The sequence below is a fragment of the Talpa europaea genome (genome assembly GCF_964194135.1).
Source record: "Talpa europaea genome assembly, chromosome: 10".
Lineage (NCBI taxonomy): Eukaryota > Metazoa > Chordata > Mammalia > Eulipotyphla > Talpidae > Talpa > Talpa europaea.
In genome coordinates, this window is record NC_140077.1 from 68838535 (window position 1) to 68980718 (window position 142184).

At 50.1% G+C, this 142184-nt stretch overlaps 5 protein-coding genes across 11 annotated transcripts in view; 2 read left to right on the forward strand and 3 right to left on the reverse strand.

Moving 5' to 3' along the window:
- Positions 1 to 590: 590 nt before the first annotated feature.
- On the reverse strand, positions 591 to 27358 carry VASH2 (vasohibin 2; the record flags this gene model as incomplete). Of its 2 annotated transcripts, XM_084245817.1 has the most annotated exons (7): positions 26999 to 27358; positions 19896 to 19984; positions 16416 to 16472; positions 15958 to 16032; positions 8430 to 8811; positions 8113 to 8228; positions 591 to 663 (listed from the first exon to the last, which is right to left on the reverse strand). In XM_084245817.1, the coding sequence occupies exons 1-7, from the start codon at positions 27272 to 27274 to the stop codon at positions 591 to 593; spliced, it is 1068 nt and encodes a 355-aa protein (XP_084101943.1). In that variant the 5' UTR covers positions 27275 to 27358. The 2 variants fall into 2 exon arrangements, with proteins under 2 accessions (XP_084101943.1, XP_084101944.1); XM_084245818.1 differs by lacking the exons at positions 15958 to 16032; positions 16416 to 16472.
- Positions 27359 to 44875: 17517 nt separating this feature from the next.
- Positions 44876 to 69165, reverse strand: FLVCR1 (FLVCR choline and heme transporter 1; the record flags this gene model as incomplete). Its single annotated transcript, XM_084245496.1, has 10 exons — positions 44876 to 44950; positions 45099 to 45166; positions 45771 to 45882; positions 46375 to 46480; positions 47193 to 47303; positions 48842 to 48945; positions 50104 to 50171; positions 55865 to 56005; positions 62721 to 62865; positions 68500 to 69165. 10 exons carry the CDS (start codon positions 69163 to 69165, stop codon positions 44876 to 44878), a joined length of 1596 nt encoding a protein of 531 aa, XP_084101622.1.
- Positions 69166 to 83968: 14803 nt separating this feature from the next.
- On the forward strand, positions 83969 to 84304 carry SPATA45 (spermatogenesis associated 45; the record flags this gene model as incomplete). Its single annotated transcript, XM_084245497.1, has 1 exon — positions 83969 to 84304. The coding sequence occupies one exon, from the start codon at positions 83969 to 83971 to the stop codon at positions 84302 to 84304; it is 336 nt and encodes a 111-aa protein (XP_084101623.1).
- Positions 84305 to 96800: 12496 nt separating this feature from the next.
- Positions 96801 to 125559, reverse strand: TATDN3 (TatD DNase domain containing 3; the record flags this gene model as incomplete). 6 transcript variants are annotated; one of them, XM_084244847.1, is made up of 10 exons in its annotated part: positions 96801 to 97177; positions 108685 to 108762; positions 111285 to 111397; positions 114038 to 114093; positions 114254 to 114363; positions 115791 to 115853; positions 121742 to 121826; positions 122028 to 122101; positions 123123 to 123155; positions 125494 to 125559. In XM_084244847.1, the coding sequence occupies 10 exons, from the start codon at positions 125557 to 125559 to the stop codon at positions 97028 to 97030; spliced, it is 828 nt and encodes a 275-aa protein (XP_084100973.1). The 6 variants fall into 6 exon arrangements, with proteins under 6 accessions (XP_084100973.1, XP_084100972.1, XP_084100971.1 ...); XM_084244846.1 differs by having other exon boundaries at positions 108685 to 108765; XM_084244845.1 differs by having other exon boundaries at positions 108685 to 108783.
- Positions 125560 to 125708: 149 nt separating this feature from the next.
- NSL1 (NSL1 component of MIS12 kinetochore complex) overlaps positions 125709 to 142184 on the forward strand; it is a gene marked incomplete at both ends in the record, with an annotated part of 36798 nt that continues 20322 nt past the window's right edge. The window contains one exon of the mRNA XM_084245498.1: positions 125709 to 125948. Within this exon, the coding sequence (XP_084101624.1) occupies positions 125709 to 125948 (240 nt within the window). The remainder of the gene's footprint in view (positions 125949 to 142184) is intronic.

Here is a 142184-nt window from a genome sequence, read left to right on the forward strand (position 1 = left end):
GTGCTTTTGAGTAAAACACTTGCATATAATACTTTAAATGTCATCACAGGTGCACCAGGAAAAAATTCCAAACTTTATGAAGATCCCCATGGGAAATAATGGGGAAACAATACAAATAGAATATAAAAAAAAAAAAATTAAGCTTGCATATCTGATGTCAAGATGCTGAGGTAATATTGACTGCTTTAAAAAAAAACCACCAACCCTTGCCTCTGTTATTGCTGAAAAAGACATTAATGCTGAGTTGCCTTATCTGTCCAAAGTGGGAGGGAGGACGTGGTGAACACTACTGGTGAGGCAGAATGTTCAAAGAAAGCGAAAGAAAGTAGGTCGGTGGAGAAGAAGGAAAGTTCGGTTAACATGTCCTTAGTCGGCATGAGGGGACGGTCCAGCCCCAGGGGGTGGCGATGAGTCTTTACACAGTGGCCTCCAAGCTCATTGGTACCACCCACTGAGATTCTATTTCCAAGTGAATCCTGAAAAGTAAAATTCACAAGTTCGCAGTGAATGGTTGCAGTCCTTTCCAAAGATGCTGAGTAAAGTGCAGAGAGCAGCACCATAGACGTCCTCTTGCAGGCTGGGACGGCCGCCTAGATTCGGATCTGGTAGCCCACTTCGTTCAGGGTGCTGAGGTCAGCCACCTTCTTCTCAGGCAGAGCGGGCCTAACAGACAGAAGGTGGTGAGGACAAGGGACAGGAGGGCGAAAGCTCACTGTGGACTTCCAGGGCCTTTGAGTTTTCCTAACACCTCAATATATGCCCCCCCCCCCCGCCTTGCCTCCCCACATTGTGTCATCTTAGACCCACAGGTTTTTAGGAACATTTTAACAGGCCCTCAATGTAGAGTTCAAAGGGATTCCTGGACACTGGTCTCTGAAGCCCGTGAGGAGGGTCAGCGGTCACACAGTTCATGGCTCAGTAGGACCGAGAACCCGAGCCAGCTCTCCTGGGGACCTGACTTCCTAGTGCTGGGGCCCTGGGGGCCTGAAGTGACTCCTGCTAGCTGTGACGGGGTTAACACAGACTCAAATGTATGAAACCAAGGGAAATCTTCTAGAATTCACCTGAAAAGCTATGTCAATGTCGGAAATCGTTCAATGACAAATAGTCTGCTTCCTAAATACATCTTCTAAAGTACTTTCTATCCTAAAACTACAGCTAAGCCTTCTGTAAAGTCAGAAGGCACTGCAAGCTGGGCAGAGCGTCAGCATGTCATCTGCCTTCATTCGAGACGTTTCCTAAGTGACTTCCCAGTGACAACTCTGCCTTAGCATCCTCAAGATTTACCCGACAGCTTTTCCATTGTTCAGTGAAACTCTTCTCCCCTTTTTTGATAAGAGATAAAACCAAGGCTGTAAACCAAGTTTGAGGTGTTCCGTATGTCAAGTGAGGAGTTCTGGTTTGAAAGCTGCACATTTGGCTATTTTTATAAGATCAAAGACATTTCAGGTTACACATGAATCTGTCAAAGTGTTCTTAAAAAAAAAAAGCCAAAACAAAAATATAATTGTTTAAGAGTATTTTGGTTTAAACCTTTGAATGATTTCCTAATAGCAAATGGTTTCCCCTGGTGTGAATGTCAGTGGAACCAGAAGTGGCCTCTACCGAGGATGTCGTCAGTGAGGATAAGACTCCAGCAACAAACTCGCCCTACACATTCTCATGGTCCCCCCTCAACCACTGGGCCAGTTGTCAACCACCTGTGCCCGTCTGCTCTGAGACCGCGTCTGAAGATCCAGCAGTTCCTGGTGTAGAAAGAGAGTTCTTCCTGGCCTTGCCGCACTCCCCAATCATCCGCCCCATTTCTGAACCTTCCCCACACATCTTCCTGGCCTGACACCTTTCCCTTGAGTCTCCTCTGCCCTTCTGAGCCTTGAACATGCTGACTTTCTGTAGGACATCTGGCCAGTAAGACACTAGTCCAGCGCTGCTGTCACGGACCTCTTTTCTCTCCCTCAGTCCTGTGACCTACGTCAGAGACACAAGGCCCCAGGCAGGTCACGGAGACCACAACCCCACCTCTCAGCCCTGCCAGGTGGGCACCCCTGGGGTCCCTGCACAAGCAGCCACAGGCCTGCCACTGCCTCAGAAGACATTTTGATCACTGGCTGGGGCCCCTTAGCACCCCATTTCTCTTTGTGTCTAAAACTTCACCCTTTGCCCTCATTCTGGCACTCTCGAAAGTCAGCTCACTAATTTGGGGATATTAGCCTGCTTTTTCTAACCCTTTCCTTAGCACCTTGCCACATCCCCCACACCTCCCAGGGGCTGAGAAATCACCATTATAAATAGCTTCTGCTTATCCTGCACCTGCATGAGCGAGCTTCCATGGGCTGCTGCATCATGGCCATAACCTCACGGCTCAGCACTGCTACCCAGCTTTATGGAGAAAACGGATCACTGCAAATTAGGAGCCAGCTCAAAGCAAAGTAGCTTGATCAGCCATTGGTGGAGCCAGCATTCATCCCAGAATCTAGAATAGGATGGAAACTGCCCCCTACCTTCCCACTCCCCACACAAAGCATCTGAGGACACCAGGGCCATGCCTGCCTCTGCACCTGGACCACGCGATGCCCTTCCCTAGGTCTTCTCGTCTTCCCTGCGAGGTCCAGCCCAAATGCCACTTCTCCCATGAAGCGTTTTCTGACTCCTCTCACAGGGCCAAGCACCTACTCAATATACCATGGCGTTGCCTTTGTATGTTCTGCTAAAGAATCCTGCCAATTCATAGCCCTTGCACCTGCCTCAGAGAATGAACAAGTTGAGAGTAGGGACCAAGTACATTCACTGGTGAAGCCTCACTGTTGAATATCCCAAACCTCTTACTTCACTGTGGCCACGTTCTCACTAACATTTCAATGCCTGATAGGGCTTCATTATGTTACCTTTATCATGGGTAATTGTTAACATAGTCCTAAGCCAGGAATTCAAGTTAGCATGACAACATTCTAAGAGTTAGCATGTAGGAAGAATGCTGTTTGGTTTTTCTGTATAGGAGAGGTTTTATCTTACCTCTGAAAGCCACTTGGGGAACTGGCCTGCTTGTAAAGCTGAATGTAATTCTGCACCAGTAAATAACTCAGGGCCTCCAACAGACCTGGGTGGTCTGCCTCTGTATCCTCACCTGGCCCTGCCTCCCCAGGTACCCAGGACCCAGGGGAGACAAAGGCAGAAAGGCGTTAAATAGCGATTCCTGGTGAACTTCTGGAAGGTGAACCACTTTCACCTCAACGGTGGCCACAATGTCCTGGCCTGGCAAAGGGCAGAAGTGGGTTATCCCAGCAGGCCACTCTGGCTGTGGGGCCCGGCCAGAAATACCATTTAGTCCTTTCCAGCTCATCCCCAGGCCAGGGCCAGCTCAGCTATTGTGTGTGAGAGGCCTCTTCAAGTGCTCCCCTGCCTATAATTAGAACATTGCGAGGGGGTTATTTTTAAGAAACCACCACCAGAGTGATGATTCAGCTGGGTCTGCACTTGCCCAGAACCACTCATCAGATCCAGGGGTATTATTTCAGACTGAACAATACATGTCTCCAAGCCCCTCCCCAGTCCAAAAAGAAAAGAGAATCAAAGGATTTTCCTTGTGAAAGACTCAGGCTGGTAACGGCTTTAAGTTTCCTTTGACTCACTAGGTGGCAGGAAGGAGGGGACGTGTCTCTCAGCACATAAATGGATAATCCTGGCCTTATCTGCTGTCACTTAAAGGCTGGGTGAGCTAGGGTGAGCGCTGACGGCCTAGCCCCAAGCCCGGCACAGAGACTGCCTTCCAGGAGTCCACGCTGAGAGGCTGCCAGAGAGAGCCTCATGCAAGCCATCCTGCCCCTTGCGCCCACCTTCCTTCCCGGGCTCCAGGCATGGAGACCGACAGCTGACAAGGCAGACATCGACATTTAACATCAACGGGCCATGGGGGAAAGAGATTAGCTCCTTGAGATTCTCCAGCCCTTTGCCCTTCCCTTCAGGTCGTACCCAGCGGAGGGAAGGGAGAACATGGTGGCAGCGCCACAAAGAAGGTATTCTGCAGAAAGCACTGCTAGCGCTTGCACGGCTACCCAAACCTTGTACCGTTCAGGGAGTGTAAGCCCCTTGCGTACCAGGTGGCAAGTGATTCTTCATACACCCTGAGACACTGAATTTCTTATGCCCTCAGGAACATGAGTGTCACAGGCCTGAGGCAGCCCCAGTGGTGAGGAAGAGCTCAGCTGGGTTAAACGTTGTCAATAAAGCCACAGAAGCTTCAGAATCAGAAAGCGATGACCGTATGTTGGGAGCTGAAGTGGGGATGCAAGTCTTAGGGTTACCAAGACAAATGGCAGTTCCTGCTCTCTGTGGGGGCAAAATCTATTCCTTTCCTCTAACAGGAAGGGATGTCCTGGTGAGATGCTTCAGGGACACAGCCCCTCTGTGTCCAGTTTGGGGTTGCTGGTGGGGATGCACAGGCCACCAGCAGACACATGCTTCTGGCTCCTGGTGCATTTGAAGTCACAACCCCCACTTGAGCAGAGGAAGAACTCACCGGTGTTCCCCTGCACTCACCCTCACAGCCACACAAACATGCCCACCAGTTCCAGCTTAGCTCTCAGGATTCTAGAAAGGGACACAGAGCCAGTAAGGGTGCAGCTAACAGCAGCCTCAGATGTGGAGAGTGTGGAGCAGGGCTGGGCAGGGCTGGGCAGGGCTTGGCAGGGCTTGGCAGGGCTTGGCAGGGCTGGTGTTGGCCAAGCATTTCCCAGTTTAAGCCTCCTCTGGCAGGAATCAGGTCAGGCCCAGATTTAGGACGGGTGGCCCATTTGGGTCAGCCTCAGCTGGAGGAACACTGGGGTGGGGGATGGTTCCTCTATACCTGTCACCTCATTCAAGGCCTATCCTGCTCCCCCTCACACTTCCCTTCCCAGACTTCAGGCGCCGAGGCTGGCAGCAGGCACGGCAGACAGCTGATGTTCTAGGTCATGGGACAAGCCTAGCCCAGAGAGGTTCGGCCCTCAAGATTCCCCAGTCCTGGGCCTCCCCGGTGGTGCAGCAGTTGAGCGCTGGGTTGGTTGAGCACTGGGTTGCGAAGCTGCCTGCAGCCTCTGTAGCGCCGGTTCAATCCCCGGCCGCTGGCGAGGGTCCCACGTGGTGCGCAGACCTCTTCTGCCACCCGCTGCTCCCCTCAGCAGTGTATTTCCTGTTCTGTTCCCCGCTCTGGCTCTGGTGAATTCTCTCACCCTCCCGCGCTTTTGACTGTACCCAGTGCTTGTACAAATAAATAAATAAATCTTTAAAAAAAAGAAAAAAGATTCCCCAGTCCTTTCCCCAGGGGCTCTGATCTGACACCAAGAGCCACTGGTCACTCTTTGAGATTCCAGGGCACAGCTTCCAGGCCTGGTCTCACCCCTCCTTCCTGTGACGACCCTAGGAGCTGGTCCTGTCTGAGAGTCCCCAACAGTCAGCCCTGGGGGCTCCTAGATCCGCTGCCTGAGGCCATCTCTTCTGATAAGGTCCATTACTCCACCTGGGGTTCTCCAAGCACCCCACTGAGACAGTGTCCATATGAAATCCCAAGGGGAACAGAGCCAGTAGTCCCCTGAGTTGGAAACTACCTTTTCTGGGCTTCTGGGAAGAAACTTCAAATCACCTTGGGGGTTTTGCTTTTTCTTTCATTGTTCTCTCTCTCTCTCTCTCTCTCTCTCTCTCTCTCTCTCTCTCTCTCTCTCTCCTTCCCTCCCTCTCTTTCTCCTCCCTGTATCTTCCATGCTAAGGAAATGTTCGCCACACTTGTGGATGTTTTTTCATTTCATATCTAAAGAGAATGACTTCTTAGTCCACATTCAAAGCGTCTTCAATGTGACGAGGCCACTCTGTGACCTCATAGACTCAGCTTGGGCCTCATGCAGCCTGAAGCATCCTCAGGAAGGACAAGAATTCCGTTTCCGGTTCTTGCCCAGCCATGAGAGGAATTCTTAACCCGCAAAGGTGGGGCTTAGCAACCTATGGAACGTGAGCGTCCCCAGCAAGGAGAGCAGTGCCCAGTAGAGCCAGGAACTGACAGAGTCAGAAGACAAAGAAGAGAATCCAAGGAGGGAAAATGCTGAAAAGCAGAGGCGGGGACAGGAGACCCCTGAGGAGGGGCTCTCGGGACTCTTGCCTCAGCTTAGAAGAATGTCCACATCTGCACACAAGGGCACGAGCGGCTCCCACGCCAGCACAGCAGCCCAGCCAGGAGCCATGTCCACTCATCCCGCTCCCCAGGGTCAGGTCATGGGCAGCTAGCCCAGAGCCTGGACTGCAGATGGAAAGGCCCCAGAGCCATACACAGTTTGCAGTGGGGACAACGGGGGGGGGGATGGTTTTCACTAGGGATGACAGCTCTGAGCTTTGTCCGGAGCTTGCCGCCCAGGCCCCGCCCCTCATGGGGAGCATCCTTCGCAATGTGATGGGACCCCATTGCATTTCTGACCCTTCCCCCCAGGGCAGTCCTGGCCGCTGGGGAGGAACCACAAAAGGACAGTCCCAGAACTCTGAGGGTCTGGTCACCCTGGACTTCAGCCTCCATCCCCAGTCTCTCAGGAGCTTCAGGAAACCACTTGGCTGAGAGCTCCTCCCCTCTGGACACTGTCCTGAATGGCTGACGCTGGTGCAGACATGGCTGCGTGCCCTCCCACTCAGCTGACTCTGTCGTCACCCCAGTGACAGCAATCCCCCTTTCTGGAAAGATTACTCAGACAAGTGTAAAAGTGGCGAGGAATGTGGCTGGAAGGCGCTCCAGCTGCGGGAGGGGGAGGAGGAAGAACAGTCTCTAAGATTATCCAAAAGGCCCTAAGGGATGAACTTCCATCGTGGGGCCAATCCAGCTTCGGCATGTCACCCGGCATGTTTAGAGATGACCCAACGGCCTTCAGTCATGCAGAGAGAATACCACAGGCGCAGAGTCCCCGTGCACCTCCTAGTCTGACTGTCCCACAGTCTTGAGTTTGATGGGCTGCCTTACCCCAAGCAAAACTCCCCGGGGGACCTCCCTGCTAAGGCCATGGGAGCTGGAGGCTGCTCGTCCACAGACCCACCCTCAGAGGCCACAGGCACCAGTCTCTTGAGGTCCAACCACCCCAGGCCGCCTGGTGCAGCTGCGAAAAAGCCCCCAGCCCCAACCCATCAGGAGGACTTCACGAAGGAATTTGCGTTCTGCCGGGAGAAGGACGAGGGGGCAGGCACGGACTCGGGGACCGAGTGGGCTACAGCCAGGCTTCATCATTTTCGAAAAATCTGTTCACACTGGACATGAGCCATGGCCTCTGTGCTCCTCCCAAGCCTCCCTGTTGGGGGTGACAGGGTGGCAATGAGGCCCTCAAGTGACCAAACTAGCCTCTTGCATGTCCTGAGTTGACCACACAACAGCACAAGCCCCCAGTGACACAGGCAGGGGTAGCACCTCTTCTTCTTGACGGAGGAGGGAACTGAAGCCTTGCCCAGGCCCTACCCAGGCCACAGGGCTCACAGGCAGCAGAGCCAGGCCCAACCTGGAAGTCTGGCCCCACACCGCCAGGTCCCCACAGCGAGCACCACATCGCACAGCACGCTGCTGTCACGAGCAAGGGTGATTTCCCAGCCTGATCACAGCCCGGATGGCCCCTGCAAACCCTCACTGGTAACAGGAGCACCTTCCCACAGCACCTCCAACCTGTTTCTTCTGAAGTGGTTCCTTGGACCTCAGACACCAGGGGGACTTGCCAGCCCCGGCTGCAGCAGGGGAGGGCTCGGCCAGCCAGGCAAGGGGAAGGGCACAGCCAGCAGTGCCTGTGGCACTGCTGAAGCCACACAACAGCAGGCACCGCACTTCTGCTGGGCACACAGGCCACGGGCTGAGGGAGCACCCCACCCCGGGCGAGAGTACACAGATGGCAGGCAAGTGCCACCCACAGGTCCCCACATTCTCAGCCCCTGCTCCTTCCTGCCTACATTTGGGGCCTCCCTCCACCTGTGTCTATGCTGGCAGCAGGAAGAGCGATGGTGGACCTCAGGGGCCCTCTCCCTGGGTGCTGTCCCCTGACTAAGGAGGTCTCTGTCTCACTCGTTCTGGGGCCCAGCCTCGTCTACCCCCAAAGCCCAGGACAACCCCAAAGGTATGTGACTCACGACTTGTCTCGCCTGCCGAGCCGTCTCGGAGGGCTGGCCTGTCTCCTTCGGGGGGACAGGGATTTCCCCCGGCTTCTTACTTGAGTTGGAGAGTGGGCACTTGCAGGTTTCAGGATCTGGAGGAGACACGAGGAGTCACCACACTGGTGCCCCATGGGCTGCGCTCTGGTGTCTTCACAGCACGGCCCCGGCCCAGCCCAGCCTCCTCACGAGGCTCCAGTCAGCCGGCCTGGCAAAGGTTCTGGGCTCCTCTCCCCTCCTGCACAGCAAGAAGCAAGAGGCTTTCCCCCACCCCCTCATCACCGCCCAGCACCCACCTTCATCCTCATGTCCCTGGCGTATTTCTCCAGCTCCTTCCTGATGTCAGCCCTCAGCATCTTAGAGACATTGAGGACCAGCTGCTTCCACTCGATGGGCTGGAAGCTGTGCGGCTCGTGGGGCACGTACAGCCCGATCTTGACCTTCTTGACCGAGTGCAGATACTTCTTGTAGGAGTCCTCGAAGTCAAAGATGAGGTCACTCAGAGTCCGAAAGGTCAGCGGCTTGTCCATCAGCTCAGCCCTCCGGCTCATGCCCAGCGAGCCATAGCGGCCGTTGCAGTAAATCCCCAGCACAACGTGGTGAAAGTAGTTTCCTGAGAAGTAGGTTTTAAAGCTGATGGGGAATCGCTCAACAGAAGGCTGTCCGTTGGTTAAGTATCTTAGACAATTGGGGTCAAGGAAGAGTAAGAGGCCTGGACATTGGAGCATGGACCCCGGCCCAGGATCCAGAGTCCACCTCTGAGCAGGGCCCCGGCTCCCTTTCCAGATGAGCCCTCTTACGGGAGACTCACTGGCTATCACTATTTTCTTTTAAAGTTTTATTTATTTACGCATACAAGAACTGGGGTATAGGGGCCTACCTGGTGGCACAAGGGGTTAAGACGCAATCTATGAAGCTGTCTGAAGCCACTGCAGCACAAGTTCGATCCCCCAGCCAGCCAGGGAACTACCCACATGGCACAGCAGATCTTTCCTGACTCGCCCACTGCTCCCCTCAGCAGTGTATTTCAGTGAATCTGCCTATTCTGTTCCCCACCCTGTCTCTGGTGAATTCTCTTACCACCCCCCCACCTATGGCCTGTACCCCAGCTCTTGCATGCATAAATAAATAAATCTTTAAAAAAAAAAGAACTAGGGTACAGGCCAGAGGTGGAGGGGGTGAGAGGATTCACCAGAGACAGAATGGGGAGCAGAACAGGTGGATCCACTGAAATCCACTGCTGAGGGGAGCAGCAGGGAGACAGGAAAGGTCTGCTGTGGGTCAGCTCCCTGGCCGGGGATCAAATTCATGCTGCAGTGGCTACCGAGAGCTTCATAGTGCTGACACTTAACCCCTTGCACCATGAGGGAGGCCCAAACCAAGTATTTTCTTCATGGTGTGTACCAGAACTGAATCAAATAGGACAGAGGAGAAAACTTAGCCGCTTTTTTAGTAACTAACTAGACGAGGGAAGGAAAGAACACAAAGGGCACCTGGCCCCTTGGTTCCCACCAGGGTGACGAGTTATTACGGTTTTCATGCAGTCAGAACAACGTTGCAGAGGTGAGTTCTGGCTGCAGAGAGAGGAACTGGAGGTCTCTGCAGATGTCCCATAAAGACAAGAAAGGCAGAGGAAGACCAGGCAGTGGAGATTCAAGGGACAGACTGGACAGCAGGGTAGAGAACAGCACAGGCAGATCCTCTCTGCTCCTCATCTGCCCCGCCCCTTGTTAACCTGGCACATCCAGCTGTCTTGGGCCCCATCCAGAAAGCTGCTTGCAGCACCTGAACCCCAAGTTCCCCTCGGTCCCCAATCCAATGGACATAACACTTGGCTATTTCCACAGACTGTCCCATTTGGACTGAATGACCAGCCTCTCACCATTGCCCCAGTTTGGGCCCAGCAACCTCACAGGGCATAGCATCAGAGAGCAAACCACTGAACCCACAAGCTGGAGGAGGAACAAGAGGCCATGCCCCCAGCCCTTCTCAAAGACCCAGAACAGCCCTGATGAGGCCATGATGACCCCTGGATTCCACTTTTCTGAAAAAGTACTTTGGAGACTCCCCACATCTCTCTTCCGCTGAAGACCTTCAGGGGCTCCAGGGTTTTTGAAAGGTGAGTGATCACCCAGGAGCCTAAGATGGCTGCTTGTGGGCAGTGATCTGTGATGGATGCAGCTCTCCACTCTCTGGGGCTCCATCTTCCCCACTTCTTGTTTCCACTCCAATTTACATTCCCTGCAGAATGATCAACTTAAGCCAAGTTTGGTACATGTCACTCTTCTGCTAAAGTTTTCAGTCTCGGGCCTCCCTAGTGGCACAGGGGTTTAAACTCTCAGTGTTATCAAGCTGTCACGAGCCACAGCAGCCTGAGTCCTATCTTTGACCAAGGAGCTACCCACATGGCACAGCAGACCTCTCCTGCCTCTCCACTGCTCCCTCAGCAGCGTATTTCAGGATACACCTGTTCTGCTCCCCACCTTGTCTCTGGTGAATCCTTACTCCCTGCACATCTGGCCTGCACCCCAGCTCTTGCATGCATAAATAAGTTTTTAAAAATAATCTTAAAATAAATAAAAAAGGTTTGCAGTCTTCCTCCTTCTCTGGGACTTGCTTCAAATCCCCTAGCAAAAGCCCACCACGATGGGGTGCTGCTCCTCTTCTTTGCAGAGTCTCAACCCTCTGTTCTGGATGGACAAACCCTAATGTCATACCCATCTGTGCTCACTGTCCTCGGCACTTGTTCCCTGCCCCCCCAAGTACCAAGTCAGACATTAACTGAAAATTTAAATGACTTTTCCATCCCAAAGCTATGAGGCCAAACTGATCTGTGAAATGTTTAAAAACGTGCTACTACATACTACACCACAATATGTCCCCATCGTGGTGTAAGTTTGTGAGAACTTCAGTGACAGCAACATCAAGTAGGGGGGTTCAAGCTTGCAGAGATCTTTGGGACCTCATAAGAATCACAATAAAGGATGCTACGGGGGCCTCCCTGGTGGCACAAGGGGTTAGTCTCGACACTATGATGCTATTGGCAGCCACTGACGCATAAGTTCGCTCCCTGACCAGGGAGGTAACCCACAGGGTGCGGCAGACCTCTCCTCTCTCCCTGCTGCTCCCCTCAGCAGTGTATTTCAGTCAATCTACCTGTTCTGCCCCCCACTCTTTCTATGGTGAATCCTCTCACTCCCCATACCTCTGGCCTACTCCCCAGCTCTTGTATGCATAAATAAATAAAATAAATCTTTAAAAAAAAAATGGGTTCACGCTTTCGGCAGAAGCTGCACCTGCCTGGACAGCCTCACGACTACCCACTCTCTCCTCCCCCCTGGGTGCGAAGCCTTCCCAAACCTTCTCTGCCTGGCTGGACATCCTCCCTGTCCGCCTACCTGCCTGCCTTAGGCCCTCCATGGCAGCTAGTGCTCGTCTGTGCCCTGTGAGGCAGGGAGGGCTCTGACTCCTGAGCCTGGACATAGCACACGCTTTTCACCTGGACGCACTTGGTTAACACTTGGTTAAAGCACTTGCTGACAGAAGGGACCTGATTGTAAGAAGACACATCCCAAGACGTAAAAGGACTGTACCCAGTGGGGGGTTGATCCAGGCACCCCTGAGAGAAAGAAGCTGACAGAAGCCAGCCATAGCCCTGAGGGCGGCTGTGTCCTCTGCCTTTGGTCAGTCTCAGATGCTCCTGTGAAAATGGCTGCTTCTGCTGCATGTCACCAGGTGAGACAACCACAAGCAAGGGAGTGAAGTCACAGCCTCTGATTCCTTTCCATAAAGCCTGACTTGCTTTCTGGGGTGAGTTGTCTGAAGCTGGAATGAGGCTTGCTGAGGCGCTGAGTCAGTGTTACAGACACTTACTGAATGAGGCCTCCAGCGCCAGACAGCCTGCAGGTGGGGCTGGGGAATGAGAGGAAGGCCTCAGCCCTTCCCTGGAGGCCTGGTTGGGGCAGACTCAACACGATCAGAATGAGATTTCTCAAAAAAAAGTAAACATAGAATTTATACATGATCCAACAATTCTACTTCTGGGTACATACCAAGAATTAAAAACTGGGAGTCAAAACAGATACTTGTGTGCCACGTTCACGGTAGCACAGCTTGCAACAGCCCAAAGGTAGAAACAATCCAAGTATCTGAGGACAGCTGAATAAGAAAATGTGATAGCCAGTCATGTGTCGCTTAATTATGGGAATACTTCCTGAGAAATGGGTAGGTAATTTGTCACTGTGTGAACATCAGAGAGTAGACTTACATGATCCTCAATGTGGTAGCCTACTGCACACCTAGGTTGTACAAGGGACCACTGTTGTGTATGCACCATGGACCAAAATGTTGCTAAGCAACATCTGACTTGTGGAATATTGCTTGGCCCTAAAAAGGGAAGGAGCTTCTGGTACAGGTTACAACATGGGTGAATCTTGAGGACACCATGCCAAGTGAGATGAGCCAGGCATGAAAGATCAAATACTGTATCATTCCAGTTAATGAGGTACCTGCATTAGGTTACTGTATTTGATTGTGAATCAAATTCACAGAGACAAAAGTGGAATAGTGGGTGCCAGGGTTTTGAGGGGTTGGTATTGCCCTGGATAGGGTGTTTCAGGTAGCGAAGATGATTCTGGAGTCAGATGGTGGTGATGGCTACCCAACTATGTGAACATTCTCAGTGCCGCTGAGCCAAATATTTTCAAAATGCAAAAATTGTAAATTTATGGAATGACTGGTTTTCCACAATTAAACCCCAAGCTGACATGTGCTGCGAGGGAGGAAAGCCTGCACTCTCAGCTTATCCCAAGTCACCACCTGCAGGACTGGCACCCTTGAGTAGGCCAGTATCATCTTAAAGCATTGGACAGGGATGGGACGGGGCGAAGAGTTGTGGACGTGGGTGAGGAGGGGCCTGGGCTGCTGAGCACAGAAGGGCAGCGGGTCCCGGGCTCTGGAAGATCCAGTCTGCTGGGGATATGGCTCACCTGGCTCAGAAAACTGTCACTGGAATAACTCACCATCCTCAGCTCCCAGTGGAGTCAGAAGAGCCCAGAGAAGCTGCCAGGATGGAGCATCTCTCTGCTTTAAGTACACGCACCCAAGCAAGAAGCCAAGAGGAGACTCTTCTTGCATGAACCCCGACCTCTCGGCTAAGACCAAATATAAGAAAACAAGATGGGACAGGCCAGTGGACACAGGCTCCCAAGCTGAAGCCTGACCGGCTGGGTTCAACATCATCAAGGCAATGCTGATCCCCCAGAACCTTCAGGAAACACCCACTAACAACCCACATCAAGTCCTCCACTGGCCCAGAGGGAAGCAGGCCGCAGGGATGCTGCAAAGCAAAGCAGAGAGGAGCTGCACTTGCAGAATTCAGGGCTGGGCTACCTGTCTGTGTCCCAGCGTCAAGCTTCCCTGAATTGGGCACCGTGGGAGCACTTCTCCACCTGCCCCTACCCTGTGCTTTTCTGAAAGGTCACCCCATAAGAGCCCACCATCCCGATGTGGACAGGCCCAAAGCAGGCAACAGGTACGGTCCCCACACCCCCCACACTCCCACATTCCAGCTTGAGGTCATTCCAGAAGCCAAAAGGGATGCTGGATTTCAAAGATGTGCAGGGCGCCTCCCTGGTTGGTGGCCTAGGAGTTGAGTCTCAGTGCTAGCACATGACTGCCTGAGTTCGATCCCCTGCCAGGGAGCTGACTCCTATGGCACAGCAGACCTCTCCTGTTTCCCCACTGTTCCCCTCAGTAGTGAATTTCAGTGGATCTGCCTATTCTGCTCCCCACTCTGTCTCTGGTGGATCTTCTCACCACCACCCTGCCCCACACACACCTCTGGTCTACACTCCAGTTCTTCTACACAAAATAAAATGAAAATGAAAGATGTGCAGAAACAAAAGGACAGTGGACAGAAAGCTGGACTCTGTCCAGGCGGCTCACATCCCTGTAGGGGCTGCAGAGAGCTGTCCACCAGTGGACAGAGGACTCCATGTGGCCTCACTAATCACCAGCACATCCACCCACCATGCCCCTCCCTCATCATAGCTACAGGAAGCTCTGCCCAACAGCTATGGTGACGCCTGTCCTGAAATGAAAAGGGGGGCACCCCACCATCTGCTGCCCTCCTGCTGGGCTCCCAGGCACATGCTTCATCTCCTTTGTGGGGAACAAGGAAGACAACAGGGTGGGGAGAGGCACAAGAAGGCTCGAGTTTCCATAGTTCCCATGTCAGCCGGGCAACGTGGCCAAGTTGTCCCAGCTCTGGCCAGCCTGTCCCACAGGGAAGAGAGCCCCTTCCCATAAATACTGCCCAGACACAGACAAGCCCCGCCCACCCATCCCCGCCTGTCTGAAGCAGCTTCCTCTGGTGACATTGGCTCTGCTTCTCTCCTGGAGTTCCCTGCCCCCTACTGCCCCTTTTTGGCTTCATTCACGGGCTCATTGGGACCCCAGACTAAAAAATAGGGGAATTTCATCCTGATCTTTGTCTCTTCTTACTCCTCCAATGGCAGACACCTCCCCTCACAACTGTACCTCCAGGGCAGACTACCCTCCTGAGTGCACGCCCCAAACGCCCCATCAGACATCCTGCCTGGGTGCCCCCACATCAGCATGACCAAGTCTGATCTCAGCCCCATCAAGTCTGATCCTCCCTTGGCCTCAGGCGTCACTATGCAGGCACCCAAGTTTCCAAGCCAGAAATGTGGGTTCATTGCCTTTGACCATTCATGGTCCCCAAGTAGTGCTGATGCATCCAGCACCTCTCCTCCACCCGCATCTTACGGTCTTGCAAAGCATGTCCTGTCTCTGGCTCACACACACCCCCAGCCTGTGCCACACACACTGTCCCCCAATCCAGAGGCTCAGATGTGCTGCCTCCTTCCTCAGCGACACCTTCATCCACTTGACCTCAAGTCCTGCAAATCCTTTCTCCCTGATGGCGCTTTGAAACAAGCCCCTCAACTCCATTCCCAGTCCTGGGGCCCCCGTGCGAACTTCACACCACGGTCCTCCCATAATAGCGTCCCACTAGCTCTGGAGATCGGCCCCTGCCCCTGCAGACAGACCCCCCAAATCTGCTTCAGAGCAACCTGGCCAGGGTGCGCCCTGGTCACCCCCGCCTCTGGGCTGCGCGGAGCATTCTAGGACAAGCTCTTGCTTCTCGAAACAGCACTCAAGGGTCTAATGGCCCCTAGCAGCAGGCCTTGCACGCTTCTGTCCTGCTGAGTCACTGGCCTCTGTTCCGTCCCGCCACGTGCCACATGGGGTGGGGGATCCCTGCTCTTCCATCAGAGTATGCCTGCCCCATCATCCCAGGCCACAGGCCCCCTGGCTGAGGAGCCAGGAAGTTGGTGGGAAGTGGAGCAGAGGTATGAAGAGTCCAGGCCCTTGCTCTGCTCTATGCTCCTGGGTCGGGGCGTTCCACACTGCTTGGTGTCCACAGTCCACTCCAGAATTCTCCCTGGCAATGGGTTTAGAGGATCCCACACCCTCTTGGGTGTCTTTCCTGCCACAATGCCAGGTGAATACAAGAAACGGTGACAACACCTCTCCCTCCAGTCCTCTCTAAGTCTGGCCTGAGTCTGAGACCTGTGTCCTGAGTCTGGCCGGGAGCTCACTCCCACGGAGGCATCACTAACAGGTCTCACTGATGGTGGCACTAGGGGATGCTCCATTGGGTCACCTCAGGGGGCACCAGAGCAGCTTCAGTCTCCCCAAGGAGGCAGCAGCCATCCTCTGTGTGGGCCGGGGCATTCACAGGCCCCCAGTATCACATGGGCTTCCCTGGGAATGTGGAGAAATGTCCGGAAAGGATACATGCCCAGGATGACAGCCTCCAGGCATTTGATGGGCAAGGCCTCCCGGGTCATCTCCTTCGCGGTTTCCATCAACCTGCAGGACAGAGCACAGCAAGGGCCTCAGCACTCACAGCTACTGGCTCCGCTCGGTCTGTCTGCATGTCCATCATCAAGCTGGTCTCCACACTGGACGCCAGCAGGGGCAGGCAGGGAAAGGGGACAGACACCTTACCCCATGGTGGGAGCCTAGGCTGCCCACACCTGGCAGAACCAAAATCCTAAATCCTCCCCCAGCTCGTTCCTGGAGGTCAGTGCCGTGGCCACCGTGTCCTCACGTGGCACAGGACATGGGGAGCCCGCCCCAGCCCCACCGCACCCCATCCAGACAGGCCACTTCAGCACTGGGACGCAGGCAGCATGGGCCAGGAGGCGGCGCTCGGGCAGCAGCAGTCAGCCCGCAGCCCACGCACCACTTACCCGCTCAGCGGTCTCATTTTCCTAATTTCAAAGAACTGGGTCCCCGTGTGGTTATATCTGTGTGATGCACGTAAAGGGAAAATAACACAAAACTCCAAAGGTCCCAGAAGCAGCAGAGGAAGGTGGGCAGGGATTTCTCGATGGGCGAGGAAGTGAGGGAGGCTTTCCAGATGTCCAGAAGCCTGAAGGTGGCCATTGCCCGACCCCTCGCTGCCCTGCCCCCGAAATCTCATTTCTGATTCAGGCTCCAAAGCACCTTGGCGCTTAGAGCAGCTGTTTCCAAGCTGCCCTGTGCCGGCTGGCGGCAAGCCCGTCTGGTTGTCTCTAGACTGCACTTCTTTGAGGGGTGGGGCCATTTTTCTATCATCTCATCACCCCTAAGCCTGGACAAGCCCCTCACATTCCAGCTAGCAAACAGGACACAAATGAGAAAGAAGTGACTGGGTGGGTAGACGGGTGGGTGGATTAGTGGGTGTGTGAGTGGATGAGTTGGAAGGGGGTGGAGGAAAGGGAGGGAGGCAGGCAGGGAGGGGGAGAAAAGGAGGCAGGGAGGGTGGGGCTGAATGGAAGGGAGAAGGGGCAGATGGACGTGGAGGTGGGAGGATGCTTGGTGTGTAGAAGAAAGGAGCCAGGGAGGGAGGGAGGGCGGGGGAGAGAGGGAAGAGAGGAGGGCAAGGGGTGAAAGGAGGGTGGTGAATGGGAAGATGAATGCATGAACCACAGAAGTGTAGGGTAGGTGGGTAGACAGATGGATGGATGAGGAAGGAAGGATGGTGGGCAGGTGGAGGGAAGTGGGTGGAGAGAAGGGCGGGTGGAGGAAGGGGGGGTGCAGGGAAGAGGGGTGCAGGGAAGGGCGGGTGCTGGGAAGGGCGGTTGCTACAGCAGGTTTCTCAGCAGGTTTCTCGGTAGCACACAACCTCTTACAGCAGAGCTTGCTGGGAAGGCAGCACCTTCATGTCCTGCCCAGACTGACACCTGACGTTGGTCACTGAGCCTGAGATGGTGACACCATTACCTGTAACCCGGGATCAGCCAGCCCCCCCATTTCTGGGGCCTGGCATGCCTGCACCAGATCCCCTGTGGGAATCCAGACACCCCCGAGGTCACACCTCTGAATTTTCTCGGCCTAAAGAGCTGCTTTCTACTTCTTCTCTGGCTCAAACAAGTCTTATAGCAAAGTGCATGCTGGGGACTCCCGTAAACCTGTAACCAGGCTGACATGTGAAGTCAGGTGAGCCTAGGTGGCTGCTGAGGAGCATGGCTGGGCACCTGAGGCCTGAGGCATGGGCCCCCTCACACAGGCTCCCCATGCAGATCCGGCTCCTGCAGCGCCACCTGGGAACCCCTCTACACAGATCCCAAGCTCTCCCCAAGAGACTGTTTTCAGATCAGTCTCAACCCAGATGCTCATCAGAGTCGCCCCATCTCAGGCTGCTAAAGAGGAAGCTTCAGGCTGGTAATTTTAACAAGCTCCCCAGTTTGGAAATGACAGGCAAGGGTGATAATAGTAATAATCCAGGCTCCTTGCCCAGCCTTTACAGAATACAATGTACAAAATTCTAGCAGTAAAAGAGAAAAATGAAAGGCTAAATAACATACTGTGAAGTGAATTTTCACTTCACTGAAAATTTCACTCCATCCAAGGATCCTGATGCCTTTGGAGGAGAGGGCCGTTGGCAAATATTCAAAGAATCTTCCAACTTCTCCCCTTCTCATACACTAGTTCACACTGCACAAACTAGCACAAAATAATAGAAAAAATCACCTGGCCTTCACATCTCAGTTCCTGACTTTATTGGCTCCTGAAAGCTTGGGGAGCTGGCCCAGGGATGCACAGCTGGCCTCACAGCGTGAGCAAGTGAGGGGGACACAGCATGTCCCAACAGCACGTTCCCAGCCAGGCTCCTGCCCCTCGTCTGCTGGACAACCCCACCTCCCAGACAGGAGTGGGAGCCGTTCTAACTACTGTCACCTTCTGGAATGTTCTGTGAGAAGTCCATAACATCTAACATGGCTGAGCTCTTGGATCCAGGCTCACTCTGACAGCTGATGCTTCTGGCCCTCCCAGAACTCCTCACATGGTGGTCAGCCCTGGACCCAGATGGCCAGTCTCGGGCTGGGACAGCTGCCTCCTCCGTAGCGGCCGCCTTCCCTGAACATTACTTCAGGATGTCACTATGAAGACACCCAGCAAGAGCTCATAATCTGGGACAGGGGCTGAGCGACCAATCTAAGTAATCTCACCACGCAGAAGAGCTGTTGATACTATTCTTGTGGGGAAACCCCAGTCCCTATGTGTCTGTGTGGTGTGTGGTGTATGTGTGTGTGTGTGTGTGTGGTGTATGTGGTATGTATGGTGAATGTGGTATGTGTGTGTGGTGTATGTGTGGTGTGGTGGGAATAGTGTGTGGGGTGTGGTGTGGGGGGGGTGTGGTGTGTGTGGGGAGATAGTGTGTGTAGCACGTGTGGTGTATGTGTGTGGGGTGTGGTGTGATGTGTGGTGGCTGTGGTGTGTGTGTGGGTCTGTGTGGTGTATGTATGTATGTGTGTGGTGTGTATGTGTGTGCTGTGGTGTGTGTGTATGATGTGAGTGTGTGTGTGATGTACAGTATGTGTATGTGTGTGCTGTGGTGTGTGTGTGAGGTGTTTGATGTGTGTGGTGTGCATGTGTGTGGTGTGAGTGTGTGGTGTATAGTGTGTATATATGTGGTGTGGTGTGTGTGTGGTATATGTGTGGTGTGGTGTGTGTGGTATGGGTGTGTGTGGGGTGTGTGTGTGGTATGGGTGTGTGGGGTGTGTGTGTGGGGTGTGTGTGGTATGGGTGTGTGTATGGTGTGATGTGTGCGTGGGGGGTGAGTGTGGTATGGGTGTGTGTGTGGTGTGGTGTGGTGTGGTGTGTGTGTGGTGTGGGTGTGTGTATGTGTGTGGTGGGGGGGTTGTGGGGGGGGTGAGGTCAGTGGTGGGGTTCAGTGCCTTGGGGGAAGACACAGAAATCCACAAGAAACTTCTGGCCTGTAGCACAGAGGTCCAGGACCCCCAGGGCTCCCCAGTTGCTCCTCCATCTCGAGAGGGGTGGAGTCCCCTCCAGAGCCCTTGCATTCCTTCAGAAGAGAGTGAGGTCACCAGTCTGGGTCAGCATGAGCCAGAGGCAGCGCGGTCAGGCGTGGTCCGAAGTGAAAGCCAAAAAATATGGAAAGACAGGAACAGGCGACTAGGAGGCAAGAGGAGAGGGAGGAGAGGAAGCGAGAGGACAGGAGGTGGAGAAAGGGAAGGGGGACCCTGTGCCTCCTTGCTCACCCTGCCCATACCCTGCTTAAGGGGGTGATCTGGGCATGCAGTCATGCACAGCAGCCTCCTTGGCCCTGGCGCAGGGGCCACACTCCAGGCCCGGCCTCACCAACCTCAGAGAGCTTTTGTTGAGCAGCCGGGGACAGACACCCCGGCTCGCGGTCACGCCCGCAGCCATGGCTGGAAGGATACTGCAGCGTCTTCATGTAAGTCTGCACCGCCTGCAGCCAGTCCGGGATGGGCGTGGGCAGCCTGTAGTTTGGAACCTGGGGGACTGAAGGCTGTGGGAGAGAGAGAGATCTTTCCATCAAGGAGACACTATGGGGCAGGACACAGAGGAAATTGTCCAAGCTGCTCCTGAGGGTGGACAGCCACGCTGGTCAGGTGACCTGCTCAGGTCTGCTTCCTGAGCCAGGCCCCCAGCCCGGCCAGGCGTTGCTGACAGTCTCCCACTGTTCCCCTGCTGATCCACACGGTCTGTGATGCGCACACGGGTCTCCCCCCAGTCTCAGCACCTCCTGGAAACCCGGAACCACATCCTGCGGTGTCCCCTGAGCCCCTAAGCCTGGCCTGTGAGCTGCTCCTCACAGGCTGGCTGCTGAAACCCCCCCAGCTGCAGGGCAGGGGCTCACCTGTGATGTGGGCGCCACCTGAGGTGCCCTTTACAGAGTCACTGTTGGCCTGGAGAAGTGCAGCATGGTGTGGGGGCGCCACTTCTCCCCGTCCCCCCCTTCCCCATATACTAATGCGCCCTGCTTCCCAGATCAGATGATACCGCAAAGGCCCTGCCTGGTCAAGATGTCAGTGCACCGGCCGCAGTAATGACCTGCCCGAGGGCAGCAGAGGGCAGCTGAGGTGGGGCGATCCCCACGACCAATTAAAATGCCACCCCTGGTGCGTCTGCTCCATCTGGGACCCGGACCCACATGACCTGGCCCTGCACGCAATGCCCCCATGAGTGGCCCCACGGCTACGAGAGCTGGAGGAGCACCCAGTGGCTGGGCAGGGGTGCCCGGCGCAGCCCTGAATCCCCCGTGCCTGGCCATGTGCTCTCTCCGCTGGAACTGCTGCTGCTAAGGTGTAGCCTCTGCCTGGCCCGTGAAGGGGAGAGTCCAGAGGTGCTGGGACCCATAGGGGCCCAGGGCTATGCGTCCGCTGCCCAGTGCTGGACTTGCCCTTGCCCTGCTCCTTCTGAACACTGGGCCCATCATTCCTCTGGGGTACAGCCGCCCGAATGTCAGCCCAGCCCAAGACAGCAGAGGCTGCTCGGGAGACCCACGGCCACGGCCCCATGTGCCCTGCTGGGCCTGTCCCTGGCCCCCTCCCTCATAGCTGTTTAGGTGACATACTTGTCACAAGAGCAGTCAGTGAAAATGCCCAGATGGTGGGGGAAGCAGTGGATGTTCAGGGAGACCCCAATACACACACAAGAGGAACGGGCACAGGAAAACCTGGCGGCTTGTGGAGAGCCCCCAAGTTAACAGGCACAGGCACCCACTGCAGCCGATGTGAAATGCTTGCAGACCATCTGCGGTCCTAAGAGCTTTCCATTGCTGGCCAGGGACAATCACCCCAAGATGTGGCCCTCTCCTTGCAGATGGAGGGCTGCCCACAGCTCATGCCTGGTCACCAGCCTTACCTAGAAGTTTAAAAACTTGTCCTTCTGCCACCGATGGAATTGTAGGCTTACAGGGTTGTCATGGGGCCCCATCATTCCTATCAAGGTTGTCGTGTGGGCCCCCATCATTCAGATCAAGGTTGCATGCATTTGACTCGAGTCCTAACTGAAAGCTCCTTGCTTCATGGAAGTTTGCACTTGTGAGACCTGAGCCAGACCTCATGGCTTTGAGAGTCCCCACTGGGCCCCGCCCAGAGGAGGCCCTCTGCTCAGCACTCTAGAAACCACCTTCCCTCGGACCCTCCCAGAGGCCCAGTCACCCCCTCCTCCTAGCCTCCTCTGGCCACATGCACAGGGTCTAGAGTTGAGGGGGCCGCGTTCCTGCCCCTGCTGGGAAGAGAAAGGAGCAGTGGCCAGTCTGGAAAGGGGAGGTCAGCACCTCCTCGCAGGAATTCAGTCTCAGCAGCTCTGCCCAGGGGCCCCTAGCAAGAGCTGGCAGGGGCTCTAACCTAGCGGCATCCTAGGAAGCAAGGTGTGGCCTTGCTCTGTTGATAACAGAGACACTAGCCCAAGGGCCTGAAGCTTCAGGGAGGGAGGAGGCTGGGGTGCAAGGCGTTTCGCAGGAGCAGGGCAGGTTAGTTCCATGCTCAGGAGAACAGGGAAAGAGGCCCTGGGGAGCCCGGCCTGGCTGGCAGCAGCGGAGGCCCTTCCAGGCCTGCACCTGAGCCGCGCTCACTTACAAGGGCTCTCGACATTCTTGCGTCTCCGCACCTCCAGGGCCTCTTGGCTTTGGAATGTCCCTACTTCACAGCAACTGCCCATGCAGCCAAAGAGATGGTCACACATGCCACTTTCCAGCCAGGGTGCTCTGTGTGTGATTGTGCGCGCGCGTGCGCGCACACACACATGCGTGCACGCGTGTAACTAGATGGGCCTGTGTGTAAGAGTATGTGCACACACATGCACATTGTTTGGCAAACTGTTGGGTTTACCATGCATGGACTCAAATCACAGTCCCATCTTGGAGAGTCCTTTTGGGGAGCAAATAGCTCCCATGGGACACCCACTCACAGGACCCTCCCCAGCACCCCCATACACACACCGAGTCACAGTGCTAAGTGTGTCCTTGTGTTTCTGTTGCCTCCCTACCCAGAATTTCAGCTATGAGTCAATGAGGGGATGTAACTGCAAAGGACGAGGAGGCACTGACAGAGGCTGTGCCTGTTCGGCCTGAGGATGAGCTGAGATTTCAAGAGGGAGGGGCAGGGCGCACCGCCTCCTCGTCAGGCCCGGCTGGGCCAGGTGTAAGCGGGGGACGTACAGGACCCTGCACTCTGTACCCATGTGCAGGGAAGCTGGTAAGGATAGGGAAAGGCCCCAAGAATATCTAGCCACCTAAGGGTCCTGAGGGGCATTTGGCCAGAGCCCTGAGGTGGCCAGAAGCTCATTCCAGGGCCTGCTGGGGACCCATCCAGAGGGTTAGGTCAACTCTCCACAGCCTGACAAAGCCCCCAAGAGCCGCAGGGTGGGTGGGGGCAGGCGGCAGCTGGACCTCAGAAGGGCAGCCCGGTGGCGCCCAAAGGATTTTACAAACAGCTGCCCGGTTACCTCAGCCAGGCTGAGGGGCTGGGGTCACATTCCCCAAACCAGCTGGAGTGGGAGCAGGGGTGGGGGAGAAGAGATGGCTGAGAGGTGACATCAGCTGACCACAGCTCACCCTGACCCCTGGGGCGGCAGGTCAGTCTGGGCCTGGGGTCAGCCTCCAAGCACAGCCTCAGCCACCGTGTCCCAACAGATGGTGGACAGGGAGCCGGATGTAAGGGGGATGGACACAAGGTTCATGTCCCTGCCCTGTGGACCCCGGGCAAGCTGCGTGGCCTCTGGCCTGAAGTCTCTTCCCGGTGAGAGAGCTGGACTAGCACCTGCCTGGAACCATCGGGCTGCTATGAGGATTCTGTGGCCTAAGGGTCCCAACTCAGGCAACTCAGGGTCTGCTCACCCGTGCTCTGCACCTTGCTGGGTGGTTATTCAGCAACCACTGTTCTCAGGGGTCTGCCCTGGAAACCTGTGTGTTACTTGCTTTTCAGGAAAACAGAATCTGCAGTGATCAGGCCTTTGCACACACCACTCAGGGGCATCACGAGATGACCCCTCACCCTAATGGGAAGGAGGAAACTTCCACTTCCCCCGGACACTCATCGTAGTAGCCTTCGTTCCTAAAGAATTCACATGGTGCTAAGAAAACTCTTTAGGTCTTAATGAAAAGAAAATGGCCACAAAGGGCCTCCCTGGTGGCCTAGGGGAGGGGTTGAATCTCAGGCTATTACCGCTATGGCCTGGGTTCGATCCCCGGCCAGGGAGAGGACCCACATGGCGCAGCAGAACTCTCCTGTCTTACCCACTGTTCCACTCAACAGTGCATTTCAGTAAATCCACCTATGTTGCTCCCCACTCTGTCTCTGGTGAATTCTCTCACCCCCTGCACCTCTGACCTGTACCCCAGCTCTTCTATGCATAAACAAACAAACAAATAAATAAATAAAATCTTTAAAAAAAAGAAAGAAAGAAAATGGCCACAAAAAGTAGAAGCAAATCAAGAATTGTGGATGGAGGGCTAGATAAATGAAATATGGTCCATCCAGACAATGGATTATTACTCAGCCTTAAAAAGGAAGGAAATTCCGAAGCAGGCTACAGCAGGGATCAACTCTGAGGACATTACGCTGCATGAACTAAGTCAGTCACAAGAGAACAGATTCTGCCTGGTTCCATTTAAATGAGGTATCTAGAAAGGTTAAATTCAGAGACAGAAAGAAGGATGGGTGCCAGGGACTAGGGGTGGGGGCAAAGGGAAGTGAGTGTTTCAGTGGGACAAAGTCTCAGCTGGGCAGAAGCAGCAGCTGGGGGTGGACGGTGTGATGTCACACAGCAGCATGGACACACTCAGCACCAGATGGTAAACTACCTGCTATGTGCGTGTCACCAAAATTTCACAAGAGAGGAAATATAAACAGCGAACAAAGATTTGGGGAGAATAAAAAGAAGAATAAATAAATAAAATTGAAAAAAAAGATTTGGGGAGAAATGTTCTAGTTTACTAATCATTTGAGAAATGCAAGTTAAAGCCACTGAAAATGTGATTTTCCACTTCCGGGCAGAACTTCCCCTCAGTGCCAGCAGGATGGCCAGCGGCCAAAGCAGCTCAGTCCCCCTTTCAGGCTTTGGAGACTTTCCTCTGTCCACGTCTTCTGTTCTGGGTCCACATTCAATCGCCAAACAAGGTTCATCTCCCTGAAACTCATCCTCCCACCGCCAACTCTTTCTGTACAAATTCCTCAGCAAGACTCGGCTAAAGGAGGGAGGGGAAAACATCCTCCAGGCCACGTGAGGAGCGGTCCCTCCAGGGTCAGAGAGGAGCAGGCCCTAGAAACCCAGTTTTTGCGGCCCACACCAGGGTCTGGCTGGGGCCAGGGTTTGGGAGTTCCGGATCAGTGAGGGGGGCGTGCCTCAATGGGGTCGGGGCTGAGTGTCAGCCCTCACGCTGCCATTGAGACAGGGGTGTCAAGTTCTTTGTTTAGGGCCAAGAAGCCAATGCCCACCTCGGGCTGGATGGCCCCGACTTGACATTTCTCATGTGACCTCCAGGCAGCTGAGAAAGTGCAGGATGGTGTGGCTGCAACGAGGAAACGGGACTCTAAGAACACGGCCTTCGGCCACAACAATGGAGTGTCGGCTCTGCTCTGGGGCGTAGTTCCAGGTTCTAAACAGCCCAGGCAGCGTTAAGTGCCCCCCATGTGCTTATTCAGGGGACTGTCGGAGACAAACTAGAAAGAAGGCAAGACGTCAACCAGGGAGCATGGCACATAAAGAGACACAGGAGCTCCCTCTGGTCTTTAAGGAAGCCTCATCATGGAAGAAGGTCCCCAGCTGAGGTTGTTGCCCAGGGCCCCTCCAGAGCCACCAGCACTGGGAACCTAGCACTTCTGGTCACAGTGTGGCGGGATTTGAGCCTTGGAAGGCAGAGCACGTGACACTTCCCCTTTCATGCATGAGAAAACCAAGGCCAGAGATTCTAAGCAAGCGACCTGGGTCACCAGGCCAGAGGAAGCACCGGCAGGAGGCAGGACTAGTTCTTGTCTTGTGCTCCAAGAGCAGCATCTTGTAACCAGCAGGGAGCCGGAGTGGAAAGAAAGATCCACCCACCCCCAGGCCCAGGCTCAAAATGTATTTGAGGGGAAGGAGAGGATCTCTGTCTCAACAACCCAAACTAAATCTGGCCAGGCCAGGGACCAGACGCGCCCCCACACCCAGGGGTCTTCTGAGAGGTGGGAGACTACACCCAACTCACATTCTGTGATCCCCTCAGAGAAAGGGGATCTGCTCAAGGTCGGGAGAGGGACGAAACCACCGTCAGAAGCAGCGTGGCTGAGCAAACGCACGGGGAGGCCGCAGGGAACACTGGACAGGCCTCTGTACCCAGCAGCCCCCTCTCCGCCAGGTCTAAGGGCTCCAGGCTCCTCCTTTGGTAATGAAAGGCTTCCTGAAGTCAGGCCAAATTCTGAAGTCAGAACTGCCAGCCCGCCCCAGGGTGATTCTCAAGGTCAAGGAGATCTCAGCAAGGGTGACTGTGGTTGACAGCAGACAAGAGACTCTAGCTGGGCAGCGGGAAGAGCTCCTTAGCCAGCAGTCATAAAACTACACCAGACCACTGTGAAGCTTCCAGGCTCATCACGACCCCCAAGGGTGCACTCAACTTCCTGACCCACCATGCTCAGATGCTCAGGGCACCAGCTGCTTGAAGTTGGGGACTCAGACCAGATGGCCGCCCAGGTCTCAGGCCTGGCATTCCCAGACCTGCCCAGGAATCTTCTCAGCCCTCCCAGTGTCCCCAGGGTGCAGGGGAAACCATCTGTCACACAACACCCCCAGCCTCTGCTGCGCCAACCACATTTGAATTTTTGACCACTGTGCTATCTCCTTCCCCCTGTTCCACGCAACCAGTCCTGGGCCCCCAAGCCCAGCCAGCACCCTGGCTTCTCTCCAAGGTAAAGAGTTTCACTCTGGGCTGTCACGTGTCCTGGAGAGCCCCTTTGAGCCAAAAACTCCTCTTTTTCTTTCTCAGAGCCTAGAGAAGCCATGAAATCAGGCAGTTAGCTCTTTTGCAAGTTTCAGAGGTGAAAGTGTCAAACAAAAATTTGGCAAAAAGTCTAGAAATGATTCATGCTGAGAAGTGTGACTGGTTGGTTGCAAATTCATTCACAGACTAATAAATCATTAACCAGGGGAGATACACAGGACCCAGAGATTCCAAAGAGGACTGCAGATGGGAGTGTTGGCGGGCATCTGAGCCGGCACTGGACTCCTCTGCTTTTGCAGAAGGAGATGGTGCCTGAAGTGAGGTGATCACCATAGAGTTTGGCTGAAGAGTTAAAGAAACCTCCCCAAGGCCCACCACACAGTCCCAGGTTCGGGAGAGCCCACCTCGCCTTCCCACATTTCTAAGGCTTCGAAGACAGAGGCTCAAGGAAGCAGCCAGGTGGGGGCTGGCGGGAAGACAGGAGAGGGAGGGGGATCTGTAGCAGGATAGGGAAGATGGAAATCGTCTCTCTCTTTGCTACCAAAGGCTGAGACAGTCCCATCCCTGCGCACCCCACCCCTCTCCTTCGAAGCCACTGACCTTTGCCAAGAAGGCCGCGTTTCTGATGGCGCCCACCATTTCTCCCCCCTTGGGGTGCACCTTAGCCACGTGCATCCACATGCGCTCCCAGGTGTGGCTGTCGATGGGGAAGCCGCTCTTGTTAACGTGAAACAGCACCCCGCCGTCTTTGTCTTCCTCCTCCGAGCCGCCGCTGGTGGCCAGGCTCACGGGCCGCGCGTGGCTGCTCCGGGACCGGGTGCCTTTGGCGCCTTTGGGATGGGGGCAGCGGCGAGTGTCCGCGGCGGAGCCGGTCATGGCGGGGGCGGGGCGGCGCCGCAGGGGGCTTGAGCGCGCGGGCGGGGGGCGCGGAGATCAGCGTCCCCCTGGGGCGGCCTTCTCCATGCCTCTTGCTGCAGCAGGACGCGCCAAGGGGGAGCGGCGGCTGGAGCTCCGCTTACCGGCCGTGCCTGCAATCAGTGGGCACAAGGCGCAGAGCACCGTGAGCGCCAGGAGGCGGCTCCGCGGGGGGCCGGTCGCGGCGCGTGGCCCAGGGTGTCCCCACGTCACTCCCCGCTCCCCCGCGCGCGCTGACAGACCCCGCAAGGAATGGAATCCGCGCTCCCAGCCCTGCACCCCCTAGCCTGGCGGCTCGGGCTCTGCCACAAAGCTCCCACGCCCCCAAACCCCGGAGGGTAACAACAGGGGCGTGGGGGTTGGGGACGGGGCTGGGCTAGGGAGCAGACACAGCCCTGCGGCGTGAAGGAGCAAGGGGTCCCTGCGGGCGCTACACATTCCTCTGGTCCCGGAGGCGGCCGAGCGCCCAGCCAAGAACGTGCCGGCACGTGAGCGCCCGGGGCTGGCGCGAGGGCGCAGCAGCTGCCCGGGCTGCACGGGCGGCACCACTGCTTCCAGGAAGCCCTCCGGAGCCCCCGGACCGGGCTGCAGCGGCAGTCGCTCCACCCGCCCCTACTTGCCGAGTGCCGGCGCCAGGCGGCCGGGGCGCGGGCTGCGCGCGGGCTCCCGACCTCACCTCCGGACGCGCCGCCTGATTGAGGCCGAGCCTCCGCCGGCGGCGCGGGCGCGGGGGGCGGGCGCTGCTGCTGCTGCTGGGCGGGGGGCGGGGGCTGCCGGGGCTGCCGGGGCTGCTGGGGCTGCGGCGGCCGTCGCCTCATTCCATGTCCCATTCTCGAATGTTATTCTGTGACATAGAACAGAGTCACCCGGGCAGCCGCCGATGTTCCGAATGCGTCCATTGGCCGCCGCAACAAAGAGGGGCGGGTCCCGGTCTCGGGGCTCTACAACCCGGGGCTCCGCGGCGCTCTCATTGGCTCCGCGGGCTCCGGGCGGGAGGGGACCCGAGTGTGCGGCGCTGGGCGGCCCCGCGCAATCCGATCGCCCGCGGGTCCCGGGATCCCATCCCAGGGGCCAGCGCGTGGGTCTGGACTGAGGCGAGTTTCCGCAGGGGGCCTGGCGCCGGGAGCGCTGGCGGCGGTGGGAAGCTGAGGGGAAGCCGCACCACCCTGGAAATGACCCTGAGGGAGAGGAGGGCTGGTCGCTAAAGGTGCATTTCCCTAGCAAGGGGCCAGGTCACCTGCGGCACCCACGGGTGATGCGTCGCTCAGGCAAGGGGAGGGCACACTACTACATCCTTTAAAATCCCGGTTACAAACCCCTCAAAACTCACAAGTGGACACGCCCACCGACCCTCTGACATTAGTCACTATGAATAAATTTCTTCTAAACCCTAGTTGACAGGTGACACTGGACCGGGGAGGCCAGCCAGGCCCTGACTTCTGTGGCCTCTGCTGAGCAGGAGTCCGGGCTGGAGAGGGCCCTTAAAGTAAGGGCAGCCCCTCTGTGCAGGCCACCAAACACCCCTTCCACGAAAGGCTTTTTTTCTTTTTTAAAGATTTATGTATTTATGCATACAAAAACAGGGGTGCAGACCAGAGGTGTGTGTTGGGGGGAGAGGATTCACCAGAGTCGGAGTGGGGAACAGAACAGGTGGATCTACTGAAATACACTGCTGAGGGGAGCAGTAGGGAGACAGGAGAGGTCTGCTGCACCATGTAGGCAGCTCCCTGGCCGGGGACCAAACTCATGCTGCAGTGGCTGCGTCTTAACCCCTTGTGCCACCAGGGAGGCCCATGAAGGTCTTTTTTTCAATTTTGTAAGAAATAGAAGAGCAGGGGAAATGAACAGAGCAGAGGCCACTGTCCTAAGGCCTGGCCCAAGTTCATGTTCCTCACTTGGTGAAGCTGTGTGACCCAGGACAGGTCACTTGCCTGCTTGGGGCCTAGCGTCTCCATCTGCAAAGCAGAGAATTGACCCCTGGCTCTCCAGGGTCTGCTATGGCCCTGGGTTTCTGCCAGTCTCTCGTGTCCTCTGTCCTGGACACGGAACCTGGCCATGGTGATAGCCTAGCTTGAGAGGGTGAGACCGCGGTGATGGCATGCAAAGCTAGGAACAAATTAGGAGCCACCGCCAGAAGACTGGCTGATGGCAGGTCAGTCTTGGAGGTGACCCCCCCCAAGCTGCCCATGCTAGAGCAGGAATCCAGAGGCCGGTGAGGGGCCTGGCAGTGACACAGGACTTGGCGAGGGTCCCTGGGCTGGACTAGCCCTTCAGCGTGGTCAGAACCCCCACCCAGGACCTTACAGTCACCCCCAGAACAAACACTGAGGCCCATACCGACAACGGCAAAGGGCCAGGAGAGGAAATGCTCTGAATAATTCAAGTAGAATCAGCCCTCTTGGACAAAAACTAGTGTCCTCTCAGCTGGAAAGCTCTTCAGCTTCCCCCCCACCCATTCAAGGGAAACACCCTTGAGGGGTGAAGTTACTCCCCTCCTCCTCCCTCCTCTCATCCGGCAAACCTGTCACTTTCTCTCATTTCTGAGTTTCCGTGGCCTTTCAAGTCCAGAGATTAGAGTTTCAGGATGAAGACCAGGGGCAGAGAAGGAGAAGCTGGCTCACCAGTCGCTCCGGAGAAAACTGAGCCCACATAGCTGGAGCAGACCTGGATGAGCGCCCCTCATCTGAGAGCGCCCCCTCATCTGAGAGCACCCCTTATTCAGAGAGCACCCCCTTCTTAGACTTCATGCTGTGTCCCCACTGAGGCCCGGTCCACATGAACCACCGCTGCCCTGTCAACCAGGCCTGGCTCCTGCGTTACCTGAGCAAAAGTCCAGGGACCAAGAGGGTGCTGGGTTCACCTTCCTGTGCAGAGGCGAGGATGGCCCCAGAGCTGCTGCTCCACTGCTCCCTGCAGAGGGGAAATCATCACTGCTCCCCTCCATCGTCCAGTTTCTGCTCACTTCTTTCCTGAGAAAGGGTGCGGGGATTGGAGTGACTTGGCAGCTGTGAAGAAGCTGGAGATGAGCAGGAGATGGGCTGCTTGTCCACAGAGGTGGCTTCTGGGTGAATGACGCCAGCCTAGAGGTAGAAACCTCTTTGCCAGCAGCTCAGAACCCCTTTTTGTCATCGGGGTCCCTCACATATGAGTCATGCTAGGCACACAGACAACCCCCCATTCACTTCCCTGTGTGGGTTTTTTTAGATTTATTTTTGTGTAGAAGAACTGGGGTGCAGGCCAGAAGTGCAGTGGTGAGAAGACTCCCTAGTGACAGAGTGGAGAGAAGAACAGGAGGATCCACTGAAATACATTGCTGAGGGGAGCAGCGGGGAGACAGGAGAGGTCTGCTGCGCCGTGGGGGTCAGCTCCCCGGCCAGAGATTGAACTCAGGCCACAGTGGTGATAGCTGAGACTAACCCCTGCCTTTTGGCAGACACAGGGCCATGAGGGACAGCCAGGCATCGGGACCTACACCCCAGAGCATGACCTCCCCAAAGTGAGGCGGGGGTGGGGGGCAAACCAGCCTACAGAGTAGCAGGCAGAGTGGCAGCACCCCCGACAGAGCAGCAGCCACAGAGTGAAGGCCAGGAGGGCGGGTAATGGGTGAAGGGGTGAGAGCGGAGGATGGGCCAGTGTTCAGGTCCAGGCATCATGTCCAGGGAGAACCCTATACTTGGAACCTGTGTGCTATGAACCACTGTCATCCCCCCAAAATGTTTTAAAAGAACCCACACTGCAAAAACAAGTAAGCAAATAAATACATTAAACTGCTGGGGGAGTACAGGCACCTGGGGGCAGAGCAGCCTCGGGGGTGAACAAGGAAGCAGCCTCCTCTGCCCACAGGGCTTGGAAGATGTCCTCCTGGTAGGGTTTGGAGAAGCTGAGAGTCAAGATCCCAGTGGGCCCGTGGGCTGGGACTGAGGGTTCATAGCACCCCGGCCCCCAGCATACTTGTGGGGATGCCTGGAGTGGGGTGTCTGGGCCTTGCTGCTTCAAGGGCCGCTTATCTCTCGGGGTCATCTTTCAGCTAAGGCTTTGTCCTTGAGAGATTTGGCTGCTGCTCTCTTTTTCTTTTAATAAATGAAAGATTATTTGTGTTCCAAAGTCGTGGCTCGAGTGAGCTGTTTCCAGCTGTGGAGGACAAAATGGGCCTGCTGGGGCCCTCGCTTTACAGAGCTGGGGCCCAGAGCCCCAGAGAGGAGACACAGAAAAGCAGAAGACAACTCATTCCTTCTAGGTCTTTCTGGGGAGCAGCTCAGGTTGTGGGGAGGACGATGGGGACACTTTGGCCTGGGGAGCTGCAGTGGACAGAGAGCCTAGCCAGGAAGGAGGGGGCAGCATGCATGGACCTCTACCCCAGAAGGCCAAGGTGAAGGAGGGGCCGCGTGAGGCTGGCTCTGGTGCTCTCCCCCTGCCAGATAAGTTGAGGCCCAAAGGCCTTGACCTAAGGAAGAACCTTCTGCACTTGAGCCAGGAAACCCTGAGATGTATTTTCAGAGAGGTTGGCGGCCATGTATTTGGAGAAGAGATGAGCACTCTGGATTAGGGCTTAACCCTGCTGAGACCTAGCGGATGATCATGGATGTACCCCCTCCCAGCTCTGAGGCTTGGTCTGTGAAACGAAGAGGTTCCATGAGCTCCTGAGTGTCCTAGACGTTGGTTAGAGCCCCCAGGGAGCTGCGGCTTCACCCACCAAGTTGGATCTTCAGGAGTGGGTCTGGGTATCAGAACCCCACAAATATGAATCTAAATCTGACGCAGCCAAGTGTGAGGCCCGCAGGGCCAGCTGGTCTCTGATGGTGTCAATCCACTTTCAGGAAAGGAGGGTGGGGTGATGGCAGGGGGTGCTCAGCAGAAGCAGCCAGGGGTCCACTGCCCCTAGAGGCGTGAACTGAGGCCCCAGGTGGACAGGCTCTGGCAGCCAAGTTCCAGGCAGATGTGCTTCTCCCACTAACTCACTCTATGAGGTGTTTATTGAGCACCTGCTGTGTGCCTGTCCTGTGCTCGGTGCTGGGGATGCGCCTGTGACCGAGGGAGCACCTCCAAAGGTCAGGCTAGAGGAGGCAATGCAGAGGGCAGGAAGGGGGCCTCCCTGGTGGCTCAGAGGCTAAGCATAGCACTGTGAAGCTGTCCGCAGACTCTGCCGCACAAGTTCAATCCCGGCCAGCCAGGGAGCTACCCACATGGTGCAGCAGACCTCTCCTGCCTCGCCCGCTGCTCCCCCCAACAGTGTATTTCAGTGAGTCTGCTTATTCTGTTCCCCACTGTTTCTGGTGAACCCTCTCACCCCCCGCACCTCTGGTCTATACCCCAGTTCTCATATATGCATAAATAAATCTTTAAAAAAATAAGCAGAGGGCAGGGGGGCCCCTGGGGAAGCTGCTGAGTCCCCAGAGTTCCCCAGACCTGCACGTTACTCCCTCACGCCCCTGTCGCCCCAGTCCCGTGTTCCTTTCCTCCTTCCTCCATCAAGAATGCTGGGGTTGGGCCTCCCCTGGTGGCACAGCGGTTGGGAGCTGGGCTGCGAAGCTGCCCGCAGCCTCTGCAGCGCCGGTCCGATCCCCGGCCAGCCAGCGGCGAGGGTCCCACATGGCACGCAGACCTCTCCTGCTGCGCCCGCTGCTCCCCTCAGCAGTGTATTTCATCAGTCTGCCTGCTCTGTTCCCGCTCTGGCTCTGGTGAATTCTCTCACCCCGCCCCGCCCCCCCCAGCTTCTGACTGTACCCAGTGCTTGTATAAATAAATAAATAAATCTTTAAAAAAAAAAACAAACAAACCAGGGCCTCCCTGGTGTCGCAGCGGTTGAGCGCTGGGTTGCGAAGCTGCTCGCAGCCTCTGCAGTGCCGGTTCGATCCCCGGCTGCAACCCGGCCACCGGAGGACGGTCCCACATGGCTGCAGACCTCTCCTGCCTCCTGCTGCTTCCCTCAGCAGTGTACTTAGGTCCTTCTGCCCGCTCTGCTCCCTGCTCTGGCTCTGGTGAATTCTCGCACCCTCCTGCGCTTCTCACTGTACCCAGTGCATGTATAAATAAATAAAAATAAATCTTAAAAAAAAATAGTCTTATTAAAAAAAATAATCAAAAAACAATGCTGGGGTTGACGGCCACCTGGAGACAACAATACTGCACTTAGCAAGTCACTCAGCAGCCAGAAAATTCATGGATCCCAAATCCCTGTCCCTGTGTCTACACCGCATCTTCCCAGCTCAGCTTCAGCGTCAGACAGTCAGGATTTGTGGCCTGGTATGGATGTGCTGGCCATGGAGGGCTCAGCTCTGGCCTCCGCCTGGTGCCAATAGCTGCCCCCTATCACTCGGTGACCTGGGGTGTGAGGCCCACCAGCTGCCCACATCAGATCAGCTTTCCAGCAGGTAAACGCGAACTAGACTCCAAGGTACAGGTGACATGCCAGTGGAGGTGCAGAGAAGGCAGAGGTGGGGATGGCCCCAGAGGCACTGCTCTGCATAAGCCAGGCTGCCGCTGCTCTAGGGGGCCCTGACTTCAGGGGTGCATCCTCCTCTCCTGGGTGGGGGGCCTGCAGGGTGGACACTGAGGGTCAGTGACCCCATCACCACAGCTTGCCTGGGACTCCAGGAGGTACACGGGGAGGGGGGGAACACCCCGTGGGAGTGTTTCATGGGCCAGCCCCCCCTAGCCAACCCCCTCCCACTGGTGAGAACTCAGCCAGAGCCACAGGGGCTGGGGAAGGGCTAGGGGGACAGAAGGAGGGGTGTCCCCATTCCAGCCCTGGGCCCGTGCATTCTCACTCCCTTGGCTTCCTCTGACCTTCTCCACTTACTCCCCTCTGGGTCCCATCCCAGCTCCCCTGGCGCCTCTATTGAGTCCTGGGATTGGGGAAGGTTACATGTCTGTCCACTGAGAGCCCCAGTGGAGGTGACTAAGGGATCCAGTGACAAAGGACATTGTGTGTATGGCGGGGGGGAGGGGTAGTGCAGGCAGAGGTGCCGTTCAAGGAGAGCTGGGACAACTTCCACCTGCTTGCTGTGAGATGGAGAGTTTGATCCCGGCCCCTGGGCAGCTAGGGGAGGGCCTGGGAAGGGGCCTTGGCCCCAGAGACATGGTCCCCTGACCACAGCAGCCAAGTCACCTAGGAACTTACTAGAAAGGCAAATTCTCAGTCCCACCTCAGACCTGCTAATCAGAAAAGCTGCTGAGAAGGTTGGGTGGTAACCTGCCCAAAGGCACACAGTAGCGGGGCTGGATTAAGGTGAGTGGACAAGTCACGGTGACCCGACTGAGTCCACTCTAGAGCAGGAAGAGCGTGCACCGCCACCCAGTGGCCACAGCGTGAACAATAGCCCAGCCGCTGCAGCAGGTCACAGGTAAGGCAGGCGCTTAGATTAGGGTCTAGAAGACACTGGGTCCACAGGCTGGGCAGAGCCTTGGCCAAGTCTGTCTCCTGCACAGCTCTTAAGACTCAGAGTACAGGGCCTCCCCTGGTGGCGCAGCGGTTGAGCGCTGGGCTGCGAGGCTGCCCGCAGCCTCTGCAGTGCCGGTTCGATCCCCAGCCACCGGCTAGGATCCCACATGGCGCGATCTGCCTGTTCTGTTCCCCGCTCTGGCTCTGGTGAGTTCTCTCACCTTCCCAAGATTCTGACTGTACCCAGTGCTTATATAAATAAATGAATAAATCTTTAAAAAAAAAACCCAAAAACACTCAGAGTACAGTCCAAGGCCAAACCCCAAGTGTCCCACCCCGTGCTCCCTTCTCATGGGGACCCACACAATGGCCAGGCAGTGGCTGCTGAGAGCAAATTGATGACCCCTGGCCCGGCTCAGAGACTGCTGTTGGCCCCTGGTTCCAGAGAGCAGCAGGCCCTCCTGCTCCTCAAAGAGTCAGAACCTCAGCTAGGGTCCAGGGCGAACCTGGTTCTGCTTTCCCTGGGACTCTTAAGAACTTAGGGTACCCAGGGGTGCTGGAGATCCTCTCCAACATGTGCAGTGCACTCTGCAGCCCTGGGGGTGATGCCCGAGTCCACGAGGAGGAAAGGCTTTCTACCCAGTCCCCTGACCTTGGACACAGTGACACAGGAGGCATTTTATTGTAAAAAAGGGTTTGTTGGGGCTGAGTTGGGGGTGGGGGTCAGGGCAATGCGGAAACACCCCACCCCCAGCCAATTTTTGGCACTGCCAGTTATATGAGCAGCACCTGTCCCCCTGCCTTTTGGGAGTGATGGCCACAGGAGGACTCAGAGACGAAGCCCATGGGGAATTGTAACGCTGCCTCCAGATGGCGCGTGTTGTTGATAAGGTTTTTGGAGTGTGGGGTCCTTGGGTTCACTCTGGGAAAGGTGTCACCAGAGCTTCCCATTCAGTGCCACGCAGAGATTTTCCCAGGCGAGTTTCTCCATGAAACAGAGACATTAGTTATATTTAAAGGGCAGGTTTAGGGCCTCCCCTGGTGGCGCAGCAGTTGAGCGCTGGGCTGCGAAGCTGCCCACAGCCTCTGCAGCGCCAGTTTGATCCCCAGCCACCGAAGAGGGTCCAACAGGCAGACCTCCCCTGCCGTGCCCACTGCTCCCCTCAGCAGTGTATTTCAGTCAGTCTGTAACAGGGTGGTCCCCAGGAAAGGGGGAGGTTCCCTGCCCCACCCAACCCTGTCCTATAACAAGTCTGCCTGTTCTGTTCCCTGCTCTGGCTCTGGTGAATTCTCTCACCCTCCCGCACTTCTGACTGTACCCAGTGCTTGTATAAATAAATAAATAAATACTTTTTAAAAAATTAATCAAAAAAAAGGGCAGGTTTACTAGGAAAGGGATAAAACAGTTAAAGACACTTGCATAGACATAAGTGAGCAGGAAGAGCTGTCCCAGAAGGGACACGTTTGCTGAGAGAGGCCTGCGTGGTTGCAGGCAGACGGCCTTGACAGGTCAAGGGCAGGCAGGAGGCTGCTGCCCTGCAGAGGGAGAGAGTGGTGAAGAGAAGCACCTGCATAGTCACAGGTGGGCAGTGGGAGTGCTGCCCCGAGCCTGTGCAGAGACTGTACTGTACTGATACAGTCTTTTTCTGTTTGGGAGGGGTCACTCCGTGTGAGCCTTCAATTTGTTGCTGATTTTGTATAAACATGCAGAATCCAAAAGGGACCGGAGATTCTGTTATAGAGCAGCCCCAATATTGAACGGGTTCCTGGCTGTGGGTCCTCACCCGCACACTTAAAAGGGACGTATTAATACTCCACTACAGGCACACACAAAAGGTTAATAAAAGGTTTATTTACAAGGGAAAGGGAAATGAGGAAAATGTACAACTCAGGGAGAAAATAGGGAAATAAAGTCTTTAATGCGTCCTACCTGATCCGCTGACCTGGAATCCCAAAAAGCACTCTCAGGGGTGGCCGGACTGCTGCGAGCTGGCCGAGAGCCAAAATGGGGGAACCCCTCCAAAGCCCACGTGTCTGGCTTTATACCAACCTGGCTGCTTAACCCCACCCTCAGGTCCCAGCCACCTTCCCTTTGGTGGTGATGGGATTTGGAGTTCCCAGTGTCTTTGGCTTTGGCCTGGGGTGGGGGGTGGAGTCCATAAAGCCTGTATGGAATTAGCTTTAGGACATCCTTTTCCCCCTAACAATTCCAGGATGAGGAGCAGAGATTCCAGAATGGGCCCAATCTCTGTACCTTTGCTCTCACGTCTGTGCTCCACGCCCTATAGCATCTGATCCTGCTTGGGTCTCCTGCCTTGTGATAAGGCACTAGTGCCCAAGGATCTGACCTCTATAGCTAGGTTAATGGTTATGTTATTTCCCTCTATCCCCACCTCCTTGTGAGTCAGGTTTCTGGTCTCCTTTTCAGTCTTTCTATTCTTGTCCTCCATCATTGTCATCAGACCCCACAGTGGGACCCTCAGCAGCTCGGCTTGCTAATGGATCCGTGAGGCGGCCAGTGGGCCTTCTGCAGAGGGACCACCCAGGAGCACTTTTCCCAGCCGTGATGATGCCCCAGCTGGCTATCTGGGGCTTCCTTCCTGAGCCAGGGATGTAGTCCGACACCCAGCACCCCTGCTTTCAGGAGGACGCCCCCAGCTCATCGGCAGCCTAGGCAGCCCTGCAAAGAAGGGTTAAAAACCTTCAAAGGCAAAAGCTGGCCCCCACCCCATTGCTGCAGGGACCCATGGGAGGCCCCTGAGGAAGTTGCAGCCCACCCTGGTCTAAGGACTCTGTTTTTGGCAGTGGGCTTGAATAATCTGAGCGGGAGGGTTGGATTGTTTCTTTTAACTGGCAGCATCCCTGGTTATTGTTGTGCAAACTGAACTTAATTATCACACAATCTGGTCCCCAGTGCCAGATAGGCCTCCTGCAAACCATTCAAATTCAGGGGGGCCTTTTCCATCACTAAAAAGCTCACGGGCCCCTGGAAGGCAATGAAGTGACAGGAACAGGCGAAATATACCAGGTCCGGGTCCCTTTGGGAAAGTCGGCAGAAAAGGTGCAGAGAGAAATTTGAGATTAGAACAAGGACTTGGGGCTCGGGTTTTAAATGCATTTGGAGTTTTTGTGGACAGCAGAGACGCTGGTGTCTGTGGGATAAAAACAGAAAACTAGAGGAGGTCTCACAGGGGCTGGGTGGCCTCTGCAGCCCCAAGCCCTGCATTAAAATGCTGTTGAATTTGTTGATTGAATAAGAACAACTCCCATAATTAACCCCTGGGATGGCAGCCCAGAGAAAGTCCTGAACTTGAAGAGATAATTTAGAGAAGAGGAAGAACAAAGGGGCCCTCCCCCTACAACTCGCTGTCCTTGTAAATGATACAAGGAAAACAGACATGGGTCTAGGAGAGGCTGGGGCCCCTCACTGGCAGTTCTAGAAGGAAGTAATTAAGGGAGCTGCTGTCCTGTGCACCTGACACTATGTGTCTCTGGGGGCCACTGGGTGTCCTGAAAGCACAGACATCAGGACCACTGCGTCTCCCCCTCCCCCAGAAGAGGGGTTTTCAAGCCTCGGGTTCTCAAACTCTGCTGAAAGTGGGGGTGATTTGCCCAGTTTCTGGGGTGACCCTCTTGTCTCCTTTGAAACTTCCTCCATACCAGGGGCTGGGGTGTGAGTGCTGTTTTCAGCCTTCACTGGGGAGGAAGCTACTTTCCTCCCAGTGGGTTTTCCAGCCCTTCTCCCTGCAGCATCCTGGGCTCCCCCATGCTCCTGGATTTCTAACTCAACGGCCCGGCCCGGTCCGGGAGGGAGGAGCTGCGGCCTGGCTGCCTGGCTGCCTGGCTGCCTGCTCCTCAGGAGGCTGTGGCCCTGCAGGTGAGAAAGTGCTCCATAACAGGTCACAGGTGCAGCCCCCACCCCCTCGGAACTGGGGTGTGGGAGGAGTCAAATCTCTACTTTGTTCCTCTTCTGAAAAGGAACTGCCAAGCAAATTATTCTTTACCGCTAAAGGGTCTTAAGCCTGGTGCAGTAAATAATCCAATGCAATTGTAAATAACAAGTTTGCTTACTTGATAAACCTTTCCTTAGAGAGCTTACCATCTAAATTTTAGCTTATCTAAATGAGGTTACTTTTTAACAAGGTCAGACAGCTGGTCAAGCTGATTTATCTCTCGAAGGACATCCCCCAATGTCCATCTTTCCCCCTTTGTCTAGCAGTTTTACAGCAAATAGTTGTGCTTGCTAACCAATGTTATCAATGTAAGATGGTTGTGTATGAAAGAAACCCTTTGTCTCTAGACAGGTGCTCAGACCTTACGGGACTACCCAGGTCTGAGACCTCATGCATGAGTAATAAAACTGCTTCTGTCCTTACCATTCCTGAAGTACCCCTTGTTCTTCCCTTGCCTGGGTAAAAGGCTAGAATTTATTTCTGCAACACTCCAGGCAAACACAAAGCCTCCATTTTGGATTGGGGAAAAGAGGAGCCAGACAGCATTCTCAGTCTGGGGAGGTGGTGGGGAAGGGAGGTGTTGGAGGGGAGGGGGAGCATGGGGGGGCTATGGGGCCATGAACACCTCTGGAAGAGGCCAGGCCAGCCAGTGGCCCCTGCAGGTCAGTGGTCCCAGGGCCACTGCTTTGACCTCATCTGGGAACTGGGTGGACACGCACACCCAGGTCTCACCTTAGACCAGCAGATTCGGAGCCTCTGGAGCAGCCGTGTCCATTGGCCTGGGGTGGGGTACAGATAGCTCCCCCACTCCCCGCCAACTACACTGTGGTGCAAATATTTAGCCCTGAGACATGTTTGAGGGAGGAATGCAGAGAGCACCCCTGCTGAGGGCGCCTGACTCCTGGGCACAGGGAGGAGCACCCCAGGGTGGGGACGTTTTGCCAAGTGCCCAAGCCGCCTGCCTGAGACTGACACTGTGTCCAGATCCTTTCGCACCGCTGGGCTTTGGTGCAGGTCTGGGGCCTCTGGACCTCTGTCAGCAGGGTGGGCACTGGACAAAGCCAGGGCCAGCTGAGGGTCAGTGGGGGGGGGGCGCTGTGTGCCAGGGACATGGGCCCCAGGAGCACTAGGGTCCCCGAGGAGGCTTGGTGAAGAGCGTGTTCCTACCCCACTTCTCAGAAGTCGTGCAGGACAGTGAGGCCGAGTCCACACTTCCCTGGCCGGGCCTTAATCTGGCTTGGTAGTGTACACTCGCTTCATGAGAAAACATACACGCATGCACACGCACACACGTTACACAGGCACACACTCATCGTGCACCTATACGCACACATACGTACATGTGTGACACACTCCCCATGGGCACGCGAACCACACATGCACATCCACACATATATGTAAATGTGCACACAGGAAACACACTTGTGCACTCACATTCTCGTAGCAATCCAGTGACATTTCAGCAGAGTCTGAGGCGGTAGCACCAAGTAGAGAGGGTGCTGCTCCCATTTCTGTGCCGGTGTGGGTCTAGGGCCAGGCTTGCAGGCTAAGGAGAAACCCAGATTATAGCTGCACCAAGACCAGTCTAAAGCAGGGTGACTGCAGGGCACAGGAGGTACAAAAACCCCCAACCTGTCCCCCACCCACCCCAGTCTGCCCTCCTGACACCTGAAGCTGTCTCACCTTTGTCCAGACAGCAAAGACCAATTTAAGATGCAAGTACAATCGTATTCCACCTTGGCAGCCCAGCTCATGGGGTGAAATCCTTGAGAGAAAGTTGAAGGGTGTGAGTACTGGGTTGGGGCGTGGAGGGCACAAAGCAGCAATGTGGAAGAGAAGGGGAAGGCCTGGCCTGGTGCCAAGCATGCGAGTTGAGTGTGCCCGGCTGCAGGCAGGCGGCGGCCACCCAAGCCGGGTCATCTGTGTGTCCTGCCAAGGACTCCGGTTGTGCCATCATCAAGCGTTTCCAGAGAAGGTCACCGCTGCATTTCCAGCACCAGCAGAGCCCGTAGGTGCTTGATAGTGTCGACCAGGGAGTGAATGTGGAGGTGCAGGCGGCCAGGAAGGAAACCAGGGCCCGTCATTGGAATAGTATGCAGCTATTTGAAATAACAATTATTGGAAACTTGCTAGAAGAGTAGATTTGGACGTTCTAATCACAAGAAATTGGAACTAAGTAGGTGATGACTGTTAACTCATTGGGTGATGATTTCACAAAATGTACAAATATCACATCTCTATGTTGTGCCTCCCAAACCCCATGTGGTCCGTCAATTACAGCTCAACACAACTAGAGAAAGCATAACATACCATATGGGTTGTGCAGGTTATGCAGCCACGTGGCAGCACTGGTGATACTCAGCTTAGCGCCCTGTGGGTTCCTGCGGTGTGAAGGGTGGGCCCTGAGGAAGAAGCCTTGCCAAGGGTCTAGGCTGGTGAGTGGCGTCCCCCAACGCGGGTGTCTCATAAACCCTCCTTCCTGCCACAGGATAACTCGCCTTGTTCCTGGTGCCCTGGGCCTCTTTCATCTTGTCCCACATTCTGTGGGTGTAGCTAGGCTGCACCCACATGCCCCGGAAGCAGCTAATCTTGTCTAGTAATGATTCTCGTGGCAGCTGCTACCAATCAGGTCAAATCCGCACCCTCCAAACCCACACCCTTCCCAGCCAGGCCGCCCAAGGCCCTTGCTGCAGGGCCCTGGTGATGTCGTTGCTGATGAGGAGGATGATGGGCCTGATCTTTTGAGGCCCACGTCATGCTTCTTTTTTTTTTTAAGATTTTTATTTTTATTTATTTATGCATACAAGAGCTGGGGTGTGGGCCAGAGGTGTGGGGTGAGAGGACTCCCCAGAGACAGAGTGGGGAGAACAGGTGGATCCACTGAAATCCACTGCTGAGGGGAGCAACAGGGGAATCAGGAATGGTCTGCTGCGCCCTATGGGTCAACTGGGGATCAAACTCATGCTGCAGAGACTGGCGATCACAGACATTGGCAATACCTTCATAGTGCTGAGACTTTAACCCCTGCGCCATCAGAGAGGCCCATTTCTTGCTGTGGAACCCAATTGTTACGCGCTTGACCATTGTTTCGCCATTTTGTGTGTCTAACTGCCATTTTAGAATTTTGGGTTTAAGTTTCGCTTTCCTGGAAGATGATTCCTGGAAAATGATGCAACACTCCTAAAATGTGTCTCATGCTCTATTGACTGAGCTAGCCAGGCGCCCAATATCAAAAGTCTCAGACCATTCTGGTGTCCGCTGATAAAAAAAGCAACCAATTAAGGAAACTGCGGCATCCCCGAACCATCCGTTTGAATTTTGAGTTGTGCCCATGCCAAAAATGCCTTTTAGTAGCCAATTTTTAATTGCCAACTTGTTTTAAAATTTAAGCCTGCTTGTAACCCTATAAATACCTTCCCGTATCCCCAGTTAGGGACTCTCACCATCCACCGCTGAGTCGTTGAGCGTCGTGAGTCCAGACTGGGGTCTGTATTAAATTCCCTTTTGTGCTTGCATCAGCTGTCCTTGATTTCTTGGGAGCTGCATTTGTCGTTCGCGGGCACAACACTTGCTTTTTGCTTAACTTGAACCACAGCCTCTAGTAGAGGAAGGAACAGAAATTTGGAAAGATTACGTTCTCCAGATGGCAGACAATAAGGTGCCTGCCCGAGATGTTTGGCTCCCAGAGACGTGTGTCCTTAACTTACACATCGAGATAGTGCTTTCAAGAGGCGCATGGTGCAGTAGACAATCCATCATGCATGTAAATCACAGGCACTGGTCCCCTGTGGAGGCATAACAAGCTTTGCACAGGTTTGCAGCTAATGACTCTGTGCCCACTCCGCCCCCTAGCCCCAGAGTGCGTGGGAAGCTCTGTCACCCTAAACCCTGCTAAGGCCAGAAAGACCCAGGGCTGGGGCCTCCCTGGTGGTGCAGGGGTCACACTCTTAGCACTATCAAACCATCACCAGCCACCAGGGCCTGAGTTTGATCCCCAGCCAGGTAGCTGACGCAGCAGACCTCTCCTGTCTCCCTGCTGCTCCCCTCAACAGTAGATCCACCTGTTCTGCTCTCCACTCTTCTCTGGGGAGTCCTCTCACCCCCCAAACTTGCACCCCAGTTCTTCTGTGCCAAAAAAGTCATACAAAATTAACATTAAAAAAATAAATTTATTTCAAGTTGAAATACTGAAGAACAAGCACACAGACAGTACAAAAAGCAAAATTTAGAGTGACTTAAGACAGACAAGAATTCTCCGGCAACACTCTGGTTTACACAAACATTTTTAAAACATTTCTACAACATTCACAGAAAGCAAAAGCCATATTTTCCCATTTATGAATTCAACAGCTTTTGCAAACACCCAGTTTCTTTCTAAAATCACTTATTAAGATTTACACAAAAATGGTTAAACACTCCACATTCCAAAGATATAACAGACTTGTTTGACAAATCACAGACAACTTAAACTCAAAACTCAAAGATTATCAATTCATTTTGTGTTTCAACCATTATCTGATCAATTAGAAAAACACCTGAAATAAATATGCACTCACATGCTTTTCAGAAATGAATTCCAACTTTTATCTGTCCTTTATTTAAAACTTAGGAACTTAAGAGATACATGATTCTTTTAAATAATATTAACAGTAAAAAATATAAACAATTATTTGGAGGAAGGATTTTAAAACACATTTTTGGCCATAAAACCTGCAATGCGAATAAATAAGGAAGTAGGCGATCTGGTTAGTAGATCTGCCTGAATTATCACCAACAAAATAAACAGGCTCCAGATTTGGGGCATCTCTGTGTCTAAAGTGAAAACACTTATCCAAGTGTTTCATGAGCTGGACTCAAGTCCCTGTAGTACAAAGATTTGGTCTACCCCACAAGAAAGCATTTGAGATTCAAAGAGGCTCCGGGATGAAACTGACTTCGTTCATCACACGGATGAAGAAACGCTGAGCAGGGTTCCCCAGGTGGCAGAGACTGATCTAGACCCAGACTTGATCCCAGCTTCCTTCTGCTAACAGGTTCTCCCAGGTCAGGCTACATAATTCATGGCAGAAAATGTTAAATTTGCATATAAATCAATGCAGACAGAGCTCAAATCAGAACTGCTAATTTACTACAAGGATATTCAAGAGTATTCATGATTGGCTTTTTTTTGGTTTAAGAGGCCCAGTAAGAACCAGCTGATCTGACATCATCACCCTTCTACCCACATCAGTGGAAGTGTGGACAGACACACCCCCCCACTGCAGACAGAGTGTGGTGGTGGGTGCAGGGACATAGCTGGTTCTCATCTCCCCACCCGAGTGCACACAAGAGCAGATCTGAGCAGCCCACGGAAGCTCCAGAAAGAGTCCCGCCCGGGTGTCTTACTTGCAGGACAAGGTCAAGGAGTGACACTGCAGAACAGAGGACAGACGGGGCAGGGGGAAGTCCTGGCCCAGTGGCATCACTGCAGATTTCAGGCTCTCAGGACATTTCCAGGCCAAAGGATGAGGTTTGACCAAGATCATGAGAGAGCCAGAAACATATCAAATGGGGTTTTCTTACTAGAAAGTTATATGTTGAAAAAAAGAAGAATAAAAAAGGCAATGGGTACAAAAGCACTCTAATTTCAGTCACAGTGAAAAAATACCACGACAGGCCACATGGCAAACTGGGACATGCTACTATGCCTGGGCAGGACATATGTCCAAGATCAAAACTGAGGGTCCAACCTGCGCCAGGCACCACACAACAATGTGTGAGAAGTGGATGAAACTTCGAGGTCCTTGCAAGTCTCATCCCAAGGCTGTGCTGGGGTGGGGAGTGTGGCTGTCACCCAGGGGCCTGGCAGGAGGTCAGAGGACGGACCAGGGGCCAAGGAGGGACACACGTACTTGGTTCCCTGCATATTTTTATATCTAAACTATGTACTTATAGGGACTAGACTGCCTTACTGTTTTAGAAAGTGTTTTATGCTTCCATTTTCTATAAAAAAGAGAAACACTTCTGAAAAATAGGTATCAAGTAGCATACTCTCAAATAAAAAATATAAAACACAACAGGCACCAAGAGAATGGTAGTATGTAGGTGATGGCTGCAAAATATTGCTTAAATTAACAACTAAGCCAAACAGTGTTTGCATTCAGGGCTCATCCAGTAAGTGTCCAGTAAGTGTTCAGCTCCAAGACCTTCCTGCTCCGCTTTCACACATCGGTAACATCCTCTTTCCCCTCAAATTGCCGATTCTAACTGTGTGGGTGTCAGGATGGTTTTGGATTCTTGATCTGTGGGGCTGTCGACCGGGACCTGCAGAAGAGAAGACCTAGTGCGTCGGGCATACATGATGTCACCAGATGGCAGCTCAGGAATGACCAGCTGAGCCAAAAGGGTGAAGTCACACCCTACCCCGTGTGCTTTTCTTGACAGTGTAATCACTGACACCCGCCTTACTTACAGCTTTCACGTCGCCATTCGTGACTCCTATGTTCACGTTGTGTCTTCTCAGGTCAGACTTGATCAGCGCTGAAATAGAGAAGCGACACGGTCAGCGGTGAGGACACCCAGTGTGGCTCATGTTGGGAAAAGAAGGTAGAGAGGGCAGGGAGGAAGGAGCTTGGTGAAAGCACACTGGAGGCCGCGTAGGCCTGGACACTCTGCTGGATGACACCCTGGCCCTGGAGCCCTTTCGTGCCATGTGCCTGGACATCCGGGATTCCCTGGAGCCTGGCGCCGTCTCACCCCTGCCCTTGTCCTCTGGATCACACGTAATAAGCGTGAGAGCAGGCTAACAACCCCCAGCCTGGCCCCTGAGCACCCAGCTACCAGGACGGGGGGCTGCGGAGCGGGAGCCCAGAGGAGAGGCTCCATGCCATCCTATAACTGCTGAGCAGAGCCCACCTCCAGGCCAGGTCCCCACTGGCTTCTGGCACACGATTTCCTGCTTCGTGACTGTGGTGATTTTGAAACCGGACACACACGCATATCCTTGGATGAACACAAGGACGAACCTGCTTTTCATCTCATTGCCTGCTTGACTTCTCCCGCATCACTGAAAAGCCATCTATGTGAAAATTAAGCATAAAGACAAACTGACACAGAACGTGTGCAGGTAAATGCCCCAACTCACCCGTCAGGATGATGCCCACGAATATCCAGACACAGAGGAAGATGTTGCCTGCCATGGGGCAGTAGTCCACCGTGAGCTTTCCTTGAGCCAAGGTGAACAAAATCCCAAATATCTGAAGAAAATAAGAGAATGATCTTGACCGTGTTTGAGTCTTTAACATTTTATTCCAAACTTCTCTTTACTATCATGTTCACAGGCTTTGGTATCTGGAAAAATGTGCTCAAAGCAAAATTTTTTTCAACAAAAACTATGGTCACGAGGCCTCCTTGGTGGCACCAAGGAGTTAAGACACAGCACTATCAAGCTATCGGCAGCCACTGTGACCTGAGTTCGATTCTGGCCAGGTAGCTAACCACAGGGTGCAGCAGACCTCTCCTGTCTCCCCGTTGCTCCCCTCAGCAGTGGATTTCAGTGGATGCACCTATTCTGCTCCCCACTCTGTCTCTGGTGAATCCTCTAACCCCCCCACACCTCTGGCCTGTACCCCAGTTCTTCTACGCATAATAAATCTATTTTTAAAAAACAAACAAACAAACAAACAAACAACTATGGTCACACCCATTGCCCACAATACCAGGGTGCAAGGCAGCTGGAGGGGACCTACCTGGGCCGCAGCATTGAGAAGCCCAGACGAGGTGCCTTCAGGCTCCGGGTACGTGATCTCAACAGCAAACTCAAACCCCAAGGGGAGGTAGCCGGTCAGGAAGAAACTAGGAGGTAAGCCTAGGATTATGGACAGTGTCTGAGGGGTGACGTGCCTGTCCCTCTGCAGGTGGCTGCGCCATGAACACCACATAAGTGAATGCTCTGAAGCCAGTCTAGGCAAGCGAGGCCTGGGGATCTTGCCCAGGATCTTGCCCAGTAGCCACAGTCACCAGTGTCGAGAAGTGAAGATCCCATTTTTCTTATTCTGAGAAAAACTGACCTCTAGTTCTCTAAGTCATTTGTTCTTCTAACCAAGTAAGACTTAGATTAAGTTAGGCTAATGCATGTTTAACACAGAGCACACCAAAACACCACTTAAAATTTATCGGGCCTCCTTGGTGGCCTAAGGGTTAAATTTCAGCACTAACACGGCTGCGGCCTGAGTTCTATCCCAGACAGAAAGCTGACCCACAGGGTGCAGCAGACCCCTCCCTGTCTTCCTGCTGCTCCCCTCAGCAGTATATCCGCCTGTTCTGCTCCCCACTGTCTCTGGGCAATCCTCTCACCCCCATGCCTCTGGCCTATATCACAGTTCTTATATGCAAATATATATATATAATTATTTATCATTCTGAAGAAATGCATAAATTTATATGCATAGGACAGATTCTTTAAAATTAAAAATATTAAAGCTCCTTTGGATAATTTTAAACTAAGATCAACATTACTAATTCTTCAGACTCATAGAGGCAGCCCACCTCGATCCACAATGCTTACCCCAGCACCCCTCCGGTAATAAACACGAGGAAGATGTTTCCCAGGTTCAGTGTGAAGGTGAACACGAGCATCCCCACGAAGGACAGGACATACACGGTCAGCGTGGTCTGCCTGAAAAAGGCTCACTGGACGTCAGTGCCCGTGAACCTGTGGCTCATCTGTGCGCATGACATTTCCTGGTTCCCAGAACAGCAGGGCATCACAAGGCCAGCGGACACCCCGCAAGCAGAGCCCAGTGCTTCCAGGGCACCCCAGACCGAGGGAGCAGCAAGTCCATCCCCGACCCGGGCTCCGTGACAAACCCTTCAGAGCCTGTGAACAGACCCGGAGGGCCTAGAACAGGCAGCGAGCAGAGAACGGTGCCCAGGAAGATCCGCGTGGCCCAGCCTTGCCCGCCCACCACCCTCCCACAGCCGCTCCTATTATGTCCTTTTATAACAACCTGGTGATCTCTAGCAAATTGACTGAACCAGAGGAGGGGGTTGTGGGACCTTCTGACGGTCAGTGCAAGGGTCAGACACCCAGGGGGCCACCTGAACTTGAGGCTGCATCGGGCCAGGGAGACTCGTGGGATCCAACACCACTTCCCAGTGGCCAGCGTCCTCATGGAGCTGAGCTGCTGGACACTGGAGCTGGTCCAGGACTCGCTGGCTGGTTTGGGGAACCCCAGCCTCCCCATGACACCCATGCTGCAACTGCTGATCGGACCCATCTTACCCTGTCCTGGGAGAGGCACAATTTGGTTTTCAAAATTATCAAAATTCGTATCTATGGAAAATGTTCCCAGTGAAGCATGGAGTTTAAAGCTTAAACTTGAGGGCCTCCGGGGTGGCACAAGGGATTAAGTCTCAGCACTATGAAGCTATCCGCAGTCTCTGCAGCACAAGTTCGATCCCCAGCCAGGGAGCTGATCCACAGGGCACAGCAGACCTCTCCTGTCTTGCCTGCTGCTCCCCTAAGCACTGGATTTCAGTGGATCCGCCTGTTCTGCTCCCCACTCTGTCTCTGGTGAGTCCTCTCACCTCCCGCACCTCTGGCCTACACCCCAGCTCTTGACAAAATAAATCTTTTTTTTCTTTTTTAAAGCGTGACTTTCCTTTTATGGCCCAGATGCCACCCTGAGCCCCTTGCCTGGCTCCAGTGGCTGCCGCCACTTTCCCTTTGGCATCAGCTCCATGCTGGCGCCACAGAAACGCACAAGTTACGACATTTTCAGTATGATATCCCCAGTGAGCAGGCCTGTAGTTTAGGGGCAATTTAGCCAATAAATTTTTAACCAAAAAAAGCCTGATGCCCAGCAATACATTTTTGAAAGGAAAAAAAAAAAATCACTTTTTTTCTGTCTTTTAACTCCCAACAAAGGAGAAGTCTGTGTCCAGCTGGATGGTCCCCAGAAAGGGCTCTTTCCAGGGCAGAAATGAGGCCCCAGCTGACTGGGGGAGGCGCGGGGTCCAGCCCAGGGTGGGCCCCACGAGGAGGGACACAGACCAGGGACACGCTGGGCAAGGAGGGCCCGGAGGGCACAGCCAAGTCTTCACACCATGGTGGCATTGTCTACATTTCTTAAAATAGAAAGCAGATTCCTCAAAACCCCAAACACATGGGCTTCATGCACACGTGTGTACAAACACACAGACACTTTCACCTACTTGTATGTTTTGGTGTAGTCCAGCCACAAGCCGCAAAGGATGGAGCCTACCATCCCGGCAACCACCAGGGTCAACCCGATCCTCCCAGCGTTCACCTCTTCTCCCTGGGGGTGTCAAGAAGGGGTTAACCAGACACTTGGGGTTCAAGCCCCCAACCAACGGCCATCTCAGAATGAAGCAGACGCCACCCCAGGAAGGTTGGCACATGTCAGGCTGAGTGGGTTGAGGCAGGCAGAGCAGACAGAAGCTTCCTTTCCCAAAACCGGGAGGTGGGGGGGGGGGGTACCAGGAAATGGGAGAAGAATCAAAAGCCAAAAATTTCCTCAATCCTCTGATTAGAAATACAGTGATTTAAAAAAAAATTTATTTATGCATACAATAACTGGGGTACAGGCCAGAGGTGCGGAGGGTGAGAGGATTCACCAGAGACAGAGTGGGGAATGGAACAGGCAGATTGACTGAAATACACTGCTGAGGGAGCAGCAGGGAGACAGGAGAGGTCTGCTGCGCCATGTGGGTTGCTCCCTGGCTCGCCAGGATTGAATTCATGTTGCAGAGACTGTGGACAGCTTCACAGTGCTATGCTTAACCCCTTGCACCACCAGGGAGGCCCCGAAATACAATGATTTTGATGAGGATACTTACATAATTCACAGATGACAGAAAAGGAGGTGAATCACACTTTTCCACATTACAAGTGCTTCCTCCTTTCAAAAGAGTCAGAGTTGGATATTTCTTCTTATATTTGTATTGGTTCCACTAATTTTTTCCCCATAGCCAGTGACACTATTTATTTAAAGGAGAATTTATTAAAAAAAAAAAAAAAGTGGGGCCTCCCTGTGGCACAAGGTTAAGGTTAAGCACAACATTGTGAAGCTATCCACAGCCTCTGCAGCACAAGTTCGATCTCCAGCCAGCCAGGGAGGTGACCACACCGTGCAGCAGACCTCTCCTGTCTCCCTGCTGCTCCCCTCAGCAGTGTAACTCAGTGGATCTGCCTGTTCTGCTCCCCACTTTGTCTCTGGTGAATCCTCTTATCCCCCGCACCTCTGGCCTACACCCCAGTTCTTCTACGCAAAAAATAAAAAACAAATAAACTTTAAAAAAATTGTAAGACTTGGGCATTGCCAAAGCAGTGGCAACTCTCCATTCTGTGGGTCCCCCAGATGTGAACTAAACCAGGTCCTAACTCTGGCCTCAGGCCAGGGACCCAGCCGCTTGTGACAAAGCCCGCCAGCCGCAGCACAGACGCAGACACTCACCTCATAGTCTGTCAGGATCATCTGGTTCAATAGTGTGGAGACCGAGTAGAAGGCGCCAGTCATGATACCTACAAGAGAGACAGGAATGTAACCCCCGCCCCAGCCCCACATGCCATGGAGCCTGCCAGACTAGGAGGAGGAGGTGCTTTCCAGGCAGTTTCACAGGCAAGTGGAAGAGCTTATCATGCCCTGGCAGGAAGCAACTTAAGGTTATGGCCACAGAAACTGGCCACCCACCCGCATGGCTGTTCAGATCAGATGCATGGACTGGACACATCACCCCATCCAGCGTGCTGGAGCCCAGGGCAGGAGACGGCCCCAGGCCTCACCCTTGCACACAGGGTGGCGGTAAGACAGTATTCACCACAGGACAGGCAGCAAAAGAACACCTACGGCTGGTTGTCAGGAAGTACATGACTTGTCAGAACCCCATGTTTCCTCTATAAATTATTTCTCTCCAGGGCCTCCCTGGTGGTGGAAGGGGTTACACAGCACTATCACCTCTACACCTGAGTTCGATCCCCAGCCAGGGAGCTGACCCACGTGGCGCAGCAGACCTCTCCTGTCTCTCTGTTGCTCCCCTCAGCAGTGTAGTTCAGTAGATTTGCCTGTTCTTATCCCTACTCTGTCTCTGGTGAATCCTCTCACCCCCCTGTACCTCTGGCCTATACCCCAGTTCTTGTATGCATAAATACATAAATCTTAAAAATAATTTCTCTCTGCTTAATAAATTATTAAGCATTTCAAGCATGCGAAACTGTAGAGAATGATTTGATAAACACCTGTATTTACCAGTCAGCTTTGTCAGATATTAAAGATTTTGCCATCTTTGATACAGATTCATTTTTTAGATGTTTCAATTTTATTCTCATCTATTTTTCTCAGAAGTAACCCCTACTCTGATCTTCGTGCTTAGCACTTTATAAATAACTACAGCCACTAACAATTACAACTATTCAGCATGTATTTCAGTTTTATATAATTATTATTTGTATCTCTCTGAAATTTGTTTTTGTCATAGAATATTACCGTTTTCAGATAGCTCTGTGTTGATACTTTCAGTTCTAGTTAGCTTTCTCTGCTGCATAATATTCCATGATGTGGTTATGTTTTGATACAGATATAAATATATATTTATACACACACTTCACTTTAATTCTCTTTCTCTTTCTCTCTCTTTGGTGTAGAAGAACTGGTGTGTAGACCAGAGGGTGGGAGCGAGAGGATTCACCAGACACAGAGTGGGGCGCAGAACAGGCAGATCCACTGAAATATACCGCTGAGGGGAGCAACAGGAAGACAGGAGAGGTCTGCTGCACCACGTGGGTCAGCTCCCTGGCCGGGAATCGAACTCAGGTGTAGAGGTGATAGTGCTGAGACTTAACCCCTAGACCAGCAGGGAATCCCTCACTTTAATTATCTCTTGTCCTATCAATAGATATTTCATGTTTTTTACTGTTTCCAACAACACTGCAAAGACAGTATGTTTTTGTTCTCAAGTATAATAAAGGTTTCTCTAAGTATTTACCTAATAGAAAAAGTTACTTTCTGGATAGCGCCAAACTGGTCTTCAAAATGGTTTCATCAGTTTATTCCACCAGCAGAGTCCTTTGACTCCACGTCCTTGCCAAATCTGTTTGTACAAGATAAAGAAAACAATCTTGCCAAGTGGGAAGCTCCACCGAGTGTGGAACAAGCTCTGGCTTTGGTCTGCATTTTAGAGGAGACCGGGAGGCTCAGCTCTGAGCAGGGCTCACGTCTAGGAAAACGAGAGCAGGACTGCTCGACCTTTGTCCACTGAGCTGCAGAAGTTATTTTTACATCGCAGGTGCTAAGACTTTGTTGATTCTACGCATCACAGACATTTTCTCATGGATTACATCTTGTCTTCTTAGACCACTATTTTCATGTAATCGTATTTTCAATCTTTTTCTTTAGGGTTTGTACTGTTTTTTTTTTTTTTTTAAGAATTATTTATTTAGGGTCTCCCCAATGGCGCAGCGGTTGAGAGCTGGGTTGCGAAGCTGCCCGCAGCCTCTGCAGCGCCAGTTCGATCCCTGGCTGCTCCCCGGCCACCAGAGGGGGGTCCCACATGGCGCGCAGACCTCTCCTGCCGCCCGCTGCTCCCCTCAGCAGTGTATTTCGTCGGTCTGCCTGCTCTGCTCCCCTCTCTGGCTCTGGTGAATTCTCTCACCCTCCCGCGCCTCTGACTGTACCCAGTGCTTATATAAATAAACAAACAAACAAATAAATAAATCTTTTTTTAAAAAGATTTATTTATTTATTTATACAAGCACTGGGTACAGTCAGAAGCGCGGGAGGGTGAGAGAATTCACCAGAGCCAGAGCAGGGGATAGAACAGGCAGACCGACGAAATACACTGCTGAGGGGAGCAGCGGGCGGCAGGAGAGGACTGCGTGCCATGTGGGACCCTCACCGGTGGCCAGGGATCGAACTGGCGCTGCAGAGGCTGTGGGCAGCTTCGCAACCCAGAGCTCAACCGCTGCGCCACCGGGGAGGCCCCCTAGGGTTTGTACTTTTTGCAGAAAGAAATTCTAAAACTACCAAAGAGGGTTTCCTACACTGGCTTCTAAAACTTGACATTCTGATTTTTACCCTTTAATCAACTGCAATTCATTGTTGTGTAAGGTCTGATGTAGCAATCTCATTTTACTTTACTTTTCCTGTATGAATAATCCAAGAGGCAAGTTCCTCTATAGCTTCTCCCCTGCCAGGTCTCCCCGTGTGAGAGCCGCTCTGGGGTGCCCAGCATTCAGCTGTGCAAGGTCACAGGAGCCACGCATTCGAGGGGGTACTAGCAGAAACGTCAGCTTGGATCTGGGTGGGCCCAACCCAATGCCAGCCACAGTGGGCATGTGGCCAAAAACAACCCTCTGCTGTGTCAGGCACCTGACGTGGGGCAGGCTTCTCTGCTGTAGCATACCCTGACCTCCGAGAAGGGACCCGGGCAGGTCCCAGGCTCTGCTGGGTTCAGGGACCGGGCTGTGCCTCTGCTGATCTGTGGCACCTTAGTCACCCCAGCTTGGAAGCCCCATCTGAGCTGGAGACAGCAGGATGCTGCCCACAGCTGGGCTAGAGATCTTGGTAGGCCTGGGTAGTGGCCTCCCTGGTGGCACAAGGGGTTAAGTCCCAGCACTATGAAGCCATCTGCAGCCACTGCAGCATGAGTTTGTACCCCGCCCAGGGAGCTACCCACATGGTGCAGCAGACCTTTCCTGTCTCCCTGCTGCTCCCCTTGGCAGTGTGTTTCAGTGGAGCCACCTAATCTGCTCCCCACATAGCACCCAGGCCTCCTTTGTCAGCCTCCCGCCCTACCCCCCAGGCCAACCCAGTCTGGGCCAGATGCACCTGGAGCCCAGTGGGAAGTGGGGTAACAGTCCAGGTAGCCAGGTGCTTTTTTAATATGTATTTTATTTATTTATGCATACAAGAGCTGGGGTACAGGCGAGAGGTGTGAGGTAGGGGTGAGAGGATTCACCAGGGACAGAATGGCGAGCAGAACAGATGGATCTACTGAAATTCAGTGCTGAGGGCGCAGCAGGGAGACAGGAGAGGACTGTTGTGCCATGTGGGTAGCTCCCTGGTCGGGGATTGAACTCGTGCTGCAGTGGCTGCGGATAGCTTCATAGTGCTGGGACTTAACCCCTGCACCACCAAGGAGGCCCTATTCTAATTTATTTATTTATTTGTTTGTTTATTTGTTTATTTTTAAAGATTTATTCATTCATACAAGCATGGGGGTATAGGCCAGAGGTATAGGAAGGTGAGAGAATTCACCAGAGACAGAGTGGGGAGCAGAACAGGCAGACAGACCGAAGACACTGCTGAGGGGAGCAGTGGGCGAGACAGGAGAGGTATGCCGAGCCATGTGGGGATCTCCCTGGCCAGCTGGGAATCAAACCCACGCCACAGAAGCTGTAGACAGCCCCACAGTGCTGCACTCAACCCGCTGCACCACTGGGGAGGCCCCCTATTCTAATTTATAAGCTTATTTTGGTAGATTTAGTCCTTGGCATCCTATAGTTTTGGCTGCTATTACAGGAGGTACCTTTTCATAGAAAAGCAACTGGTATTCCCACACTGGCAGAGAGCTGGCAACCTTGCCCATGTCACTCCTAGTGACATGGTGCTAGGTTCTTTTGTACCTTTTTTAGAGATCAGAGGTCAGCAAACATTTTCTGGAAAGGGCCAGAGAGTGGCTATTTTTAGTTTTGCAGGTGACGTGGTCTCTGTTACAACTACTCAACTCTGCCATTGTCGTCCAAAAGCAGCCACAGGAGCACATGGATAAACAGGGCTGATCTACGATGCCAACCCTGGCCAGGCTGGGCCAGAGCTCATCACCCGCTCACCTCTGGGTACCTCACGGCACAGCTCCCCCCACTCATTCACGCACCTTCTCCTTTCTGTGTGTTATGGGCTAGGAGGGACTTGGCTGGAGGCTGAACAGGAATGACACCAGGCGTCTGTAAGGGACATTCTTAGTGACCCCAAGGGGGATGCTTCTAAGGGTCACATTTATTCTAATGATTGCGACAGTTTTCACAGAAAACTACCTCAGGTTCATAAAAGTCATTCTAGAGATTTTAATCATGAATACTCAGTTCTAGCACATGCTTTTTTCCTCAGCTATTGGGTAAATTTTCTTCTTCCAGCTAGTCCTGTGGTAAATGATAGTCATGAATGTCTAGTATCAAACCAGTTCTCACCCCTGATAGAACCCAAACATGGTCAGGATGTGTTATCGACTTCATAAGTTTGCTGATGTTTTATTTTGGATTTCTACATCTAGGTTCCTATGTAAAACTGGTCTTAATTTTTCTCTTACTCAATCCTTGTCTGATTTTGATGTCAAGTTTGTACCAGCTCACCAATTAGCTGCCGAGGACAACAGCGGGCTGCCTCCAGGGAGGGGTTACGGCTAACTTGGGGAGACTGACTTCTGTTGTAGATCCTTTGTGCCTTTTGAATTTTATGCAAATAAATAAAATTAAATAAAAAGAACTCAGATTCTTCACTTATAAAATAGGCATCATAATCTCTCTATCTCAGAAAGCTATCTCAGAAAGTTAAATGGAATTATATGAAAATCCTTTATAAATTCCAAACTAAACTGATTTTAACCTAATCACACACACACAGTCCAGTAAGTGCTAACTGCTGTGTCACAAATGGCTCTACCTGGTTGTTTCTTCTCAGATGCGTCTACACTATCGCCCCCCACCCCCACCACCCCCGCATAAGCCGCTAATTACTTCAGGGAGGGATCCTACTGCTCACACTTCCGTCTAGCCCAGAGCACCCAGAACACGGTTAGATATTGAGTTGGTATTTGATAATTGTTGATACAATAAAAACAACAAAATGAACAGTATGTGAGTTAAGCATTAAGCTAGCTCTGGTGGGGGCCTCCTGGTGGCCTGAGTATTATCCCCGGCCAGGGAGTTGACCCACATGGCACAGCAGACCTCTCCTGTTCTGCGCCCCACTCTGTCTCTGGTGAATCCTCTCACTAACCACCACCCCCACCGCCCCCGTACCTCTAGCCTATACCCTGGTTCTTGTATGCATAAATAAATAAAAAATAAATCTTAAAAAAAAAAAAGAAAATCCAGCCTGAAGTTTCTGCTTTTAGTTTTGGACTATGTGATGATTGTCCTTGTAAACATGTCAATAAACTCAGCTTGTTATTAATCAAAGCTCAGGCCACTAGTTAAAAACAAAGCAAGAAACCACTTACCATAGGAGATCAGCAGCAGGAGGAAAGGAATGTTTCTGAACAGGTTCCTCATCGACTGCTTGTAGGAGTATGCTTCGGGGGGGCTGTCTTGTAGAGCCGCCTGGGCCTGACTAGGGGGGTACCGTGGTTTCTCCTTGAATGCTGGGAACAAACAGGACACGGTAACTGAACACAAGCACCTTCCTCTGCGACCAGACTCAACTCAGTGCATGTTCAAAGAACAGTCAAGACAGTGTTTGTCTTCACTGATTGCTAAGTCCGGCCGGCATTACCACCACGGCCCTCCGAAACTGACTAAGCAAGACCCAGCAAGATGTCACAACCATACTCACTGGTATTTCTATTTTTAAATAAGGTTAAATGTTATTATCTTTTTTTTTTAAAGACTTTTTTTTTTAAAGATTTATTTTTATATATTTATACAAGCACTGGGTACAGTCAGAAGTGCGGGAGGGTGAGAGAATTCACCAGAGTCAGAGCGGGGAGCAGAGCAGGCAGAAGGACCGAAGCACACCACTGAGGGGAGCAGCGGGCGGCAGGAGAGGTCTGTGCAGCATGCGGGACCCTCCTCCGGTGGGTGGGGAGCAGCCGGGGATCAAACCGGCACTGCAGAGGCTGCAGGCAGCTTCGCAAACCAGAGCTCAAGCAACCCAGAGCTCAACCGCTGCGCCACCTGGGAGGCCCTTAAATGTTATTATCTTAAGTACTCAACAATTCTGTATCTAAATTCAGTCTGGTTTATAATTAGAGGTGTACAATATGAGCAAGTAAATACATTATTGAACTTTTAGACTTTAGAGGACTGTCTTGGGTTAGTAACTATTTCTGCTGAGACTGGATAGAAAGTTGAACACTGATCCACTTGCACCTCTAGAGCTGAACAGGTGAAGGGATTTGTGAGAGCAGAGCTGGGTCTTTCTTGCCCACTCTTACCAACCACATGTGGAACATCGAGGGGCAGAGCTGAGACATCAGAGTGTGACAGATTGGTCCTAAGACTGTGAGCACCAGAACCACCAGTCTATGGAGTGCGAGGCAGACTCCATCGCCTTCTCAGCCAGACAGACACTGCCCTTGTGCTGGGCAGAAAGAATCTAACAACTTTGCCTGCAACACACAGCTGGGAGGAGATGCTGACAGGGTGAGGCTAGTCATAACAGCTAGAATCTGCACATGAGAAATTAAAATAGGGCCTGGGGCACAAGGAATTAAGATGCAACCTATGAAGCTACCCGCAGCCACTGAAGCATAAATTCAATCCCCGGCCACATGGCGCAGCAAACCTTTCCTGACTCACCCGCTGCTCCCATCAGCAGTGCATTTCAGTGGATTTGCCTGTTCTGCTCCCCACTCTCTCTGGTGAATCCTCTCACAATCCCCCATCTCTGGCTTACACCCCAGTTCTTGCATGTATAAATAAATAAATCTTAAAAAAAAAGAAACTAAAATATATTTTTAGGGCTTTCCCTAAATTTAAACTAAAATAAATGGAAAAGACTGCATTTCACTGAATCTGAGATGTTCTGATACTGGCAATCAATGATCTTGCAGGTTCCATAGGAAGTTTCTACCACGTCTGGGTGTCTAGTGAAGTCACACGCATTGAAGTTCTTTTTTTTTTGTTTTGTTTATACATGCACTGGGTACAGTCAGAAGTGCGGGAGGGTGAGAGAATTCACCAGAGCCAGAGCGGGGAGCAGAGCAGGCAGAAGGACCGAAGTACACTGCTGAGGGGAGCAGCGGGCGGCAGGAGAGGTCTGCGTGCCATGTGGGACCCTCCTCCGGAAGTTCTTTTTTTTATAGTGATAAGGACAGAACATGAAATCTATAAGAGCAAGACACAGAGTTGTTGACTGCAGGCACAACCTTACACAGCAGGTCTCTAGAACTTTTTCATCTTAGATACCATTATTAAGGGTGCTTCAAATTCAGATATTTCATGAAAAAGATGAACACCTTAGACTCAACGAAACAGGGTAAACTGGAAAACCAAAAAAAAGTAAATGGATTCAGAAAAAAGTAATATTTTCTAAAAGATTATGATTTGTTCTCTCTTTTTTATAGTGGCTATTTTTTTCTTCCAGTAAGGATATTCTCCATCGAACCTCCTAGCCCACCACAATCACGCAGATATTAAAAAATGCAGATTATGAAGTTCTTACCCAAGATTCAATGAGTTAGAACCCCCAGAACAAAACCTGAGAAACTGCATTAAAAACAAAACTCTCTAAATGCGAAGAATACCCGACCACATTTGAAAATCATGGCAAAATAAATGACCCTTAACACCCCCATCTGATGCTGTGCTTCTAATTTTTCTGCTGGCAGCTAAAAATTTAAAAAAAAAAAATAAAGTTCTTTGCTGACACAAACATTGATCAATTACAACTAAGACAGATGTCAATTTTGACATAATTCACAGATACTTATTTTTAATGTCCTTACATTGTAGAGCTGGTGGACACAAACTGTTTTAAGTTGCTGCAATTTCTCATCTTCCTCCTCCCTATCTGCTCCTGCACTGCTGAGGAAGGCTCTAGTCCTTTCCTGAACGTTTCTGTGTCCTAGTTAAGATAGGAGATATCTCTTTTTATTAATATTGGTGATACAGAACTCATATAGCAGTCAAACAAAGTTTCTGAATGTCAAGGCCAGGCTTACAAGGCAGTTGTGGTATCTAGTGAGTCTTAAGTCTTACTTATCAACAGGTTGTGATTTACTAGGTCAAGTCTTAATGACTCAGAAATGAACTCAAATGTCAAACTGAAACAATTCTCACAAATTTTTTACTCTATTACGTTTACGTTCAGAATCTTTCCGTTTCAGATATTTTCCTGCGTTCTTAGGTGGCGCCTGGATGATAGAATGACTCAGGATCACGTGCATGGGGAGAAGAAAAGGGAACTGAAAACTTGGTCTGTGGCCCTGCCTGACTGGACTCCTCCATTCAGAGGAGGAATTAAGGGTTTCCCCACCTTTGAAAGTGATCAAGTGCAGCCTCCTCTCCTCTAAAAACCTGCACCACAGCAGACCTCTCCTGTCTCACCTGTTGCTCCTCTCAGCAGTATATTTCAGTCAGTCTGCCTGTTCTGTTCTCCACTCTTTCTCCAGAGAATCCTCTCATCCCCGCCCCAACCCCGGCACTTCTGGCCTGCACCTCAGTTCTCGTATGCATAAATAAATAAATTTTGGGGCCTCCCTGATGGTGCAGGGGTTAAAGACAGCAAGATCAAGCAATTGCCAGCCACTGCAGCACAAGTTCAATGCCCAGCCAGGGAGCAACCCACAAGGCACAGATCTCTCCAGCCTCCCCCACTGCTCCCCTCAGCATTGTTTTTCAGTGGATCTCCCAGATCTATTCCCTACTGTCTCTGCTGAATCCTCTCACCCCCCCCATACCTCTGGCTTACACCCCAGTTCTTGTATGCATAAATAAATAAATAAATAAATCTTAAAAAACAAAAACAAAAAACCTGCGCCAAAAAAAGGATCAACTCTGACATGGTTAATCTCCATCCTCGGCACCTAAAGAAGCCGAGGATTTTGGGGTGCCACATTCAAGCTTTCTCTCCCATGTGTGTAAATGGCAAGTCTAGGGCCTCCCCGGTGGCGCAGCGGTTGAGCGCTGGGTTGCGAAGCTGCCCGCAGCCTCTGCAGCGCCGGTTCGATCCCCGGCTGCTCCCGGCCACCAGAGGAGGGTCCCACATGGCGCGCAGACCTCTCCTGCCGCCCGCTGCTCCCCTCAGCAGTGTGCTTCAGTCCTTCTGCCTGCTCTGCTCCCCGCTCTGGCTCTGGTGAACTCTCTCACCCTCCCGCGCTTCTGACTGTACCCAGTGCTTGTATAAATAAATAAATAATTAAACAAACAAACAAACAAATAAATAAATAAATCTTAAAAAAAAATGGCAAGTCTAATGCTGTTTGGCTCACTTTTATGCTTTGAAATTAGACTATAACACCATCTCCTGATTTCATTCACTTGTCTTTACGTGATGCAAACAGACATTACAAACTTATTGTCAGACAGACTGAGGCCTGAGTGCTAGGACCACCCAGCTCACTGCCCAGCTGCAGAAGGCAAACCCTCCCCCGCCCCCACCACCGCCCCACCACACTTACTTTCTCATTCCTCAAACAGAAACAGCAAGAAGCAGCTGATATGAGGATTACATATGCAAAGGAATTTTCCAATGAAGTGCTACAAACTACACCGCCTTTCTGAGGAATATTTTGAGTAAAAGAGACTGTATCTCCAGGGATTGAAGTAACTAAGTAGAATGTATTTCTGTTAGGTTTACACCAGCAGGGCAGGCATCCCGAGTATAAGGATCAGGAGGAAAGCTCCCCGTGTCACCTGCTCAGGGCTTCAGAGCCTTAATAGTAAATATTCCGATGGCTCTTGCTTTTGGCTCCTGTCACCCATTCACATCAGCATGACAGGCAGGAAGGGCCCCGGCCTAACTGGCGTGGTGTCCTCACTGCTCTGTGGCCACAAGAAGAGGGTTCACACACCACGGCACCCCCACTCAGTCTGATCCAAGCAGGTGAGGAAGGTTAAGGAGATTCAAGCTGGTCTGTTTCCACATTTCATGCGCGTGAGGCTGCCAACCTCACCTCCCGTAGGTAACTTGAATGTGCTCAATGTCTGTGCTGTCCTTACCCAGAACCTCACCCAGAAAAATGGAAAGAGTGACACTGCCGCCCCCCAGGGCTGTGCGATGAGCAGGCACATGTAGCTTTAAATGTGCTGGCACATGCCAAGAGACCCAGCGTGGAGAATTAGTGTGAGACCCACAGGAGCCCAGCAGCTCCCAGAGACTTGGGCAACAGCAGTCACCCTTGCGCTCCCCAAGGGTGGTGGGGTGGCAGCCTCCAGGGAGGCTGCAGAGCGCCAACCACCACCTGCCACCAGCTGGGTGGAAGGCAGTGGCTTCCGAAGATTTGTCTGGGCTGAGCCTCCTGGTGGCACAGGGTGTTAAAGACTGTGCTATCAAGCTATCGCCAGCCATTGAGGCCTGAGCTTGATCCCCAGCCAGCCAGAGAGCTACCCATATGGAGCAGCAGACCTCTCCTGGCTCACCCACTTTCCTCTCAGCAGTGGATATCTGGGAATCTGCCTGTTCTGCTCCCAACTCTGTCTCTGGTGAATCCTCTCACCCCCTGCACCTCTGGCCTACACCCCAGCTCTTGTATACATAAATAAATAAAAAAATAAATATTTAAAAAACAAAAGATTTGTCTGGGCTTCCAAAGTAAATCTGGGTAGAATTCAGAGGACAGTGGGACTGCCTCTTAGTAATTATGACCTTAATGTAAGGCACTTAAAAGTGACCCGGGGGTGGCGCAGGGGTTAAGTCTCAGCACTATGAATCTATCTGCAGCCACTGAAACAGGAGTTAGATCCCCAGCCAGAGAGCTACCCACACGGTGCAGCAGACCTCTCCTATCTCCTCGTTGCTCCCCTCAGCAGTGTATTTCAATAGATCCGCCTGTTCTGCTCCCTGCTCTGTCTCTGGTGAGTCCTCTCACCACCCTCGCCAAAACACCTCTGGCCTATACCCTAACTCTTGTATGTATAAATAAATATTTAACAAAAATAAATAAAAGTGATCCTGAGTTTCCTTATTAACTTTAAGGCATGAGGAAACTTCTTAATTGAAATGTCACCACTTCTGGCCCAAGGCTCCCCTGTGGCAGCTGCGCATGGTCCTGCTTTCATTCCTCACTCGTCATCGGGCATCCAGGGCTACAGCCACCATGTCCCATGTACACCCCACTTCTCCCCAATGCCAGTCACCCCACCAACCATGAGAAAGAATTTTGTACAACAGTTCTTACTTCCAATTTTCAAATAAAACAGGGTGATATGATTGCCAATCTAGCAGCTCATGTCTCCAGGCAGGCTCCGAGGAAACACCCTATGCTCAAAGCCCTTTCTTTGAAAACTGAGGATTTCATAGATGGAGGTCGGTGGAACTTCCATTTTCATTACCATTCCAGTAAAAATCAACACAGCTCTACAACAAAGCCTAGCTGTAAATCTTAATGATCAAGTAATGGCCTTTCCACTTTCTACTTCCTCCCCTTGGGACATCAATTTAGGATCCAGTGAGCGCCCCTGGGGCATTTTGGCTGGTGTAGCAGCTAGCTCACCCAAATAAACCTTCCTGTCTTTCCCCTGAAATAAAAGTCATTTCCCATAAAAAATAAACTTAAAAAAGCAGACCTTCCCGAACTGTCTTCCAAACTGATGGTGCTGCTGGCAGCTGACTGTGACTGACAGCTTCAAGAGACAGGCCCAGGCGCAGACTCGGGGCGGTGAGGCAGCTGCACGAGGCTGGAGGGGCCTAGCAAGCAGATAGTCCCACAGAATGAGCTTGTGCTGAACTGCTGGCCACTGCCCAGGCCCAGCCCCTGATCAACGCGTTCAGATCCAGTCAACCATTAAATGGGGTCGTTGGAAGGCCTGTCATCCAAGAGGAGGGTCAGAGCCATGGGGCATCCCTTCCAGGCCTGACAAGGGCAGGTCTGGCTAGGTCAGTGTAAATGCAGACCGTGGAGAAGAGCATGCAAAGAGGAAGCAGTCATGCTCCAACCAGCTGCTACTGGGAGCAAGAGTTAGTAGGGAGATATATGAGGTGACATGATCTCTCTTCTATTTACAGTATGAAAACAGATGCAGTGGACACGGCCTCTGCTAGGGCTGTAGCGTTCACCACCTGTGCAAGACCCAGCTCGGCAAGAATAAAATGAGCCAGAGACACCAGAGATAGCAATAAAAATCCTTTGGGTTGGTTATTTTTACGTTCACACCGGTCATGCACTTGTCTATGATTTTGGAAAAATATGCACTTACCGATGACTGTTAAAAGAAATAAAAGGGTGGAGACCGCGGATGTCCCGTAAAACATGTTGCTGATGTTACAAGCCAGGAGATATGTGTCGTTCTGTGTGTTGGGCACCAAAATCGGTGGCAGCAAAAAGCCAATGGCAGTTCCAAGCTGTAAAATAAACAGGTCAATTAACAGCTATTGTTAAGAAGAAAAAGTACATACTGACGACAAAAGACAGGAGAGCCAGTGGCTGTGACATGTTTTTGTAAAAGGTGCTGTGTACCTTTTTAGTGACATAATGTTGGTTTACATCGTTGTTCATATTTTGGGAGAAAAGGATCCCCCCCTTCAGGTGTTATTACCACAGTTCACCCACGACAAAGCACAACAGAGTTCACTACCAACAGAGTGCACTGTGCTCATCCCCTTTGCCCTCCCCTTTCCCCCCAATTCTTAGGGTCACAGCACCCCAGCTACACTGGTAAAGGAAACTAGTACGATGGCTCCCCAGCCAAAGAACATCTCCAATGCTGCTACTGTCTGAATGCGACTGCTATAAAGCTGTGGAAGAGAGTCCTTACTGGACCTCCCTGGTGGCGCAAGGGGTTAAGACACAACCTATGAAGCTGTCTGCAGCCTGTGCAGCACGAGTCCCATCCCTGGCCAGGGAGCCGACCTCTCTTGACTCGCCCACTGCTCCCCTCAGCACTGTTTCAGTCAATCTGCTCCCCACTCTGTCCCTGGTGAATCCACTCACCCATCCCCACATCTCAGGCCTGTACCCCAGTTCTTATATACAAAAATAAATAAATCTTAAAAAAAAAAAGAAGATAGTCCTTACCTTTAGATCCTTACAATCAATAAAGAGAATGAGAAATTGCAAAATAAGATAAAAAAAAAGATGACTTACACGATGGTAGAACGTTTTTGCAAACCATATATCTGACAAGTGTCCAGTATCCAGAATACGTAAAGAACTTGCACAACCAACAACAAAAAGGCAGACATCCCAATTCAAACACAGACTAAGGACAGAAAAAGACATTTCCCCAAAGAAGATGTACAAATGGCCAATGGGCTAATGAAAAAGGGATAACATCACTAGCCATTAGGGAAAAGTAATTTAAAACCACAAGATAACACTTTATACATACCAGGGCATCTATAATTACAAAATTAGAAAGTAACAAGTGTTGGCTAGGATGTTGAGAAGCCGGAACCTTGTGCATTGCTGGTGGGATTGCAAAATAGTTCAGCCTGTGAACTATTTGGCAGAGTTCCTTCAAATTACAAAATGACCTAGCAGTTCCACTCCTAGGTATATACCTCCCGAAATTGAAAACAGATATTCAAACAGATACTGAGTGATGTACATGAATATTCACAGCAATACCACTCACAGTTGTGGAAAGGAGGAAACAACCCCAATGCCTATTAACAGTGGGAGGAATGAATAAACAGAATAAAATATTATTCAGCCCTAAAAAGAAATACAAATGCATCCTACAATGCAGATGGACTTCGAAGACTTAAGTGAAAGCAGCCAGATACAAAAGGCCTTGTATTGTATGACTTCATTTATATGAAAGGTCTTGAATCAGTAAATCCACAGAAATCAAGCAGAAGTTCTCAGGGGCTGGAGAGAGGGGGATGAGGAACTGCTCAGGGGGTTTACAGTCTTCTTCGGGGTGGGTGACTGGTCTAGAGCTTGCTAGAGGCAGTGCTTCCAACAGTGAAGGCGCTAAATGCCACTGAGCTATACATTCAAACAGCTCAACTAACATGTGAATTTCACATCAGTAAGAGAATAATGAGGCTGAATACGATCATCACAAGAGAAATAGAGCCAGAGTATCCAAGGAGAGTCAATCAAGAGGGAGACCAGATTCTGGGGGGCTGAAGAGGGGGAGGGAAGGACCTCCCTGGTGGTACAGGGGTTAAAATCTCAGCGCTATCAAGGCATGAGTTCTGAGTTTGATCCCCAGGCTACCCACATGGCAGAGCAGACCTCTCCTGTCTCCCCACTGGTCCCCTCAGCAGTGGATTTCAGTAGATCTGTCTGTTCTGCTCCCCACTGCCTCCTCTCACCCCCTACACCCCAGTTCTTACATGCATAAATTAAATTAATTGATTAATTAATTAATTAAAGGAGGCCAAAAATTGCATTTGTTCCTTTTCCAAAAAACAGGTAATCAGAGTGTCTTGAGTCCAGTACGTGATGGCTGGAGGTACAGTGACCCAGGAGGACACATAAGGGACCCTCCCAACATAACACGGTTTAGAGAGAAAAGGATGCATGGGCAGTTACACTGGGCCACGGAGGCACACCTGGAGTGACCCCAGACAAAGTGGAACAGACACCCTAGCTAAGAGTCCTCTGGAGGGGCAACTACTATAGCCTTGGGGTTCAGGGAAAAGTGTCTGGAGGAGCAAAGCCTGAGTAAGAAATGAGAGCCGCCAGCCAAGTGAGGCTGAAGTGCGCACAGCAGGACACAGAAAAAGCCAGAAGGAGGGCACGACCTTGTGAGAAACCAGCCAGCCAGGAGAGTGTGGGGCCAGCGGAGTGTGGTGCAGAGTGGGAGTGTGGAGAGGTGAGGGTGGGGCTAACAGGCTCTCCTCTGGCACATTAGAGTCTGACATCCGTCTCAAGGTCACAGCAGCCACTGCAGAGGGCTCAGGCCCGCCCCATGAACATGGAGACTAGACTGGATGACCATGGCTATGGGGCCCAGGGAGGAGGGGGAGGTGCAGGCAGGAAGATGAGCCGGAAAGTTCCTACAGAGCTGCAGGTGGCCCCAGTAGAATGGGTGGCGGGAGAGAAAGGAGCTGGGAGACACAGTAAATATCAAATGGTGGGCGCAGGGGCCTCCCCAGTGGCGCAGCGGTTGAGCGCTGGGTTGCAAAGCTGCCGGCGGCCTCTGCGGCACCGGTTCGATCCCCGGCTGCTCCCGGGCCACCGGAGGAGGGTCCCACATGGCGCGCAGACCTCTCCTGCTGCCCACTGCTCCCCTCAGCAGTGTACTTCGGTCCTTCTGCCTGCTCTGTTCCCTGCTCTGGCTCTGGCTCTGGTGAATTCTCTCACCCTCCCGTGCTTCTGACTGTACCCAGTGCATGTATAAACAAACCATCAAACAAACAAACAAATAATAAATAAACATGCCTCTATTAAAAAAAAAAAATGGTGGGCGCAGGGTATCCAACTGGAACCGTCCAGTGTTTGAGTCTGAAGCTCATTTGTGTACTGAGCAAATTCTGGAGTATCTACATGTGGGTTGTTATAAATGTTGGTAACACAGTTGTGTTATATTTAGACTATGTACCTGCTTTCATGAAATTTACAATCTAATTGTGTGGGTGGGAGATGAGTAATCATCACAGAAACCTATAAACCTAAAAACAAAGACACACTGGGCAATTCTGTGTAAAGAATTAAAGTACAGGGGCCTCCCTGGTGGTGCAAGGGGTTAAGATGCAGCAGTATGAAGCTATCAGCAGCCACTACAGCAAGAGTTCGATCCCCAACCAGGGAGATGATCCACATGGCGCAGCAGACCTCTCCTGTCTCCCCGCTGCTCCCCTCAGGAGTACATTTCAGTCAGCCTGCCTGTTCTGTTCCCTATTCTGTCTCCAGTGAATCCTCTCCCCCCTTTCCCCTGCACCTCTGGCCTGTACCCCAGTTCTTGTATGCATAAATAAATAAATCTAAAAAAAAAAAAAAAGTACACTGATGTAATTAGAGGACTGGGTAACTGACATGTAATATTAATGTAGCATGTCATATTACTTTAAGGCCTGAGTGACATTTAGGATATATAATGTGATCCCAGAAGAACATTCCAGGAAGAAGGAAGACTTCTGCAAAGGCCCGTATGCAAACAGAAGTGTTATTTTAGGAACCAAAGACATATTTAGGATTCTGAAATCCAGAGTACGGGATTTAGATTTTACCTAAGTCCTACAGGATGCCCTGGGCAAGTGGGGGATGAGGCTCTGTGGGTGCAGAGAAGGGCCAGCACCCAGGTTTCAGACAGATAAGGATGAGTGCTGCCACTAATGAACCAAATGGCTTTGGAAAGTAATTCCATCCCTTCAAGTCTCATTTTCTGGAACTATAAAACAGGGAGACAAGGAGTCCTACCTGCCAATATTTAATTAAATGACACATGGTTCCCAGTGGCCAGTGAGAGCTCAGTAACACTGAATATTATGGTTGCCACTCCACAGCCTCAGCTGGAGAGGCACCGTGGGGACACCAGCAAGTGCCCAACCAAGGCGCCAAGGGAGGGATGAGTTCATCGATGGAGAACACCAGAAGAAGGTCTGGAGGTGCACTGAGCACTGGAGGGAAGTCGTGGCCATTTAACAGACATGAAATTGACAATCCAAAGTTATAAGTTGACAATCTAAAAGATGTCGAGCTCAAGCTCGGGCCTCCCTGATGGTGCAACAGGTTAACCACAGTACTATGAAGCTATCCACAGTCTCTGCAGCACCAGTTCGATCCCCAGGACGGCCAGGGAGCTACCCACAAGGTGCAGCAAACCTCTTCTCAATGGCCCGCTGATCCCCTCAGCAGTGTACTTCAGTCAGTCTGCCTGTTCTGCTCCCCGCTCTGTCTCTGGTGAATCCTCTCACCCTCCCGCACCTCTGGCCTGTACCCCAGTTCTTGTATGCATAAATAAATCTTAAAAAAAAAAAAAAAAGAATGTCATGCTCGGTGAAGCATCAATCTTAAATAAACGGTATACAGGTCAAATGCCTTAAGAAGAAAACATTCCCATCCAAAAATGTAAAAGCAACCAATTAAAATATCAATCACAAATTATTATGCAAACACAACTGTATTTCAAGCTACCCCTTCTGTCCTTTTAGAGAAGGAAGTAAATATAAGGCAATAAAGCATGTAGTCTTTTTGTGGATTTTCAATAAATTCTACTGCAATCTTGAAACAAATGTCAGACTAGAAGGCAGAGATAAGGCAGTTGTTAAGTAGCTACAGGTAGTAGTGATACATTTTAAAGACAGAAGTTAAGTCTTTGTAACAAAGCATCTTAGTTTCTCCTTAGGCTGAATGAACTCAATTTACATACAGAATCAAAGGACTCCAAGTACAGATTTTAAATTATAAGGAATCAGTCTGCCACTCAAATTGAAAAAACAACAAGTGAACATTCTAAGGGGCAATGCAGCTGGCATGCAAAGGGCATGTGAAACTGTTGTGAGGAAGACACCCAGTGCCTTCATGTGAGGTGGCCAAAAATACCCCTTTTACAGTAGATTCTGGACCTGTGACTTGTTTTCCTGTTCCTAGTTGGTAACGGGGGAGGTCTCTGAGGTCTTTATCACCAGAACATTGACCTAGCGGTCATCTAAATGACTGGTCAGGCACTCTGCTGACCACTCACAGGTAAAATTAAACTGGGACTGTTCACACTGATCATTCAAAATTGGTTCAAACTTCTCAGAATCCAGCACCTTTTTGCAAAGATGACTCTGGCCACAAAAATATCTACCCAAGAGTGACTCACGACTGACAAGTTTCCTATATTAGGTCTAGATGGTCTTTACCTCGATTAACTGTTTGATGGGAAATTCCCAAACCAAGACAGCAAGGCAGTCACTTTAGACTTGATGACAAGTTCTGTCCTTAAAAAATAAATAAAAAACCTTATCAAGGCACACGGGACCCTGCTGACGACTGCCCCGCCCCTCGCCTCAATCCCAGACGCAGGTCTCCCTGCTCCCTCCACGCCAGGCCGCACAGCCGCGGCTCCCCCTTCCGTCTGTCACCCAAGTCCTCACCTGATTGCCCAACACGGCGGTGGCACAAGCTGTGGACACCTCCTTGGGCCCGAACCACACCGAGGCGATGCGGGAGGGCAGGCCCAGGATGAACACCTGGGCCACGGAGCACAGGCACTGGCCCAGCATGGTGACCCAGAAGAGGTGCGGCTGCACGCTGCCGCACTTGACCCAGGCGCCCAGGCAATTGAGGCCGGAGCCCAGCAGGGCGCTGAGCCGCAGGCCGCGGGTGGACAGCAGCCAGGTGGCCGGGAGGATGAGGGGCACGTAGGCCAGCATGTACACCACGGACAGCCAGTCGATGTGCAGCGAGGAGACGCCGTAGAAGCTCTCGAACACGTTGCTGATGATGCTGTACTGGATCCACTGGAAGGCGTTCACCAGCGAGTACAGGCTGAAGATGAGCAGCACCGCGAAGCGCCGCGCCGACAGAGCCGTGCGCGGCTCCCGGGCGCCCTCCGCCTCCTCCCCGGGGCCCTCGGGCAGCAGCCGGGCCCGGGTCTCCTCGCCAGGGGCCGACGGGGTCTGCGGCCCGGCCCGGGGGCCCCCGTTCAGGGCCCGGCAGCCGGCGACCGGCCCGCCCTGCGGCTCCTCGCGCCCAGGCACCGGGAAGTAGCCATTCGCGGGCGCCCCCGCCGCCCCCTCGTCATCGTCCGGCCGCGCCATGTCCGGGGCGCCCCAGCGCCGCCCCGGCCCGGGGCCCGCCCGCACCCGAGCCCTCCAGTGACCCGGAACCCGGCCCAGCAGCCCGAGCACGCAGCGCCAGCGAGCAGCCCGCCGGGACGCGGAGCCGCAGGAGAGCGCACCAGCTTACGCACGCCGGCCGCGCCCCGCCCCGCCCCGCCCCGCCCCGCCCCGCCCCGCCCCGCCCCGCCCCGTCACGTCGCGTCGCGCGCCAGCCCCGCGGCCAATCCGCGGCCGCCTGCGCCGGCGCCGCCGCAGCCGGAGGGCCTCGGCGCGGGAGGTCGGCAAGGCCGCCCGGCGGGCTGCGGGGAAGAGGCGCGCCCGGGGTCCTGACGGGCTGGCGGGCGGGGGGCGGGTGTGGGTTGGAGGCGCGGAGCTCGCCTAGCGGCCGCCCGGACGCCCAGCCGCGGGGCTCCCGGGTCCTCCCGCGCGCGGGCGGATGGCGGACGTGGCCTCTTCCCCTCGCCGCCGCGGGTCAGCGCCGGACCACGCCCTTGCGGCCAGTGGGCCGCGTTTCGTAAGTTAGTGCTGATTCGCCGGGCAGAGGAAGACCAGCAGAAAGCACTCGGGTCCAGATGCAGAGATTTCGACAGGCTCTGCCCTTGGCAAGCGGGAGTACTCCAACCCACGCTGCAGGGAGCGCCTCGCGGCGGACCCTGGCCCCCAGCCGCCCCCCGCGGCTGGCTTCTGGACGCGCACCGGCCGGGGCGTGGGGGTCCAGGGACAGGCTGTCGTGGGCTCTGGGGGAGGAAAAGGAAGAGTGACACAGCCCCTGCCCCCAAGAGCGCGCTGGGCCCCAAGTCCACTTTCTTCGCCCCAGGCTCAGGTGACTGCAATCCAGGTGTTCACAGTAATTTACTGAGTGTCTGTGTCTGCCGCCTTCCCGGCTCTCAGAAACCAGAGACTGCCAAATTCTACACGGCCGCATTCCCATCACCCAGTGGGGCTTGGAGAGGCTTCTGTCCGGAGGCAGCTTCCTCGGTATCGCAAGGAGGCCATTCTTTTTGACTGTTCTGGTGCCTTCTTTAGAGGTCGTTTGTTTCCTCAGCGTCCTTTGGGTATCACACAGGCCAGTCAGCATCCATTCCCTCCACATTTTTGCCAGCTCCCTCTTCTTCTTTTTTAAAAAGATTTATTTATTTATGCATACAAGAGCTGGGGTAGAGGCCAGAGGTGCGGGATTGGGGGGGGGGGTGACCGGATTCACCAGAGACAGAGTGGGGAACAGAGTAGGCAGATTGATTGAAATACACTGCCGAGGGGAGCAGCGGGTGAGACAGGAGAGGTGTGCTGTGGCACTTTTCTTCTTGCTCACCTTGTCACTTGCCTGCCCAGCACATGACAAGCTCTGCAGAGGACACTGTCACCATCTGCAGGAAGCAAACACCAAGGGGGTTTGGAGCATTGGGGAGCATCAGAGGCAGATCACAGGTTCACAAATCTAAGGCGTGCCCCACCCTCCTTAAAGTTACTAATTTGAAAGCCTTTATTTGAATTCCAACCTCTGTGTCTCCTTGGGCAAGTTACTCTTCTGCTCCATAATCTGCTTTTTTATATATATATATATATTTTTTTTTAAATAGAGGCATGTTTTATTTATTTGTTTGTTTGTTTGTTTTTGTTTATACATGCACTGGGTACAGTCAGAAGCGCGGGAGGGTGAGAGAATTCACCAGAGCCAGAGCGGGAAGCAGAGCAGACAGAAGGACCGAAATACACTGCTGAGGGGAGCAGCGGGCGGCAGGAGAGGTCTGCGCGCCATGTGGGACCCTCCTCTGGTGGCCGGGGAGCAGCCGGGGATCGAACCGGCGCTACAGAGGCCGCGGGCAGCTTCGCAACCCAGGGCTCAACCGCTGCGCCACCGGGGAGGCCCTCCATAATCTGCTTTGGAAGATGGTCAGTGTGAGGTTTAAATAAAGGGAGGATCAAAAAAGATAAACTCATGCAATTTGCAGCAACATGGATGGAGCTGGAAGGGATCATGCTCAGCAAAATAAGCCAGAAAGAAAAAGAAAAATACTGGATGGTCTCACCCATAGCAGGAATTTAGAAAACTTAAATAAGGGACCAGGAAAAAGCCTAATTATAATAAAGTAAAATTCAAAATCAACAAGCAACCATAAACCAGAGACACCTGGGGGTGGGGGAAGGAATTAAGGTCAAAATAAGAGGGGGTGGGAATTCTATGGGGAATATTGTTAGGGGGGAAAGATGAAAATGCATACACTGCAAAAATGAAAAATTATGTAAAAAATATATAAAACAAAATTTAAAAAAATAAATGAAGGAAGGAGACTGGCACATGGTTTAGGGGAGGGGCACACCCTCCCTCCCATATGTTTTTGGAAAAAATGTTTATTTCATGGGAGGGGCTTAGAAGGATAGGTGGAGGTTGCTTTTTTTTTTTTTAAAGATTTATTTATTTATGCATACAAGAACTGGGGTACAGGCCAGAGATGCAGGGGGTGAGAGGATTCACCAGAGACAGTGGGGAACAGAATAGGCAGATTGATTGAAATACACTGCTGAGGGGAGCAGTGGGTGAGTCAGGAGAAGTCTGCTGTACCTTGTGGGTAGCGCCCTGGCTGGCAGGGGATCAAACTCCCACTGCAGTGGCTCTGGATAGCTTAGTAGGTATCATCTTAACACCTTGCACCACCAGGGAGGCCCTGGAGGTTGCTTTTGAAAAAGACATTTATGTGGAAACTCCTCTCTGTAAGGGCTTATACATGAAGGCCTACCCAACCTCCCACCCCAAGAAAGCAGAACTTAATCTGCATACAAGAACTGGGATACAGGGCCTCCCCGGTGGCGCAGCGGTTGAGTGCTGGGTTGCGAAGCTGCCCGCGGCCTCTGCGGCGCTGGTTTGATCCCCAGCTGCTCCCCGGCCACCGGAGGAGGGTCCCACATGGCGCGCAGACCTCTCCTGCCGCCCGCTGCTCCCCTCAGCAGTGTACTTCGGTCCTTCTGCCTGCTCTGCTCCCAGCTCTGCTCTGGTGAATTCTCTCACCCTCCCGCGCTTCTGACTGTACCCAGTGCATGTATAAACAAACAAACAAAAACAAATAAATAAATAAAACATGCCTCTATTAAAAAAAAAAAAAAGAACTGGGATACAGGCCACAGGTGCAGGAGGTGGGGTGGGGGGTAGGGGGCAGTGAGAGGATTCACCAGAGACAGTGGGGAACAGAACAGGCAGACTGACTGAAATAGACTGCTGAGGGGAGTAGTGGGTGAGTCAAGAGAGGTCTGCTGTGCCATGTAGGTCAGCTTCCTGGCCAGGGATTGAATTGGTGCTGTGGTGCCTGCAGATTGCTTCATAGTGCTGCCTCTTAACCCCTTGCACCACCAGGGAGGCCCCTAATCTGCATGCCTTGCTTAGTAAATGCCTTCCCTTTTCTTCCCCCAACCTCCCTTGTCAAAACTTCGTCACTGAAGTTGGAGCTGAAGCCATTTGGAGGGTTTCTCAATTTTACTGAGTCTCTCCCTGCATATAGGAGGTGAGCATATGGTCATCAAACTTCCTTTTGGCTTTTTTCTCATCAGTTTGTCTGCCGGTTTATTTGCCAACTTAGAAGATCCCAGGGGGGACGAGGAAGATTCCTTTTGTGCAGCTCTTGGCAGTGGAGACACTAACTCACCAGCTAGGGCTGAATAATACTTCCTGTCATGTGTATGACGTGAAACTTAATCTCTTCCAGAAGGCAATTGCTAGAGGTATCACATGGCTGGGAGTCAAGATGGGATTGAGCTACATTGTGGGACGGAACTGCCAATTCTGAGATTTGGATCAATAACAAGTTAGTGATAGGAGATTAGAACAGCACCCAGGAGCCAAAGTCCAAGACGATCATAGGAGTGATGTGGCTGGTCCCGAGCAAAGGTTTCTCATGGTCTAGGAAGGTGAGCTGTGAGATTCAGAGTGGATCATGGGGAGGGGCATAGAACCTATACCCCTGCCTTTACCTTGCACCACTGTTACCGTGAGTAACAGTATCTAAGTACCTTTACATGTTAGGGAGTGCCCATTACCATAACAAAGTGCTCTGTGGGAAGCTGGGAATGAAGGGCTAGAGGAAGCTGGAAATGAGACTCCTTCCTTGTCTTTCCCCCTAAGGAGGCACAGTTTATGGATATGTTACATTCCTGAAAAAAGAATTACAGCAATGGGTCTCCTTTGTGGCACAGGGAGTTAAGTCACAACCTATGAAGCTATTAGCAGCAACTGCAGCATGAGTTCAATCCCTGACCAGGGAGCTACCCACATTGTGCAGCAGACCTCTCCTGTCTCCCCGCTGTCCCCTCAGCAGTGTATTTCACTACATCTGCCTGTTCTGCTCCCCACTCTGTTTCTGGTGAATCCTCTCACCCCCCACACCTCTGGCCTGTACCCCAGTTCTTGTATGCATAAATAAATCTTTAAAAAAAACTTCCAGCAGCTGACCTCTGAAGAGAGAAGCCGAGCGAACAGTTTTACAGGGACCTAGAAGCTGGGCCTGCCTCTGCAACAGTCGCCTGGGAGGGCACACCGAGGGCCCCCTGCCTGGTAGGTCACTGAGCTGTCGACCTGATCCTGCAGCACTGCCCTTGCTACTGCAGCTGTTATAGGACAGGGAGAGGGGCAGCCCAAACCCCCGCAAACCTGCCTATTCTAAATGGGTTCTGCCATCCGCCGCATCAACACAAAACATAGGAGACTTTAATGGGAAGGAACATTAATAAAACTAGGAAACAATACAGGTAAGGCAAAGAGTCTAGTTTCTAAATGAAGCATCCAGAGTTACCCGTCCCCTTGTGGGTAAAAGTCCATCCAAATGGGATTGGCCCAGAACAAGGCCCCAAAGCCTGCTACAAGTCTAAAGCATCTTCCAGTGGGGACCCACAGAAAAGGGTCACAAACAACTGGACAAGCCCGGAAGGAAAAGAACAAAATCAACATCAAGATAAAAGCTGCCATTGTCACCTCCCCACGGATCTCACCCACATCTGTGTTACCCAGTCCACGACCAAAAGACAAGCACAGTTTCTTCACGTGTCTCTAGGTTCCATGCGCCTCCTCCAGGTCTCCTTGCCCCATCCTGCTTCCTTCCTCAGTCTCTTCTGCAGCTTCTCCTCTTCCTGCTCAGCTCCACCCTCCCTTGGGTGGGGCAGGGAACCTCCCCCTTTCCTGGGGACCACCCTGTTACACAGCTACCACTGCCTCCTGGTCCAGTGCCCAGTGCTGTCCATCCTGACCTTCAGGCTAGGGTGGGAGAGGTGGCAGAGTCTCAGGGGCCTCCTATTGGTGCCCTCAGCTACATTGCGCTCCAGGCCCTCGAGGGCCGGATGACGCCACAGTAGAGAAGCAGCATTCTGTTTGGGACTCTGGGGACATTGCCTGAGACAGTTGCCATTGTGGCCTTGGTGACTTTTTGTTTCCAGTTTGTTAAATAAACCTTATTATTATTCCTTGAGTCTGAGTGGTCTTGCCATCGTGGGTGAAACTGATACTGGGCAATTAGCCAGTAAATGCAAGACCACTCAGGCTCAGAGATCAATAATGGGATTTATTTAACATGGGAAAACAAAGAGTCACTGAGGCCACAAATGGCTGTTTACCTTACCCAGCGCCGTGTCCAGTGTTTTGAAGTCCTAAACAGAAGGTATCTAAGATAGCGTTTCCTGCTACTGAGGCCTGGAGCATGCAGCAGCCAGACTATAGGCTGGGATCCAACTCACAAAGACAGGAGATGCTCATGGAGCTGCCGAGATGCCCCAGTGCAGCACCAGACAAACAACCTTGGAAACAGCAGCTGCTGCAGGTGAAGACCAACAAGCGGCCACACTCACAGCTCCGTGAGGCCTGGCTCTGGGTCTTCACCTTCTCTGCCAGGCTGTAATCACAGCAAGTCTGTGAAGTTTCAGCTGCTCAGCTACCTGCAAAGCTTCTCAGCCTTCTCTGACGTTGGCTGCTGGAGCCTCTCCGCCTGCAAAAATCTTCTGGCAGATCCACATGGTGGGGGCAGGAATGATTGACCCCGCCTTCCCTGAGGATACAAAAATGCTGAATAATCCCTAAAAAACACCTTGAATCCAGGAGGCTGCTCCTGCAGGCCTTTCTATTTCCTCTCTGAGTCTCCACCCCGTGGATACTTTCTTGAATATTGCCTGGGGCTATTCATCTTCCAGCACCCCCCTCCATGGGGCACCACCTGTAACAGCCTTTGGCTTCAGCCCATAGTCACAGACCCCATAGACAGTGACCTGTCCTCCACTGGGCACTGTCCCTGGATGACTGTATAGTACTGTTGCAGGGCATGAGAGGGGCACCCCAAAACCCCCAAACCTGCTCTAAATAGGCACTGCCATCTACTGCGTCAAGACAAAACATACTCTAGTTCGTTAGACCTTCAATGGAAAGGGACTTTAATAAAATTAGTGTGTGATACAGAAAAGGGGAAGAATATACTTTCCTAATCAAGAACCCGAAGTTGCCCATCCCCTCGTGGGTAAATGACCAACCCAACGGGGTGACCCGAAGCAGGGCCACTGAGGCCCAAAAGCCTGGTGCATGGCTAAGACCCCTCCTGGTGGGGACCCATAGGAAAGGAGCAGAAAGGGCCAGACAAGTTTGGAAGGTAAAGAGCAAAAGCAAAATCAAGATAAAAGCTGCCACTGTCACCTCCGCTACGGTCTCTCACCCACGTCTGTTCCAACCAGTCCAGGACTAAGATGCAAGCGCAGCTTCTTCACATGTCTCTGCTTCCTGTCCTCTCCCTTCCTCAGGCTCCTCTCCAGCTTCTCCTCCTCTCTGCTCAGCCCCACCCTCCCTTGGGTGGGGCAAGGAAACTGGAACCTCCCCTTTCTCTGGGGACCCCCTGTTACAATCCCAAGGACCCATGCCCTGAACCCAGCACTTCTCCAAACCAGCATCAGACCTGTAAGCATACCCTCAGGAATCTGAGTGGGGAATCTTCATCAATCTAGTGATGAAGTCGGTTTTGAGGATGTTGGGTTTGGAGAGTGGATTCCTTGGTTAAGTTAACTCTGGGAAAAGTTGCCCCAGAGTTCCCCTTTCAGCTGTACTGGCAAATTTCTCCATGACACAGAGATGATAGTTGTATCCAAAAGGGAAAATTGTTGGGCCTCCCTCCCTGCTGGCACAAGAGGTTAAGCATCAGCACTATGAAGCAATCTGCAGCTACTATAGCACGAGTTCAATCCCCAGCCAGGGAGCTACCCACCTGGTGCAGCAGACCTCTCCTGTCTCCCCGCTGCTCCCCTCAGCAGGGGATTTCAGTCAATCTGCCTATTCTGCTCCCCACTCTGTCTCTGGTGAATCCTCTCAGCGTCTTCTGTCCTCTGAATCCTCTCGGGTTCCCCTGCCACCTTTGGCCTGTACCCAAGTTCTTGTATGCATAAATAAATAAATCTTAAAAAAAAAAAAAAAGGGTAGGTTAGGGCCTCCCTAGTGGCACTATCAAGCTATTGGCAGACACTATAGCAGGAGTTCAATCAGGCCAGGGAGGTGACCCACATGGCCAACAGACCTCTCCTGCCTGCCTGCTGCTTCCCTCAGCAGTGTATTTCAGCAGATCTGCCTGTTCTGCTGCCCATTCTTTCTGGTGAATCCTCTCACGCCCTGCACCTCTGGCTTACACCCCAGTTCTTGTATGCATAAATATATCTTTTTTAAAAGGGGGAGCAGGTTTATTATAAAGGGAGTGAGAACAAAGGAGACCGCACACACTCAGCAGGCAGAAAAGGCTGTCCTGAAAGGGACCTATGTGCTGAGAGAGGCCTGCTTGGTCCCAGCTGCAGCCTGGGGAGGAGCTGCCTCTGCTGAGGGGCATCAGTGAGGAGAAGCCCAGCAAGGCCACAGTCCTGGGGGGGCAGGAGGCGCTGCCCTGCAGAGGGAGAAAGTAGGTGAAAAGAAGCATAGACACAGGAGGGCAGGCCCCATGCCAGTGTTGTAGAAATAGATTCTACTTTTTACCCAGACAGAGGAAGAACAAGCGGTACTTCAGGAATGATGAGGTCAGGAAAAGCTTTATTTCTCATGCATGAGGTCCAGGACCTGGGTAGCCCTGTAAGGTCTGAGCACCTATTTAAAGACCAAGAGTTTCTTTTATACACAACTGTGTCCATATCTGTTACACTGATAACATCGTTTTTCAGCAGCCACAACCATTTGTGGCAAAGTCCCCAGACAAGGGGGGCCAGGCAAGGGGGGAAAGATGCAGGCATTGGGGATGGCCTTGGAGAGACAGACCAGCTTGGCTGGCTGCCCAACCTTCTAGATAAGAGTGCTGAGGCCCTGGCCATGAATCTTGAGAGGGAAGGAGCTGTAAGTAAGCAACCTTGTGATTATGCCTGTGTTGGAGTGTTCATTGCACCTGGGCTGAAAGTTCTGCTGGAATCTTTATTATATTCATTTGCTCAATTATATATTTTCTCTGCACTGGGTGTAACACGGTGGTGCCCAGGAAAAGGCGAAGGGCAAAAATCTCCCTAATATTGTCTCTAGGAAGGGCTTGTTCCTTTGTGAAATTGTTAAACTTTCGTTAACTTTGAATAACTATGCAGGAAATGAAAAGGATCAGAGATTCCCTAAGGGTCCTCAATCTCCATATCCTCTTTCTTTTGGCCTGTGCTTGGTGATACTCCCTAGGGCTGACATTTGCTCTAGGAGTTGGGGCCTAGGATATTTAATTCCTAGAGCTGGTTTAACAGCTACATTCATCACTTCTACCCCCACCCCCACCTCCAGCTCCCAGCACCGCGTGAGCCAGGATTCAATCTTGTGCTGCCTCTGTTCCAAGTTTTCTGTTCTTCTCCGCCATCAATCAGAGTGATTAAACCCCAGTATTTGAGCTGAGACAAAATGCAGTTGTTTTAAACCATCAAGTAAGCAATTCCACATACCTTGTGCTGTGTCACAAAAATACCTGTTTATGGACTTTTAACCAGAAGACGCAATCCACAACCAATATGCCCAGGCAAGAATAGTTTAAACTTGTCAACTCTGTTAAAAAACAAAACTCACAACCTTGGAGATCAGAGCAGCTGCATGGAGTGATTCTTGAATTGGGCAGTGTCCAGTCTGGGAGCTGCCAGGCTCCCCCAGAAGGGAGGGTTTTCACAGACAGAATAGGAGGAGGTTATTTGCAAAGGTGGCTGTTTCAGGTGCCACAGTACCTGTGGTACAGTCTTTAACCCCTGCGCCCCCAGGGAAGCCCGCAGCCTGGTCATCTGACCAGGCAGATGACCTTGACAGAGGCTAAGAATAGAAAAGTGGGAAAGGAGGCATCAGAAGGCCAGAATCCTGGCTCACGCAGCACTGGGAGATGGGGGGGGTGGGGTGGGTAGAAGTGATGAACTTAGCTGTTAAGCCAGTTCTAGGAACTAAATATCCTAAGGCCCCAACATCTTTTTATTTATTTTTTATTTTTTTAAAAGATTATTTATGCATACAAGAAATATGGTACAGGCCAGTGGTGGGGGACAGGGTGGGGTGGGGTGATTCACCAGAGGCAGAGTGGGAAGCAGAACAGGCAGATCCCTGGAAATCCACTGCTGAGGGGAGCAGGGGGGAGACAGGAGAGGTCTGCTGCGCCCTTTGGGTGTTGTGCCCAGCGTCGACCAGTGCAGCCCCCAAGGACACACAGACAGCCGCTGCAAGAGCATAAAGGAGTTTATTACAGGCTCAAGTCCGGGTCCACAACACGCACCGATGTAACGGTGGAGGTCGGGAGCCCTGAACAAAGGAGACAGGGATCTTATATAGGGATACAAGTAGATTTCTAAAAATTAAATCATGTTGGCAGTCATTCATTAGTTACATAGGTGCATCATTCATTGATTACACAGGTGCATTTCTTAATAATGGTGGGTACACAGTTATTTTATGGCTAGTTTGACCCCATCAGTGGCCTGCATTGCTCGGTTCTATTTTATGGCCAATTAGACCCATTACTCGGCTCCACTGTGGCCAGCCATCAGAGATAAGACCAGAGTGGGGTGGGGGTCATAAACCCTCTTTGGAATGCAGGTTAATTAGTCTTGAGTAAGCAAAACTTGAAATACTAAGATGGCGGTTATACACAAGATGGAGGAATAGTGGCTAAGTCTCACATTGGGTAGCTCCCTGGCCGGGGATAGAACTGGAGCTGCAGTGGCTGGTGAGAGCTTGATAGTTCTGTCTTTAACCCCTGCACCCCCAGGGAGGCCCCCCGCCTTTATCTTGATTTTGCTTCTCCTATCCCTGACATCCTGGGTCCCTCTGCCCCTTTCCTATGGGTCCCCGCTGGCAGGAGCCTTAAACATGCATCAGGCTTTCAGTCCTCAGTGGCCCTACTTGGGCCACCCCTGTTTGGCTGGCCATTTACTCACGAGGGGATAGGTACTTCGGGTGCTTATTTGGAAATGATATTTTTTGTATTAAAATTCTTTTCTATTAAAGGTCTTTTATGTTTTGTCTTGATGTGGCAGATATCTAGAACTTATTTAGAATGGGTAGGTTTAGAGGTTCTGGGGTACCCCTCTCCCTGTCTGTAACAACCCTTCCCATCATTCCTTTTTTTAAAAAATATTTGCCTAGAAGGACTGGGGATGTAGGCCAGAGGTGTGGGGGGTGAGAGGATTTACCAGAGACAGAGTGGGGAGCAGAGTGGGGAGCAGACCACTGGAGAGTTCTGCTGCGACATGTGGGTCAGCTCCCAGGCTGGGGATGGAACTCAGGCCTTAGAGTAATAGCCTGAAACTTAACCCCTAAACCCCAGAGAGCCCTTTCCCATCATTCTTTAAGGAATTAAGTGCTCTGGTTTTGTGCCTTCAAGACCAATCTTCCTTTTATCACTAATTCCTGTAAAGAGAGAAAGAAATTATGACTTTTGTATTTCTGAAGATTTTCTTTTAAGTTGGAGGCTTCCTCTTATAAAGAGAAGATATCGATTAAATAATTTCTCAAGGAAAATATGAAATTTTAGTGAAATTGTTAGGGGGAAAAGGCAGTCCCAAAGCAAATTCCATATAGGCTTTGTGGACTCCACCCCCACCCCAGGTCAAAGCCAAAGACACTGGGAACTCCAAATCCCATCACCACCAAAGGGAAGGTGGCTGGGACCTGAGGGTGGGGTTAAGCAGCCAGGTGGATACAAAAGGCAGACACGTGGGCTTTGGGGGCTCTCCATTTTTGGGCTCTCAGCCAGCTCGGAGCGTCCGGCCAGCTCTGAGAGTGCCTTTGGGTTTCCAGGTCCTCGGATCAGGTAGGACGCATTAAAGACTTTATTTCCCTATTTTCTCCCTGAGTTGTACATTTTCCTTATTTCTTTTTCTCTTGTAAATAAACCTTTTATTAACCCTTTTGCGTGTGTCTGTAGTAGAGTATTCATAAGTCCCTTTAAAGCGCGCGGGTGAGGACCCACAGCCAGGAACCCGTTTAATATCGGGGTTGCTCTATAACAAAATCAGTATAAAGGGCTTTGATTTATTAAACACCTACCATAGACCCTTCAACTGTAAGTGCCTTAGGGGCAGGGACCCATTTGTCCCCAGACCCCAGAGCAGCACAGGCTCAGAGAAATACCAGTACACGTGAAAGTGGATGCCAGGCCCAATGCAGCGAGCTCTAAGGCATCTCTCATTGAGCTCCAGCTCCAGCCACCACTTATCACACACACAAATGCACCTTTTACAAAAGTTACAATCAAGAAGTGTATCTTATCCCATTTTACAAATGAAAAACCAATGCTAAGAGAGGTGGAGTAATTTATTCAAAAACACACAAAACTGATATGTAAATGATCTCTCTGACTTTAGGACTTCCCTTACTAAGAGTTCTATGACTAGAACAAAGTGGGAATGGCCTGTGCCAGAACATTCCATTACCCGGGTGACATTTCTGGACTAACTTCGCCAGTGGATTCAGTAGGCTTTGAGTTGCTGTATATTAAAGGTAACAGAGTAATCTACCTACCATAGAAATAGGAATATAGTTTTCTACCTCTCTCTCTCTCTCTCTCTCTCTCTCTCTCTCTTTCTCTCTCTCTCTCTCTCTCTCTCTTTCGCTCTCTCTCTATCTACTGTTGGTTATCATTATTGTGGCAATTGTGTTCTATAAAGTAACCTCAGGTATTAATTTTGGGTTAACATACATTTTACTGAGTAGGCAAATTTGTAATATAGAGTTCATGGATAATGAGGATTTACTGTATATCCATGCTCAGTATTTTCAAAGCCCTTTTCAGGCAAAAGAACACATGTGTTCAGTTTCTAAGCCCAGCATGGTCACTTAACTCTGCCCCTAGTCCCCATGCAGGAAGTGAGATTCGTGGCATGCTAGGAGTTGTAATCCTCAGCACCCCAGAACTCATCAGTGTGGCATCCACTCAGGACTTATTCACTGGCTCAGAGCTTGCTCACTCTTCCTCTGGTATTACCTGCATTCAAGGTCCATTGACCAAAACCCTGTTCTGGCCGATAACCTCTACAGTTGTGGCAGCATTGGGTGAGAGGGAAGAAGGCCTGCCCAACCAGGCACTTTTTTTTTTAAGATTTATTTTATTTATGTGTGCATAGAAGAACTGGGGTGCAGGCCAGAGGTGTGGGGAGTGAGAAGATTCACCAGAGACAGAGTGGGGAGCAGAACAGGGGGATCTGGGCCTCCCTGGTGGCACAAGGGGTTGAGTCTCAGCACTATGAAGCTACTGCATCCTGAGTTCGATCCCTGGCCAGGGAGCTACCCATATGGCACAGCTGACCTCTCCTGTCTCCCTGCTGCTCCCCTCAGCAATGTGTTTCAGTAGATCTGCCATTTCTCTGGTAAATCCTCTCACCCAGCATCCCCAGCACCTCTGGCCTACACCCCAGCACTTGTAGGCATAAATAAATTAATCTTATAAAACAAAACAAAACAGGTGGAGCTACTGAAATACAGTGCTGAGGGGAGCAACGGAGAGACAGGAGAGGTCTCCTGTGCCATGTGGGTCAGCTACCTGGCCAGCCAGGGATGGAACTCCTGCTGCAGCGATAGGCGATAGCTTGATAGCACTGTCTTTAACCCCTGCATCACCAGTGGGGGCCACCAGTGGCCCTCTGCCCACTTCTCCCCTGAACTTCCCATTCCATGTAGAGTGCCCCTCCCCATTTCCATAAACATTTTCAGACTTCTATCCTTTTATTCTTCTGAGCTGCATTCAGGGTGTTGCTTCTGCTCTGTCCTCCAGTTCTCTGATTCTTTCTTCATCTGAATCCACTCCTGCTGCTATATCCATACACGAGTTCTAAATTTATTAACATTTTTTTCACTTCTAGGAATTCTTTTTGGTTTCTTGTTTCCTGAAGATAGTTGCAAACTTGTTTTCTTCTTTCTTTATCTGTGCCATGTGGTGATTATTTTATAGTCTGTCTGGTGCTTCCAGTGTATGCAGATTTCATAGGTTTGCTCTTCTCACTTCTTGATGCCTGACTTACTTGTGTGCTTGATTGGTTGTCTTGTGAGGTGTATTGTTTACCCTCCTTGAAAAAGTTTTGTTGGAGATTCCCAGAGAACTAGGCGGAAGTTCTTTCAGAGGATGTTTGAGTTGGCTTCGGGCACATGGGTGTTTTCCTAGTCTGGGCCCTTTTCAGTAAATTCAGTAAATTCTGGGCCCCTTTCAGTTAATTCCTCTGGTGTAGGCCAGAGGTGCAGGGGGTGAGAGGACTCACCAGAGATAGAGCGGGGAACAGAACAGGCAGACTGATGAAATACACTGCTGAGGGGAGCAGCAGGTGAGACAGGTGAGGTCTGCTGCACCATGTGGGTCACTCCCTGCCTGGGGATCGAACTCAAGCCACAATGGTGACAGCCTGAGACTCTGTGGGCCCCCGGGGAGGCCCCAAAATGACTGTTTATTAATTATTTTTATAATCAGAAGAAACTGTTCCTAAAAGTAAGACTAAAGCAGATATCTGTGTACTACACCCTAAGGAGGCAATTAAAACAGTATGTTTATTTTGTATCAAAGAAGTACAATTTAGGGTACAAATTCAGTAGGGGTTTGTATGGGAAGAAAAGAGGAAATGAGGCCTCCCTTGTGGCGTAAGGGGTTAAGATGCAACCTGTGAAGCTATTTGAGCCACTGCAGCATGAGTTCAATCCCCAGCCAGGGAGCTGCCCACAGGGCGCAGCAGACCTCTCCTGTCTCCCTGCTGCTCCCCTCAGCAGTAGATTTCAGATCCACCTGTTCTGTTCCCCACTCTGTCTCTGGTGAATCTTCTCACCCCCCACACCTCTGGCCTGTACCCCAGTTTCTTTGTTTTTTTTTTCTTGTATGCATAAATAAATACATCTTTAAAAAAAAAAAAGAAAAGAGGAAATGAGGTAAGTGGTTAAAGAATAGGGTTGACTGCTGTTAAGGAGCTTAACCTATTCCTGACTTTACATTTTGGTTACAGATTCTCTAGAAAGGGTGTGAAGGGAACTGACGGACTCTCTGGCAATAGGTCCACAATCATCAGTTCTCTTGATCTGGACCATTCTCAGTGGTGGTGGTTTCTTAAAATGGCAGCTCTGACCCACCCCAAAGCTCTCTCAGCCAGTGTAAAGGCCTCTGGCCTGGTTTCATGGAGCCAGGCGGGGTGGCTTGTCTGGAGCGATGTCTGCGCAGGGAGGAGTGAGGTATGGGAGGGGTGATGCCTTGGTGGTCTCCACGGGAGCAGAAAGAAAACTGGCCAAGGCCTGATTGTGGACTGGCTTCTGGGGCCCTGGCCACACAGTTTCTTCCATTTGTTTACAGGAATCACTGGTAATTGGTCTGCCGGCATAATGGCTTCAATGAAAAGAACCAGGGAGATAATTAAAAAACTTATAACCAGCAAGCGGGGTCTTCTGGAGGAGATCAACGAAAGGCGGGAGTCCAACTGCCTGGTGGAGAGAGGCAATGAGGTCAGCCTGCTCAGAGTTCAGCGGAGGCATTTCAAAGAGGCCTATTCGTCCCAGTCCCCGCAGGATGGAGTCAGAGAGTCTGTTCCCGACAGCGGCAGGAGCTCCTGGGTGGAGCTGAGCTTCATCACCCACAAGGAAAGAAAGCACTTCCCACCCAAAAGTAAGACGCTATGTCAGTGTCAGGGTGCAGGGGAACCTACCCCTCTGGTCCTCTAGGCCGGTCAAGTTGCCAAAACGGCATTAAATGGGTTCGCAAAGGAATAAATCAGTTTCAGGCCACATGCACAGGGGAGGCCTGGGGGTCTTCTTTGGGGAGAGGGGCTTCATATGCTGAACTGAGAGTGGGATGGGGTCTTCCCTGGTGGTCCAGGGGTTAAAGTCTCAGCGCTATCAAGCTATGGGCAGCCACTGACACCTGAGTCTGATCCCTGGCCAGGAAGCTGACCCACAGGGCGTAGCAGACCTCTCCTGTCTACCCGCTGCTCCCCTCAGCAGTGGATTTCAGTGGATCTGCTTGTTCTGCCCCCCACTCTCTCTGGTGAATCCTCTCACCACCCCTCCACCTCAGGCTTTCACCCCAGTTCTTGTATGCATAAATAAATAAATCTTTTTTAAAAAAAGAGAGAGGGCCTTCTGGTGGCGCAAGGGGTTAAGCACAGCACTGTTAAGCTGTCCAACGGCAGTCTCTGCAGTCATGAGTTCGATCCTTGGCCGGCCAGGGAGCTACCCACATGGCGCAGCAGACCACTCATGTCTTGCCCGCTACTCCCCTCAGCTGTGGATTTCAGTCAGTCTGCCTGTTCTGTTCTCCACTCTGTCTCTGGTGAATCCTCTTAACCCCTACACCTCCGACCTATACCCTAGTTCTTGTATGCATACATAAATCAATCTTTAAATAGAGAGAGAGAGAGAGAGAGAGAGAACAGGACAGTGGGCCAGGATGCCCAGGAGAGGAAAGGGTCACCACATTCCAGAAGGTTGTTAGTGCATGGCTGTCACTTTTCCTCTCCATTAGGGGAAGGACCAGGGCTCAGGGGTAGTAGTGTCTGCTTCCTTGTTCAGGGCAAGAGAAAAGGGTCTATGAGAAGGGAAGGGCCTCCCTCTTAATCTCCTAGAATTTGCCTTATTCTAATCTCAACAAAATCTGCAGACCAGAGCCAGGCATTTGAGGAGAATGCCCTGAGAATCTTGGGGTGTCAGATTTGAGTCTTTTCATGGGATTCCCAGCCAATCAACGGGCGGGATTTGTAAGTAAATTAGACAGAATTTCCAGGGTGAGAGAGCACATGTGGATTGGCCTGGGGTAGCGTCAGGCTGGTCTCCTGGCTGGACACCAGGAGGCTGGGTGCTGACCTAAGCCACTGTGTACAGGCATTCTTTTTCAAGCGCTCCTGAGGCCAAAGCCTCTGTCTTCATTGAGAACACTGGGATATTATTTGTGTTTTTCATTCTCACGCTCTCAGGAGAGTACAGTGGAATTTTCCAGAAGCTATGAGATGTGCAATGACATCATTGCTTTGACCATTAATGGAGTGTGGACTTGTATTCTTGAACTTAACATTTTTTGCTTTATTTTCTAACATGGTCATTGTTGATACAACACTCATACCAAAGCCTGACCAAGCTCTGTTCCTAAGGAGCTGACCTCAAGGAGAGGAAGGTGGAGGTGAGGAGTCCGCTGTGATGCTGGAAACAAATCTACCCTAGAGGGCCCCCCTGGTGGCGCTAGGGGTTAAAAACCACACTATGAGACAATCCACAGCCTCTGAAGCACGAGTTCGATCCCCAGCAGGCCAGGGAGCAATCCACATGGTGCAGACCTCTCTTGACTCACCCGCTGCTCCCTCAGCATTGTACTTCAGTCAATCTGCCTGTCCTGCTCCCCACTGTCTCTGGTGAATCCTCTCATCCCCCACATCTCTGGCCTGTGCCCCAGCTCTTGTATGTATAAATAAATAAATCTTTAAAAAAAACAAACAGAACAAATCTACCTTGGAGGGCCTGGCTGAGAGCAGAGGTGGGTGGCCCCGCCCCCAGGAGGCCACAGGCTCAGAAGGACCCTCAATGAGATAACAAGATGGGACTTAGCTCCGGAATTCTGTGGCTGTTACTTGAGTTGGCCCTGAACATATACAGAAGAATCCAGGGCAAAGCAGCACAAGCTATAACAGCCTCCTCGTGATGTGGGGTGCCTCCTGGGAGCCTTTCTCTACACAGAACAATCCCCCCCCTCTCCTCGCTTACACTTATTCTGGTGCTTTGCACCTGGACAGACAGCAGGCGTCTGCCCTATAAGTCCCATCACACTAATGAATCTCATCTCCTTTCTGATGCTGCCCACGTTCTATTTCTGGCCCTGATATTTCTCCTGTGTTCTGGAAGCATCTATCAGATTGCAGGTAGCAGACTGTAGCCTGTACTTGATGTTACCGCAGATGCCACAGACACACAGCCACGCCCCTGACCCCTGGCTAGCACTGGGTTCTAGGCCCCAGAAGCACCCCAGAAGCCATGTCAGCTATGCCTTCAGCATCAGTGCTGGGTCTGGTCTCAACCCCCAGTCTGCAGGGCCTGTCCCATCCTCCACTGTCAGCCCCTTTACATCCTTCCCTGAGCTGGTCAGCTTCCCGCCACCAGGGCCAGGTGCTTTTCCAGCCACATCTCTGCCCTCCCTGCCTCTTTCCACCACTGTGACTTTTCTCCTGATCCTGGACCAGGCCCCTCTGTCTCCCGCCTCAGGGACAGGGGCACAGTGTCCCTGGGCCCAGAGCTGTGCCTCTTTCCCTCATTTTACTCAGATTTTTTTCAAAAGTCAATGCATAGGAGCCTCTCTGGGGGCGCAAGAGGTTAAGTCTCAGGTTAAGTCTCTGCACAGTCATTAGTTGTATCCAAAAGGGCAGGTTGGGGCCTCCCTGGTGGTGCAATCAAGCTATCAGCAGCCACTGCAGCACGAGTTCAATCCCCAGCCAGGGAGCTGACCCAAAGGGCACAGCAGACCTCTCCTGTCTCCCAGCTGCTCCTCTCAGCAGTGTATTTCAGTGAATTGGTCTGTTCTGCTCCCCATCTTGTCTATGGTGAGCTCTCTCACCCCCTAGCAGCCTGCACCTCTGGCCTACACCCCAGCTCTTGTATGCATAAATAAAGTAAATCTTAAAAAAATATTCAACTCATCAGGAAGCACCTGATGTAAATAGCGCCCCAACATCTGGCCCCCCAGCTTTCTTTCCCTCCGCTCTTATCACTTCCTTAGGCCAAGCTCCCGAAAGTGTAGCCGTCGCTGCTTTATCATAACAGTCCCTAGTATGGCGTCCAGCACAGTCCAGACACTCTGCAAGTATTTGTTGAACAAATATTGAGACAAGGAGTGTTTTTTCCAGAAGGAGCGGGGTTCTGACCACATTCCTCTTGAGACAGTTGACAGCGGGAGGGGGCAGGAGGGCCTCAGCACTGGCGCGTGTTCCTCAGAAGGGACGGCGGGAAGGCACGTCTGCGGGCAGTGAGCTTCCCTAAGTCCGAGGAAGAGCTTCATCCTTCATTCATTCATTCATTCATTCATTCAGCAAATATTCGTGCGCGCCTCAGCACATCGGGTGGCTTGTGGGCTCGGCCCTGGTGAGGAACTTCGAGGGGCCTGGGCGGTGGAGGTGTGTGCCCTGGGTGGGGTGGGCGGTCAGGGCCGCTGGGCCGGAACGTCTGGGAGCTGAGATGCATCCAGGGCATGGCAGTGACCAGGGCCCCGGGCCTGACCAGGGCCACGGGCCTGGACAGTGTCATCAGGGATAAAAATCAGCGTGAGATTGGCCTGAGGGTTGCGAGTGCTGAGAGGCCTGGAGGGTTAAGGGTGAAGGAGGTCCAGGTTTTGTCGAAGCCCTCGAGTTTGGGGCTCCTTTGGTGTCTGTTAGGCCCGGGAAGGTGGTTTCTTTTTTTTTCTTTTTTCCATTTTTTCAGATTTATTTATTTATGGATGCAAGAACTGGGGTACAGGCCAGAGGTGTGGGGAGGTGAGAGGATTCACCAGAGGCAGAGTGGGGAGCAGAACAGGTGGATTGACTGAAATACACTGCTGAGGGGGCACCAGGGAGGCAAGAGAGGTCTGCTGCGCCATGTGAGTAGCTCCCTGGCCGGGGATCGAACTTGTGTTGCAGAGGCTGCAGACAGCTTCACAGTGCTGTACTTAACCCCTGTGCCACCAGGGAGGCCCTGGGAAAGCGGTTTCTAAGCAGGCAGTCTCCACACTCCGCCTTCAGTCTTCCCCCGCGCGTGTGAAGGCAGGACGGGGATAGCAGTGGACGCTCATGCCAACGGTTCTCAGTCCCACTGCCGTAGCTAGGGACGGGCTTTGACAACAGGCTTTCCTGTCTCGGGGTTCTGGAGGCTAGAAGTCTGAGGCAGGGGCACCAGCAGGGGTGGGCTAGGTGAGGGGCATCTTCCTGGCATGCAGAGGGTGTCCAGTGGCTTGTCCTAGCTGGGCAGAGGGGCTAGCTTTCTGGCCTCTGGTCACCCAGCACAGATCCCACTCTCCGGGGCTCTACCTTCTCAGTCACGTCTCGCTGGCACCTCACCTCCTAAGTCAGCACACTGGGGTAGGGTTTCTTTCTTTCTTACCCTTTTTTTTTTTTTTAAAGATTTATTTTATTTATTTACTCATACAAGAGCTGGGGTACAGGCCAGAGGTACTTGGGTGGGGGGCAGGGTGAGAGGATTCACCAAGGACAGAGTAGGGAGAAGAACAGAAGGATTCACTGACATACACTGCTGAGGGGAGACAGGAGAGGTCTGCTGGGCCATGTGGGTCAGCTCCCTGACCAGGATGGAACTTGGGCTGCAGTGGCTGGTCATAGCTTCATTGTGCCGAGACTTAACCCCTGCACCACGAGGGAGGCCCTGGGGTAGGGTTTCAACGCAGGAACTTGGAGGGGACACAGAAGCTCCATCAAGCTCTGTCAGTCTCCCTCAGGCTCAGCTTCTGCTTGGATCACTGGCCTTGGTCATTTAGTGTTTCTAGATCTTAGTCTCTGTGTCTGTGAAACAGAACCTAGCTACTCGTCCTCTCTGCCCTCGAGGATATTTTGAAGACCATAAAATGTATTGTGTGTTAATGACAATGGCTTTTTGTTCTTTATTTTTCAGATAATGCCATATTTGGATAACCTGCATCTCCAGAGATACAGAAATGCCACCTCTTTAATCCTTCAATGTCTTGTCTGAATTATTTGCAAATATTATGAAGCATAAAATTATGTGCTCGGATCACCAGGAAAACATTGAATTAAGTTATGTAAGCATGTTCATTTCATTCCATAATTAGACTTAGATTTTTTTTAAAGATTTATTTATTTATGCATACAAGAGCTGGGGTACAAGCCAGAGGTGCAGGGGGTAGGAGGATTCACCAGCGACAGTGGGAAGCAGAACAGGTGGATCCACTGAAATCCACTGCTGAGGGGAGCAGCAGGGAGACAGGAGAGGCCTGCTGCACCTTGGCTGGGATCAAACTCAGGCCAAAACAGTTGTTGATAGCTTCATAGTGTTGAGACTTACCCCCTGTGCCACCAGGGAGGCCCTAGACTTAGATATTTTGAAGATGGAATTTGAGTCACCAAAAGATGTCTTCAAAGATGAGTTATCTGCACTAGTTTAGACCTTCAGAGTCAGTGGAATGTGCTGGTCACCCTGCGGGCGGGGGCTTCAGGGCCTCAGGGGCAGCCCTGGCCTCTGTGTTGCGTCCTTGACTGAGACTTGGATCGCTGGAATAGGTGCACGCCCAAGAGTGTAATAAAAGGTGCCTGTTGCCACAGCTTTTGGGGACATGTCCCTCCCCTGCCCGGTGCAGCCATCTTGGGCTCACCTGGGTCAGATCCTGTTTGGCTAGTGTCACCTTTCACAGCCTCCCAGGGGGCAGGCTGATGCCAGTTTGGTTGGCCTGAGCTCCTGTCCCTGGAGTTGATGCTGTGTCTTGCTGCCAGATGGGCTGCCAGTGGGTCTGGCCTCTCTGGGGCATTTGTCTTTACATCAGTGAAACATTTATTTTTTAAAAGAGTTGTTTTATTTATTTATGCATACAAGAACTGGGGTGCAACAGTGCTGTGAAGCTGTCTGCAGCCTCCACAGTGCTGGTTCAATTCTCAGCCAGCTGGGGAGATACCCACATGGCATGGCAGACCTCTCCTGTCTCGCCCACTGTATTTCAGTGTATTTCAGTCAGTCTGCCTGTTCTGTTCCCCTCTCTGTCTCTGGTGAATCCTCTCACCCTTCTGCACATCTGGCCTGTGCCCTGAAAGGTCGATGCAGGGGCCAGGAATAAGGAAGCCCACACAGCAAAAAACAAGATGGCCCTGACACCAGTACCATTGATACCATCAAACCAAAACTGAAGCCATAAACAGGAGAAAAACAACTTGGCTCCACAAAAAACAACTTTGTTCCGCCTAAACCTGTTCCCCCCCCCCCCCCAACACAGTTTTCCTGCCTAACCTCTCCTCACCCTATAAAAGGACATCTCCCCCGACAATGGGTGCGACTTCTCCGACCCCCATGAGAGTTGGCAAATCTCACCCAGGGTGCAATAAAGTTTCTGCCTGTTAGAAACTGGCCTGGCTCTCCTTCTTGTTATTGCGCCAAACCTTCCATGCCCCGGTTCTTGTATGCATGAAAAAAATGAATCTTTAAAAATAAAAAGAACTGGGGTGCAGCTCTTGTATAGGGTGCGGGGGCGGGGTGAGAGGGTTCACCAGAGGCAGAATGGGCAGCAAAACAGGCGGATCCACTGCTGAGGGGAGCAGCGGGGAGACAGGAGAGGTCTGCTGTGCCCTGTGGGTCAGCTCCCTGGCCCAGGATGGAACTCAGGCTGCAGTGGCTGGTGATAGCTTGAGAGTGCTGAGCCTTAACCCTGTGCCACCAGGGAGGCCCCACTGTGACACATTTACCTTCTGTTTTGTCACCCTTTGTCTCGGGTTCCTAAGCCTGAACATTTTATTTTATTTTTTTTTATTATTTAAATTTTATTTTTATATTCCCCATACAATTACAACCCCCTTATTTTGACCCCAATCCCTCCTTTCCCCGCCCCCCCATCTCCCATAGAGTGTTTCTGGTTCATAGTTGTTGTTGATTTTGATATTTTCTTTCTTATAGTTATTCCTTTTCCTGGTTCCTTATTTAAGTTTTCTAGATTCCTGCTATGAGTGAGTCATTTTAATGTGGTGGGGTGTGAATCAGCCCAGGGGCCTAACCCCTCCTGCCAGACCTTGATTCATCAACTCAGGTTCAATGAAAAAGGCCAGGCCCAAAGCTAAGTGTTTCTCAAAAAGGCAAACATTGCCCGTCAAGTGAGGGGGAGGGGCAGCTGCCCTGTTCCCTGGGTGCCTCCGGAGACCCTGGTTCAAAGGCTTTGGGGGTCCCCCACCACCTCAAGTACACTGTTGCTATTTGGTGTGACTTAGTAGGTTTTTTTGGGGGGTGCTATTCATTCACTTGGAAACATTTCTGGATGTTCCCAGATGTGAAAAATAACTTACCCCTGATCTAGTCCAGGATACTATGGCTTATAATCAGTACAAATGTTCGAATGACCAAAATATCTACTTGATCTTCACTGTATTGCTGGCTGGCTGCTTCCCTAATCCTGTTGAGAGGGACAAAAGTGTCTTTGTTATGTTTGGGGAGCTGGTTGCCAGGAGCCTGGGGGAAGTAAAGATTAAGCTCACTTGCCAGTGGCCAATGATTTGCTGCCCAACACGCCCCCCTCCCCCGCCCTCCCCACCCCAGTCACAGCCTTTATAACCAATGGTGACCCAGGCAGCAGGTGCATCTGTGTGTCCTTCTAGCAAACTAGCCCCCCGGGAGGGGTGAGGGCCCGTGGGTGCAGCCAGTGGTCAGTGGCGCTGGCAGCTGGGGCTTTGGCCCTGCGGGTCCTGAGGTGAGGATGGTCTCAGGAGGCTGAGCCCGAGGAATCTGATGCTATCTCAGGGCAGATGGTGTCAGAACTGACTGGAATTCTCCAGAGGCTGGTGTCTGAGAATTGCTTATTGGCAATTCACACTGACATTGGAATTGGACCCAGGAACCCTAAACAATCATAGGAAATAAGAATGTCTGTTTTTGGATGGAGGAGGTGTTCCCCTTTTTCTTCCTCCCCAGACCTGTGGGGGAAAGTGGAGCTGGCCCAAGAGGGGCCACACTCACTCATGGAGGTTTCCCTTCACAACTGAGGGGCCCTGAGTTTATGAAGCTGATCCTGGACTGGAGGAAGGCGTCCTCTTTTTGACACCAGCCTGCGGTGAACAAGGCCGCCCTCTGCTCCAGTTGGGAGATTTACCTCTGCCCTTGGCTTTTGGCTGTAAACCGTCCTTGAAGAATTTGGGGCAAAAGGCACTCCTGGGCCCCAGAGACCTGTGGTGAGTTATCGCCCACCAGCTAGACGCGTAATAAAGGCCACCACAAGGCATTTTGTTTGCTCAGCCTAAAGTGAATCATAGTGCAGTTAGACTCCCCTCTATTTGCAACAGAAAGCCCTAGCCTAAAAATTTAGGTATGAGCAGAATTAAACTCTAACTGATGTGGTTTTTTGGAGTTAGTGGGTTTGGAGTGAGGGGTCCTTGGGTTCACTTTGGGAAAGGTGTCCCCAGAGCTCCCGTTTCAGTGACACGTGGGAAGTTCCCCAGGCAAGTTTCTCCAGGCAAGTTTCTCCACGAGACAGGAGACAGAGACATTAGTTATATTTAAAGGGCAGGTTTACTAGGGAAGAGATAAAACAGTAAAAGATACTTGCATAGACACAAGCGAACAGGAAGAGCTGCCCCAGAAGGGACAGGTTTGCTAAGAGGCCTGCATGGTCGCAGGCGGGCGGCCTTGAGGAGAGCTGTGTTCCCTGAGGGAGGTCAGTGAGGAGAAATCCCGTCATGATACAGCTCAGGGGCAGGCAGGAGGCTGCTGCCCTGCAGAGGGAGAGAGTGGGTAAAACGAGGCACCTGCATAGGCACAGGTGGGCAGTGGGAGTGCTGCCCTCAGCCTGTGCAGAGACTGCTCTGATGTAGTCTTCTGTTTGGGAGGGGTCACTCCTTATGAGCTTTCAGTTGGTTGCTAATTTTGGATAACTACATAAAATTCAAAAGGGACCTGAGATTCTACAATGGGCTCAATCTCCATATCTTTACCTTTGGGGTCTGTTGGGCTCAGTCTCCATATCCTTACCCTTGGGCCTGTGCTCTAGACACTCCTTTCAGCAGTCTGATACCTGCTTGGGTCTTATGCTTTGTAATCTAGGTGTTGGAGCCAAAGGATCTTAGTTTCCATAACTGTGTCCGTTTTTTTTTTCTATTCCTGTCCTCTATCAGGCCTAATCTCCATATCTTTACCCTCAGGTCAGTGTCTGTGCTCCAGACCCTCCCCACAGCTCTGACACCTGCTTGGGTCTTGGGCCTTGTTTTAAGGCTCTGGCACCTGAGGATCCTGATTTCCGTAGTTGGGTTAATCCCTCTACCCCCACCTCCAGCTCTTGGCTTAGTGTGACCCAGGTTTTAGTCTCCTTCAGGTTTTCTGTTCTTTCCCCCTTCACTAACTATAACAGGGTGGTCCCCAAGAAAGGGGGAGGTTTCAGGTTTCCTGCCCCATCCAAAAGGGAGGGTGGAGTTGAGCAGGGAGAGAAGAAGATGCAGAGTAGACTGAGGAAGAAAGGAAGCAGGATGGAGCCAGAAGGAGACCTGGAGGAGGCACATGGAGCTGAGAAACACGCGAAGAAAGTGAGCTTGCCTTCTGGTCGTGGACTGGGTGACACAGATGTGGGTGAGACTCATGGGGAGGAGACAGTGGCGGTTTTTGTCTTGATTTTGATTTTGCTCTTTTTCTTCCAGACTTGTCTGGTTGTTCCTGATTCTTTTCTATGGGTCCCCACTGGAAGATGCTTTAGACTTGTGGCAGGCTTTGGGGCCTTACTCTGGGCCAATCCCGTTTGTGTGCACTTTTACCCATGAGGGGACGGGTAACTTTGGGTCCTTGATTTAGAAACTATATTCTTTGCCTTTCCTGTATTGTTTACTAATTGTATTAAAGTTCCTTTTCATTAAAATCTCATATGTTTTGGGCCTCCCCGGTGGCGCAGCGGTTGAGCACTGGGTTGCGAACCTGCCCGCAGCCTCTGCGGTGCCGGTTCGATCCCCGGCTGCTCGCCAGCCACCGGAGGAGGGTCCCACATGGCACGCAGACCTCTCCTGCCGCCCGCTGCTCCCCTCAGCAGTGTGCTTCGGTCCTTCTGCCTGCTTTGCTCCCCACTCTGGCTCTGGTGAATTCTCTCACCCTCCCGCGCTTCTGACTGTACCCAGTGCATGTATAAACAAAACAAACAAACAAATAAATAAATAAATAAAATATGCCTCTATATAAAAAAAAAAAAATCTCATATGTTTTGTGTTCATGCAGCAGATGGCAGAACCTATTTAGAGCAGGCAGGTTTGCGGGGTCTGGGCTGCCCCTCTCCCTGCCCTGTAACATAACCACTGAGTTACACCCCCCACTTTAGCACTGTTACCTCAATGAATTGCACGCCCTTCTCATGACTTAACTGTCTCCAACTATATTTCTGGGAACTTGGAAAATTAGTTGTGCTGCTTCCCTGATAAAACTCTGTGTCGCCCTGGGGTTGATAGTAGTACCAGCACCTCCACTGAGCAGAACATCCTGCTGGGAAAGCCAGCACCTGGACACCTGTTGCCTGGTCCCCTGGCCTGGATGAGCCAGAGGTGGGGGCAGGATAATTAACAGTTATTAAGCCAGGAAATTTCATAAGGCCAGGAAGAGGAGGTGGGTGGGAAGAGGATTAAATCTTACAGAAAACCAACCTAATCCCAACATGAGAAATTCCTCAGTGAGAAATCCCCAAAACAAAAGGCCACCCCCAACCTTGTCCTTGCCTGCTTAAGGCTATGCAAGTATCTCTTTTTCTCAACAACACACCTGTGCCCTTAAGATGACTTTGCTGAATTCATCCTTGAAGGACTCCAAAGAACCCCGCCCCCCCCCCCCACACACACTCCCAGAGTGTGGGCTAGGGATTGTGAAATCTTGATGGGAACCCTGTGTGGATGAGGTGGGGCTGGACGAGAGGGTCCTAATGCCATCAGCAACCACAGGCCTCAGCCCCAGGCAATGTGGTGTTGCTTCTCTACCCGGCAAAGGGGCAGCCCCTCCTAAGGCATTTGGGGGTGCAGGGTTTTGACCTCGTGTCTTGTGACAAGACCAAACATTCTTTTTGTTTAAAGATTTACTTATTTATGCATACAAGAGCTGGGGTACAGGCCAGACGTGTGGGGGGCTGAGAGGATTCACCAGAGTCAGAGTGGGGAACAGAACAGGCAGATGTACTGAACTAAGGAGAGCAGCGGGGAGACAAAAGAGGTCTGGGGCACCCTGTGGGTCAGCTTTCTGGCAGGGATAGGGATTGAACTCAGGCTGCAGCGCTGAGACTAACCCCTAGGCCACCAGGGAGGCCCACAGGACCACACTTTCCAAGCTGCCTTTCTGTTGTTTCCAAAGTGAAATGGCTGGCTGCTCTTTTTGAGGTTGACCTTGCAGGATGATTTAACACCTTCCTAGTTTCACTTTCCACAACCCCTCCTGTCTTCCTCCTGCACCTGTGTTTTATGGATGGATTTGTGGTCCTCTGGCCTGCTCTATTGCCCCCTGCACCTGGCAAACTGTAGTTTAAATGCCACTTCCTTCTGGAAGTCTCCCTTTCCTTACCCTCTCAGTTGTTTCCTCTTTGTTGTCCTCCTACACTAGCCTCTGGGAAAAATCCAAAACTCCAAGTCACAAAACAATCACGATTTTGAACTCTGGTCCTCTCTGAAATCTCACTGGATAAATCCTACAGGAAGTGAAACTGGAGGTGCAGGTGATATCGAACGCCAGCCTCAGTTTCCCTCAGCCAATAAAAGGAAACAGCCTGAGGAAAAGGAAAGTGGTTTAATTTGTAGACAAACAAGGAGGGCAGCAGACTCATATCTGAAAGATAACTGTCCTGCTCTTTGACAGAGTGCAGGAGTTTTTATACAAAGGCAAAAAATGGGGGCAATGGGCTAGGGTCCGCAAAAGGGAGGGGAAAGGGGTTGGCACAGACACAGGTGGGCGCCAGCTTGCTTTCTTCAACAGCTAATGTTTAACTCCCTTTTCCTTGGAATGCAGGACTTGTTAATGCTCATCTGAGAAACCTGTCATAAAGACAAACCTGTCAAACTAGGGGGGAATTGCAAGAAATAGGGGAAAGACAAATTTGTTAATACCTATTTAAGAGTCCAGTCATTTGTAAATGTATCATAATATCCAACTTCAGCCTAGCCCCGGCCATCACAGTAGGGCTCATTCTTGGCGGAGAGAGCAGCCCTGCCACAAGAAAAGGGTTTCAGCACAAGGGGTTTCCATGGAATGGGGCCAGGTAAGAAGCAGCAGTGTTCTCCCAAGCTCCTACTAGGACCCTTCACTGAAAAGCAGCACAAAGCCAGGATCAGAGCCCAGGGTTTTAGGACCTGCACCCAGTTTCATTTTTTTTGTTTAAAGATTTATTTATGCATACAAGAGCTGAGGTACAGGCCAGAGGTGCAGGAGGTGAGAGGATTCACCAGAGACAGAGCAGGAAGCAGAACAGGCGAACTGACTGAAATCCACTGTTGAGGGGAGCAGTGGGGAGACAGGAGAGGTCTGCTGCGCCATGTGTGTAGCTCCCTGGCTGGCTGGGGATCGAACTCGTGCTGCAGAAGCTGCGGACAGCTTCACAGTGCTGTGCTTAACCCCTTATGCTGCCAGGGAGGTCCCAGTTTCATTTCTAAGAGAAATATTTCTAGAAAGCCATAATCTGTGTCCCTGTAACCTGGTTTCTTTAGTCCAGACTATCCAAGCCTTTTTTTCAGGTGCTGCCCCCTGGGGGACTGGGTCTGGATGCATGTGGTTCTAAAGCTGTTTCTGCAGCAGGTGCTGGAGCCTGGGAAATAGCTTCATTGCGTTCTGGGTGGTCACATCTATGACTTCTTCCACGGAGACCCCCTTCACCTGGGCGATGTATTCTGCGGAAATGATGATGTTCTGGGGCTCATTCCGTACCTGAAAGAGAAGAGAGGCTAAGTCAAACATGGCATTCCAGGGCAGCAATCCTCGGAGACAGCAGATCAAACAGAACAGAATGTTGATAAAAACTGATTAAGTTGTTTTTTTTTTTTTTTTTAGTGGGGTGGGGGCACTTAGGCTAGGGAGAAAGCCCTGAACTTCAGTTTAAAAGCTATGGATGCACACTATTTATAATAAGTAAGACTAGGGAACAACCCAAATGCCCAAAAATAGAAGACTGAGGGCCTCCTGGTGTGTAGCGGGTTGAGTGCTGCGCTGTGAAGCTGTCTGCAGCCTCTGCAGCACGGGTTCCATTCCTGACCAGCCAGGTAGAAACCCACATGGCGCAGCAGACCTCTCCTGTCTCACCCGCTGCTCCCCTCAGCAGTGTCTTCAGTCTGTCTGCCTGTTCTGCTCCCTGCTCTCTGGTGAATTCTCTCACCCTCCTGTGCCTCTGACGTGTACCCCAGTTCTTGAATAAATAAATAAATCTTAAAAAAAAAAAGATGACTGGATCAAGAAGATGTGGTATATATACAGAGTGGAATATTATGCAGTAATCCAAAAAGATAAACTCATGCTATTTGCAGCAACATGGATGGAGCTGGAAGGGATGATGCTCAGTGAAATAAGCCAGAAGGAAAAAGAAAAATATCAGATGGTCTCACTTTTAGGAGGAATATAGTGGAACCAAATCTGGGATCAGGGGCAAAAATAGTAACAATAAAAAAGAAAACAAAGCAAAATTAACAGGCAACTATAAATCAGAGACATTCTGCAGGGATCAAAGTAGGGGTGGGAAGAGCACAGGGCACTGTGGCAATGGTCACAGGGGAACTGGTGGTGGGAATTCTATGGGGACTACACCTGAGAAAAGAAAGTAAACAATGTACAAAAATGAAAAATGATGTAAAAATGAAAGAGAGAGAGAGGAGAGAGAGAGGGAGAGAGAGAGAGAGAAAAGAAAGAGAAAAAAAGTCACGGCTGCAACACTGAGTGTGCTCTGAGAAGAGCCAAGGGTGAGACTGAGGTCCCTGCACACAGCACAGGATGCATTCTGCAAGCAGTGAATATCTGGTGACCGCCCGTCTGAGGCTCAGCTGCTCTTTGGCCTCCAGCCTAAGCGAGGGTTCGTCAAGGTGACAGCCCGTCTTCCCCTCACAGTGACATTATGGCCTCTTTAGGAAATACCACAGCCTTACATAGGTTACATGCTAGTATTTCACTAATTCTAAGATGTACCCCCATTTTATTTTTACTTTTTATTTTAAATTTTTTTAAAGATTTATTTATGGAGGGCAGGTCAACATGGCAGCAAGGAGACGCTGTGAGTGAGATCTCCCATTAAAAAAAAAGTTAATAGGGAGGAAAAGCGGCAGGTCCCAGTGAGAACTGGGACAGGGAAGATAAACGGATGACTCCAGCAAACTACCTGAAGAAGAAAGTTGCCATAAAAGAGGACTAGAAGGGAGGAAAGCGCAGAACCCTGCTCTCCTCCCCCACCCACAGAGTCGGCACTCTCTGACCGGCAGAGAGGAAGGGAAAAAACAAACCAAAACGACCAACAAGAACAAACTATGCAGCAAGCGGGACTGAGTGGAAAGGAACTATTTCAGCCACCACACCCCGTGAACTGGAGCTGTGGAGAACCCTGCAGGATTCGCCGCTGTGGTGAGCGAACGGCTCCAGGCGCCATTAGAGAACAACAGAGACTCTGGAGACCTGCATACAGCCCCGGGCTGACCAGTAAGCTTGCGCGGAAAAGCTGCGCGCTTGAAAAGCAAATGCGGATCGCGGCTGCCCGGGTCCCCGCGCCTGCGACCTAGGCTTGCGGGGAGACGCGCGGGGGCCCTCACTGAGGTGAAAGTCCCTCACTGAGTAATCAGGAACCAGGCGCCCAGGCATGGGAGCGGGGTGCAAAAGGTGCCATTTCTGCAGTCATTGAACTAGGCTACAGCCCGCGTCCTGGACCTGAGGGCTTTGGAACTGAGACCCGGGGCACGAAATTCGGGGTGTGGGTTCTCCACGTCGGTGGGGCACAAGGCAGACACAGCACCCCAAAGCCACTGAGGTTTACCCTACCATTCCCGCTCTGTTCCCTGTCCCACAGGGTGAAAAAAACAGCTGCCCAAGGACATTAGGAGAGATCTCTGGCGCACCTAGTGACCAGAAAAAAAGTCACTAACACCCCATAGAACAGGGACCTTTCTTCAGAAAAGACTGCTTGAAAAAGGAAGAAGGCTCCTGGAGGAGCCAGTGGCCAGGTGGGAAGTTAGCTCACGCCAGGCCCCTTCCGATCAGCAGTCTGAGCCCACAGGGGTAGTGGGCACACATGGCCGGGGCAGACCGGGCGCACAGAAGAGTGTGCCTGAGACTGGACGCGCGGGGAGTGTGTCCCGCATCACCATTTTAGAACAGGGACATTTCTTCACTAAAGACTGCCTGAAACCAGCAGAAAGCTACCTCAGGAGCCAGAGGTGAGCTGGGAAGTTCGCCCAGCCAGGCCCCCTTCTGGCCTGCAGTCCAAGCCCAGAGGGGGAAAGGGAACCCACCGCCTGGGCAGACCAGGTGCACAGGGGAGTGTGTCCCCACATCAGCATTTTAGAACAGGGACCTTTCTTCAGTAAAGACTGCTTGAAACCGACAGATGGCTCCCGGAGGAGCCAGAGGGGAGCGGAGAAGTTTACCCAAGATGCGGGCCAGTCCCAGCAACACAGTGTCCCAATGCATACGACAAATTAGAAAACAGACAGTAGGGAGTAGAAGAACCACACGCAACCTAACAACTCCTCAGGAAAAAAGCACACCACAAAACGAAAACCACCCCCCAGATTGCAATGACAGTAACTTGGAAGAACTTCTGAGCCTTCCAGAAAGAGAATTTAAAATTGCCATGATTAAAAAAATGACAGAACTCATAAAGGAAAACAATGATATGAGAAAAATAATAAACGATCAGAAGAATGAAACTGAGTCCCTAAAGGGGGAAGCAAAAGAAACGCAGGAGATCAAAGAATTAATGGAGGAACTAAAGAACTCTGGGAAAAGCAATGAAAGCAGAATAGATGAAATGGAAGAACGAATAAGTACACGTGAAGACACAGAAATAAAAAGAACCAAAAAAGAAAAGGAAAGAGAAGTACGAAGGAAAAAGACCGAATAAAGACTTCGGGAACTATCTGACTCCATAAGGAAAGGAAATATAAGAGTTATAGGAATACCAGAAGGAGAGGAGAGAGATGTAGGAACAGAGAAAATATTCAAAGAGATAATTGAAGAGAACTTCCCAAATGTGAAGAAGGAGCTGAAAATTGATATACAAGAAGCAAGAAGAACACCAAACTTCCACGACAAAAAGGAAAAATACAGCAAGACACACAATAGTAAAGCTCCCAAGAATCCAGGACAAGGAAAAAATAATGAAGGTGACAAGAGGGAAGAAACAGATAGTATTCAAAGGAAAACCAATCAGGCTGACATCAGACTTCTCCGAAGAAACACTACGAGCAAGGAGAGAGTGGAGGGACATAGTCAACAGACTCCAAGAAAACAGATGCCAACCAAGACTACTCTATACCACAAAGCTCTCCTTCCTCTATGAAGAAAGAATAAGGACCTTCCCAGACAAACAGAAACTCTGGAATTTCATTACAACTAAACCCCCACTCCAAAAAATACTACAAGGAATCCTAAAGCCAGAACCTCAGAGGGACGAATAACAATGAAAGAAGGCAAAAAAAAAAAAAAAGATATTAAAAGAATAAATAAATAAAATCAAAGGAAAGACAAACACAATGGCAAATACAGATGCTAACATATCAATATTAACTCTAAATGTAAATGGACTAAACTCTTCAATAAAAAGACACAGAGTTGCAGCCTGGATTAAGAAACAAAACCCAACCTTTTGCTGTCTCCAGGAAACACATTTAGCTACAAAAGATAAAAATAGGCTCAAAGTTAAAGGATGGAAAACAGTCCTATAAGCAAATGGACCAAAAAAGAAAGCAGGAACAGCTATACTTATATCAGATAAAACAGATTTCAAACTCAAAAAGATAAAAAGAGACCCCAACGGTTACTACATTATGATCAAGGGGACAATACTTCAAGAAGAAATAACACTCATTAACATACATTCACCAAACGAAGGAGCACCAAAATATATCAGACAACTGTTGTCCTCTCTGAAAACAGACATCAGAGAAAACATATACGTAGTGGGAGACTTCAACACACCACTATCAACAATGGATAGATCAACAAGACAAAAAATAAGTAAAGAAACTAAAGCTCTAAATAAGGACCTAGAGCATTTGGGCTTAACAGACATCTATAGAACACTAAACCCCCCAAAAATCTGAGTACACATTTTTCTCAAGCGCACACGGATCATTCTCCAGGATCAATCACATACTGGAACACAAGACAAACATTAACAGATACACCAAGATTGAAATCATACCAACCATCTTTTCTGACCATGAAGGTATCAAACTAGAAATAAACCATAAAAAGAAAGCAAGGAACTCTCCTACCTCATGGAGATTAAAAACCACACTACTGGAAGACCACTGGACTAATGAGAAGATCAAAGAAGAACTTAAAAAATTCTTTGAATTGAATGACAAGGAGAACACCAATTTTCTAAATGTATGGGATGCAGCAAAAGCACTAATAAGAGGAAAATATATAGCAATAGAAGCTCATATCAAGAAACAAGAAAGAACGCAAAGAAACAACCTAATCTCGAAGCTCAAAGATCTAGAAAAAGAACAACAAAAAAACCCCAAAACCAGTAGAAGAAAAGAAATAATAAAAACCAAAGCAGAAATAAATGAAATTGAATCTAAAAAAACAATCCAAAAGATCAATGAAACCAAGAGCTGGTTCTTCGAAAAAATCAATAAAATAGACAAAACCCTAGCCAGGCTCACAAAGGAAAAAAGGGAGAAAGCACAAATAAACAGGATCATAAATAAAAGAGGAGAAATCACAACGGACACAGCAGAAATCAAAAGAATAATCAGTAACTACTATGAACAGTTATATGGAAACAAGTTCAACAATCTAGAGGAGATGGACAAATTCCTACAACTCTACAATCACCCAAAGCTAGACAAAGAAGAAATAGAATACCTAAACAGATCAATTACAAGCAGCGAAATTGAAATGGTAATCAAAAACCTCCCCAAAAACAAAAGCCCAGGACCTGATGGATTTACAAATGAATTCTACCAAACATTCGGAGACGAATTAGTGCCTATCCTTCACAAACTCTTCCAAAAAATTGAGAAGGAAGGGACAATACCAAACACGTCCTATGAAGCCAACATTACACTAATACCAAAACTGAACAAGGACAACACAAAAAAGGAAAACTACAGGCCAATCTCCCTAATGAACACTGATGCAAAAATCCTCAATAAAATTTTAGCTATCAGAATCCAACAATGTATCCATAAGATAATCCACCACGACCAAGTAGGATTCATTCCAGGGACACAAGGATGGTTCAACATCCGAAAATCAATCAACGTTATCCAACACATCAACAAAAAGAAATATAAAAACCATATGATAATATCAATAGATGCTGAGAAAGCTTTCGACAAAGTGCAACACCCACTCATGATAAAAGCCCTTGAAATTCTTGGGATACAAGGAACATACCTCAACATCATAAAGGCCATATACGACAAGCCAACAGCCAGTATCATTCTCAATGGTGAAAAGCTGAAAGCATTTCCATTAAGATCTGGAACAATACAAGGATGTCCACTCTCACCACTACTTTTCAATATAATACTGGAAGTCCTAGCCAGAGCAATAAGACAAGAGAAAGACATACAAGGAATCCAAATAGGAAAAGAAGTCAAACTATCACTATTTGCAGATGATATGATAATATACATAGAGAACCCCAAAAACTCCACAGAAAAACTAATTCAACTCATCAATCAGTTCAGTAAAGTGGCAGGATACAAAATCAACATGCAAAAGTCAGTAGCCTTCCTATACACAAACAATAAATCTGAAGAAGAAGAAATAAAAAAAAAACCATCCCTTTTATTATTGAAACAAAAAAAATCAAATACTTGGGAATAAATCTAACAAAAGAGGTAATGGTCCTATACAAAGAAAACTATAAAACACTGTTAATAGAAGAAGACACAAAGAAATGGAAAGACATCCCCTGCTCATGGATTGGAAGAATAAACATTATTAAAATGGTCATCCTACCAAAAGCAATATACAGATTCAATGCTATTCCAATCAAAATTTCAATGTCATTCTTCAAAGAAATAGAACAATTATTGATGAAATTCATATGGAATCACAAAAAACCCCGAATAGCCAAAGCTCTCCTGAAAAAAAAAGAAGGGAATGGAGGCATCACACGCCCAGACTTCAAACTCTACTACAAAGCCATAATCATAAAAACTGCATGGTATTGGAACAAGAACAGACATACAGACCAATGGAATCAAATAGAAAATCCAGAAATAAACCCACAGATTTATGGTCAACTAATCTTTGACAAAGGAGCAAAGACTATGCATTGGGGCAAAGAAATTTTCTTCAATAAATGGTGCTGGGAAAACTGGGTTGCTACATGCAAAAGAATGAAACTTGACCACTACCTCACACCATACACAAAAATCAACTCAAAATGGATTAAAGAACTAGACATAAGACCTGAAACCATAAAATACATAGAAGGAAATATAGGCGAGACACTACATGATTTGCACATCAAAGACATCTTTACAGACACATCATCCAAAGCAGTTATAGTGAAGGCAAAGATAAACAGCTGGGACTACATCAAATTAAAGAGCTTCTGCACAGCAAAAGAGACAATAACAAAAACAAAGAGAAACCCCACCAACTGGGAGAACATTTTGGACACAACACTAATGATAAAGGACTGATCACAAAAATCTGCAAAGAGCTGATGAGACTCAACAACAACCAAGAAAATAATCCAGTCAAAAAATGGGCAGAATGGGGCCTCCCCGGTGGCTCAGTGGTTGAGCACTGGGTTGCGAAGCTGCCCGCAGCCTCTGCAGCGCCCGTTCGATCTCCGGCTGCTCCCTGGCCACCGGCAGAGGGTCCCACATGGCGCGCAGACCTCTCCTGCCGCCCGTTGCTCCCCTCAGCCGTGTGCTTCAGTCCTTCTGCCTGCTCTGCTCCCCGCTCTGGCTCTGGTGAACTCTCTCACCCTCCCGCGCTTCTGACTGTACCTAGTGCTTGTATAAATAAATAAATAAATATTAAAAAAAAAAAAAAGGGCAGAAGAGGGCCTCCCCGGTGGCGCAGTGGTTGAGCGCTGGGTTGAGAAGCTGCCTGTAGCCTCTGCAGCCGGTTCGATCCCCGGCTGCTCCCCGGCCACCGGAGGAGGGTCCCACATGGTGAGCAGACCTCTCCTGCCGCCCGCTACTCCCCTCAGCAGTGTACTTCGGTCCTTCTGCCTGCTCTGCTCCCCACTCTGGCTCTGGTGAATTCTCTCACCCTCCCACGCTTCTGACTGTACCCAGTGCATGTATAAACCAACCAACCAAACAAACAAATAATAAATAAATAAATAATACATGCCTCTAGAAAATTAAAAAAAAAAAATGGGCAGAAGAGCTAAAAAGAAACTTCTCTGAAGAGGAAATGCAAATGGCCAACAGGCATATGAAAAAATGTTCAACATCACTTGTAATCAGGGAAATGCAAATCAAAACTACCATGAGATACCATCTTACACCAGTGAGAATGGCACATATTAAAAAAACCAGCAACAACAAATGTTGGCGAGGGTGTGGAGAAAAAGGAACTCTTCTGCACTGTTGGTGGGAGTGCAAACTGGTCCAACCACTATGGAGAACTGTGTGGAGATTTCTGGACCTACTAAACATAGAGCTTCCATATGATCCAGCAATTCCACTCCGAGGTATTTACCCAAAGGACACAGAAACACCAATTCCAAAGAACACCTGCACCCCTATGTTTATAGCAGCACTGTTTACAATAGCTAAGTTTTGGAAACAGCCCAAATGCCCAAAAATAGATGACTGGATCAAGAAGATGTGGTACATATATACCATGGAATATTACTCAGCATTCAAAAAAGATAAACACATGCAATTTGCAGCAACATGGATGGCGCTGGAAGGGATCATGCTCAGCGAAATAAGCCAGAAAGAAAAAGAAATATACCGGATGGTCTCACTCATAGCAGGAATCTAGAAAACTTAAATAAGGGACCAGGAAAATGAATAACTATAAGAAAGTGAAAATCAAAATCAACAAAAAACCTTGAACCAGAGACACTTTTTGGGGGGTAAGGGGCGGGAGGGGAGGGATTGGGGTCAATATTAGGGGGTTGCAATTGTATAGGGAATATAAAAATAAAATAAAAAAAAGATTTATTTATGTATGCATACAATAGCTGGGGCACAGGCCAGAGATGTGGGGGTGAGAGGATTCCTCAGAGACAGAGTGGGGAACAGAACAGGTGGATCCACTTAAATCCACTGCTGAGGGGAGCAGCGGGGAGACAGGAGAGGTCTGCTGTGCCATGTGGGTAGTTCCCTGGCCGGGGATCGAACTCAGGCTGCAGTGGCTGTAGATAGCTTGATAGCACTGTCTTTAACCCCTGGGGTACTAGGGAGGCCCCTGTACCCACATTTTAACACCTGTGAAATGAACACACTGCATTTACTCATACTCAGAGGCCCATCCGAGTGTAACTGGCAGGGTTTCTTTCTTACTGGTCATAAAACAATGGTACACCTATAATCAGTAGCATTTAGATTTGATGAAATGTATTTTTATTTATTAAATCTTCTACTCAAGATGATAATAGTCAGATGAATAACTACTAGGACAAAAAACCAAAAAATGTGGCCTAAGAAAAGAACAATGTGCACCAGGATTTATGTTCAAGAGTGTTGGGCCTCCCAGGTGGTGCTGGGGTTAAGGTCTCAGCACTATCACCCCTAAGGCCTGAGTCCGACCCCCAGCCAGGGAGCTGACCCACCTGGTGCAGCAGACCTCTCCTGTCTTCCCACTGTTCCCCTCAGCAGTGTTTTTCAGTGGATCCGCCTGTTCTGTTCCCCACTCTGTCTCTGGTGAATCCTCTCACTCCTACCCCCTAGACCTCTGGCTTATACCCCAGGTCTTGCAAGCATGCCACCATAAAATAAGTCCTAAAAAACAAACAAAAAAGAGTGATCACCATATTGTTTTGATTTTTTTGTTTTTTTTGTTTTTTTATAAAGAGGCATGTGTTTTTATTTATTTATTCGTTTGTTTTGTTTATACATGCACTGGGTACAGTCAGAAGTGCAGGAGGGTGAGAGAATTCACCAGAGCCAGAGCGGGGAGCAGAGCAGGCAGAAGGACCGAAGTACACTGCTGAGGGGAGCAGCGGGCGGCAGGAGAGGTCTGCGCGCCATGTGGGACCCTCATCCGGTGGCCGGGGAGCAGCCGGGGATCGAACCGGCGCCTCAGAGGCTGCAGGCAGCTTCGCAACCCAGCGCTCAACCGCTGTGCCACCGGGGAGGCCCAATCACCATATTGTTTTGAATGCGGTGTTGGGAGCAACCTAAGTGATGACACCAAGTTAAGGACATCGTGGAAGCATCACAAACTGGAATATTACCCAGCCATTAAACATGATGAGGGAAAGTGCATATAAATGTTCAGCACATAAAAACAATTTATGGAATAATGTGTTATGAAAAAATATATGTGCATATATTAATGGATATAAAAAAATCTGGATGGACATAAGAACTTGTATTTATTTAGTGCTTATTGTAGGTGATGATTTGTTTCAAGCTTCTCACAGAATTTGTCATTTAATTCTCAAAATAACTCTATGAAATAAGAACAATCATTAGCAGCACCCTTCTTTGTAGATAGGAAGGGATCCTAGACAGCCAATAAGGAACCCTGCGGAGGTTCAAACCCAGGCAACCTGTTGGCAGTCTACTCTCTAACCCCTGCCTTGTGGCATGTGCCTTACAGGGCACACGGTTTTATTTTCTTGTTTATGATTATTTGTGTTGTCTAATTTTTTAGAACAAACACATCTTAACAACATGCATATCCAGCTCAAAAATTGTTTGCATTCCAGAAATAGTCACTGAGTACCTGATTTTTTTAATTAAATTAACTAAGTACACATATAAAACTGAGTGACATCAGCATTCAGGATTCCTCTCTGTTTGGAAAGAACAATGCCAAGTCCTTCTCCTATTTTACACTAACCAGGAGGGCAACTGTGTGCCATTCTGTCTACACCCAAACGGAAAAATAACCAGCACTGTGATCCTCTATTTCCTCCTTCCTCTGTCCTCTGTATTTTTGTAAATGCTGATCTATGGACACATGTAGCCATCTGGACCCCACCTAGCAGGCTGTCACAGTTCACTGAAAACCACTTCTCCTAAGCGCCTGCCCTTGGAGTCTGGCTGGCATGGAGATGGGCCTGATGGGCGTCAGGGGGCTTAGCTGGCTCTGCTTTGGGAGATGACTGCAGGTACTACCCAGAGGAAGAAAGCAGACACTGCTGCTTAATTTCAGGAAATCATAAAGCAGCAGCGATATTGAAAATATGACTCTTTGTGGCTGACAATGAAACATACAGCAAAGATCACATAAGGAATGTGTGACTTTATCAACAAGAAATAGAGCCTCAGGATAAGAGGCCAATTCAAAAAAGAAAAGTAAACATTTATCGAGTTCCTACCATAAACCAAATACTGCTAGGCACCTTCATACACGTTATTCACTTAATCCTCACCACACTTCAAAGTATTGTATTTTTTTGTTCACATTTTGTGAAGGAAGAAAAAGTTTCAGAGAGATGGAGTAGCTTGCCCAAAGTCACACAACTTGTGGACAGCAAAGATGGGATTTCAATCCAGATCTTTCTGACTGAAGATGCTTTACATACTTGTCTGGTTGTACTTATTCCATCAGTTAGGATATGCCCACATCAGATGATATTCTCTGGAGCACCACAGCTATTGTTTGTTTTAAGATTTATTTATTTATGCATTCAAGAGCTAGGGTGCAGGGTGCAGATGGGGGCGGGTGGTAAGAGGATTCACCAGAGACAGAGTGCAGAGTGGGGAGCAGAATAGGCAGATGTACTGAACTACACTGCTGAGGGAAGCAACCGGGAGACAGGAGAGGTCTGTTGCGCCATGTGGGTCAGATCCCTGGCCAGGGATCGAACTCTTGCAGCAGTGGCTGTAGATAAGCTTCATAGCGCTGCATCTTAACCCCTTGCGCCACCAGGGAGGCCCCCACCACAGCTATATTTAGAAGGGATCTGGAATAAAGTTAATATAAGCCCTCAAGCTAGCGTTAAAATGGGATTCCATTATATCTCATTCTGTTCCACTTGTTTTCATTCACTACAAGGAGAAACAATGCTGACCCAAAAGTAACTCTAATAAAGGATAGAATCGAAACACTGTAGAAACAAGAAAATCATGTACCTGCTTTTCTGGTCCTAGTGCAGGTGAATCTGTTTCTAAGCACATTGACGTTAAAGGCAACTGTTTGACAAGTTTCTGCTTCTTAAAGAAAAGAGAAAGCTATTAAGTGTTGAATGTAAGAAATAAAGAAAAAAAAGAGCATTAAGTCATATACTAATATATTCTGTTCTGCAGGAACCCCAAATTCACGCTTTAATATTCAATTAGTAGGGCAGGGGTTAGTCTCAGCTCTATCAAGCCACTGCCACTGAGGCCTGTGTTCGATCCCTGTCCAGGGAGCTGACCCACATGGCGCAGCAGACCTCTCCTGACTGCCCAATACTCTCATCAGCAGCGGGTTTCAGTAGATCTGCCTGTTCTGCTTCTGACTCTGTCTTAGGTGAGACCTTATACCCCCTGCACCTCTGGCCTACACCTCAGTTCATGTGTGCATAAATAAATGAAATAATAAATAATAAATAAAAACAAATCTTAAAAAAAAAATATTCACAAGTGGATGACACTTTATTCTTCCACTACTAGCAGTTAGATTTCAGCAGGACATTAGCTACAGAGAACGCCTGGAGCCCCAGAGCCTAAGCAGGGAGCCGGGCCTGTGTGTCTGGCTGCTTCTGTGAAGCATGATAATTTGGAGGTTTGTCCATGCTTTGGCATGGATTGGTACTTCATTCATTTTCACAGGATAACATGTCACTGTGGAGACCACCCCATTCTGTTTATTCATAGTGGATGGACATTTGGGTTGTTTCCATTTTAGCCGTTAGGACAAATGCCACTGTGAACATCCTTGTGTGTGTGTGTGTGTGGGGGGGGGGTGGTTTGTGCTTCCACTTCTCTCCCCATTGACCAGGAGCTGAGCTTCCTGAGGTCCTACCAAGCTAAGCAGGTAGAAGCAACACTTCACTGAACCTCTGGCACCTCCCTGAGGGCTAACAGTGTGCACTCCTTTCTGTGTGGCATATTGGTCATCTGTGTGTCTTCTTTGGAGAAATGTCTATACAAATCCTTTGTCTTTTTTTCAAATTGAGTTGTTTTCATTGTTGTTATGCTGCTTTATATACATGAGGCCCTTTTCAGATGTGTTACTAGCAAGTATTTTCCCTCAGTCTGTGGCTTATCTTTTACTCTCTTGACAGCGCATGTTGAAACATAATAGCTCCAAAGATTTTTTTTAAAGATTTATTCATTTACGCATACAAGAACTGGGGTACAGGCCAGAGGTGTGGGAGGTGAGAGGATTCACCAGAGACAGAGTGTGGAGTAGAACAGGTGGATTGACTAAAATACACTACTGAGGGGAGCAGTGGGCCAGACGGGAGAGGTCTGCTGGGCCATGTGGGTCACCTCCCTGGCTGGGGATCAAACTTGTGCTGCAGTGGCTGCAGATAGCTTCATAGTGCTGCATCTTAACCCCCTGCACCACCAGGGAGGCCAGCTCCAAAGATTTTTTTTTAAAGATTTATTTATTTATATAAGTATTGGGTACAATCAGAAACGCGGGAGGGTGAGAGAATTCACCAGAGCCAGAGCGGGGGACAGAACACGCAGACTGACAAAATACACTGCTGAGGGGAGCAGCGGGCACAGCAGGAGAGGTCTGCACGCCATGTGGGACCCTTGCTGGTGGCCGGGGATTGAACCGGCACTGCTAAGGCTGCAGGCAGCTTCGCAGCCCAGCGCTCAACCACTGCGCCACCAGGGGAGGCCCTCCAAAGATTTTTTTATTGTGGAATTTTTAAATTTGGAAGATGTCCAATTTTTTTTTAAAGATTTATTTATTGATGCATACAAGAGCTGGGGTACATGCCAGAGATGTGGGAGGTGAGAGGATTCACCAGAGACAGAGTGGAGAACAGAACAGGCAGATTGACTGAAGTACACTGCTGAGGGGAGCAGCGGGAGAGACACAAGAGGTCTGCTGCGCTATGTGGGTTGCTCTCCCTGGCCAGTCGGGATCGAATTCGTGCTTCAGAGGCTGCGGATTGCTTCAGTGTGGTGATTAATCCCTTGCGCCACCAGGGAGGCCCCAGGGAAGATGTCCAATCTATCTATTTTTGATGCCCTAAGAAACTATCACCTAATCCAAGATCACAAACATTTAGGTCTGTTTTCCTCTAGGAGTTTTATAATTTTAGCTCTTACACTTAGGTCTCTCACCCATTTTTGAGTTAATTTTTATGTAAGTCTGAGGTAAAGACCTAGGATAAATTTCTGTAACTTAACTAGAACAGGATCACACAAACCTAAGTAAAGCTCACATTTTATTTATTTATTTATTTTTTAAAGATTTATTCATCTATTTATACAAGCACTGGGTACAGTCAGAAGCATGGGAGGGTAAGAGAATTCACCAGAGCCAGAGCGGGAACAGAACAGGCAGACTGACGAAATACACTGCTGAGGGGAGCAGAGGGTGCGGCAGGAGAGGTCTGCGTGCCATGTGGGACCCCCACTGGCAGCCGAGGATCGAACTGGCACTGCAGAGGCTGCAGGCAGCTTCGCAGCCCAGCGCTCAACTGCTGTGCCACCAGGGGAGGCCCAGTAAAGCTCACATTTTAAAGTGTTTTTCACAGAGTGTAAAATGAAGTTTAAGCGCTCACCTGCCCACTTCTCAGGACAGAAGGAGGAATGGAGAAGAAGTACCCGGCCTGGACCCCTTCCATGGCTGCGGCTGGCCGGCCATCGAATGCATGCAGCAGCACCTTGTCAGCGCCTCGAAAAGCAGAGTTATTCCTTAATGACAGGTTTCTCCATTAATAGAAACGAGCAACACAGAAATTTAAATAAACGAGTCACAATGACATAAAGATGAGGGTCTGTGCCTTCCCAAGGGCAGATAATGGTACAGTGTTCAAATGGGAGCGTCAAACTACATGGTAAATTCTTTTTTTTTTTAAAGATTATTTATGCATACAAGAACTGGGGTATAAGTCAGAGGTGTTGGGGGGGTGAGAGGATTCACCAGTGACAGAGTGGGGAACAGAACAGGCAGATCGACTGAAATACATTGCTGAGGGGAGCAGCGGGGAGACAGGAGAGGTCTGCCGCACCATGCGGGTAGCTTGCTGCCTGGGGCTCGAACTCGTGCTACAGTGGCTGAAGATAGCTTGATAGTGCTGTCTTTAACCTCTGTGCCACCAGGGAGGCCCTACACAGTAAATTCTTAATCCTCATAATAAAATCATTCAATAAAATAGAAATACACATTTTTAAACAATTGCTTAAACTTCCTATGCCATCCCTTTTCCAGAGCTTGGAAGTATCAAATTACTGTTGCTCACAGGTTTTCAAGCAAATTGTCCTTAACAAGAATGAAGGTGGAAGAAGAAGCAGAGACCTCACTGATCCACAGAGCCAATAGTCAGAGCTGGCTTCACTCCTGGGGTGGCCGCTCGCCTGCAGTAAGATCACGCTCAAGAGATTCCAGAAGGGCCGAGGAACACAGTGCTTCCTGGCTGTGTGCGGTTACGCTTTCCGCACTGTCTCACGCTGTTCCTTCACAAGCAGGTAGGGCCCATTGTGAAGGTGAGGCATGAAATTAATTTAGTGCATCATGACCGACAACATGTGCTGTACCATGTTACGTGAGTTTGTGTATACATGTTATGTACACACTGGGTCTCAAAGTCTTAGCCCTTAAGGCATGTGTATTTACGTATCAAAGAATACTTCTAGCTGCAGACAGCACTCTAAAGAGCGTGAGAAACAATGCTTAAGACACGCTCTCATGTTAGAGACACCAGGCAAGGATGAGGCAAGCATGTTCCAAGTATGTCGGCCACCATCTGCACAGAATCGTTTCCCAAAGCAGCAGCAGAAACATGCAAAACCAACCCCAACGTAGCTGCAGATTTTTCCTCTTATTGATCAGTAGGACAAGCTAAGAAACTGGAGATGCTAATATTTAGATTGGGGAATAGAAATCACTTGATGCGGGGCCTCCCTGGTGGCACAAGGGGTTAAGATGAAGCCTAGGGCAAGTTAAAGATAATTAGGCAGCCTCAAGGACAGTGCAGGGACTTCAGCAGAGTTAAGGAAGGCTCCAGAGCTAAGGGCAACAAATTCCAAAGGGGACTAATCAAACACCCCAGAACTTATGATATTTGAGACTTACTTTATGACCTTAGGGTGAACAAGACATTTCAAATAGAGGACAATGAAGAAAAAAAGACAAGGGCTGGGACACAGAGACTTAGTTCTGGGTACAGAGACATTTAGGCAGTTAGTGAGACCGCTGAGAACTAACCAATCACAATGAGACTGGTGCTTTAGAATAATTAGGGAAAGAAGGTCTATATTCCCTGAGTCACGACTCCACTTCGGCTTCCTTGCCCCTCCTTGGCCTGGTTCCATGGCCTGGGAGTCCCACTTTATTTCTGTTCCTTTTCTCCTCAATAAGCTTTTTCTTTTTCTAAAACAAATCTGCCTCTTCTCATTTGCTTGCATGAGCATCTGCGAAGTTCCTGCTGCGGCTTCGTGAGACACCAACCTGTGGTGGTCTGGCTGGGACTCAGCGCTGCCACTGCAGCCTGGGATCTGTTTCTGGCTGGGAGACTAGGCCTGAAAACCCACAATTTCAGTATCAAAGACACAACCTATGAAGCTGTCCACAGCCGCTGCAGCACAAGTTGGATTCCAGGCCAGGGAGGTACCCACATGGCGTAGTGGACCTCTCCTGACTTGCCCGCTGCTCCCCTCAGCAGTGTATTTCAGTCACTCTGCCTGTTCTGTTCCCCATTCTGTCTCTGGTGAATCCTCTCACCCCCCACACCTCTGGCCTATACCTCAGTTTTTGTATGCATAAATAAATCTTAAGGGCCTCCCTGGTAGCGCAGGCGGTTGAGCGTCTCACTGTAAAGCTGTCCATAGCCTCGGCAGCGCGGGTTTGATCCCAGTCAGCCGGCAAGAATCCCACATAGCATGACAGACCTCTCCTGTCTCACCTGCTGCTCCCCTCAGCAGTGTATTTCAGTCAGTCTGCCTGTTCTGTTCTCTTAGAGAGGGGTGAAAGAGCAAAATCTCTGTCTCTGGTGAATTCTCTCACCCTCCCGCACATCTGGTCTGTACCCCTGATCTTGTATAAATAAATAAATAAATCTTTAAAAAAAAAATCTTAAAAAAAAAAAAGAAATCACTTGATGAGATCTTTCATTTGCTTTGGCCCAGCCTGACACATGGAAGCCATTCTGGAAACCCTGATCAGGAAGCTGACTCACAGAACCTCCGGGGCATCTCCACCTCCACCCTGGCCCTGCATGCTTCCCTGTAAGAAACTAAGACATGGGCGCCCGGAGAGAAGATGAGCAAGCGTGAAGCCCCAGCCTCGAGCACACTTCTCCAGGTGCCTGCCTACCTTGCTCCTTGAGGAGGCTGATGGTGGGTCTCCCAGCTGAGCGCGAGTGAACATTTCTGTTGAACAGCAAAAAAATTCCTTTGAAGTACTTAGTCTGAAAGTATTATTTTTATCCTATTAAAATTATTCAAGGAAAAAGAAATATAGTGCTCCATTTCAGAGTCAGAATTTAATTGTCGTTCTTGCTCCATGCAGACAGATGATAGGTTAACTCACAAAGGCAAATCCAGGCTCTTGGCTAGTTGGATCTGTCTGGTTAGGACTTCTCTTTGCTCCTGCTTCTGCTCATCCATGGCAGCAAATCTGGGTGAGAAGTCGAGTCCAACCTGTAACAGAAAAATAAAACACCTTGTGTTTATGGCTTAATGAACCTCCAAAACAGTCCTGTCCAAGACAAATGTCATACACGCAGGTCGCAAGTATGAGTTTAGACTTTCCAGCAGCCACAAAAACAGTCACATGAAGCAGATGGAATTAATCTGAACAATGTCTCTCATAGAATATACCCTGAATGAACATGATCATTATTATTATATGGTGATATTATTTCAATAATTCCAATAGTACAAAAAAAGATCGTGTTCTTTTGTGTTCTTTTTTGGGGTATACTGAGATTTGAAACTCTTGTTGTTTTTCCTCGACAGCACATGTCAGTGGCATGCAGCTACCAGAGCAGACAGGGAGGAGGATAAGGGGATGCTCCCCACGATATTACTGGGCCCCCCATGCTACAGTCTACATTGTTAGTTTAAGTGCTACTCTTGTCTTGTATCTTTAATTAGAATTGGGATTTATTACCAAGTGATAAATGTTTTATAGCTATAACTTATTTAGTAAAGTGTGCTTTATTTATAAAGTTTGGCCTATGTAAAGTATGTTTGTATATATTTTAGCCAATCAGAGAGATGACCCATATTTAAAAAAATAAAAGAGCCAAGTACATAGAAGTGATAATCCAGCATCTTCTCTGGGTGATGTCAGCCTATGGTGAGTATTCACATTGTTTCATCTCTAAACTCTTCTGCTTATTGAGGAATTATTAGCAAATTATTAGTCAGCTGAACAGGGAGAATATAATTATCCAAGTGATGGATAATGAGTCACAGGGCAAGTGGGTAGCTCCAAGGGGCAGGAGAGAACAGGAAATGCTGGAGGAGTCTGGGAGGCTCCAGAGATAAGGGCAGCAAATCCCACATTGAATTCATCAGACCCCCCAGAGCTGGGGACAGCAGGACGTCCTGGACAAGGACAATAAAGAAACAGGACCCCGCGGGGAGGGAGATGTGATTCTGGGCACAGAGACTAAGAGGGTGAGAGAGACCACCCAGAGCGAACCCGGCACAGAGACGGGACTGCAGGGAGGGTAGGGAATGTAGGCTGCACCCCAGAGCACGACTCCACGGTCCCCCCGGCCCCTCCCTGCCTGGTCCACCGGCCTGGGGTCCTTCTTATTTCTGTTCCTTTCTACCTAATAAGCATTTCCTTGTATCTGTTTCTCCAAACAAATCTGCTCCTTCCACCTGCCTGCCTGAGCGCCAGCGACTTCCTGCTGCGGCTTCAGGAGACGCCAGCCCGGGTAGGCTCGTAGCTGGGGGTTATCACTGCCCCCACAGCCTGGGGTCCACTCCTGGCTGGGTCCAGACCTGACCTGACATTACGGCATCAATAGTTACAAAGACTGAATAAAGGATTATTTTCATGCGTCATATGAAAGCCTGAATGGGAGCCATCCCATCAGCTGAGAAGTGTTTACCTCTCCAATTGCCAACAATCGGTCCTTATAATTCTGGATAATGGGCAAAGCTCCATCCAGATCCTGGGAGGGAAAAAAGTGAATGTGTTAAAAAAGGAGAAGGGAACAGATACTTTCCTTTTTTAAAAAAAATTTTTTTTTCCGGTACAGGCCGGAAGTGTAAGGTTGAGAGGATTCACCAGAGACAGAGTGGGGAGCAGAACAGGCAGACTGACTGAGATACAATGCTAAGGGGAGCAGCGGGGAGACAGGAGTGTCTGCTGCGCCCTGTGGGTCATCTCTCTGGCCAGGGATGGAAATCAGGCGCCAGCGCTGAGACTCAACCCCTAGGCCACCAGGGAGGCCCTGGGAACTGATACTTTATAAACACCTCTTTGTTGCCAGAGACCATGCTACACCAGGTGTCCTGCACACAGTCAGTTTCTTGGAGCAGGAACTAGCGGTAGCAGTGCCCTCCTATGACGGATGTAAACTACCCAGGCCCTATGCGGGGGTGCTGCCAGGTTCTCCCTTCTCACTACCCCCCACCCTGCCCTCTACCACATGGCTTTCCTTCTCTTTCCGGGAGCAGCCAGTTGCTCCTGCCTTAGGACCGGTGCCTGGTTGTCCCCTCAGCCTACCCTTTGGCCCTTCCTCGTGGCATGCAGGTGGGCCTTCTCTGGCCGCACACCCTACAGCCTGCCCCACCACACTGTTGTTTCCAGGCATAGCACCAGCTGTCTCCCTGCTGGCGCGTCTTGTGCTGATGTCCAGCTGCCAACTGGAGGACCTAGTTCCCACAAGGGGGTCCCTCTGTGGGGATGAGCACAGCATAGCATGTCCGGAGCCGCATGGAGCATGCGCCGTGTTGCGCATGCTCCGAAGCGAGGTTTCGGTTTCGTTTTCGCCTTGGAGAAACCACCGCGCATCCGAAGAAGCACGTGGGACAGAGAGGTACGAGAGAGGAGCGAGGGGGGATAAGAAGGAAACCACGGGAGAGACTGGAGAGACGGCGGGGAGAGAGACTGCGTGGAGGAGAAGGAGAGAGACTGCGTAGAGGATGAGGCGAGGAGACCTTGAGAGGGAGACTGTGGAAAGGATGCTGTGTAGAGACTTTGAGAGAGAATACTGAGAAACGTACTGAGAGAGGAGCATAGAGAAAGCCAGGGAAGGTAGTAGGACAGGGAAAGGAAAAACATGTAAAAGTAGGAAAAGGAAAAAGGAAAAATAAAGAAGCAAACGCTAGCGTCAATTTGTCAAGCCCCTCATTTCATCCTCAGCCCTTCTCTTTTCGTGCCTCCGAATCCCGCGGGTCGGAACAGGTGGCGCCCAACGTGGGGCACGAAAAAGAACGAAGGAACCGCTGAAGGACCAGCTGTGGTGAGCCGGCAAGTAAAGTAAAGTAAGGTAAGGTAGCTGGGATTCATGGGCAATTCAATGTCCAAGGGGCAGTTAGTTATTTCCCTGGAAGCTCTTCTAAAAGAGTTTGGGGTTCCTCTCAGTAGAAAAATTCTTAAAGGATTTGTAGAGACCCTTAGTATTACTAGTAAATGGTTTCTGAAGCAGGATCAGGTCGATAGTGAAAATTGGAATAAGGTGAAAGGAGATATTGTCTTGCATTAGCAATTATATGGCCTTGAGTCTCTTCCTGGCACTACTTTGACAGTCTGGAGAGTGGTGGGAGATGCTCTTAATGCCGGTGGCACTGTTGCCACTCAGTTAGCCACTGAGGCCGTCAGGACAGCGAGACAAACGGAGGAAGAAGATAGAAGCTCCATTAAGAGTTCTACATCGGTAAGTCCCCCTTCCTCTACTCAAAAAATAACAACAGCCCCTTCTCCAGATGATTCTACTGATGAGTCGGGAGGAGACGAGGAACAGGATGAGAAAGGCCTCAGTTGTTATAAGCCAAGGAAGTGTAAAAGGAGATGGAAAACACCTGGGGAGCCACCTCCTGCGCCACCTCCGAGAACACTCCCCCAGGGACCGTTTGACTACAGCTCTCTTTACCCTTAATTTTTTGACCCTAGATACCCAGGGGCGGTCAGCTGCTGATCGGCACTGGTCGCCAGACCCTCGGCAGGTCACGATGCTGCAAGCGAGATGGAAGGACCCAGTTAATAATGAGTGGCAACCACCCGCGCCAGTATTAATACAGCTGCCAGGCAGCATTTGTCTTTTCCCACAGGATGCAGAAGCACCCCGATGGGTTCCTGCTCGATTGGTTCGGTTTGTCAATATACCTGACCCTGCTAACATTGATGACACAAGCGCCCCAGATGTTACTACGATGGGCGATTGTGCATCAGCTGCCGTTTTTGCTCCTCATTGATCATCATGATTCCACTTTTCCACAAGTATTTGCCACTAATCTTACTATTGGTCTGGCTTCCAAGCCATTGGATAGTGCCCCGTTGGGCCAGGGTGAGGTGAAATTATTTAATGGCATTTATTCTGTAAACATTAGTTCTACCATTGAATAATTTGTTAGTATTCAGAATAATAGATTATAGAGTTTGTCTGCTGCTGTCTGTCTGTCCCCTCCTTTCCTTTTTGTCCTCCCCAATAATGCAGGAGATGCCACTGGGTTGAGCTGTTCAGCGGAGACTTGCCCCCTCTCTGCCTCCTGGGCCCGGAGTGTGGAGAGAGCGATGATCGTTGTCTACCTTCTATTTTAGTCATGCCCGTGGATGTTTCTGCACACCTTTCTCCTGTTCTACCTAGGAGGAGACGTGATTTTAGCATCACTGCAGCTATTGTTGCCGTTTCAATAGCAGAGGCTGCGGCTGCTGCCGCCGTTGCTGTCACTTAAGCTGCTGTAAATACGGACACTATGGACAATTTAGCTGCCGGTGTTGCTTCTGCGTTGTCAACTCAGTAATATATGAATGGACATTTGCGGAATGGACTTTTTGTGCTTGGTCAGCGGACACCTCTAATGTAAAAAGGGATAGCACAATTTTGTTAATTGTTCATATACCTTGTAACCCTCTGTACAGTTTTATTTGTGTTACCCTGTTACGGGTGAGGGTCTCATTGCCTGGTTTAGAGGACTCCTCTCAGAGTTGTAAGCTTGGGGCAGGGTGGTAGCCTTAGCTCCTGACTGTTTGTGCTTTCAGTGTATGGTTTCTCCGTCGGCTACGGAAGCGAAACAAAAAACGGCTATTGTGGTCAGGCAAGTACTTGGCACCATGGTACTTGACCAGGACTCCCCAGTGGCATCCGGATGGGTCAACTTAGCCCTAGAGAACCTGTGAGCCAAAGACGGGTAAGAGCGTAGCCCGTCCAGACCAACCTAAGACAGCGGTCCAGACCAAGTGCGCCGGATTAGCAAAGACGGGTAAGGCTGGTTACGGGATATGCCAACCTAAGACAGGCCAGGTATCTCATTTAAAAGAAAAAAGGGGGAGGGGCCTCCCCGGTGGCGCAGCGGTTGAGCGCTGGGTTGCGAAGCTGCCCGTGGCCTCTGCGGCGCCAGTTCAATCCCTGGCTGCTCCCCGGCCACTGGAGGAGGGTCCCACATGGCGCGCAGACCTCTCCTGCCGCCCGCTGCTCCCCTCAGCAGTGTACTTCGGTCCTTCTGCCTGCTCTGCTCTCCGCTCTGGCTCTGGTGAATTCTCTCACCCTCCCGCGCTTCTGACTGTACCCATGCATGTATAAACGAACAAGCAAACAAACAAATAAATAAATAAAACATGCCTCTATAAAAAAAAAAAGAATAAATTAAAAAAAAAAAAAGAAAAGAAAAGAAAAAAGGGGGAGATGTCCGGAGCCGCATGGAGCATGCGCCGTGTTGCGCATGCTCGCAAATGTCCGGAGCCGCACGGAGCATGCGCCGTGTTGCGCATGCTCCGAAGTGAGGTTTCGTTTTCGCCTTCGGAGAAACCACCGCGCATCCGAAGAAGCACGTGGGACAGAGAGGAACGAGAGAGGAGCGAGGGGGGATAAGAAGGAAACCACGGGAGAGACTGGAGAGACGGCGGGGAGAGAGACTGCGTGGAGGAGAAGGAGAGAGACTGCGTAGAGGATGAGGCGAGGAGACCTTGAGAGGGAGACTGTGGAAAGGATGCTGTGTAGAGACTTTGAGAGAGAATACTGAGAAACGTACTGAGAGAGGAGCATAGAGAAAGCCAGGGAAGGTAGTAGGACAGGGAAAGGAAAAACATGTAAAAGTAGGAAAAGGAAAAAGGAAAAATAAAGAAGCAAACGCTAGCGTCAATTTGTCAAGCCCCTCATTTCAATCCTCAGCCCTTCTCTTTTCGTGCCTCCGAATCCCGCGGGTCGGGACAATAGCAGGGCTGGAAACAGACCAGGAAACAGACCACTTGAGATGTCTGCCAGTGCAAGTCTTTCCTGCCCGCCTCTGACCCGGCCCTTGGGAACTGCTAGTGCCCTGGAATCTCACAGCCACTCAGGGGCCACAGGGAAAGTGCTTGTCACCCTAAGTGAAGTGAAAGTAATTTTGCTTCAAAATTAGCAGAGCTGCCCAGGGTAGCCTCTTATAGGAATAGACCCATGATTGTGAAAAAGTAGGGGGCTCCCCACCCACCCATGGTTAGGCAGATGCCTCCTTTTCTTTCTCCTTTTTCCTAATAAACTTGCCCTTTTAAAATGTGAAAAACAGGGCCTCCCTGGTGGCGCAAGGGATTAAGAGGCAGCACTATGAAGCTATCCACAGCCACTGCAGCACGAGTTTGACCCCCGGCCAGGGAGCTGACCCACATGGCGCAGCAGACCTCTCCTGTCTCCCTGCAGCTCCCCTCAGCAGTGTATCTCAATCTGCCTGTTTTGCTCCCCTCTGGTGAATCCTCTCACCACCCCCCACACCTCTGGCCTATACCCCAATGCTTGTATGCATGAATAAATCTTAAAATAAAAATGTGAAAAACAAAGACAGCCCTCATCATGTTTCATAGTTACAGAGAGTCCACATCTCCATGGCTGGGCTACTGATCTGGGTGTAATGAGGCCCCGGAGAAGCTGAACCTCCCTGAGGCTGAGTCAGGCCAGAGAGGCCTAAAGCACAAGATGCTGTACCTCGGGGAGACCCGGGGGGGCAGGGTTTTTTAGAGCATAAAAGCAGTGCAGTTTAATAGCCCAAGACACGCCTACAGGTATGTTCCAGTTCCAAGAAGCTGCCCGGGGCGGGGTTGGGGGGGCTGCTGTGGTGACACACGTGTTGATTTGCAGTGACGCACACTGGAAGCTAGCAACATCACAATGCCATGTGCTTCCATTGAAAAAAAAGGAAGGAGGGAAAGAAATAAGATAATGTGTGCCTGAACTCTTCTGTTCCCTTCTAGCTCTACAGGGATGAATCTGTATCTTTCCTTTTTGGATGTCTAAAACTTTTTACTCAACATGATATTGTATCAGAAAAAGTGCCCAAACAAGTTGATTGTACAGATGGTCTCAGTCACTATAAACTCTGTTTTCCTCTCCAGACTTGCTTACAAGTGATTCCGTGGGAATGTCACCCTTGGTGTAGAAACTTTGGGCATCCTGTTCTCCTCACTGTGACTCTGTGAACACTCCATCTTGCTACCCAAACCTTAGAATCCTCCTTTTCCAGAACACTCTACAAGCTAATGCGTTACTCCTTTATTTTTCAACCTTCTTTTGGATTGTTGCTGTGGAATATACATCAGGAGGAAGACTATTGCATCAAAAGGTATCATCTGGGGCCTCCCTGGTGGCCTAGGGGTTGAGTCTCAGCATTATCACTGCCACAACCTGAGTTCAATCCCCAGCCAGGGAGCTGACCCACAGGGCACAGCAGACCTCTCCTGACTCCCTGCTGCTCCCCTCAGCAATGTATTTTAGTGGATCCACCTGTTCTGTTCCCCACTCTGTCTCTGGTGGATCCTAAAACACCCTGCACCTCTGGCTTGTACCCTAGTTCTTCTATGCAAAAATATATAAAATCTTTTAAAAAAAGATTTTCCAGGGTTCTTGTTTTATGTGACTATTACCTTCAATGTGACACTTCTTTGATCTCCTGTGGGATGTTCTTGAACTGGGTGAACACCCAAGCACGGCAGGATGAACCCATCATACCTAGGTGTGCAGGATGAGTTAAGAAGCAAGGATGTAGACTGGTAGGAGAGAATGTCTTTAAAAGGCTGTTAGTATTTTTTCTTCTTCTAGTATTTTTTTCATCCATTTTCTTTAAAAATGGATGAAGTTTGGCTTCATAAACATGAGGTTGTAACTGCATCATTATAGGCAGCCCTTTAAATTCTCAATGAGGGGCAGTACCTTTCTGAAAGCTGTATAATCTTCTCAAATTCTCCCGAATGCTCAGCAACCACCACAAGAGCTCTGACATTGGCCTGGAAAGAGAAGACAGGTCAGTTAAGAATCTTGACAACAGGGCCTCCCTGGTGGTGCAAGGGGTTAAGACACAACCTATGAAGTTATCCGCAGCCACCGCAGTGCGAGTTTCATCCCCAGCCAGGGAGCAACCCACATGGTGCAGCAGACCCTCTCCTGTCTCGCCCGCTGCTCCCGTCAGCAGTGGATTTCAGTCAATCTGCCTGTTCTGTTCCCCACTCTCTCTGGTGAGTCCTCTCACCCCGCCCCCGACCCCGGCCTATACCCAAGTTATTATATGCATAAATAAATAAATCTTTAACAAAAAATTATCTGGACAACTGACATCTAATATAAATAAGGTTTAAAATTTTCGTGGTGTTAGCGCGCCTGGCTCACCCACACTGTCGTTATATTAAGAATGGCTACTAGTGAGTCCTCACTGAGTGTGAGAGAGAGCCCACAGCCCAATGGGGCAGGTCTTGCTGCCATCCCTTGTACACTCAGGAGACAGGGTTCTCGGTGAAATCAAATAACTTGCCCAAGGCCATACGGCCTGTGTAACTGCAGAGCCGGGGCTCCTACATAAGCTGCGCGGTGAAAGTACTTATAAATGAGCTGGACTCTGCTTGTCATTGTGGGGACAAGCACAACATCCTAGTTCTAGTGAATTTCATAAACTCTTCCAAAAACTAGTATGTTTTCCCCAAATTATTTCATTTTTTAAAGATTTATTTTTATTTATTTATGCATACAAGAACTAGGGTACAGGCCAGGGATGCGGGGAGGAGAAGAGGATCCACCAGAGACAGAGTGGGGAGCAGAACAGGTAGATCCACTGAAACACACTGCTGAGGGGAGCAGGAGAGGTCTGCTGCACTGTGTGGGTCAGCTCCCTGGCTGGGGATCGTATTCAGCCCGCAATGGCTGCTGATAGCTCGATAGTGCTGTGACTCCAACCCCAGCGCCACCAGAAAGGCCTTCAAGGTGTTTTAGTACGCAAACAAACACACAAAACGGCAAATACAGAGGTTGACTTACTTTCTTGGCTTTCTCAAGCACATCCGCCAGATCCTAGAATAAGCAGAAATAGTTACTGTTATTTCAGGTGACAAGTAACTGCTCTTTGGCGGCACACATCTATGTAGTTGGAGCCATAAAGCAAAACAACAGTGGGGAGAAATGGTGGTGAAATGTGGGGGCCTCCACCGAGCTACCTTCTGCTTACTACTCTTCTGAGCAAAATTTGGCTTCTGTCCCCAAACCAACGAGACAGGGGCCAGTACTGTTACACATAAAGGACACTTCTCTCTCTCCCCTGACTCTGTGTGAGCAGCATTCAGCACGCCTCACTTGGCCACGTCTTCCTTCTTGAAATCTCTCCCAATTCTTGGTTTCTGCAGCTCCGTCAGTCACCACTCTTTCCTAGCTGACACCCTTCTGTCTCCTTGACTGGCTCACACTCTCCTCTGATTTCAGGGCCCCACGCTACTCACCTTATGTGATATTTTAAAAAAAAGATTTATTTATTTAGGGCCTCCTCGGTGGCACAGCGGGTTGAGCGCAGCGCTGTGCTTTCCATAGCCTTTGCAGTGCCGGTTAGATTCCCAGCTGACCAGGGAGATACCCACATGGCGTGGCAGACTTCTCCTGTCTTGCCCGCTGCTCCCCTCAGCAATGTACTTTGGTACTTTTGCCTGTTCTGCTTCCTGCTCCATCTCTGGTGAATTTTCTCACCCTCCCGTGCCTCTGGCCTGTACCCCAGTGTTTGTATAAATAAATAAATCTTTTTTTTAAAAAAAGATTTATGCACAGAAGAACTGGGGTACAGGCCAGAGGCGGAGGTGTGTGAGAGGATTCACCAGAGACAGAGTGGGGAACAGAACAGGCAAACTGACTGAAATCCACTGTTGAGGGTGGCAGTGGGCGAGACAGGACTGGTCTGCTGTGCCATGTGGGTAGCTCCCTGGCAGGGGATCAAACTGGTGCTGCAGAGGCTGCCAATAGCTTGATAGCACTGTCTTTAACCCCTGCAACACCAGGGAGGCCCACTGTTTTTTTTTTTTAATCTCTAAAAAATTTTTTATTTATTTTTGTGAAGAACTGGGGTGCAGATATGGGGGGGTGTGAGGATTCATCAGCAACAGAGTGGGGAGCAGTGGGAAGACAGGAGAGGTCTGCTGCGCCCTGTGTGTCGGCTCCCTGGGGGACTGAACTTAGGCCGTGGTGAAGACAGCACTGAGACTTAACCGCTCTTAGGCACCGTCACCTTCCCATGTGTTTCTGCTGAAGCAGTCGGTGGGTCATAAACTTCCCGGTGTGGATGTTACTGTGTGTTTCAGTAGGGCAGTGGGTCCTCAGGTAGCCAGGGAGGAAAAGCAGGATTCATGGATACTAGGCTTCAACATGTGCAAACTTAAGTCTCTGTTTCCTCCCCAAGAAACTTATTCCTTCCACCTGTTCTCCCCAACTTCACCTTCCCTGGCCTCAATGAACAGTACCACCATCTTCCCAAAGCACCTGCAGTCCTCACTTTTCCTCCCTCTCCAGCTCCTCAGCTCACACTACAGACTTTATTTCTAATGCTTGCCTTGACTTCACCTACAGCTGCCCTCTCAAACTGCTTCCCTGGAGCCCATCACCTCTTGTCTATATACTGCAAAAGCCTCCAAACTGGTCTAGAAACCTCAGTTCTCCTCCATTTACTGGTGACGCAGTAGCAAATGGTTTTTAAATGTGTATCAGATCCTGTCACTCTCCTTAAAACACGCCCCCCCACTCCGGAACACACACACACCTTTTCTGGACCTGCACTGTTCTAAGGAAATCCAAACCCCTAGGCTCCCCTGCAAACCTCCTCAGTCTTGTCTCTTGCTTCTCTCTAGCTCAGCGGGCTCCACCGGCCCTTGAGCCAATTTTAAGCTGTTCGTGCTGCAACCCGCTGGCCTTGCCCACCATTTCACCCCCACCTCTCGCTTGCTGGCTGGCGCCTTGTCTTTGCTTAGGCCTCTAGGGTTTTGGTCCTAAAACAAACCCGCTCTTCCCTCCGTGATCAGGCTCTTGCTTCCCGCGCAGCGGGTGGCGCGCCGCCCCCAGGGGCAGCTTCTTCCTCGTGCGGGGCGGGCCTGGGGCGCCAGGGCCGCGCGTGGGGACAGCGGCGTCTCAGCCGGGAGCGAGGAGGCCGGGGAGGACTCCAGGAACAGGGCCGTGAAGGGGCTGAGCCACCGCCACTCGGGGTCAGACAGAAAAGTCAGGGTTGGCCTCCAGCTGGACTGAGGCTGAGTCACGAGCTGGTGACCCGGGCCGTGGATGGTGAGAGCTGGAGGCTTCGTCCTAACGAAGGGGCGCAAAGACAACCGAGGGGAAAGGACCGGTGCCCCCCGCTCCCAGAGCCGGCCTCGCTCTCACGTACGCAGTCGAAGTCCGGGGCGGCGAGGTGGCAATGACAGTCCACGAGCCCGGCGACCACCGCCCCCATGGCGCCGCGCGGGGCCCCGGCCGGAACGCTGCGGCGGCGGCGGGCTGGGCTCCCCGCCGGACGACGTTTCCGCACGGACAGGGGCGCCTTCCTCCACGGGTCCCGCCCTTCCGCTCCAGCAGTTCCCGCCTGACGTTCAAACGGGAAGCATGGCGGCGGCGGCGGCGTCTGAGCCTGAGGACCTTGTCCCGCCGACCGACGGGGAGCTCGAGGTCGGGACGGCCGGCCGGGCCTCGGACCTCGCCACCCCCCGAGAGGACTTCCGGGTGCGCTGCACCTCGAAGCGGGCGGTGACGGAAGTGCTGGAGCTGTGCGGCCGCTTCGTGAGGGAATTCGGGGAAGCGCTTCCGGAGGAAATTCGGGAGCCCGCGATGCGAGACCTGCAGTGGGTACGCGCCGGCGCCGCCTTCCTGCTCGGCCCCGGCCCGGTACCCGGGCCTCAGGCTCGAGCGGCGCCAGAGCGGGGCGGGGCCGCGGGGGTGGCGGGGCAGCCGGCGCTGCCCGTAGGCGCGACCCCCTGGCCCGTGTCGTTGGAAGTTGGACGTGAGGACAGGCTATGACTTTGGATTTAGTGATGCGTTTTGCTCAGCCCCATAGACCCAGAAGCTCATATTCAGAACTTGTGATAATGATGTGGTTTGAGTTAGTGTGGGGTTCTTGGGTTCACTCCGGGAAAGGTTTCACCAGAGATTCCCCTTCAGCGGCAGGCAGCGAGTTTCTGCACGAGACAGAGACGGTCGTTATATTTAAAGGGTAGGTTTTTTAGGAAAAGGGTCAGGAAAGTAAAGTATACTTGCATAGACACAAGCGGGCAGGAAGAGTTGGTTCAGAAGGGAAAGGTTTGCTAAAAGGGACCTGCACGGCCTTGACAAGTCACTGGCAGGCAGGAAGCTGTTGCCCTGTAGAGGGAGATAGTTGGTGAAAAGAGGCATCCTGCATAGGCACAGGTGGGCAGTGGGAGTGCTGCCCTGAGCCAGTGCAGAGACTGCACTGATATAGTCTTCTTCTGTTTGGAAGGGGGTCACTCTTTGTGAGCTGTCAGTTGGTTGCTAATTTTGAATAACTATGTGGAATTTGAAAGGGACCGGGGATTCTACAATGGGCTAGATCTCTGTATCTTTATCTTTACCTTTGGGGTCTATTGGGCTCAATAGTCGTATCTTTAGATTGCACCTCGGGATACTAGTGTCTGGTTATGCTAATCTCTTCTGACCCCATCTCCTTGTGTGAGCCAGGTTTCTGGTCTTGTGGTGCCTCCTTTTTTTTTTTTAGTTTTTTCTATTCCTGCCCTCCATCATCAATGTAAAATGAATGAGATGGTTTACATTCCTTTGTGCTAAACCTTCAGTCTGGTCTATGAAATTTACAGCGCATCTTTCGGACTAGGTCCTGTTTTCCGCTTCTGGTATCTTTAAAGCCCAGTGAGAGAAGAAATTCTCCAGGCAAGGGTAATCCTGGAAGTCAGCCACCTACCCGGCTAACTTCTGGCCTTTGTGTTTGCCAGTTTCATAGCATCTTGTAAAGGGAACGAAAATATTGCCCCTGCAAGTTAAAACTGTAAACTTCACTGTCACACACTCTCCCCTGTAACATATTTCCTCTACTTTTCTCAAAGCCCTGAAGAAGATAGTTGCTTTCTTTCTTCATCTTCTTTCTTTGGGTGGGGAGCGGCAGGGGGTTGGGGGGGGCAGCAAATTGAGGAATTGGTACTTGCCATAAAGAAGCACATATCTGTATGTAAAAGCTTGTAATTCTGCTGGTGAGTGTGAATGGCCATGGTGCTAACAATACAAATAAAGGTTAAGTGGGGAAAAGAAGAAATACTCCCTAGGTTGTGAGTCTGTATTCTGGTTTTGTATACAGTAGCTTATATCCCCTCTTTGCAAGCAAAGCAAGAATAGAGATATGCCCAGAACATTTTTAGTAGTAGTGTTGGAGAAGACTATATTGTTGTGTGAAAAGGATTGATAATCCGTCCATTCGAGAAAGTGCTAAAGTGCTTGGACCAGGTAATTGCATTTTTGGAAAACAGACCAAGTGGGCTTAACCACTTATATCTTAGTCAGTAGATAATGGAACAAATTAGAAGATAGAAACTTGAAAACTTAGGCTCATTTGTGTTTATTTCAAATAACAGTAGATAAAAGGCAGAGGCTGTAATTATGTTGCTGTATAGTAGTTGATAGTTTTGAAAAATAGTATTGGTAGTGATGAGGTTTTTGGAGTTAGTGCAGGGTCCTTGGGTTCACTCTGGGAAAGGTGTCACCCGAGCTTCAGTTTCAGCAGCATGCAGCGAGTTCCCCAGGCACGTTTCTCCACTAGACAGAGACATTAGTTATAATTAAAGAGCAGGTTTATTAGGGAAAGGGACAGGTTTGCTAAGAGAGGCCTGCATGTTTGCAGGTGGGTGGCCTTGTCAGGTCACAGGCAGGCAGGAAGGCTGCTGCCCTGCAGAGGAGGGAGTTGGTGAATAGAGGCACTTGCACAGTCACAGGTGAGCAGTGGGAGTGCTGCTCCGAGCCAGTGCAGAGACTGCACTGATACAGTCCTTTTCTCTTTGGGAGAGGCTCACCCCTCTGTGAAGTGCTTGTTGCTGATGTTGGGTAACAGGCAAAACCAGGAAGGGACCAGAGAGTCCAGGATGGACCCAATCGCCATATCTTTACCCTCAGGTCTGTGCTTCACAACCTATAGCATCTGATTCTGCTTGGGTCTCCTGCCTTGTGATAAGGCACTGGTGCCTAAGGGTCCAACCTTTACAGCTGGGTTAATGGTCCTGTTATTTCCTTCTACCCCCACCTCCTTATGCTTAGAATTGGCAGACCCCATGGCTAAGTCGGCTCCTTTCCCAACTCACGGGGGCACAGAGTCAGGAATGTAGTGTCCCATGAACCTGATCTGGCCATGGGGGGCGCAGACCCCAATTCCCGGCATCCCACAATTTGGGCCTGACCTTCGGAACGGGGGCAAACCAGCGAGAGGGAAATCTCCAATACTCGTTTATTGCCTAGGATTTGGGTACCTAGTCTGGACTGGCGTCCCCTAATCCAGGTCTAGGTGTAATGGGAGTCGCCTGACGTGGGCCCATGGTTTATGGAACAGCTGACCGAGGTAGGGGGTTAGGGGAGGAGGTGGGTAGCCAGAGGCGAGGGCCTCCTAGAAAGGAGGGTCAGGCAGGTGACTTACCCCTAGAATCAAGGCTGGTGGTGGATGTGAGGCGTCTGCAATGGAGAGGAGAGGTCCCAGGAATGGGAAAGCAGCCCCGGCGCCAGGAGACACAGCCTTCCCAAGTTTCAGCACCAAGATGAAAGGCTTGGCGCCCTAAAGAGAAGGAGAGCCAGGCCAAGTTTCTCACAGGCTGGAAAACTTTATTGCGCCCCTGGCGAGATTCATGGACCCAAGGTGGGGGTCAATGAAGTTGCGTAAGTTGCCGGGGAAGGCAGGCTTTTATAGGATGAGGAGAAGTCAGGTGGGAAACTGGGTTTGTAAGGCGGGAAAAGGTTTGTAGGGTGGGAAAAGATTTGTAGGGTGGGAAGAGGTTTATTGTCTGATTTTTTTCTAGGTAGACTTCCTGCCTCTGGTGGACTTTTGTATTCTGGCCCCCTGCATCTACCTTTCAGTTTTGGTCTTGGGGCACCACATCCTTTCCAGTCTTTCTATTCTTGTCCTCCATCATTCCCCCCGACCATATCCGGCCCAAAATCTTTTGGGGAGTTGAAGGGGGGAGATCCATTTTCTGTAGCAGCTTCCTGCTGGAGTGGGACGTAGAGCTGGCCCTACCTGAAAGGGCCCTGGAATATGGTCTCCCTAACACTAATCCCTGAGCTGTCTATTGGTGGTTCTGGAAGGAGGCAAGGGGTGGGACATCTGGAGTCCAAAGGTAGGGCATCTGGACAGGCTGTTGTTCTTGTATGGATCAGCTGTTTTTGCTTGGAGGAGTTTAAACTTGACGAGCTTCCCCTAGGTTAGAAGAAACAAATTTAATTAGGAGATTGCATAAGTTAAGGTTTAAAGAGGAGAGTGAGAAGTATAGCAGCGGCTAAGGGCCCTCGGTAACATGTGTAGTCATTTGGGCCAGCCATTGAGTATTAGGTTTACTAATGATGAGCAGCAGTATAATAGCAAGTTTTGAGATAGTGACATGGGAATGAATTTTATCAGGGAAGCAACCCATTTTTAGAGTGTTGTTAGACTAATAAGAATGTCGGTAGGATATTTGTTCCTAGCAGGGGAGCTGTTTTATTTTTTTTTATTTTTTAAATAATAAATTTTATTTTTATATTCCCCATACAATTGCAACCCCCCCGTTCTGACCCCAATCCCTCCCCTCCCGCCCCCCACCCCCCAAAAAGTGTCTCTGGTTCATAGTTTTTTGTTGATTTTGATTTTCACTTTCTTATAGTTATTCATTTTCCTGGTCCCTTACTTAAGTTTTCTAGATTCCTGCTATGAGTGAGACCCTCCGGTATTTTTCTTTTTCTTTTTGGCTTATTTCACTGAGCATGATCCCTTCCAGCGCCATCCATGTTGCTGCAAATTGCATGTGTTTATCTTTTTTGAATGCTGAGTAATATTCCATGGCATATATGTACCACATCTTCTTGATCCAGTCATCTATTTTTGGGCATTTGGGCTGTTTCCAAAGCTTAGCTATTGTAAATAGTGCTGCTATAAACATAGGGGTGCAGGTGCTCTTTGGAATTGATGTTTCTGTGTCCTTTGGGTAAATACCTAGGAGTGGAATTGCTGGATCATATGGAAGCTCTATGTTTAGTAGGTCCAGAAATCTCCACACAGCTCTCCATAGTGGTTGGACCAGTCTGCACTCCCACCAGCGGTGCAGGAGAGTTCCTTTTTCTATACAACCTCGCCAACATTTGTTGTTGCTGGTTTTTTTAATATGTGCCACTCTCACTGGTGTAAGATGGTATCTCATGGTAGTTTTGATTTGCATTTCCCTGATTGCAAGTGATGTTGAACATTTTTTCATATGCCTGTTGGCCATTTGCATTTCCTCTTCAGAGAAGTTTCTTTTTAGCTCTTCTGCCCATTTTTTGACTGGATTATTTTCTTGGTTGTTGTTGAGTCTCATCAACTCTTTGCAGATTTTTGTGATCAGTCCTTTATCATTAGTGTTGTGTGCAAAAATGTTCTCCCAGTCGGTGGGGTTTCTCTTTGTTTTTGTTATTGTCTCTTTTGCTGTGCAGAAGCTCTTTAATTTGATGTAGTCCCAGCTGCTTATCTTTGCCTTCACTATCACTGCTTTGGGTGATGTGTCTGTAAAGATGTCTTTGATGTGCATATCACGTAGTGTTTCACCTATATTTCCTTTTATGTATTTTATGGTTTCAGGTCTTATGTCTAGTTCTTGAATCCATTTTGAGTTGATTTTTGTGTATGGTGTGAGGTAGTGGTCAAGCTTCATTCTTTTGCATGTAGCGACCCAGTTTTCCCAGCACCATTTATTGAACAAACTTTCTTTGCTCCTTTGTCAAAGATTAGTTGACCATAAATCTGTGGGTTTATTTCTGGATTTTCTATTTGATTCCATTGGTCTGTATGTCTGTTCTTGTTCCAATACCATGCAGTTTTTTTTTTTTAATAGAGGCATGTTTTATTTATTTATGTTTGTTTGTTTGTTTATACATGCACTGGGTACAGTCAGAAGCACTGGAGGGTGAGAGAATTCACCAGAGCCAGAGCGGGGAGCAGAGCAGGCAGAAGGACCGAAGTACACTGCTGAGGGGAGCAGTAGGTGCAGCAGGAGAGGTCTGCGCGCCATGCGGGACCCTCCTCCGGTGGCCGGGGAGCAGCCGGGGATCGAACCGGCGCGGCAGAGGCCGCGGGCAGCTTTGCAACCCAGCGCTCAACCGCTGCGCCACAGGGGAAGCCCAATACCATGCAGTTTTGATGATTATGGCTTTGTAGTAGAGTTTGAAGTCTGGGCATGTGATGCCTCCATTCCCTTCTTTTTTTTTCAGGAGAGCTTTGGCTATTCGGGGTTTTTTGTGATTCCATATGAATTTCATCAATAATTGTTCTATTTCTTTGAAGAATGACATTGAAATTTTGATTGGAATACCATTGAATCTGTATATTGCTTTTGGTAGGGTGGCCATTTTAATAATGTTTATTCTCCTAATCCATGAGCAGAGGATGTTTTTCCATTTCTTTGTGTCTTCTTCTATTTCTTTTAACAGTGTTTTATAGTTTTCTTTGTATAGGTCCTTTATCTCTTTTGTTAGATTTATTCCCAAATATTTGATTTTTTTTGTTTCAATAATAAAAGGGATGGTTTTTTTGATTTCTTCTTCTTCAGATTTATTGTTTGTGTATAGGAAGGCTACTGACTTTTGCGTGTTGATTTTGTATCCTGCCACTTTACTGAACTGATTGATGAGTTGAATTAATTTTTCTGTAGAGTTTTTGGGGTTCTCTATGTATATTATCATATCACCTGCAAATAGTGATAGTTTGACTTCTTCTTTTCCTATTTGGATTCCTTGTATGTCTTTCTCTTGTCTTATTGCTCTGGCTAGGACTTCCAGTATTATATTGAAAAGCAGTGGTGAAAGTGGACATCCTTGTCTTATTCCAGATCTTAATGGAATTGCTTTCAGCTTTTCACCATTGAGAATGATACTGGCTGTTGGCTTGTCATATATGGCCTGTATGATGTTGAGGTACGTTCCTTGTATCCCAAGAATTTCAAGGGCTTTAATCATGAATGGGTGTTGCACGTTGTCGAAAGCTTTCTCAGCATCTATTGATATTATCATATGGTTTTTATATTTATTTTTGTTGATGTGTTGGATAACGTTGATTGATTTTCGGATGTTGAACCATCCTTGTGTCCCTGGAATGAATCCTACGTGGTCGTGGTGGATTATCTTATGGATACATTGTTGGATTCTGATAGCTAAAATTTTATTGAGGATTTTTGCATCAGTGTTCATTAGGGAGATTGGCCTGTAGTTTTCCTTTTTTGTGTTGTCCTTGTTCAGTTTTGGTATTAGTGTAATGTTGGCTTCATAGGACGTGTTTGGTATTGTCCCTTCCTTCTCAATTTTTTGGAAGAGTTTGTGAAGGACAGGCACTAATTTGTCTCCGAATGTTTGGTAGAATTCATTTGTAAATCCATCAGGTCCTGGGCTTTTGTTTTTGGGGAGGTTTTTGATTACCATTTCAATTTCGCTGCTTGTAATTGATCTGTTTAGGTATTCTATTTCTTCTTTGTCTAGCTTTGGGTGATTGTAGAGTTGTAGGAATTTGTCCATCTCCTCTAGATTGTTAAACTTGTTTCCATATAACTGTTCATAGTAGTTACTGATTATTCTTTTGATTTCTGCTGTGTCCGTTGTGATTTCTCCTCTTTCATTTATGATCCTGTTTATTTGTGCTTTCTCCCTTTTTTCCTTTGTGAGCCTGGCTAGGGGTTTGTCTATTTTATTGATTTTTTCGAAGAACCAGCTCTTGGTTTCATTGATCTTTTGGATTGTTTTTTTAGTTTCAACTTCATTTATTTCTGCTTTGGTTTTTATTATTTCTTTTCTTCTACTGGTTTTGGGGTTTTTTTTGTTGTTCTTTTTCTAGATCTTTGAGCTTCGAGATTAGGTTGTTTCTTTGAGTTCTTTCTTGTTTCTTGATGTGAGCTTCTATTGCTATATATTTTCCTCATATTAGTGCTTTTGCTGCATCCCATACATTTAGGATATTAGTGTCCTCCTTGTCGTTCAATTCAAAGAATTTTTTAAGTTCTTCTTTGATCTCCTCATTAGTCCAGTGGTCTTCCAGTAGTGTGGTTTTTAGTCTCCATGAGGTAGGAAAGTTCCTTGCCTTCTTTTTATGGTTTATTTCTAGTTTGATGCCTTCATGGTCAGAAAAGAAGGTTGGTATGATTTCAATCTTGGTGTATCTGTTGATATTTGTCTTGTGCCCCAGTATGTGATCGATCCTGGAGAATGATCCGTGTGCGCTTGAGAAAAATGTGTACTCCATTTTTTTGGGGTTTAGTGTTCTAAAGATGTCTGTTAAGCCCAAATGCTCTAGGTCCTTATTTAGAGCTTTAGTTTCTTTAACTTACTTTTTGTCTTGTTGATCTATCCATTGTTGATAGTGGTGTATTGTAGTCTCCCACTATGTATGTGTTTTCTCTGATGTCTGTTTTCAGAGAGGACAACAGTTGTCTGATATATTTTGGTGCTCCTTCGTTTGGTGAGTATATGTTAATGAGTGTTATTTCTTCTTGAAGTATTGTCCCCTTGATCATAATGTAGTGACCATTGGGGTCTCTTTTTATTTTTTTGAATTTGAAGTCTGTTTTATCTGATATAAGTATAGCTGTTCCTGCTTTCTTTTTTGGTCCATTTGCTTGTAGGATTGTTTTCCATCCTTTAACTTTGAGCCTATTTTTATCTTTTGGCCTACTTCCGTTGTTATTCATCCCTCTGAGGTTCTGGCTTTAGGGTTCCTTGTAGTATTTTTTGGAGTGGGGGTTTAGTTGTAATGAAATTCCAGAGTTTCTGTTTGTCTGGGAAGGTCCTTATTCTTTCTTCATAGAGGAAGGAGAGCTTTGCGGGATAGAGTATTCTTGGTTGGCATCTGTTTTCTTGGAGTCTGTTGACTATGTCCCTCCACTCTCTCCTTGCCCGGAGTGTTTCTTCGGAGAAGTCTGATGTCAGCCTGATTGGTTTTCCTTTGAATGCTATCTGTTTCTTCCCTCTTGTCAGCTTCATTATTTTTTCCTTGTCCTGGATTCTTGGGAGCTTTACTATTATGTGTCTTGCTGTATTTTTCCTTTTGTCGTGGAAGTTTGGTGTTCTTCTTGCTTCTTGTATATCAATTTTCAGCTCCTTCTTCACATTTGGGAAGTTCTCTTCAATTATCTCCTGGAATATTTTCTCTGTTCCTACATCTCTCTCCTCTCCTTCTGGAATTCCTATAACTCTTATATTTCCTCTCCTCATGGAGTCAGATAGTTCCCGAAGTCTTTCTTCATTCTTTTTCCTTCGTACTTCTCTTTCCTTTTCTGTTTTGGTTCTTTTTATTTCTTTGTCTTCTAGAGTACTTACTCGTTCTTCCATTTCATCTATTCTGCTTTCATTGCTTTTCCCAGAGTTCATTAGTTCTTCCATTAATTCTTTGATCTCCTGCGTTTCTTTTACTTCCCTCTTTAGGGACTCAATTTCCTTCTTCTGATCATTGTTTTCCTTTATGAGTTCTGTCATTTTTTTAATCATGGCAATTTTAAATTCTCTTTCTGGAAGGCTCAGAAGGTCTTCCAAGTTACTGTCGTTGCAATCTGGGGGGTGGTTTTCTTTTTGTGGTGTGCTTTTTTCCTGAGGAGTTGTTAGGTTGCGTGTTAGGTTCTTCTACTCCCTACTGTCTGTTTTCTAATTTGTCGTATGCATTGGGACAACATGTTGCTGGGACTGGCCTGCATCTTGGGTGAGCTTCTCTGCTCCGCTCTGGCTCCTCCAGGAGCCATCTGTCAGTTTCAAGCACTCTTTACTGAAGAAAGGTCCCTGTTCTAAGATGGCGATGTGGGGACACAAACCCTTGTGCGCTTGGTCTGCCCCGGTGGTGGGTTCCCGCTCCCCCTCTGGGTTTGGACTGCAAGCCAGAAGTGGCCTGGCGTGGGCGAGCTTCCCCGCTCACCTCTGGCTCCTGTGGGAGCCTTCTGCATGCAATCTTTCCTGAAGAAATATCCCTGTTCTAAAATGGCGATGCGGGACGCACTCCCTGCCCGTCCGGTCTCAGGCACACTCTTCCGCGCGCCTGGTCTGCCCTGGCTGTGTGTGCCCGCTCCCCCTGTGGGCTCAGACTGCTGGTCTGAAGGGGCCTGGGGTGGGCTAACTTCCCAGCTGGCCAGGGGTTCCTTCAGGACCCTTTTGCAGGTTTCAAGAAAGGTCCCTGGGTGTTAGTGACTTTTTTTTCCTGGTCGCTAGGTGGCGCCAGAGATCTCTCCTAGTCCGTGGGGGGCTGTTTTTGTTCACCCGGTGGGACAGGGAACAGAGTGGGAATGGTAGGGAAAACCTCAACGGCTTTGGGGTGCTGTGTCTGCCTTGTGCCCCACCGACGTGGAGGACCCTCGCTCAGAATTTTGTTCCCCGGGTCTCAGTTCCAAAGCCCTCAGGTCCAGGACGCGGGCTGTAGCCCAGTTCAGTGGCTGCAGCAATGGCGCCTTTTGTACCCTGCTCCCTGGTGTCTGGGCGCCTGGTTTCTGATTACTCAGTGAGGGACTTTTGCCGCGGACCAGCCCAGCAGTGGCGGGAGATTGAGACAATCTCAGGGTTGAATGTGAATGAGCAAAAGGTGATCGAAGGAATTAGGGCGAGGGACAAGAAAGAATGACACACAGACACACTCAAGGGAGAGTGAAAATCTGAGTGCAATTTATTGAAAGCAATTTTTTCTTTTTATACATTTTTACAGTAATTACTTCATTGTGTTTTGCACAGTGTCTGGTTAATCATTTACCAAGGCATAAGTGCATATTGTGTCATATATCATTACATCTTGCTTATTATCTATCAAGAAATCAAGTGCAAATCAAGAACATTTCTTACTCTAATCTCCATACTGGAGGTTTACTCTAGCACATTTGCATTATGATTACATTGTTATTATTATTTTAGTATTATATTTTTCATATACTATTATTTATTCTTATACCTTTGTTTGGCTATATTATTTACTAAGTAATAGAATCAGTTTCCATGGCTGCATTCCTTTACTATGATCCTTGTTACTGGCAATGAGTAACAACATATTTTGGTGGTGCCTTAACAACGCCCAGGCCTAATTGTTCCAGTTATTCGTCATGGCTGAAAAGGTGGGAACCAAATTCCCCTCGGGGACTGCGTCTGTCTTAGGTTGTCAGAATTCACTTCCTGATCTTACCCGTCATTGACTGTCCAGTCCAGCGCACAGGGGCAGGGGGCTTATTATGCCACACTAGCACAGCCACCCAATTAATGCGAGATTGTGGCAATTGTCACATTGCTCTCAGGAGCCGCCACAGACTTTCACCTCAGTGAGGGCCCCCGCGCGTCTCCCCGCAAGGCTAGGTCGCAGGCGCGGGGACCTGGGCAGCCGTGATCCCGATCCGCGTTTGCTTTTCAAGCGCGCCGCTTTTCCGCGCAAGCTTACCGGCCGGCCTGGGGCTGTGTGCGGGTCTCCTCCAGAGTCTCTGTTGTTCTCTAATGGCGCCTGGAGCCCGTTCGCTCACCACAGCGGCGAATCCTGCAGGGTTCTCCGCAGCTCGCGTTCACGGGGTGTGGTGGCTGCAATAGTTCCTTTCCACTCACAGTCCCGCTTGCTGCGTAGTTTGTTCTTGTTGGTCGTTTTAGTTTGTTGTTTTCCTCCTCTCTGCTGGTCGGAGAGTGCCGCCTCTGTGGGTGGGGGAGGGGAGCAGGGTTCTGTGCTTTCCTCCCTTCTGGTCCTCTTTTATGGCAAGTTTCTTCTTCAGGTAGTTTGCTGGAGTCACCCGTTTATCTTCCGTGTCCCAGCTCTCACTGGGACCTGCCGCTTTTCCTCCCTATTAACTTTTTTTAATGGGAGATCTTACTCGCAGCGTCTCCTCGCCGCCATGTTGCTCCGCTCTTTCGGGAGCTGTTTTAGATCCCATGTGTCCCTTGCTGAGTGTGTAGAGTAGCAAGCCCAGTGAAAACTACTAGTTTTTTAGTTTTTTTAGGGACAGTGTCATGAGCATGATCACTGTGAGGCTAGTCAGAACCTCAGGAAAGTTGGGTGAGCTTTAAAGTTAAGTTAGAGGGCCTCCCTGGTGGCGCAGCGGTTGAGTGCTGGGTTGCGAAGCTGCCTGCGGCCTCTGTGGCGCCGGTTTGATCCCCGGATGCTCCCCGGCCACTGGAGGAGGGTCCCACATGGCGCGCAGACCTCTCCTGACTCCCGCTGCTCCCCTCAGCAGTGTCCTTCGGTCCTTCTGCCTGCTCTGTTCCCCGCTCTGGCTCTGGTGAATTCTCTCACCCTCCCGCGCTTCTGACTGTACCCAGTGCTTGTATAAACAAACAAATAAATAAAACATGCCTTTATAAAAAAAAATAAATAAATAAAGTTAAGTTAGAGTGAGTATTGCAGTCCACCTTTTTAAATGTTAAGATTTTACCCAAGTATGATGACTTAATGGTTTTATATCTTCCAATTTTGAGGCAGAGTGGTATTAGAAAGACAGTGTCAGACCCTTTCCGGGCTCCAGGATGAGGACAATTCCAAGTGTTAAGGAGTAGCAGTCATGTAAAGGGGAGTCTGCGGGAGACTGTTAGGAGCAAACATGTAAAACAGTTTATCCTGTTAATAAAAAGTGTTAGTCCTATCTGTAGGTTGAAGAGGACCAGAAATTAAGTCACTCAAACGTGTTTTATCCTGTTAATAGATGCATGTTTTCCTTGGGCAGCAGTAAGCAGATTTAGTGACCTTTGATTTTGTTAAGGCCATTCCTATTGTATTTTGTGAGGAAGGGAAGGTGGGTCCAGAATGCTGGGTGAGTACAGAGTAAGTAGCTTCCATATCAGTCAGAAAATTAATATTCTTACTGGCGACATCTGGGGTTACCCTAGGCTCAGCCATGGAGATGGTTAGCTGGAGAGGTGTCTACGTCCTTGGGCCCCATCACTTGTCATCCAGGAGGGGTATGCTGGCAGCTGAGGGTCTGGTCCCTCCTCACTTCGGAGAAGGGGACAATCCCTTTTCCAGTAGCCTTCCTTCTTGCACCTGGGGCACAGCCCAGGTGGATTTTTGGGTTGTGTGCAATTCCTGCTCCACTGCCCAGACTTGTACATATAGTGTGGGGCCGTTGAAGTTCCTCCATACTTTATCCCAGGCAGGTCAGCCTTCTGTTTCTGAGCCTGGGTGAGCCTGGGTCGGCAGAGCACCAGCAATGGTGGTGCCTATTAATGGAGCCTGTCTTTACTCATTCACCAGGGCCTTCTTGCCTTTTTTTTTTTTTTTTTAACCCTTTACTTTGGTCCCCATTGTTAAAGATATTAAGAGCCTCTTTTAAAAGCTGGTGTAACTGAGTTTGGGGTCCTATGGCTAGTTTTTGGGGTTGTTTGTGAGTGTCTGTGCAGACTAATAATCACCTCCCCTTGTCTTGTATTAGGATCAAGGTTTGTGAACTTGCGAATGGCTTTCTCTAATTGCTCTTGATTTTGTCTCTGGTGCCTGCACCTGATGTCAGAGCAAGATTGGCTAATGAAGGAGACTGCTAAAATGCTTGTGCTTTTCTGGGTCTAGATTAGCATACCTTTTCATAGCCTCAGCAAATCCAGCCTGAAATGATGTGGGATTTTTGGGCTTTTGCGTAACTTTTCAGCCCTTTTATAATTGACTGGCTTATTAGGTTTTAAGAAGTCTTATGTGTTTTACAACAATCTGATTAGTTTGCATTTATGTTGAAAAGGTGTAGCAATCCTATGAGAATGCTTTCTGTGAGGTATCAGTATACCCAAATTGACTCAGTTTGTTTTTCACAATGAAAAACAATTTTATCAGGTGTCTTAAGAGCCCTCTTAAGACAAAAACTTTAGTAACAAACTTACAGATTTTACATCAGAGTGACGAGGATTTTTAAGAGATCTGTTGTTTTTTTTTTTGACAAGGCTCAGCAATGTTGACATGATAAAAGTTTTTTTTTCCCAGGTAACCTGAGGGCAAGAGCACCAAGATTTTTAGATTACCTGAGCAGTCTTCAATTTGTTATAAGAAACTAGTGAAACTAGCAGTCTTTAATTTGTTTTAAGAAACTAGTCTTCAATTTGAAAAGAACTAAAGCTTGGTATTAAATTGGTATATTACTGACACCCAAATTAACCAAAACATTTCATAGTAAGTCATCTGAGCACACACAATTTTCCACCAAAATCTCTCTCTCAGACCTTCAACACTTTCCTTTGCTTTCTTTGTTTTTAATACCATTTCATTTACCCATCCTACTTTAAATTAGTTTAAGGACCTTCAGAATATCCATCTTTAATACATTTTTTATACACACACACACACACACACACACCCTCCCCCTCTTATCTCACTTACATTGCATCCTAGTTTTTAACCTCAACCTTGTAATAGCTGTTATACTATCGTCTCTTTAGACTGGACAACTTACACAAACACATCCTTTAAATTTTTTTTTTTTTTTTTTGAGATGACATTAAACTTTTCCCGTACAATAAGGAGTAAAAAGTAGACCTGAGGGCCTCCCCGGTGGCGCAGCGGTAGAGTGCTGGGTTGCGAAGCTGCCCGCGGCCTCTGCGGCGCCGGTTCAATCCCCGGCTGCTCCTCGGCCACCGGAGGAGGGTCCCACATGGTGCGCAGACCTCTCCTGCCGCCCGCTGCTCCCCTCAGCAGTGTACTTCGGTCCTTCTGCCTGCTCTGCTCCCCGCTCTGGTGAATTCTCTCACCCTCCCACGCCTCTGACTGTACCCAGTGCATGTATAAACAAAAAACAAAAACAAACAAGCAAACAAATAAAGAAAAACATGCCTCTATTAAAAAAAAAAAAAAAAAAAAGTAGACCTGAAATGTAAGTTTCCTTACAATAAGAAGCAAAATGTATCCTGAAAGTTGTTTCCTTAAGACAAGAGAGCACCTTATTTACAGACTGTGAGGACAAGAGAGGCAGCAGATTAAGATCTTTTATCTTGTCTTTTAACCATAAAACATCCTACATAGCCTGCTAGTAAGACCAAAGTAATGTGATAATTTTTTTTTTCCTTAAACCAACCAAACATACCTTAAGAGTGGAAGGCATGGCAGAAATTCCTACCCAGACCAGAAGAATATATCAAGATGGAAAGAAGAAACCCAGTCCCCCATGGCGGGGGTCTGGACATCCCAGTGATCTCAGCACTGGAGCAAAGGTCCAGGCAGCTGCTAGCTGAGAACAATGCAGCATCCCACATGTGTCAGCCAGGGTGGTGTTCCCACTTTATTTTTCAGCATTTTTTTATCTTTTGCTTCAGCCAAAGCGAAGGTTTAGAGAATGGTGTTATAGCGAGGGTTAGTTATGTAAGAATGTCAGGCTGAATTAAGGTCTTTTAAGAGAGAACCCAGAGTAGAGTCTGTGGGAATGGAGGGAGCAGACCCTAGCACATTTGAGTGCGTATGAGTGCCTGAAAGAGAGCTTGAACCTGTCCTGGACAGATTACAGTGAGGGCAGCCACCTGCGTACCCCCATGGGGTGGGGAGTAGCCAACGGCATGCTCCACAGGGGAGTAGTCCTATTTTTGTGGGCGTCCCCATGCTGAGGAAGAACTCCCCAGGGCTTGACTTACTATCTGTCCCTGCCATTCTCTCTTCTCTCGGTAGAAAGAAGGCTCTTTTTTATTTAGAAATGTATTAAGAAAGATAGCTTGTACTTGGCCCATGTATGGCTAATCTTAATACCAGTTAACAAAGAAACCTGTTGGCATTTAGTAAGATGATTTACAATGGAGGACCAGAGGCCTATCTCTGACACTGGGGGATCTAAAATAGCTTACTGGGGTTGTCTTAGTCCCTCATGAGTCTTAAAGTTAAGGCAAACATAACAAAAATTTTAACCAAAGGGAGGAAATATGGTCTCCATAGCAAGGAAAGGCGACTATCAAGAGTACCTGTGATGTAGGAAGGCACCTATAAGATAAGGATTTGAAGAGGGGGAGCTCAGAGGGGGAGCTCTGAGAGGGGGAGCTCTGCCTGAGCAAGAAAAAGACTGGGGCCTTCCTGGTGGTGCAAGGGGTTAAGCACCCCACTATGAAGCAATCCGCAGCCTCCGCAGCACGAGTTCAATCCCCGGCCAGCCAGGGAGCAGCCCATATGGCACAGCAGACCTCTCCTGTCTCCCCGCTGCTCCCCTTAGCAGTGTATTTCAGTGGATCTGCCTGTTCTGTACCCCGCTCTGTCTCTGGTGAATTCTCTCACCCCTGCATCTCTGGCCTGAACCCCAGCTCTTATATGCACAAATAAATCTTTAAAAAAAAAGGCTGGATGGGTTTCTGGCTACTTACAGTTTGTTGACTTGTAGTTGATTGCCATGAAAAGGAAGCAGTGAAAGGTTGTAGTTCAAGTTAGGGAAGAGCAGTAGATGAGAGTGATGCCGTGGTGTGTAACAACTGCTGCCGCTTTACCAGGAGTTCTTGTCTCCCGAAACCGTAGAAAGGAATTCACAGACTTTTTGGAGTAAGTAAGCAGAGAGAGACAAATCTTGTCTTTGAAAGAAAAGTTTATTTAGGAAGAACAGAGACAAAGAAGAAAGACTCCCAGGTATAAAGTACCTGGGAGGGGCCAAGATGAGCCGGTAATGGGATATTACTTTAGGAATATATACTTTCTCTCTCTCATTATGTTAAAATTTCAGTCTCTCTTCCTGATTGGCTAACTCCCAGGGGGTACTAAGTGAGGAATTTCACATTCCTTATCTAATGGTGTTTTCTTTCCCCTTTGTTATGCTTATCGCTTTACCTTTCTGGTCTAGTCCTCCTGGTGAGCATCCTTACATTTTATCTTATCATCTAAAAAAAAACCAGGACCATCCTTAACAAGATTGTCTGTGGTCCTAGGATGTTTGTTTTTCCCCTGTTGTTAACAATGGTCCTAGGATGTTTGTTTTTCCCAGTGGAATTGGT